This window comes from Oncorhynchus keta, chromosome 35, assembly GCF_023373465.1.
Source record: "Oncorhynchus keta strain PuntledgeMale-10-30-2019 chromosome 35, Oket_V2, whole genome shotgun sequence".
NCBI classification, from domain to species: domain Eukaryota; kingdom Metazoa; phylum Chordata; class Actinopteri; order Salmoniformes; family Salmonidae; genus Oncorhynchus; species Oncorhynchus keta.
Genome location: NC_068455.1, coordinates 62,544,750 through 62,688,928, shown reverse-complemented (window position 1 = coordinate 62,688,928; position 144,179 = coordinate 62,544,750). Strand labels below are relative to the sequence as shown.

The following is a 144,179-nucleotide window of genomic DNA, read 5'->3' as shown; positions in this document are numbered from 1 at the left end:
AAAATGGAGTGATAGCCTTCCTTCTTCAAGATCCCTTTTACCCTTTACAAATCTCCCACTTTACCATCACCAAAGCACCCCCAGACCATCACATTGTCTCCACCATGCTTTGTGATCCAAACACCTCAAACTTAGATTTGTCTGTCCATAACACTTTTTTACAATCTTCCTCTGTCCAGTGTCTGTGTTCTTTTGCCCATCTTAATCTTTTCTTTTTATTGGCCAGTCTGTGATATGGCTTTTTCTTTGCAACTCTGCCTAGAAGGCCAGAATCCCGGAGGCGCCTCTTCACTGTTGACATTTAGACTGATGTTTTGCAGGTACTATTTAATGAAGCTGCCAGTTGAGGACTTGTGAGGTGTCTGTTTCTCAAACTAGAGACACTAATGTACTTGTCCTCTTGCTCAGTTGTGCACCGGAGCCTCCCACTCCTCTTTCTATTCTGGTTAAAGCCCGTTTGCACTGTTCTGTGAAGGGAGTAGTACACAGCGTTGTACGAGATCTTCAGTTTCTTGGACATTTCTCGCATGAAATAGCCTTCATTTCTCAGAACAAGAATAGACTGACGAGTTTCAGAAGAAAGGTCTTTGTTTCTGGCCATTTTGAGCCTGTAATCAAACTCATAAATGCTGATGCTCCAGATACTCAACTAGTCTAAAGAAGGCCATTTTATTGTTTCTTTAATCAGACAACAATTTTCAGCTGTGCTAACATAATTGCAAAATAATTTTCTATTGATTTTCTAGCCTTTTAACATTTTTATTTTATTTGATTTCACCTTTATTTAGCCAGGTGGGCTAGTTGAGAAAAAGTTCTCATTTGCAACTGCGACCTGGCCAAGATAAAGCATAGCAATTCGACACATACAACAACACAGTTACACATGGAATAAACTAAACATACATGCAATAATACAGTAGAAAAAAAGAAAACAAAAAAGTCTACACAGTGAGTGCAAATGAGGTGAGATAAGGGAGTTAAGGCAATAAATAGGCCATGGTGGCGAAGTAATTACAATATAGCAATTAAACACTGGAATGGTAGATCGGCAGAAGATGAATGTGCAAGTAGAGATACTGGGGTGCAAATGAGCAGGATGAATAAATAAATACAGTATGGGGATGAGGTAGATAGATGGACTGTTTACAGATGGGCTATGTACAGGTGCAGTTTAAAATGATCAACTTGGATTAGCTAACACAATGTGCCATTGGAACACAGGAGTGATAGTTGCTGATAATGGGGCCTCTGTACTCCTATGTAGATATTCCATTTAAAAAATCAGCCGTTTCCAGCTACAATAATCATTTACAACATTAACAATGTCTACAATGTATTGCTGATCAATTTGATGTTATTTTCATGGAAAACACGTGCTTTTCTTTCAAAAACAAGGACATTTCTAAGTGACTCCAAATGGCAGTGCATGTTGTTCAGATGTTGACATTAGCGAGCAGAGAGAGTGAAGTAAAATAGTTTAATGAAAGTGAGTGGAAGAGAAGGGGAATGACTTCTTCTCTTAGATCAGCTTTCCTTTTCTCCCCAGGGCACTTTATGTGTTTTACATTAGAGAAATGGCACGCCGCATTCCCTCCCCTTTAAAAAAAAAAGTGTTAGCCTCTAATAAAAACACCACCAGCTTAATTTGAGCGACCTAGGAATCAGTTTGTTTTTGAAGCAAATTTCCTGCTATTTTCAATAGTTTAACAAGACTCTTATAGATAGGATATTTAATGGATAAGGAAAATAAAGGCTAGACCTGATTTCCTCAAATGGTATTCCGCTACCAAATATATGATTTCTGTTTTTAATTTAATTATACATATTCTCTTTTACAGAAAGTTAATAGATCAATTGATTGCGACAGAGTCCCACATTTTATAAGGGGACTTCCCAAGCAAAATCCAATTTCTTTGGCTCCTCGACTTTAGAAGGTCGAAGCTCAGCTTCTGAATGTCATAGAGACAAACCAAAGATATCGCGTCTTCCTCCTCCGCTTGTTTCTAGCCTTAAGCATCGCAGATTTGAGTAGTTTTAGATCAGTATAAACAATCATGAATTGTAATTTTTTTAATAAAAAAAAAAAAATTAAATCAAGGAAGGTCCTGCGTTGGCACACCCAATATGTGGGGCGTGACCCCTAGGTTGGGAACCCCTGTCTTCGACGGAAGGTTTATTCTAGCAGTTGATTCCATGGATGAATTAGTACACGAGTCCTAATAATGTTGCCAGGAGGGACGAGGAAGTCACAAGGTGAAGTCACTCTCGTCGTAACAGGAAACAGTGTGGGCACCATCAGCAGGAACTATTTCACATGAGTTAGAAAGTGTGTGTGTGTGTCGGTCCATGTGCTTGCATGTTTTCATCTGGTCATACAGTGATGTCAGTGCTACGCTGGATGGGCACTGTAGCATAACTGGACGTGCTGCCATACATGGAGCTCAACAGTAGACTACAACTAACCCGTGTTAATTAGTCTGCACATCCGAGTGCAGCTCGAAACCGGGAAGCAAGTCACCTTTCACCGGACCATTTTAAAGCCACAAAGACAGTTTTTTTTTTTTTTTTTTTTTTAGCTCTTCCTGCTGTTACAGGAAATGGTGAAGGATTGCGAGGCAGAATGAGAGCGGGAAAGAATGAAAGCGAAGTTTCTTAAAGGCAGCTGGGTCATCTGAAATCTTTATGCGAAAGAGAGAGGGAGTGAAAGTAAAACTGCCATATGAAGCTGCTGGAGAGTTTTCCTCGATCCATCGGCCAGAAGTTGGGAGAGGTTCAGCACTTCCTCCTTCCTGTTTTCCCCAGAGGAGGAAGTCTGGAGTGAAGGACTCCCTGACCTCCACCTGAACGCTGTACAAGCCTGAAGCCCTTTACCTCCTCGCCTGATTTTCCTCAACAGTTTCTACATTCATCTTTACAACTCTATATCCAAAAACATACTGTCCAGTATACTGTGTACATTATTATCTTTATTTTGTTGCCTGACTGAACGGCCCTATCATGCTGAACCGCTGTGTGTTATTTAGGATAGTGTGCATCATTTGAAATATTGGATTCTTGGGCTGTGGCCATACTAGTATCGCAATATTTGTTTCAATGGCTAATATGAGAACACAAAGTAGACAACTCTTCGGTCTTTTAGAAACCTGTTGTATGTAAACATTTTTGTTGCTATTTCTTGGAAAATGAATAAATGTGACTGGATGACAACATAATGATGCTTGTTTCAAACGTTAGGGCTGTTTTCCTAAAGAAGTTAGTATCGTGGCAAGGAAACAGGGCCAGTATCAAGATACTCGTTACTGTTTTATTGGATTTTTTTAGTTTTTAAATCAAATTGATTGTGCCTGACTTTCTCTCTCTCTCTCTCTCTCTCTCTCATACACAGCACACTCAACTAGTGTTGAATTCCGCAAGGGAGAAGAGAGACATGGAACAGAGACACGCTGCCATTAAGAAAAAGGTAAACACGGCTGGAACCAAACACTGCAGTAAAGAAAGAAGCTAATCACAGACCGCCATGATGGTTTCCATGTGATTACGCTTGCTCTCCATCCTCTGAGGACATACAGTGCCTTCGGAAACTCTTCAGACACCTTTACCTTTCCCACATTTTGTTACGTTACAGCCTTATTCTAAAATGGATTAAACCGTTTTTCCCCCTCATCAATCTTCACACAATACCCCATAATGACAAAACAAAAACTGTTTTTTTGGATATATATATATATATATAAGGAAATACATATTTGGCAAACTCCAAGCGGGCCGTCATGTGTCTTCCATCTGTCCACTCTACCATAAAGTCCAGATTGGTGGAGTGCTGCAGAGATGGTTGTCCTTCTGGAATGTTCTCCCATCTCCACAGAAGAACTCTGGAGCTCTGTCAGAGTGACCATCAGGTTCTTGGTCATCTCCCTGAACAAGGCCCTTCTCCCCCGATTGCTCAGTTTGACCGGGCGGCCAGCTCCAGGAAGAGTCTTGGTGGTTACAAACTTCTTACATTTAAGAATAATGGAGGCCCCTGTGTTCTTGGGGATCTTCAATGCTGCATAATTGTTTTGGTACCCTTCCCCAGATCTGTGCCTCGACACAATCCTGTCTCGGAGCTCTCCAGACAATTCCCTCGACCTCATGGCTTGGTTTTTGCTCTGACATGCACTGTCAACTGTGGGACCGTAAATAGACAGATGTGTGCCTTTCCAAATCATGTCCAATCAATTGAATTTGCAACAGTTGGACTCCAATCAAGTTGTCGAAACATCTCAGGGATCATAGCAAAGTGTCTGAATACTTAAAACGTTTCCTACAACCTGTTTTCACTTAGTTATTGTGGGGTATTGTGTGTAGATTGAGGGCCAAAAAATGAATCATTTTTAGAATAAGGCTGTAACGTTACAAAATGTGGAAAGAATCAAGGGGTCTGAATACTTTCCGAGGCCATGTAGACAGGAAGACCTTACGACATAATTTTCTTTCAAACATAGCTTGGGATCAACTGGTACCACGGCATTAAGATTATATTTCCGTCCTGATACTAACATCCCTTCCCAACAGTCATGTATATGTTTGATGTGTTGGTAGGATGTCTCGTATGATAACTCCTTAATGGATTTCTGTGCTGATGCACCCAACGGTATCGCCATGGAGGGCTACCTGTATAAGAGAGCTAGCAATGCCTTCAAGACCTGGAGCAGGTATGTTACCTTTTGATTTCCCTCTTTCTCTTTCTCTGTTTCTGTGCTGTATGTTGTTCTCCCCCACTTTTGCTCTCTCTCTCCTCTCTCTCCTCTCTCTCCTCTCTCTCCTCTCTCTCTTGCTCTCGCCATCACTCACTTGCCACGTTCAAAACCGCTGGGAACTCGGACTTGGAATTCCAACTCGGGAACTCTGGCCTCTTTCTAGAGCTCTGACTTCCCAACCTGAAGACCACTGACCTCATGGTCATGATTTGACTTTGTATTATGAATCCAGACTCTCTCTCTCTAGCAATTCAAGGGCATTATTTCCATGGGAAACATGTTTAAGTTGCCAAAGTAAGTGTAGTAGATAATAAAAAATAAAAATGTTCAGTGACCATTACACTCACAGAAGTTCCAAAAGAATTAAGACATTTCAAATGTCATTATGTCTATATACAGTGTTGTAACGATGTGCAAGTAGTTAAAGTACAAAAGGGAGTAAATAAACATAAATATGGGTTGTATTTACAATGGTGTTTGTTCTTCACTGGTTGACCTTTTCTTGTGGCAAAAGGTCACAAATCACACTGGCATTTCACCCAAAATTGGGTTTGTTTTCGAATTCTGTGTAATCTGAGGGAAATATGTGTCTCTAATATGGTCACGCATTTGGCAGGATGTTAGGAAGTGCAGCTCAGTTTCCACCTCATTTTGTGGGCTGTGTGCACATAGCCTGTCTTCTCTTGGGAGCCAGGTCTGCCTACGGCGGCCTTTCTCAATAGCAAGGCTATGCTAAATGGTCAGTCACAGTAGTCAGGTATTCTGCCACTGTGTACTCTCTGTTTAGGGCCAAATAACATTCTAGTTTACTCAGATTTTTTTTGTTAATTCTTTCCAATGTGTCAAGTAATTCTCTTTGTTTTCTCATGATTTGGTTGGGTCTAATTGTGTTGCTTTCCTGGAGCTCTGTGGGGTCTGTTTGTGTTTGTGAACAGAGCCCCAGGACCAGCTTGCTTAGGGGACTCTTCTCCAGGTTCATCTTTCTCTAGGTGATGGCTTTGTTATGGAAGGTTTCGTAATCACCTCCTTTTAGGTGGTTGTATAATTTAACATCTCTTTTCTGGATTTTGATAATTAGCAGGTATCGGACTAATTCTGCTCCTCATTCATTATTTGGTGTTTTACATTGTACACAGAGGATATTTTTGCATTATTCTGCATGTAGAGTCTCAATTTGGTGTTTGTCCCATTTTGTGAAGTCTTGGTAGGTGAGCAGACCCCAGATCTCACAATCATAAAGGACAATGGGTTCTATAACTGACTTCAAGTATTTTTTTTTGCCAGATCCTAATTGGTATGTAGAATTTGATGTTCCTTTTGATGGTGTAGAAGGCCCTTCTTGCCTTGTCTCAGCTCATTCACAGCTTTGTGGAAATGACCTGTGGTGCTGATGTTTAGGCCGAGGTATGTATAGTTTTTTGTGTGCTCTAGGGCAATGGTGTCTAGATGGAATTTGTATTTGTGGTCCTGGCGACTGGACCTGTTTTGGGACACCATTATTTTTGTCTTACTGAGATTTACTGTCAGGGCCCAGGTTTGACAGAATCTGTGCAGAAGATCTAGGTGCTGCTTTACGCCCTCCTTGGTTGGGGACAGAAGCATCAGATCATCAGTAAACAATAGACATTTGACTTCAGATGCTTCAGACTTCTAATGCCCTCGCCAATTCGTTGATATATATGTTGAAGAGGGTGGGGCTTAATGTCTGTCTCTCTGTGCCTGTGTCTTTCTTTTATTTTTATATATATATTTTTTTTCACTGTCTTTTCTTTCCACCCATTATTTGGCCCTCTTCAGCTCTAGTTGTTTTGTGCCCAGAGAGGTTTTTAATGGTTCAGCCTAGGAAGGTGATTGCATTATTCATTCTCATCTCCTTTTGATCTCCTGTCTGACGACTGTAGGCGCTGGTTCTCTATCCAGAAAAATCAACTGGTCTATCAGAAGAAATTCAAGGTGAATTTTTGAAAGCCACTGCTTTACTTTTCAATGAATTTTTAATAGCAATCCATGCAGACACAAAGAGAATAAAAAACACACACACCTTCACAGCCTGTGTCCTATTCCCTCTCTCAGGAGCAGCCCACCGTGGTGATGGAGGACCTGCGTCTGTGCACAGTGAAGGTCTGCGCTGACAACGAGAGACGATTCTGCTTTGAGGTGGTCTCACCGTCCAAGTGAGTGTACTGTCTGTGTACATGCAGTTTGTCTGTGTGTGCTGATGTTGCCATTGATGTTAGTTTTTGGCGTGTGGTATTTACTGTGTGTGTGTGTGTGTGTGTGTGTGTGTGTGTGTGTGTGTGTGTGTGTGTGTGTGTGTGTGTGTGTAGGAGCTGTCTGTTACAGGCGGACTCAGAGCGTCAGCAACAGGGCTGGATCAGTGCTGTCCAGAACAGCATAGCCTCAGCCTTCCAGGAACGCAGAGAAGACCCACACAGCCCAGTGAGAACACACACACCTTATTCACTCTGTGTCGGGGGGTAGTGACTACATGTAGTTCAACTAGTAATGTAACTACATGTAGTTCAACTAGTAATGTAGCTCAACTAGTCCTTCTGTAGCTCAGTTGGTAGAGCATGGCGCTTGTAACGCCAGGGTAGCGGGTTCGATTCCCGGGACCACCCATACGTAGAATGTATGCACACATGACTGTAAGTCGCTTTGGATAAAAGCGTCTGCTAAATGGCATATATTATTATTATTAGTAATGTAACTACATGTAGCTCAACTAGCAGTGTAACTACATGTAGCTCAACAAGCAGTGTAACTACATGTAGCTCAACTAGCAATGTAACTACATGTAGTTCAACTAGCAATGTAACGACATGTAGTTCAACTAGCAGTGTAACGACATGTAGTTCAACTAGCAGTGTAACGACATGTAGTTCAACTAGCAGTGTAACTACATGTAGTTCAACTAGCAGTGTAACTACATGTAGCTCAACTAGCAATGTAACGACATGTAGCTCAACTAGTAATGTAACTACATGTAGCTCAACTAGTAATGTAACTACATGTAGCTCAACTAGTAGTGTAACTACATGTAGCTCAACTAGCAGTGTAACTACATGTAGCTCAACTAGCAGTGTAACTACATGTAGCTCAACTAGCAATGTAACTACATGTAGTTCAACTAGCAGTGTAACGACATGTAGCTCAACTAGCAGTGTAACTACATGTAGCTCAACTAGCAGTGTAACTTCATGTAGCTCAACTAGCAATGTAACTACATGTAGTTCAACTAGTAATGTAACTACATGTAGTTCAACTAGCAGTGTAACTACATGTAGCTCAACTAGCAATGTAACGACATGTAGCTCAACTAGCAATGTAACGACATGTAGCTCAGCGAGCAATGTAACGACATGTAGCTCAGCGAGCAATGTAACGACATGTAGCTCAGCGAGCAATGTAACGACATGTAGCTCAGCGAGCAATGTAACGACATGTAGCTCAGCGAGCAATGTAACGACATGTAGCTCAGCGAGCAATGTAACGACATGTAGCTCAGCGAGCAATGTAACGACATGTAGCTCAGCGAGCAATGTAACGACATGTAGCTCAGCGAGCAATGTAACGACATGTAGCTCAGCGAGCAATGTAACGACATGTAGCTCAGCGAGCAATGTAACGACATGTAGCTCAGCGAGCAATGTAACGACATGTAGCTCAGCGAGCAATGTAACGACATGTAGCTCAGCGAGCAATGTAACGACATGTAGCTCAGCGAGCAATGTAACGACATGTAGCTCAGCGAGCAATGTAACGACATGTAGCTCAGCGAGCAATGTAACGACATGTAGCTCAGCGAGCAATGTAACGACATGTAGCTCAGCGAGCAATGTAACGACATGTAGCTCAGCGAGCAATGTAACGACATGTAGCTCAGCGAGCAATGTAACGACATGTAGCTCAGCGAGCAATGTAACGACATGTAGCTCAGCGAGCAATGTAACGACATGTAGCTCAGCGAGCAATGTAACGACATTTTGCAGTAGCTTGGTGGTAGTTAATCTAAATTCAAATCGAGGTAGTGGTTTCAGTAGTTATTGATATTTTTGCTCTCGCTCTCTCGTTCTCCCCCACTCTCTCTCTCTCTCTCTCGCTCTCTCGTTCTCCCCCACTCTCTCTCTCTCTCTCTCTCTCTCGTTCTCCCCCACTCTCTCTCTCTCGCTCTCTCGTTCTCCCCCTCTCTCTCGTTCTCTCTCGTTCTCCCCCTCTCGTTCTCCCCCACTCTCTCGTTCTCTCGTTTTCCCCCACTCTCTCGTTCTCTCGTTTTCCCCCCACTCTCTCGTTCTCTCGTTTTCCCCCACTCTCTCGTTTTCCCCCACTCTCTCGTTCTCTCGTTCTCCCCCACTCTCTCGTTCTCTCGTTTTCCCCCACTCTCTCGTTCTCTCGTTCTCCCCCACTCTCTCGTTCTCTCGTTCTCCCCCACTCTCTCGTTCTCTCGTTCTCCCCCACTCTCTCGTTCTCTCGTTCTCCCCCACTCTCTCGTTCTCTCGTTCTCCCCCACTCTCTCGTTCTCTCGTTCTCCCCCACTCTCTCGTTCTCTCGTTCTCCCCCACTCTCTCGTTCTCTCGTTCTCCCCCACTCTCTCTCTCGTTCTCCCCCACTCTCTCTCTCGTTCTCCCCCACTCTCTCTCTCGTTCTCCCCCACTCTCTCTCTCGTTCTCCCCCACTCTCTCTCTCGTTCTCCCCCACTCTCTCTCTCTCGTTCTCCCCCACTCTCTCTCTCTCTCGTTCTCCCCACTCTCTCTCTCTCGTTCTCCCCCACTCTCTCTCTCTCTCTCTCTCTTGCTCCCCCACTCTCTCTCTCGTTCTCCCCCACTCTCTCTCTCTCTCGTTCTCCCCCACTCTCTCTCTCTCTCGTTCTCCCCCACTCTCTCTCTCTCTCGTTCTCCCCCACTCTCTCTCTCTCTCGTTCTCCCCCACTCTCTCTCTCACACACACAGAGGGAGCGTTGCAGCTCAGTGTCGGGCAGCCCAGGAGGAGGGGTGTTTGGGGATCAGGAGAAGACGGGGGGCCGCGAGGCCCTGGATCAGGTCCAGGGCATCCCGGGAAACAGGCAGTGCTGCGACTGTGGAGAACCTGGTCCGGACTGGGCCTCTATTAACCTGGGGATCACCCTCTGTATCGTCTGTTCTGGGATACACAGGTAAGATATATACACACACATTATTACACACACATTAATATGTAACTAACTCCCTTCTCGGTGTCCTGCTGACAGGAGTCTGGGTGTCCACTTCTCCAAAGTACGCTCCCTCACCCTGGACTCCTGGGAACCAGAGCTGGTCAGGGTAAGACTATGTACATGCACTAAGCAGATATGGCTTTCTTGAAGAACATATTATCTTCATTCATAGCTTTTTTTCATACAATGTAAAGACAATTCTTAAAGCTGCAATATATACTTTTTTGGTGACCTGACCAAAAGCACATAGAAATGTGAGTAATAGATATGTCATTCTCATTGAAAGCAAGTCTAAGAAGCAGTAGATATGTTCTATGTGCGCTATTTCTATGCTTCCCGGTCTTAAGTTTCATTTTTGCGTCTTTTAATTTCAGTTTTATACAACCGCTTCAAACAGACGGTACAATGAATGAGTCACGTGCTTGTTTTGTCACACAAACTGAAATTAGGCAAACGATTCACATTTTTTCAACCAGGAAATTTCTGCATATTGCACCATTTTTTTTAAAGTAAGTAATTATGTCCGCCCTCTCTCTCTCCGTGTGCTGTAGTTGATGTGTGAGTTGGGCAACACAGCCATCAACAGGATCTACGAGGCGCGGATTGATGAGATCACTATCAAGAAACCCCACCCGTCCAGTCCAAGGTATGAACCCTCATCTTCATTCCTCGGGTCCTGAGTCATAACCCGTCAAAGACACGTTAAATCTCACTCGGACATTAAAGATTTCCCAGCATTACAGTGTGATTTGATTTAAACGTTTATAAAGTATAGTGGAACAGAACGTTCAGATATAAATATATTGTACAGACCGGACATGATTATTTTGTATACAGAGTAGTTTATATACAGTACCAGTCAAAAGTTTGAGTGTGCAAAGCTGTCGTCAAAGGCAAAGGAATCTCAAATATAAAATATATTTTCATTTGTTGTAACTTTTTTTGTCTTTTTTTGTTTGGTTACTACATGATTCAATATGTGTTATTTCATAGTTGTGATGTCTTCACTGTTATTCTACAATGTAGAAAATAGTGAAAAATGAAGAAAAACCCTGGAATGAGTAGGTGTCCAACCTTTTGACTGTTATACCAGGTGCTTGTTCAACGTTGCAGATAGAAATGGCCTCTTCATCCCCCTCTGATGTTATAACTTGAAACTACAGGGAGATTATCTTTTTTTTCGTATTACACTACACATGCATACTGCTAAATGCAGGCGAATCTTTTTCTTTACACAATTTGACGATATTAGTTCTGCTCAAATCTGTAATCAAACGCTTTCATCGGTTCAATGATCTGGCTTCCTCTTTTCCTCTCCTTTGCTGCACCCCAGACAGGAAGTTGCACAGGTACACGACGACGACGGCTGTGGTTTGTGTTGTAAACTAAACTGTCCCCCGGAAATGTGCTGTGCAGTTGCATGGTTTTGTCTGTGTGTGTGTTCAGGATGTACAGTAGTGTGCATGCAGTCAACTGTGTTGTCAAATAGTAGTACAGTCAGGCCTGGTTTGTCAAGTTTGAATTGAACTGAATTTACCTGCTGTGTCATATGGTTTTATAATGTGCATTTTGATTATATTTTCTTTCTAAAAATAAAAATGCTTTTAAGCAAAAGGACCTGACACTCTTTTAACATATTTTTTCTCTTTCATATTCTCTCTCCGTCTCCCTCTCAGGGGTGATAAGGAGTCGTGGATTCGTTCTAAGTTTGTGGAGAAGAAGTTTATCCAGAAGCTCCCGGAGACGGGTCGGAACATTCCACTGCGGCGCTCCAGCGCCCGGAGGAACCGAGCAAACACCCAGGAGAGGCCAGCCGGCTCACGACCACCACTCAAACCCAAACCCAATCGGGCCACCCTGCCACGACTCCCAGGTACTGGACGGAACATACACGCGTGTCTGATTTACACTATAGGGCCGAGCTGTGCCGGGCTGGCCTACAGAGTTCTTTTCGCAGATCAGGTATGCAACTCATTCTGCACAGATATGTTTCTGCCTGCAGTCTACTGATGGACTGGTAGGTGTTGAAGTTTTTGAAGTCCTAAAACAGTACACCTGTGTGTACAGGTCAGGAATGTAAAGAGTGCAGGTGCTGTGGGTTATTTGTGTTTGTCCAAGGGATTTTTAGCAAGATAGATGGCATTCTACAAGTTATCAAGATAGGAGTGAATTAAATATTTCCACATTGTTCAGCCTCACTGCATGCACGCTAGTACTTACATACACACAGAAATCACCTGTGAACTTGGTGACACCGCGGTAAGCTGTGGTACATACCCTGTGTCTATTGTTATAATCAGCACGATAAATCTCTAATATGGTGGCCTGCTGCGATGCTGAATCTCTGTCTCTCTCTCTCTCTCTCTCTCTCTCTCTCTCTCTCTCTCTCTCTCTCTCTCTCTCTCTCTTCTCTCTCTCTCGATCTCTCTCTCTTCTCTCCTCTCGATCTCTCTCTCTCTGTCTTCCTTCTCTCCTCTCGATCTCTCTGTCTCTGTCTTCCCTCTCTGTCTCTCTGTCTTCCCTCTCTGTCTCTCTGTCTTCCCTCTCTGTCTCTCTGTCTTCCCTCTCTGTCTCTCTGTCTTCCCTCTCTGTCTCTCTGTCTTCCCTCTCTGTCTCTCTGTCTTCCCTCTCTGTCTCTCTGTCTTCCCTCTCTGTCTTCCTCTGTCTTCCTTCCTCTCTGTCTCTCTGTCTTCCCTCTCTGTCTCTCTGTCTTCCCTCTCTGTCTCTCTGTCTTCCCTCTCTGTCTCTCTGTCTTCCCTCTCTGTCTCTCTGTCTTCCCTCTCTGTCTCTCTGTCTTCCCTCTCTGTCTCTCTGTCTTCCCTCTCTGTCTCTCTGTCTTCCCTCTCTCTCTGTCTTCCCTCTCTGTCTCTCTGTCTTCCCTCTCTGTCTCTCTGTCTTCCCTCTCTGTCTCTCTGTCTTCCCTCTCTGTCTCTCTGTCTCTCCCTCTCTGTCTCTCTGTCTCTCCCTCTCTGTCTCTCTGTCTTCCCCCCTCTCTGTCTCTCTGTCTTCCCTCTCTGTCTCTCTGTCTTCCCTCTCTGTCTCTCTGTCTTCCCTCTCTGTCTCTCTGTCTTCCCTCTCTGTCTCTCTGTCTTCCCTCTCTGTCTCTCTGTCTTCCCTCTCTGTCTCTCTGTCTTCCCTCTCTGTCTCTCTGTCTTCCCTCTCTGTCTCTCTGTCTTCCCTCTCTGTCTCTCTGTCTTCCCTCTCTGTCTCTCTGTCTTCCCTCTCTGTCTCTCTGTCTTCCCTCTCTGTCTGTCTTCCCTCTCTGTCTCTCTGTCTTCCCTCTCTGTCTGTCTTCCCTCTCTGTCTGTCTTCCCTCTCTGTCTCTCTGTCTCTCCCTCTCTGTCTCTCTGTCTCTCCCTCTCTGTCTCTCTGTCTCTGTCTCCCTGTCTCCCTCTCTGTCTCTCCCTCCCTGTCTCCCTGTCTCCCTGTCTCTCCCTCTCTCCCGTCTCTCCCGTCTCTCCCGTCTCTCCCGTCTCTCGTCTCTCTGTCTCCCGTCTCTCTCTCTCTCTGTCTCCCTCTCAGGGCTCAACCAGAGTGATCTTCTTCAAAAGAACAATACAGGCATTCACAAAGGTGACACACACACACACACATTTACATTTGAGTCATTTTGCAGATACTCTTATCCAGAGGATACATTTTCATACTTTTTTTCCACACACACACCAACAGACTAAAAAGCACCTTAAACCCCCTTGTCATCCCTCCATACACAGATGGTGAAGATGATGATGAAGAGGAGGACCTGTCTGGTCTTCATCCCGGGGCGTTGTTATATCGGTCTGCAGCGCTGCAGCATTTCCCTGTCATGGCCGACGCCCTGGCCCACGGAGCTGACGTCAACTGGGTCAACACAGTCGAGGAGTCCAGCACCCCACTCATACAAGCCGTCACCGCGGTGAGTGAGCGAGAGATCGCTGTGGCGAGGACATGAGTGGGTGTGTGTCTACGTTCAGGAGAGAGAGACGCTGGTTTGTGCGAATTCCTACCTATACTCTGGCCCCTGTCTCTCCAGAACTCCTTGGCAGCGTGTGAGTTCCTGCTGCAAAACGGTGCCAATGTCAACACCGCAGACAGCAATGGGAGAGGACCCCTACACCACGCCACTATACTGGGACACACTGGGTAGGACAGACGCATGCATAAGCACACACACACACACACACACACACGCACACACTAACCTGGTCTCTATCTCCTAGGCTGGTGTGTCTGTTCCTGAAGAGAGGGGCGGACTACAACGCTAGAGACCACACCCAGAAAGATCCCATCACCATTGCCGTGGAAACCGCCAACGCTGACATCGTCACCCTGTGAGTATAAGTATTAGTTGATTTGTTGGCGATTGATTGATTGATTGATACAGCAGAATTTCCTCACCATCCTTCTACTATCCCCATAACAGGCTGCGAATCGCCAAGATGAACAAGGAGATGCGGGAGATGGACGGAGCCTTTGGCCAACCAGGTCACTCAATGGGACAGGGAGTGGGCGGGACAGGGAGTGGGATAGGCCAAACAAGAAAGGGACTTCAGGCCTTGAAGAACCAACTGAGTGGATGGGCACTGGGGGGAGGGCAGAATGAGTAGAAAGAGGGGGACTTGCATCATACTTGATGGAGACGACAGAGGAAGGAGAAGGGGTACTGCTGCGGTGCATAGGCTACTCGGCTAACTAGACATGTTCCCAGAACCCCAATACATTGGGACTAGACAGTAACATTCAAGTTGAGATTGTTCTCTGAACTCTGAAACATTGTTAGAACGTTTTTAAAGTCGAGCATGATATGTTCTTATAGAAGGGTCTAGCAACGATTCCAGAAAATCTAAGAGTGTTTTCAGAAAGAACATTCTCAGAATACAATTTTGACAAAGAGGTCAGGGGAAAGTTCTTCAGAACGTATATGTGGAAGGTTCTTGAAACTGAGAATTGTTACTGGCTGTGGACAATTTGCTGTACCTCAGAGGGAGTAGACTAAATGAAGTTTGATTAGAAAGATAACTAGAATACAGGGTAAATGTATGAACAAGCATCTTCTATACTGTTGTCTTTCTGTGGGAAGAGGTGGCTATTTTGGATATATAATTCTAAAGGTGAAAAGAGAGGACATACTGTAGAAGAGGATGTTTTAAAGAGTGTTTATGGTATGACATGTGAGTCCACGTTGCACTTCGATGTACATTGAATGAACGCACTTTACAGCCCATGTTGGCTCTATTGTAGATCACCGTATGATAACACTGGGCAATGATCATGTTTAACATCTAGTTATATCAGTGGAGGCTGGTGGGGAGCGCTAGAGGAGGACGGACTCATTGTAATGGCTGGAATGGAATCAATGGAACGGAGTTGAAACGAGGTTTCCGTATGTCTGATACCGTTCCAAAATTCCATTCCAGCCATTACAATGAGTCCGTCCTCCTAATAGCTCCACTCACCAGCCTCCACTGATTTATACTTCTATGTATTACAGTGTATGTGGTCCTATGTATGCATGTATTGTATGATTACACAGTATGCTGCCTGAAAAAGCAGGAATCAGATTGTTTGGGTGCAGTTGATGTACAGTATATGTCCATGTACATTTTATGCACCTTGCGCAGTCTAATTTAGTCTCCTGTGTGTTATTGTCATAAGCTCAGTCCAACACCAAATGCTTTTTTTTTTTTTTACACTTGAGGGTTTTCCCCATTACACTGTTTGCCCAAACCCCAGGCTTATTTTAACTTTTTCAAACCAGTTCCTCGCTTGTCACACCTAAGCGGTTATTGTCGTGTTCAACCTGTTTGAGTTGTGTAACGCACGCTGCCACTGTTTAGCATTGCTTTTGCTCGACAATAACACCAATGACACTGAGAACATGAACCTGTATCGACCGGAATGAGCCACTCTGTCCATTTGAAGTTGAGTGTTTTCCAAACGGCTCCTGGTCCACTAGAGGGTTGGGTTTTGGCCGGTCTTAGGCTGCTATTAAGACAATCCACAATGAACAATGCTTAAACATTTGGGAAGCACTGGTCTAAACCCTAGCCGGCGCAACAGATTTGGTCTGGAAAGGGAACGGTGGACTCAATGTGGAGAGCTTCAACCTTACTGTGCTGTGTTTGTATGAGAAAGAAAGTGTACCATCTATTCCCCCATGGCCAAACTGTCAGCCAAGTCAAAGTTATTTACTCCAGTACTGACACATTATTTCAGTTTCTAATAGGCCTATTTCTTGGTTTGACTCAATCTGTCTGGCTCAGGAGTAGTGCTGTGATTCTCATGTCATGTGCTCTGAGATGCTCAACTTGTCTGTCACTCTGATGTGCACTGCTTCATTGTTGTCGTGTGGGCCTTTTGTGTTTGTCCAATGAGGCGGCCGCCTGTTCCGCACTGCTTGCACAGTGTGTCCCCTGATGCCCCTGCTTAGCAGTGCTACAGGTAAACGGCGTGTGCGTGCGTGTCTGCTTATCGTAGTAATGGGGATACATTGAGGGAGAGAAAAGGGGGCGTTTTTGAGGACAGAAATGTACAGCCATTTGGTGAACGTAAAATGCTAATGTTCTTCTCATGTCTTGTTTTCCTCAGGTGATGAAACGTACCAGGACATCTTCAGGGACTTCTCTCACATGGCCTCTAACAACCCAGAGAAGCTGAAACGGCGTAGCACAGATTTTAAGACTTGACCTACCCCAGCTGCTGTTATGCTGTTTTCCTTGTCTTACACACGCACACATTTGCTGGCCACCTGCTCTGCGTAAGGTCGTAGCTCAGCTGGTCATTACTCCTAGTAGAGCCTCCAGTCCCATCAGTAATGTCTTTGTGTTTGGCTGCCAGAGACAAGTGGTTGTAGGAGAGAACAAGCTGGACAGCCTAATGACAGCCAATACAGTAGAAACTTCCCATTTTAAATGATTAATTTCGCTTTCCCGTAGTCTTGAGGGCCATCCGTCCTAATCTCGTCTTGTTGACTTGGCTCCAACCAGGTCTCCCAGAATTAGAACAAAAACAAAAGTTGCCTTTTTTGTTGATTTGTATGAATTTTGATTGAGCCCTCAAATGTACTGAACAATGTGACAAAATAATATGAGAGCAAAGGGTCAAATTGTTGTATGTGCTCTTGTACTTCATAATTTGTGATGTGATGTGTTGTTTGTGTTTGTATTGGCTGCCTGAGGTACCAGAGCTGTATTTCGTACGGACGATTAAAATACCAGTTCATTTAATATACCCAATTATCAAGCAGTAAAACACTTAATTCACTGCATCCTCCAGAAATGTGTAGCAACCACTCATGTCATTAAAATGTATTGTGTTCAATTAAATGATTCATCCAGACACGCATTTACGTCAATAGTTGGATTATTGGTCTTCTCGACCATACGGTTCCTAACCACAGGGTTATTGACCATCTATATCCACCAGGTACGTCAATAGTTGGATTATTGGTCTTCTCGACCATACGGTTCCTAACCACAGGGTTATTGACCATCTATATCCACCAGGTACGTCAATAGTTGGATTATTGGTCTTCTCGACCATACGGTTCCTAACCACAGGGTTATTGACCATCTATATCCACCAGGTACGTCAATAGTTGGATTATTGGTCTTCTCGACCATACGGTTCCTAACCACAGGGTTATTGACCATCTATATCCACTAGGTACGTCAATAGTTGGATTATTGGTCTTCTCGACCATACGGTTCCTAACCACAGGGTTATTGACCATCTATATCCACTAGGTACGTCAATAGTTGGATTATTGGTCTTCTCGACCATACGGTTCCTAACCACAGGGTTATTGACCATCCATATCCACTAGGTACGTCAATAGTTGGATTATTGGTCTTCTCGACCATACGGTTCCTAACCACAGGGTTATTGACCATCTATATCCACTAGGTACGTCAATAGATGGATTATTGGTCTTCTCGACCATACGGTTCCTAACCACAGGGTTATTGACCATCTATATCCACTAGGTACGTCAATAGATGGATTATTGGTCTTCTCGACCATACGGTTCCTAACCACAGGGTTATTGACCATCTATATCCACTAGGTACGTCAATAGTTGGATTATTGGTCTTCTCGACCATACGGTTCCTAACCACAGGGTTATTGACCATCTATATCCACCAGGTACGTCAATAGTTGGATTATTGGTCTTCTCGACCATACGGTTCCTAACCACAGGGTTATTGACCATCTATATCCACTAGGTACGTCAATAGATGGATTATTGGTCTTCTCGACCATACGGTTCCTAACCACAGGGTTATTGACCATCTATATCCACCAGGTACGTCAATAGTTGGATTATTGGTCTTCTCGACCATACGGTTCCTAACCACAGGGTTATTGACCATCTATATCCACTAGGTACGTCAATAGATGGATTATTGGTCTTCTCGACCATACGGTTCCTAACCACAGGGTTATTGACCATCTATATCCACCAGGTACGTCAATAGTTGGATTATTGGTCTTCACCATACGGTTCCTAACCACAGGGTTATTGACCATCTATATCCACTAGGTACGTCAATAGTTGGATTATTGGTCTTCTCGACCATACGGTTCCTAACCACAGGGTTATTGACCATCTATATCCACTAGGTACGTCAATAGATGGATTATTGGTCTTCTCGACCATACGGTTCCTAACCACAGGGTTATTGACCATCCATATCCACTAGGTACGTCAATAGATGGATTATTGGTCTTCTCGACCATACGGTTCCTAACCACAGGGTTATTGACCATCTATATCCACTAGGTACGTCAATAGATGGATTATTGGTCTTCTCGACCATACGGTTCCTAACCACAGGGTTATTGACCATCTATATCCACTAGGTACGTCAATAGATGGATTATTGGTCTTCTCGACCATACGGTTCCTAACCACAGGGTTATTGACCATCTATATCCACCAGGTACGTCAATAGATGGATTATTGGTCTTCTCGACCATACGGTTCCTAACCACAGGGTTATTGACCATCTATATCCACCAGGTACGTCAATAGATGGATTATTGGTCTTCTCGACCATACGGTTCCTAACCACAGGGTTATTGACCATCTATATCCACTAGGTACGTCAATAGTTGGATTATTGGTCTTCTCGACCATACGGTTCCTAACCACAGGGTTATTGACCATCTATATCCACTAGGTACGTCAATAGATGGATTATTGGTCTTCTCGACCATACGGTTCCTAACCACAGGGTTATTGACCATCTATATCCACCAGGTACGTCAATAGTTGGATTATTGGTCTTCTCGACCATACGGTTCCTAACCACAGGGTTATTGACCATCTATATCCACTAGGTACGTCAATAGTTGGATTATTGGTCTTCTCGACCATACGGTTCCTAACCACAGGGTTATTGACCATCTATATCCACCAGGTACGTCAGTAGATGGATTATTGGTCTTCTCGACCATACGGTTCCTAACCACAGGGTTATTGACCATCTATATCCACCAGGTACGTCAGTAGATGGATTATTGGTCTTCTCGACCATACGGTTCCTAACCACAGGGTTATTGACCATCCATATCCACTAGGTACGTCAATAGATGGATTATTGGTCTTCTCGACCATACGGTTCCTAACCACAGGGTTATTGACCATCTATATCCACTAGGTACGTCAATAGATGGATTATTGGTCTTCTCGACCATACGGTTCCTAACCACAGGGTTATTGACCATCTATATCCACTAGGTACGTCAATAGATGGATTATTGGTCTTCTCGACCATACGGTTCCTAACCACAGGGTTATTGACCATCTATATCCACCAGGTACGTCAATAGTTGGATTATTGGTCTTCTCGACCATACGGTTCCTAACCACAGGGTTATTGACCATCTATATCCACTAGGTACGTCAATAGATGGATTATTGGTCTTCTCGACCATACGGTTCCTAACCACAGGGTTATTGACCATCTATATCCACTAGGTACGTCAATAGGATTATTGGTCTTCTCGACCATACGGTTCCTAACCACAGGGTTATTGACCATCTATATCCACTAGGTACGTCAATAGTTGGATTATTGGTCTTCTCGACCATACGGTTCCTAACCACAGGGTTATTGACCATCTATATCCACCAGGTACGTCAATAGTTGGATTATTGGTCTTCACCATACGGTTCCTAACCACAGGGTTATTGACCATCTATATCCACTAGGTACGTCAATAGTTGGATTATTGGTCTTCTCGACCATACGGTTCCTAACCACAGGGTTATTGACCATCTATATCCACCAGGTACGTCAATAGATGGATTATTGGTCTTCTCGACCATACGGTTCCTAACCACAGGGTTATTGACCATCTATATCCACCAGGTACGTCAATAGATGGATTATTGGTCTTCTCGACCATACGGTTCCTAACCACAGGGTTATTGACCATCTATATCCACCAGGTACGTCAGTAGATGGATTATTGGTCTTCTCGACCATACGGTTCCTAACCACAGGGTTATTGACCATCTATATCCACTAGGTACGTCAATAGTTGGATTATTGGTCTTCTCGACCATACGGTTCCTAACCACAGGGTTATTGACCATCTATATCCACCAGGTACGTCAGTAGATGGATTATTGGTCTTCTCGACCATACGGTTCCTAACCACAGGGTTATTGACCATCTATATCCACTAGGTACGTCAATAGATGGATTATTGGTCTTCTCGACCATACGGTTCCTAACCACAGGGTTAATGACCATCTATATCCACTAGGTGGCAACACCATGTCATTGCAGTAACCTCTGAACAACATTGAAGAGAAAAACACTTAACCAGCATAAAAAAACTGAACGGAATTGAATATTCCTAAAATATAACCAATGTAGTTTTGCCATACACAAGCCTACTGGCTAGGTGGGTACTGTCGATTGAAGACGAACCTGTAGGCACATAAAATTCTGTTTGTCTCGAATGAAAAAAATATTTCCTGAAACAGTTATTTCAAAATGCCTGAGACTATATAAGGTGACTTGCAGAATGTCAACAGGTCTACCTTTGACCTATTGGCAAGTCACCAATGTCAACTGTCTGTGAAACATTACCGAGACAGCAGCTACGGAGCAATACTGTAGAGTACAAATTAACGGTGGGATCCTTATCCATTTACCAAACATGCCTTTTGTTACCTCATATCTTTGTGATTATGCCTGGGAAGAAAACACTTCATTTTGCTCAACTAACCCCATAGTCTCAACTAGGGTTGCACATTTTTGGGGAATATTCAGAGGTGGAAACTTTCCGTGGGAATTAACAGGAAAATATGGGAATTAATATTAATGCCATTTAAAATGTAGATGTTTTTTGCATTGGATATATTTACCATATAAGGTTACAAACATTAAAATGTTTATCATAAGTAGACAATTTCAAATGATTAAATCCTTCCAATAGAGAAAACAAAATGTGGTTATGAATTTAACTTTAATTAGATGAGTTGACTTCACATGGGATGATTTCACTGAACAACAAAAGAAAGGGAATATTGAATGATCCCCAATGATCCATCGCATCTCCTAAAAACATTTTCAACATACATCTGTAAAATGATAGTCAAGAAACTAAAGCTGTGGTTGTCTTCCTCTCAGGCTTCCATGTCTTCTTCCAGGACATCCTCAATGTCCACCTCTTGAACATCAGACTGAGGCCTCATCTTTGCTGTCACTTTTCAACCTTGTTGAGGATGGCTCGTTGTCAGGCTCAAAAAGCCTCAAATTTGCAAGGATGACCACCAATTTTTCAACCCTTGTATTGGTCAGCCTGTTGCGTGCTTTGGTGTGTGTGTCCCCAAACAAGGACCAGTTGTGCTCGGAGGCAGCTGATGTTAGTGGGATTTGGAGGATGGAGGCAACAGGGGAAAGAGCCTCAGATCCATAAAGTCCTTTCCACCAGGTGGCTGATGAGATATGTTGGCACGACTGCCATACTGCATCTCCATCCCAAAGCCCTTGCTTGGAAGTGTACTTCGCCAGACTCCTAAGAACTTTGCCCTCATTCAGGCCAAGTTGGCAAGATGTGGTAGTGATGACACCATAGACCTGGTTGAACTCTACACCAGACAGGATGCTCTTGCCAGCATACTTGGGGTCCAACATGTGCGCTGCGGCGTGAATGGGCTTCAGGCAGAAGTCTTCATGCTTTTTGATGTATTTCAGAATGGCAGTTTCCTCTGCTTGGCGCAACAGAGAAGTGGGCAGGGCAGTATGGATTTCTTCTCTTACATCTGCAAGCAGAGTCTGAACATCAGACAGGATGGCATGGTCTCCTTCAATCCATGCAATGGCTACTGCTATAGGTTTCAGGAGTTTCAGGCTGCTAACCCCTCTGTCTTGGAGACTCACCCTCCAGGACACTGTCAAACATCATGACAACACCACCCCAACAGATGTTTCTGGGCAGCTTCAATGTTCAATATTCGTCTCACTTTGCTTGGTGAGGTAGATTGCTGCTATAACTTGATGACCCTTCACATACCTAACCATTTCCTTGGCTCCCTTGTAGAGTGTATCCATTGTTTTCAGTGCCATGATGTCCTTGAGGAGCAGATTCAATGCATGAGCAGCACAGCCGATGGGTGTGATGTGAGGGTAGGACTCCACTTTAGACCAAGCAGTCTTCATGTTCGCAACATTGTCTGTCACCAGTGCAAATACCTTCTGTGGTCCAAGGTCATTGATGACTGCCTTCAGCTCATCTGCAATGTACAGACCGGTGTGTATGTTGTCTCTTGTGTCTGTCCTCTTGAGGAATACTGGCTGAGGGGGTGAAGATGTGGTTAATTATTCCTTGCCCACAAACATTCAACCACTCATCAGAGATGATTGCAATACAGTCTGCTTTCTCTATGATTTGCTTGACCTTCACTTGAACTCTGCATCCAGCAAATGAGTAGATGAAGCATGTCTGGTTGGAGGGGTGTATGCTGGGTGAAGAACATTCAGAAATCTCTCCAATACACATTGCCTGTGAGCATCAGAGAGGTCAACCAGTTGCATACACAGCTCAAGCAAGACATTCATCGGCATTTCTCTGACTACGTTCCTCCATTGAGTAAAAAAAAACTTCAGATTCCTGGAGGACCATGAGCTGTTGCGATAGATGAGGGGTCTGCATCATAATTTTCACCTCGAATAGAAGTAGAGGGACTTTTGTTGCTTGTTGTGAGCGCTATTTAGTTAACTACCATGTGGGTTTAAGCTAGTTAACAAAAAATGATGTATGACATAAAATATATTCACCCCACCCAGTATTGTAATCAAAACTTACCAGAAAGCATGTAGTCCTTGGCTCAGACAGTGTAGTAGTGTGGCTCAATAGCATCTCATTAGTGTGTAAGATCTTGAGAAGCAGCTGTACATGTGATGGAAGAGTGCACTGCACGTGATGGAAGAATGCACTTTGCATGCGGAGGGTTGCAATTCCATTGATTTGGGGATAGTTTAACCAAAATATGCCACAAAACCTATAATTGCCTTATGTGTATCTCACAAAAAAGGTTCACTGTAATAAGCTAACTTTTTGGATGAATCTAAGCAAAATTCCAGAGCTTAAATTTCCATGAAAAATTCTGGAAATTTACCGGAAGGTTTCCGACCCTTTGCAACCCGTGTCTCAACTTGCCCCAAGGCAAACATTTTGACTATATTAGCCAACACAGCTACAGGTATGCACTTTCATGCTAGGTTTAGGACCTCATATTGAAGCTTATAAGACACCAACTGATGTATAGCACAATCTTAAAATTATCTACTTTGGTTTAGATACAAGCATTATGATATTCGTTTGACATGGTGAAAATCAGAGAATATATTAGGTGACTTGCAGAATGTCAACAGGTCTACCTTTGACCTATTGGCAGGTCACCAATGCAACTGTCTGGGATGTACCCAACTGTATGTGAAGCATTACTGAGACAGCAGCTGTGGAGCGATACCGTAGCGTACAAACAATGGGCTCCTTATCCATTTACCAAACATACCTGTCGAACTGTGTCAGAAAATGACACATTTCAACTCAAATTCTGAGACTATACAGCCAAAATAGCATATATTTATCCAGAGGTATCGGTAGGTTTAGTTTGTGTGTACAATATTTCTGATACAACAGCTCTGAATTATACACACTATATTGTGCATACTTTTTTAACCTATTATGTCATTTAGGGTCCTTGCTCTTTGGAGAATGTATATAGAACAAGACATACAGTGCCTTGCGAAAGTATTCGGTCCACTTGAACTTTGCGACCTTTTGCCACATTTCAGGCTTCAAACATAAAGATATAAAACTGTATTTTTTTTGTGAAGAATCAACAGCAAGTGGGACACAATCATGAAGTGGAACGACATTTATTGGATATTTCAAACTTTTTTAACAAATCAAAAACTGAAAAATTGGGCGTGCAAAATTATTCAGCCCCCTTAAGTTAATACTTGGTAGCGCCACCTTTTGCTGCGATTTCAGCTGTAAGTCGCTTGGGGTATGTCTCTATCAGTTTTGCTTCTCAGACGTGGAGAATTAAGGCACACATGCAAAGGTTCACGTTCATACTGTTTTCTAGCCACCATACTACATTTAATACCAAGTTCCCACAAAATATTTAGCAATTTAGGCTCACATGCCAAAGTGTACAGTCTGTCCTGAGGTTGTTGTCAGGGTGATTCCGTTTAGCCTTCCAGCCCTGTTCCAATGCTAACGAGCTAGAAACTTAATGCTAGCCCCGGGAACCATTACCCTTTTGCCCCTGTGAAAGGTCAAGGGAAGGACACTTGTGGTAGTTTAGCTTTAGTTCAATGGCTAACTGGCAAGGTTTCTTTATGAGTCTACACCATGTCCTTATGTTGGTGATAGCAGCTCATAAAGTCTTTGTGAAGAAGGTTCAGGATTTTCTGTTTTCTGACTTTGTTAGACCATGTTCTCAGCAAGTTTTTGGTTTCTAGAAAGTTCCAGGTGGTTTGGGTTTAACTGATTTTTTCCGATTGGTAAGGCTTCACGCGTGTTCACAATCAGTGGACCCCTGGTTCGAGTCCAGTATGGGGACAGAGACAGTGGACCCCTGGTTCGAGCCCAGTATGGGGACAGAGACAGTGGACCCCTGGTTCGATCCCAGTATGGGGACAGAGACAGTGGAGGAAGCACAGCTGGTAGGTTACATATATACACATTTCTCTAGAAAATAAGGAGAGTAATAATTATATGATGATTATGCATCCACCTTTCGGGAACAGCTGTGGTTACTGATAGCCTACTCCTATTCTAGGTGAAATTAGTTGACCGATCTATCGATAACTGCAAAAATAAAGGAAACACATGAGTAAATGAGGGATACAGGGTATATTGAAAGCAGGTGCTTCCACACAGCATGGGTTTTTTAAACGGTGTCACCAATCTCAACCCAATTGAACACTTAAGAGATTCTGGAGCTCCGCCTGAGATAGCGTTTTCCACCGCCACCAACATAACGCCAAATGATGGAATTTCTCATGGAAGAATGTTGCCGCATCCCTCCAATAGAGTTCCAAAACGTTGTAGAATCTATCCCAAGGTGCATTGAAACTGTTCCGGCGGCTCGTGGTGGCACAACGCCCTATTAAGACACTTTATAGGGCCTTCAGAAAGTATTCACATCCCTGGACTTTTTCCACATTTTGTTGTGTTACAGCTTGAATTTAAAATGGATTGAATTGAGAATATTTTGTCACTGGCCTACACACAATACCCCATAACATCAAAGTGGAATTACATTTATTTTTTTTATGGCAAGTCTAAATAAGTTTAGGAGTAAAAAAATTTTTTTTTATTAAAGTTGCATGGATGGACTCACTGTGTGCAAGAATATTGTTTAACATTATTTTTAATGACTACCTCATCTATGTACCTCACAATTATCTGTAAGGTCCATCAGTCGAGCAGTGAATTTTAAACAAATTCAACCACAAAGACGAGGGAGGTTTTCCAATGCCTTGCAAAGAAGAGCACATATTGGCAGATGGGTAAAAGAATATATAAAAAAGCAGACATTGAATATCCCTTTGAGCATGGTGAAGTTATTAATTACACTTTGGATGATGTATCAATACACCCAGTCACTGCAAAGATACAGGCGTTGTTCCTAACTCAGTTGCCGAAGAGGAAGGAAACTGCTTAGGGATTTCACCATGAGGCCAATGGTGACTTTAAAACAGTTACAGAGTTTAATGGCTGTAATAGGAGAAAACTGAGGATGGGTCAACTACATTGTAGTTACTCCACAATACTAACCTAAATGACAGAGTGAAAAGAAGGAAGCCTGTCCAGAATTAAAATATTCCAAAACATGCATGCATCCTGTGTAAGGGGTGCGTGCGTAACTGGTGGCAGGAAAGTAGAACTGGGTAATAACCGGAGCAGTTTAACATTCAAAACCACCGGCATCGGACACGTGATGCCGCGGAGCTGAGCAGACGTTGACAAACCGAGCTCTTCAAAGTTAAACAATATTCTAACATCGGCTGATAAATTGTCAAGTACTTACCTTCCCAAAGAGCCATGGACCGCCGACCGAGAGGCAAGAAGGACGACCAAAACGTTGTTGATTCCCAAGATAACGATAACGCTACAGCTAGCAAGATTAGCATTAGCCCTCATAACTCAGACGACAGTTCCAGACTGTTGCTCTCAGCAGCCTCTTGTGAGCCTGCCGACATGCTGGCTACTCTCCTCCGGGAAATTCAGGATGGTAACAGAGGTCTTTCTCTGAAAATCGATAAGAAATCGGCTGAACTCCATTCTTCCATTGACGACCTGAAATCCTCCATGAATGATCTCCTTTTGAGAACGACTGAGGCAGAGCTGCGCATTAGCACAGTTGAAGATACCATCGCTAGACATGACCAGGTCTTGACACAACTGCAAAAGGACAATGCCTACCTCAAAAACAAAGTAGATCAGATGGAGAACCAGAGTAGACGTAGTAATATCCGTGTGGTGGGATTGAAAGAGGACAGCGAGGGCCGTGACCCGGTCCGTTTCTTCACTCAATGGATCCCGGAGGTCCTAGGCATAACCAACTTCACCAAGCCGCTGGAAATCGAACGCGCCCACAGAACATCAGCGCCGAAACCCCGGCCAGATGAGCCCCCACAAGCCGTCCTGATCAGGTTCCTCCATTTCCAATACAGAGAGAAGATACTGCAACTTGCAAGAGCCAAAGGGGACATCGCCATCGATGGGAAGAGGGTCAGCCTTTTCCCAGATATGAGCGCAGACCTCGCCAGACGCCGCAAGCAGTTCAGACCTGCCGCCAAAGCACTGAAGGAGAAGAACATCACCGGCTACCTCATCCACCCTGCGCGGATGACAATTCAGTAAAGGCCGAAGCCATCTCTTCAACACACCAGGAGAAGTGCACACTTTTCTCAAAGAACTGAGCAACGTCTGAGCCAGGACGGTCTCTCTGGGGGATAAAATGCAGTTTGTTTGTTTTCTCTTATCCGGATTGAACTGCTGGCATCTCCCGGTCACTTTAATTGATTTGTACATTTTCAACTAACCGTATCTTCCCGGGGTGAGTTCTATTACATTTACAGGAGAGTATATTTAGGTTTAGTCCATATCTACTGGGCGAAGCAATAAGTGGGTTTAGGCCCACTGCTTTCCCCCTCATTTATGTTAATCTTTCGTAAAGAGACTCAAGCAGCCCTTACCGTGGGCAGTAAATATTCAGCCATAAATATCTATTCACAACGTTTGTTTTCAATTTAGAGAGCTCGCAGGTTTTAGTTTACGCCAAGGTTTAGCTAGTAAGAGCAAGATGGAAAGCGAGCAGCAACGTATCTCTACGAGTGTATTCATGTTTGATTGTTGGGACTGTTGTTCTAGTCTGACAATCGGGGTGGGTGGGATTTTTATTATTTTTTTCTTCCTTTTTTCTATGTTTATTGTTTCCTCCCTAAAAGAGACACACAGGTCACTTTTGTGCTCAAACCAAATTTGAAACATTTCCTAATTATCTGCATATGATCGATTTCTATTCAGTTACATATTTGAAACCCAACCTATGCTTAATCCACTAAAATATGTCACATTCAACGTAAAAGGTCTTAACAGCCCGATTAAAAGGAAAAGAGTCTATACATACCTTAAGAAATTAAAGGCTGACATTGTGTTTTTACAAGAAACACATCTTACAGCCAGTGAACACAAGAAATTGAAGAGGGAATGGGTAGGACAAGTTTTTGCATCCTATTTTAACTCCAAAGCAAGAGGAACTGCAATTTTGACAAGTAGACACATCCCCTTCTGCATCAACAACACCATCTCTGATCCCTCTGGCAGGTTTGTTTTGGTGCAGGGGCATATGTTTTCAGAGTCTTGGACCCTATTGAATATTTATGCTCCTAACTTCGATGACCATGTTTATTCAGAATGTCTTCCTTCAGGTTGCTCAAGCACCACCAGGATGGCTACTGGTTGGAGGAGATTTAAATTTTAGCTTAGATACAGTTCTTGATAGGTCTTCTGATAAACCCTCACTTCTTACCAAAGCCGGCAAGCTCACCATGTCATTCATGAAAGATCTCAATTTACTAGACATCTGGAGACAGTTGCACCCACAGGATAGGGACTACTCTTTTTATTCACACCCACACAAGACACACACGTGCATAGATAACTTTTTACTTTCGACACAACTGTTTCATAGAGTGTTAGATGTCGAGTATCTCCCCAGATTGCTTAGTGACCATTCTCCTCTGGTATTATCAATCTCCATCCCTACCAAGGTAAATGGAGCATATAGATGGAGACTAAATTCTACACTTCTAAAGCAACCTGAATTTTGTGCATTCATCAAAGAGCAGATCAATATTTTTACTTTGACAAACAAACCCTCTGCTCCTAACAGCTTCATTCTTTGGGACACATTGAAGGCCTGCCTGAGGGGACAGATTATTTCCTATACTAAAGGGCTGAAGAAAAAACACTGTGCGGAACTGAGTGCTCTTGAATCTGAAATCTCTGAGCTAGAGAAAACCTACCAAAGAGGCCCGACTAAAGATCTATACAGGCTTTTGGTAAATAAAAAACGTAAATATAATATTCTGAACACATATCAAGCTGAAAGGGCCATCACTAAATCAAAACAGCGTTATTATGAGCTTGGAGAGAAAGCTCAAAGTATTGGCATGGCAACTGAAAGCAGAGGAAAGTAAGAGGACAATTAATGCCAAAGAAACTCTCACCCTACCCTACTGAAATTAATAATACTTTTAAGAAATACTATGAAGACCTCTACACTTCCCAATCAAGCGATTATCTATCAGATATAGACTCCTTTCTCTCCTCTCTCAACCTCCCATGCCTGTCAGGGGAAGACAGCGAGCGCCTGAGTGAACACTTCTCAGTCCCTGAATTGTTGGAGGCCATTAAATCCTTACCTTCTAATAAATCTCCTGGGGAGGATGGCTTCCCTCCAGAGTTCTATAAAGAATTTAGGGAGCTGTTGGTCCCCTACCTTATGGAGGTACTTAAAAAAGCCAGAGAAGACAACTGCTTTCCAGAGTCCTCTCAAGCAGTGATTACTGTAATCCACAAGAAAGGGAAAACCCCGCTAAAGTGCGCCTCCTATAGACCAATCTCTCTCCTTAACACAGATTGTAAACTGGTCACCAAGATGCTAAGAGACTGGAGTCATGCCTTCCCCGGTTGGTCAACCCAGATCAGACTGGCTTCATAATTAATAGATTGTCCTGTAATCTCAGAAGGTTCATTGATATAATTCACCTTGCTAACAAAAACAAAATACCTGGTGTCGCAGTCTCCCTCGACGCTGAAAAGGCCTTTGATAGGGTTGAATGGCCATACCTCTTTCGCGTCTTGGAAAAGTTTGGTTTAGGTACTGTGTTTGTAAATTTGATAAAATCACTCTACAAATCTCCTAAAGCTAGGATTGCTACCAATGGGATTACTTCCTCCCCTTTCCCTCTTTATAGGGGGAACAGACAAGGTTGCCCAATTAGCCCCCACCTCTTTGCCCTTGCCATCGAACCGTTGGCCGAGGTTATTAGAACGTGCCCTGACATACATGGCTTTGAGGTGGGCCCCCATACCCATAAATGATCACTCTTTGCGGACGACCTTATCTTATTTCTAACAAACCCAGAACACTCCCCCCTCTCACTTGCAGATCCTACTACAGTGTTATAGTTCTTTCTCTGGATATAAGGTCAATTTTGATAAAAGCTAAATCTTACCGTTGTCTGTCTTTGACCATCATACCATCAAGCACATGTTTCCTTTTAGATGGTCGCCTATGGGCTTCACATATTTGGGCATAATGGTGGATGGTAATCTGAACAACCTCTATAAACTCAATCTGGCCAGTTTGTTGCAAAAGGTGGAGGTTGACCTTTGTAAATGGATGGACTTACCTCTCACTCTACTGGGTAGAATCAATGTAATTAAAATGAATGTCCTGCCCAGGTTTCTATCTGTTTCAATCTCTCCCTATGCCTGATCCCGCAGCATTTTTTTCCTCTCTCGACAAGCTGACCAGACGGTTTATCTGGCACGGCAAAACCCCTAGGGTTGGCCTGGATAAACTGACCCTTGATTACAGTCAAGGGGGCTTAAACCTCCCCAATTTCAGAATGTACTACTGGGCTGCACAGTCTTGGTTTCTGGCTCAGTGGTTTGACAATGGTCCCTCTCCCTCATGGTTGAACATTGAAAAGCTTGAGGTAAATGATGATACTGGGGCAGATCTGTTTTACAAATGGGACAGAAAATCTATAAAAACGATCACAGACAACCCTTTAATCATACATTCTGTCCTGGCATGGTGCAAACTGCATGAGCTGTTCGGACGAGGGGGATTCCTTTCCCCTAAAACCCCTTTATGGAATAATAGATTGATCCCTATGTTTTTCCAGAATAGTAACTTTAGACCATGGTCTGATAAGGGGATCAGTCTTCTGGAACATTGTTACGAGGAGGGAGTTCTTATGTCTTTTGATCAGCTGAAACAGAAATACCACTTGCCTAACAGGGACTTCTTTAGCTACCTACAACTACGAAACTTTATTAGGGTGACTCAAGGGACAATGGAACCTACCTAAGATGTCACCTATTGAACAACTCTGCCACGCAGACCAACCACTGTTCAAGACCATTTCCCGTGTTTACAATGCTCTTATGTCAGGACTAACACTGCCTGGGCTAGATAAACCCCGACTTAGATGGGAGAGAGATCTGGGTATTGATCTTGATGAGGATCTATGGAGTGACCTATGCAGGGATGGGGTTACATCCACATTGAACTCCAGATACAGACTGATCCAGTTTAATTTCCTCCATCAGCTCTATATCACCCCAACTAGACTGCACAGGTTCCAACCAGATATCTCCTCCCTATGTTTTAAATGTGGCTCAGATGAAGGAACATTCCTCCATTCCACTTGGCAGTGTTCAAAACTACACAGTTTCTGGCAGGGGGTATGCGATACCATATCCTCAATTCACGGGGTTGCATTCCCTTTAGACCCGGAGGTCTGTCTACTGGGTAACTTTACTAAAACCAATCTTCGGCAAAGCCATAGTATAAAGCTAACAGAAATATTGCTAGCGATTGCCAAGAAATGTATTGCCTTGAAATGGAAATTGGATTCCTCCCTGCCAGTTGCAATGTGGCTTTCGGAAGTTAATAGTTGTATCCCTTTGGAGAAAATCACTTACTGCTTGAGGAATAAGTTAAAGACATTTTACAGAATTTGGCAACCTTTTATTGACTATATGGAGAATCTCCCCCACATCTCATTGATTGAATCTATATATAATCCTCACATAATGTTTCACACGTAATGTATATTATGTAGCCTACGGCAGCTGATCCAATGTCTCGTTATTTTTTACATTTTTTATTTATTTTTATTTTTCGTTGTCCAATATCTTTTCACTTTTGTTTTGAATGTGCTTAATTGGAAAATGCAAAAATAAATGTAGAATTTTTTTTTAAAAATGTAAAAAACACCAGCATCCAGAATAAAAAAATGTATGGGTACAAAACCCATCGCGCACCAGACAACAATGTGCACAAGCACTTACAACAAACAATTCCACACAAAGGCATGGGGGGGGCAGAGGGTTAAATACACAACACGTAATGAGGTAATGAAAATCATGTGTGGGAAAACAAGACAAAACAAATGGAAAATGGATCGGCAATGGCTAGAAGACCGGTGACGTCGACCGCCGAACACCGCCCGAACAAGGAGAGGAACCGACTTCGGCAGAATTCGTGACATCCTGTTTGCAACAAACATGCATCATGTTTGTAATACTGCAAATAATGTGGCAAAGCAGTTCACTTTTTGTCCTGAATGCAAAGTGTTTTGTATTGGATTTGCCCCAAACATTGTATTGGATTTGCCCCAAACATCACATTACTGAGTATCAATCTCCATATTTTCAAGCATAGTGGGGGCTGCATCATGTAATGTGTATGGTTGTAATTGTTAAGAACTGGGGAGTTTGTCAGGATAAAAAGTAAATAGAATGGAGCGAAGTACAGGCAAAATCCAAGAGGAAGCCTGATTGTCTGCTTTCCGCCAGACACTGGGAGATGAATTCACCTTCAGCAGGACAATAAAACACAAGGCCAAATCTACACTGGAGTTGCTTACCAAGAAGACAGTGAACGCTCCTGAGTGGGTAATCTCCCCAGTCCCTCAGGAGAAGCAGAAATGGAAGACAAAACTTTACTGATGTCAACAAAATTGTTGATGATGCATTCATTCTATCAATTTATGACATTCTGGTGAGCAAGGCTTAATTTAGTATGCTAGAGCACCAACACCAAGTAATGGCAGAAGAGAAGCTGCATGTATCTAGTTATAGACAAGTTGACTAACAAATAGCTTACTTAATGTCGGAAATTCCGTCCAAAAATCATCCTGCCGTCCCTGGGCAAAAGAGGAATATTTTGTTTATTCATGGACACAGAAATACTTATAAGCGGGATAGCAAAAGTGCATGTAAACAGCATATCCTGAACAGGACCTTAAATGGGATATGAGCGATTATCTGGAATACTGTGTGCATCAGTGGTGGCTGGTGGAAGGAGCGATAGGACAACAGCTCATTGTAATGGCTGGAATGGTATGAATGGAATGGAGTCAAACGTGGTTTCCATGTTTGATACCATTCCAACCCAGCCATTACAGCGAGCCCATACTCCTATAGCTCTTCCCACCAGCCTCCTCTGGTGTGCATGTAAACATAGTCACTGACAAAAGTATCAACTGACCAATTAGATTACCTAGAAGTGCTCTGCCAACCAAATCCAGATCATGATCGTCTTAGCCTGGTCCCAGATCTGTCAAAACTGTTCGGCGGGACAATGACCAGAGGAGTTGCAAGACAGCACGAACAGATTTGGGTTGGGGGCAAAATTGTCTAGCCCTCACCTTGCAAAAAAAATGATGAAAAAAAACATGGAAATAAATGATGAACAAGAGAAATGTTCTCACATGAGAGTAACTACATACAATTTCAACAGCACCTGATATTCAGTAAACAGATAATTGTGTTGATTGACTGAACTGGGAAAGTTCTGGAAACTAGGAGAGCACACTGCCAGTGAGTGACTACATGTCAGTAGGTAGCCTATTCCATACTTGCTTTGGGAAAACACCTCGTGCTCTTTTCAAGATGTAGAGTGAAAGCTATGATCCCTTGTCCACCACCCAAAGGACATCCAGCCAACTTGACAACTGTACACAACTGAAGCATTGGAGTCAACATGGGCCAGCATCCCTGTGGAATGCTTTCGACACCTTGTAGAGTCCATGCCCTACGAATAGAGGCTGTTCTTCCATCTACACTAAGCTCAATCTTTTGGAGTTCCTTTGGTGTTTAGTCCAAAATATGATATGATTGTATAACATTATTGTACATGAGGAATAGACTGTCTATATGAAGAGTTTTGTTCCAAAAACGCTATATCCACCCATTTTCCCACGTTTTTTCATCAGAAATGATTTCTTATGGTATCTTCATGGGTGTAAAATATGTTCTCCGACTTTTAATTCATAGATTTTAGGTGTTTAATTATTTATTTGTTTGCAAAACTCTATATACCCATTGTTTAGCTCAAATTTTGTACATTTGACTGATATGTGTTTGTCTCACCTAACTATCTTAAGATGAATGAACTGTAAGTCGCTCTGGATAAGAGTCCGCTAAATGACTCAAATGTCAAATGTAAATATTTTACATCCTACAGATCTCATAATACTATATTGTTTCATTTTTTTTTAATATTGATGTAACATATGTCATTTGTGCAGTTCTTTATGAAAAAAATGTTATTATTTATTACATTTGACTGTATTAAACCTAGCAGTACTAGTTATTCCTCCGAGAATGAGGCGGATATATAGGGTTTTGCAACAAAACATGATTATTTAGCTCTCTGAAATGAAACCACCAAGTGATTGAATCCAAACAATGAAATGTCTGTCATTGAACAACCCCATGATTAGATAGTGAAAAAAAACCACACCAATCTCTTTAACAAGTTCTTTAAACTACAAAAGCTCATTTACAAACATTTCTGAAAATTGATATATAGCGTTTTAGAATTAAACTCGTCATATCCTCATAGCAGCCCGACTATGGGACTGTGGCCCCGAGTTAGTTGAATAATACCAGGGGTCAGAGAAGTACACATAAAACAATCATCCATTTTTTTGACATAGAACACCAAATGACTCATGTGAATATATCATTCCAGAGAATGATTCAAAGAAAACGGATTAGTGCTACTTCAATCTTACTCACGCATAGCCTACTAGATTAGACAAGTCAGAGAGTTGGGTGGGGGAAATAACTCAAACCAGATTCCCCTCTACCTATGTACCTATGGGTACAGATAGAGACCGACTGATGTGTTTAAAATAACTAATCAGAAGCCTTTCTCATTGAAGATATTGAATGCTAATGGTGGCCCTGGTGTGAACGGTTCCTTTTTTAGCTTTTAGAAGTTCCTTACAAAAGAAACATTCTGCCATCCAGATGTGGTTGATCTTGTGAGTACACCTACATTGATCCTGCAGTGATATGGTAGCCTACTGTGGGGGCTACCCCAAGGCTCTGTTTGGACAGAGAGAGAGAAGGGTAAAAAATGTTGGACATATGCCATGAACTAGTCTGTCACATGATATGGTCTGTGATGTATAGGGGCGGCAGGGTAGCCTAGTGGTTAGAGCGTTGGACTAGTAACCGGAAGGTTGCAAGTTCAAATCCCCGATTTGAACTTCCTCGTTCTGCCCCTGAACAGGCAGTTAACCCACTGTTCCTAGGCCGTCATTGAAAACAAGAATTTGTTCTAAACTGACTTGCCTAGTTAAATAAAGGTTAACAAACAAAAAAAACAAACAAAAATAAATTGCTAGCCGAGTTGCCTGAGGACTTCTTATACTGAATGCCACCCACCATGTTGACCTTTTCTCTACAGCTAGAAAACTGAATAAGACAGATTCTGAAAGTCATGGTGACATATGGAGTAGTGGAGGAGCTATCGGAGGAAGGGCTCATTGTAATGACTGGAATGGCTGGAATGGAATGGAATCATTTCCATATGGTTGCTGTGTTTGATACCGTTCCATTGATTCCATTCCAGCCATTACAATGAGTCCGTCCTCCTATAGATCCTCCCACCAGGCTCCTCTGGTTAGAAGCTATGCGTGTGAAATGCCATGGCCATAACACTGCCAAGTCATATGTAACACGATATACTGGTTGGATGTGTACGGTAGACATCCCACACTGCCCATGTGTATTTTTGCCTTGCTGTCTGTGTCTTCCTCCTCCACAAATGTACACGACTTCGGAATATAAACCTGTAGCACTCGTGCACCTTAACCATGTACTCCCCAGACCAATGTGGAAACTCCACTGAGAAACGAGGCATTCAGCCGCCCTATTGGCTAAGTAAGTGGCATCATCGGCTATATAGTAGTGGCATCATCGGTTCTGCTTCAGTTTAAAGGCATGTACACCTCTGGTTCCGGCTGGAGGCTGTCGCAGTCCAGTTGCGGTTGAGAGTACGGTATGGTATCTATGTGGTTGAGTTTCTCTGATTGGGAGTTGGTCATGAGGCCAGACTCAGGGCTCTGCTGGTTCTGCTGCTTGTTGTTGTAGTTGCGGGCGTGTCTCTGGAGAGGGCGCTGGTCGGTGCAGGAGAAGAAGTGAGGCAAAGTGGTCATTACCATGGTACCCAGCAGGAGGAAACCACCAGCGACCAGGAAGGAGGCCGTGTAACTGCCTGTCAGGTCCTTCAACAAACCTGCAGAGTGAGAGAAAACGTATTAGAGAAAACCTGCAGAGTGAGAGAAAACGTATTAGAGAAAACCAGAAGAGTGAGAGAAAACGTATTAGAGAAAACCAGGAGAGAGAAAACGTATTAGAGAAAACCAGAAGAGAGAGAGAAAACGTATTAGAGAAAACCAGAAGAGGGAGAGAAAACCTATTAGAGAAAACCAGAAGAGGGAGAGAAAACCTATTAGAGAAAACCAGAAGAGGGAGAGAAAACCTATTAGAGAAAACCAGAAGAGAGAGAGAAAACCTATTAGAGAAAACCAGAAGAGAGAGAGAAAACGTATTAGAGAAAACCAGAAGAGAGAGAGAAAACGTATTAGAGAAAACCAGAAGAGAGAAAACGTATTAGAGAAAACCAGAAGAGAGAGAAAAAGGAGGGGGGGGGGGAGGGAGAGAGAGGCAGGCATTAGACAACCATTGGAAGAGAGAAAAGGAGCGGCATATGGGAAAGGGAAGGAAAGGGGGGGTGATAGATTGTTAGGAGACTACAGATGGTCACAGATAGGGAAAAGGAGAGAGGGAATGTGAAAAGTGTGAGAAAATACAGAGTCAATGGTAGACTTTGAGGAGACTCCTACGGTAGGTACACCTACAGCTCATCTCTTGGCAGTAGTACTGCTGACTACTTTATCACTGACCTCAATCCTAAAGTCTCTCAGAACATTCAGTCAGCCCACTGACACCCCGATCAGGTCACAATAAAATCAGTCTACTTGAACAGAACAATACTCAATCATGAGGCATCAAAGCCAAAAGAACTGAATAATATTAAGAAATGCTATAAATGGAATGAAAATATTGTGGAAACCTACCAAAAAACAATTAGGCAACAACAAATTCAACCCCTTTTAGACAACTTCCTAGAAAAAATGTTTCACTGTAAAAGTAAAGCTGTAAACTTGGCAGTAGAAAACCTAAACAGTGTATTTGACCGCTCAGCTTCCCTATCAAGTATAAACAATTAAAGCAGACAACCTAAGAAAATTAACAACAATGACAAATAGTTTGATGAAGAATGCAAAAACCTAAGAATGAAATTGAGAAACCTGTCCAACCAAAAGCATAGAGACACAGAAAACCTGAGCCAACGCCTTCACTATGATGAATAACTCAAAACAATACAGAAATACACCACGGGAAAAAAAGGAACAGCACATCAGAAATCAGCTCAATGTAATTGAAGAATCGATAGACTAACCATTGGAAAACACTAAACAAACAACATGAAGAGTTATCTAAAACAGAGATCTACAATACACCACTTCTCCAATATTTTTGGCTCTATAACAAACAGCAAAAAACTATACATGATCAAATGGAAATCTTAGAATCAACTTTTATAAACTACCAGAACCCACTGGATTCTCAAATTACATTGAATGAACTATAGGAAAAAATACTAACCCTCCAACCCAAAAAGGCTGATGGTGTTGAGGGTATCCTCAATGAAATGATAAAATATACAGACCACACATTCCAATTGGCAAAACTTTAAATCTTTAACATCATCCTCAGCTCGAGCATCGTCCCCAATATTGGGAACCAAGGACGGTTCACCCCAATCCACAAAAGTGGAGAGAAATTTGAATCCAAAAAGTACAGTGGGATATGAGTCAACAGCAACCTTGGGAATATCCTCTGCATTATCATTAACAGCAGACTTGAACATTTTGCTCAGTACATTGTTTTCACTGAGGAATGTCAAATTGGCTTTTTACCAAATCACTGTATGACACTTCCGGCGCCGACAGAGATGGCCGCCTCGCTTCGCGTTCCTAGGAAACTATGCAGTTTTTTGTTTTTTTTACGTGTTATTTCTTACATTGGTACCCCAGGTCATCTTAGGTTTCATTACATACAGTCGAGAAGAACTACTGAACATAAGAGCAGCGTCAACTCACCATCAGTACGACCAAGAATATGACTTTCGCGAAGCGGACCCTGTGTTCACCCAGGACAACGGAATGGATCCCAGCCGGCGACCCGAAAAAAGGGGAAAAGGAGCGCTCTTCTGGTCAGACTCCGGAGACGGGCACATCGTGCACCACTCCCTAGCATTCTTCTCGCCAATGTCCAGTCTCTTGACAACAAGGTTGATGAAATCCGAGCAAGGGTAGCATTCCAGAGGGACATCAGAGACTGTAACGTTCTTTGCTTCACAGAAACATGGCTCACTGGAGAGACGCTATCGGAGTCGGTGCAGCCAACTGGTTTCTCCACGCATCGCGCAGACAGAAACAAACATCTTTCTGGTAAGAAGAGGGGCAGTGGCGTATGCTTTATGGTTAACGTGACGTGGTGTGGCCAAAACAACATACTCAAGTCTTTCTGTTCACCTGATTTAGAATTCCTCACAATCAAATGTAGACCGCATTATCTACCAAGGGAATTCTCTTCGATTATAATCACAGCCGCATATATTCCCCCCAAGCAGACACATCGATGGCTCTGAACAAACTTTATTTGACTCTTTGCAAACTGGAATCCATTTATCCGGAGGCTGCATTCATTATAGCTGGGGATTTTAACAAGGCTAATCTGAAAACAAGAATCCCTAAATTTTATCAGCATATCGATTGCGCAACCAGGGCTGGAAAAACCTTGGATCACTGCTATTCTAACTTCCGTAACGCATATAAGGCCCTGCCCCGCCCTCCTTTCGGAAAAGCTGACCACAACTCCATTTTGTTGATCCCTGCCTACAGACAGAAACTAAAACAAGAAGCTCCTGCGCTGAGGTCTGTTCAACGCTGGTCCGACCAATCTGATTCCACACTCCAAGACTGCTTCCATCACGTGGACTGGGATATGTTTCGTATTGCGTCAGACAACAACATTGACGAATACGCTGAGTCGGTGAGCGAGTTCATTAGAACGTGCGTTGAAGATGTCGTTCCCATAGCAACGATTAAAACATTCCCAAACCAGAAACCGTGGATTGATGGCAGCATTCGCACAAAACTGAAAGCCCGAACCACTGCTTTTAATCAGGGCAAGGTGACCGGAAACATGACCGAATACAAACAGTGTAACTATTCCCTCCGCAAGACAATCAAACAAGCTAAGCGTCAGTATAGAGACAAAGTAGAATCTCAATTCAACGGCTCAGACACAAGAGGTATGTGGCAGGGTCTACAGTCAATCACGGATTACAAAAAGAAAACCAGCCCCATCACGGACCAGGATGTCCTGCTCCCAGGCAGACTAAATAACTTTTTTGCCCGCTTTGAGGACAATACAGTGCCAATGACACGGCCCGCAACTCATAAGGTGAATGCACCAATTTGTAAGTCGCTCTGGATAAGAGCGTCTGCTAAATGACTTAAATGTAAAAATGTAATGCAACTAAAACATGCAGACTCTCCTTCACTGCAGCCGACGTGAGGAAAACATTTAAACGTGTCAACCCTCGCAAGGCTGCAGGCCCAGACGGCATCCCCAGCCGCGCCCTCAGAGCATGCGCAGACCAGCTGGCTGGTGTGTTTACGGACATATTCAATCAATCCCTATCCCAGTCTGTTGTTCCCACATGCTTCAAGAAGGCCACCATTGTTCCTTTTCCCAAGAAAGCTAAGGTAACTGAGCTAAACGACTACTGCCCCGAAGCACTCACTTCCGTCATCATGAAGTGCTTTGAGAGACTAGTCAAGGACCATATCACCTCCACCCTACCCGACACCCTAGACCCACTCCAATTTGCTTACCGCCCAAATACGTCCACAGACGATGCAATCTCAACCACACTGCACACTGCCCTAACCCATCTGGACAAGAGGAATACCTATATGAGAATGCTGTTCATCGACTACAGCTCGGCATTTAACACCATAGTGCCCTCCAAGCTCGTCATCAAGCTCGAGACCCTGGGTCTCGTCCCCGCCCTGTGCAACTGGGTACTGGACTTCCTGACGGGCCGCCCCCAAGTGGTGAGGATAGGCAACAACATTTCCACCCCGCTGATCCTCAACACTGGGGCCCCACAAGGGTGCGTTCTGAGCCCTCTCCTGTACTCTTTGTTCACCCATGACTGCGTGGACACGCACACCTCCAACTCAATCATCAAGTTTGTGGACGACACAACAGTGGTAGGCTTGATTACCAATAACGACGAGACGGCCTACAGGGAGGAGGTGAGGGCCCTCGGAGTGTGGTGTCAGGAAAATAACCTCACACTCAACGTCAACAAAACTAAGGAGATGATTGTGGACATCAGGAAACAGCAGAGGGAACACCCCCCTATCCACATTGATGGAACAGTAGTGGAGAGGGTAGTAAGTTTTAAGTTCCTCGGCGTACACATCACAGACAAACTGAATTGGTCCACCCACACAGACAGCATTGTGAAGAAGGTGCAGCAGCGCCTCTTCAACCTCAGGAGGCTGAAGAAATTCGGCTTGTCACCAAAAGCACTCAAACTTCTACAGATGCACAATCAAGAGGAAGGCATTGATGCTATGGACTGGCCCGCCCGTTCCCCAGACCTGAATCCAATTGAGCACATCTGGGACATCATGTCTCGCTCCATCCACCAACGCCACATTGCACCACAGACTGTCATCAGGAGCATGCACAGGCGTTGTAGGGAGGTCATACAGGCATGTGGAGACCACACACACTACTGAGCCTGATTTTGACTTGTTTTAAGGACATTACATCAAAGTTGGATCAGCCTGTAGAGTGGTTTTCCACTTTCATTTTGAGTGTCACTCCAAATCCAGACCTCCATGGGTTGATAAATTTGATTTCCATTGATAATTTGTGTGATATTGTTGTCAGCACATTCAACTATGTAAAGAAAAAAGTATTTAATAAGAATATTTCATTCATTCAGATCTAGGATGTGTGAGCAGTGTATAATCTGTGTACATCATAAAACACAAAATAATGCATGCAGGGCAGAATTAGGCCGATACCCGCTAATTATCACAATCCAGAAAATAGACGTTAAATTGTACAACTACCTAAAAGGAAGTGATTCCCAAACCTTCCATAACAAAGCTATCACCTACAGAGATATGAACCTGGAGAAGAGTCGGTCCTGGGGCTCTGTTCACAAACACAGACCCCACACAGAGCTCCAGGACAGCAATACAATTAGACCCAGCCAAATCATGAGAAAACAAAAATATCATTACTTAGCAAACTAGAATGCTATTTGGCCCTAAACAGAGAGCACACAGTGGCAGAATACCTGACCACTGTGACTGATCCAAAATGTAAAAAAGCGTTGACTATGTACTAGAGGTCAACGGATTATGATTTTCAACGCGGATACCGATTAAAATCGGCCGATTTTTTATTTGTAATAATGACAATTACAACAATACGGAATTAACACTTGTTTTAACTTAATATAAAACATCAATAAAATCAATTTAGCCTCAAATAAATAATGAAACATGTTCAATTTGGTTTAAATAATGCAAAAACAAAGTGTTGGAGAAGAAAGTAATGTGCCATGTAAAAATGTGTGCCACGTAAAAAAAGCTAACGTTTCAGTTCCTTGCTCAGATCATGAGAACATATGAAAGTTGGTGGTTCCTTTTAACATGAGACTTCAATATTCCAAGGTAAGAGGTTTTAGGTTGTATTTAATATAGTATTTATAGGACTATTTCTCTCTATACCATTTGCATTTCATATACCTTTGACTATGGGATGTTCTTATAGGTACTATAGTATTGCCAGTGTAGCAGTATAGCTTCCGTCCCCCTCCTTGCCCCTACCTGGGCTCGAACCAGGAACACATAGACAACAGCCACACACGAAGTATTGTTACCCATCGCTCCACAAAAGCCACGGCCCTTGCAGCGCAAGGGGAATAACTAGGCTTGAAGTCATAAACAGCGCTGTTGCTTGCGAAGAGCTGCTGGCAAAACGCACAAAAGTGCTGTTTGAATGAATGATTACGGGCCTGCTGCTGCTCAGTCAGACTGCTCTCTCAAATCAGACGTAATTATAACATAACACACAGAAATACGAGCCTTTGGTCATTAATATGATCGAATCCGGAAACTATCATTTTGAAAACAAAACGTTTATTATTTCAGTGAAATACGGAACCATTCAGTATTTTATCTAACGGGTGGCATCCCTAAGTCTAAATATTCTTGTTCCATTGCACAACCGTCAATGTATATCATAATTAAGTAAAATTCTGAAAAATTAGTTCAATGAGCCAGGCAGCCCAAACTGTTGCATATACCCTGACTCTGCGTGCAATGAATGCAAGAGAAATGACAATTTCACCTGGTTAATATTGCCTGCTAAACTGGATCAGTAGTTATAACTAGTGATTATGATTTTTTTTTATAAGATAAGTTTAATGCTAGCTAGCAATTTACCTTGGCTTCTACTACATTCGCGTAACAGGCAGGCTACTCGTGGAGTGCAATGGTTAGAGCGTTGGACTAGTTAACTCTGCGGTTGCAAGATTGGAACCCTGAGCTGACAAGGTGAAAATCTGTCGTTCTGCCCCTGAACAAGGCAGTTAACCCACAGTTCCTAGGCAGTCATTGAAAATAAGAATGTGTTCTTAACAGACTTGCCTAGTTAAATAAAAGGTATAAAAAAATACATCGGAAATTGGCAATGTACTATGTACATTCTCAGTGAGCATAGCCTTGCCATTTAGAAAGGCCGCCGTAGGCAGAACTGACTCAAGAACTGCGCTTCCTGACCTCCTGCCAAATGTATGACCATATTATAGATGCATATTTCCCTCAGACACACAAAGAATTCGAAAGCAATTTGGATAAACTCCCATATCTATTTGGAGAAATACCACAGTGTGCCATCACAGCAGCACAATTTATGACCTGTTGCAACAAGAAAATGGTAACCAGTGAAGAACAAACACCATTATAAATACAACCAATATTTATGTTTATTTATTTTCCCTTTAGTACTTTAACTATTTTACACATCGTTAAAACACTGTATATAGACAATATGACATTTGAAATGTCTATTCCTTTGGAACTAGTTTATATCACTTTTGTTTATTATCTATTTCACTTGCTTTGGCAACGTAATCATATGTTTCTCATGCCAATAAAACCCTTTGAATTTAATTGAGAGAGAGACCAAGACAGAGAAGAGAGCATAAGAACATAACCAAACGTAACCTAGAGGGGAGGTGGGGGGATGGAGAAAGTGTGTGGGAGGTCAAATGGCCAGAGAGTGAGAGCAATAAAGCACTTGGACTGTATGGATTTCCAATAGGTAGGCTAAAGGTTTACCATGGTTAGCTAATCATCAACTGATTTGACCCAGTGTTGACTAGATGACATTTCTTATGTGTCAACAGTGGATTTAGATATGGAGCCTTTATTAGTGATAAAACAATGAATTAATATCCAATAGGTAGGTTAAAGGGATTAACATGGTTAGCTAATCATCAACTGATTTGACCCTGTGTTGACTAGCTGACATTTTTAAGTGTCAAGAGTAGAGGTCGACAGATTAATCGGAATGGCCAATTAATTAGGACCAATTTCAAGTTTTCATAACAATCGGAAATTGGTATTTTTGGACACCGATTTGTTATTTAATTATTTTTTTTACACCTTTATTTAACTAGGCAAGTCAGTTAAAGAACACATGCTTATTTTCAATGACGCCCTAGGAACGGTGGGTTAACTGCCTCGTTCAGGGGAAGAATGACAGATTTTTACCTTGTCAGCTCGGGGATTCAATCTTGCAACCTAACAGTTAACTAGTCCAACGCTCTAACCACCTGCCTCTCATTGCACTCCACGAGGAGCCTGCCTGTTACGCGAATGCAGTAAGTAGCCAAGCTAAGTTGCTAGCTAGCATTAAACTTATCTTATAAAAAACAATCAATCATAATCACTAGTTAACTACACATGGTTGATATTACTAGTTTATCTAACGTGTCCTGTATTGCATATAATCGATGCGGTGTGTATCGTTGCTCCAATGTGTACCTAACCATAAACATCAATGCCTTTCTTAAAATCAATACACAGAAGTATATTTTTTTAATCATGCATATTTAGCTAAAAGAAATCCAGGTTAGCAGGCAAAATTAACCAGGTGAAATTGTGTCACTTCTCTTGCATTCATTGCACGCAGAGTCAGTGTATATGCAACAGTATGGGCCGCCTAATTTGCCAGAATTTTACGTAATTATGACATAACATTGAAGGTTGTGCAATGTAACAGCAATATTTAGACTTAGGGATGCCACCTGTTAGATAAAATACGGAACGGTTTTATCTAACTAGTATTTCTATGTGTTATGTTATAACTAAGTCTATGATTTGATAGAGCAGTCTGACTGAGTGGTGGTAGGCACCAGCAGGCTCGTAAGCATTCATTCAAGCAGCTCTTTGCTGTGCTTCAAGCATTGAGCGGTTTATGACTTCAAGCCTATCAACTCCCGAGATTAGGCTGGTGTAATCGATGTGAAATGGCTAGCTAGTTAGTGCGGTGCGCGCTAATAGCGTTTCAAACGTCACTCGCTCTGAGACTTGTAGTTGTTCCCCTTGCTCTGCGAGGGCCGCGGCTTTTGTGGAGCGATGGATAACGCTGCTTCGAGGGTGGCTGTTGTCATGTGCTCCTGGTTCGAGCCCAGGTAGGGGCGAGGAGAGGGACGGAAGCTATACTGTTACACTGGCAGTGCCTATAAGAACATCCAATAGTCAGGTATATGAAATACAAATGGTATAGGAGAGAATTAGTCCTATAATTCCAAGAACTACCACCTAAAACTTCTTACATGGGAATATTGAAGACTCATGTCAAAAGGAAACACCAGCTTTCATAAATGTTCTCATTTTCTGAGCAAGAACTGAAACGTAAGCTTCTTTTTTTTTTTACATGGCACATATTGCACTTTTACTTTCTTCTCCAACCCTTTGTTTTTGCATTATTTAAACCAAATTGAACATGTTTCATTATTTATTTGAGGCTAAATTGATTTTATTGATGTATTATATTAAGTTAAAATAAGTGTTCGTTCAGTATTGTTGTAATTGTCATTATTACAAACAAACAAATAAATAAATAGGCCGATGAATCGGTATCGGCTTTTTTTGGTCCTCCAATAATCGGTATTGGCGTTAAAATCATAGTCGGTCGACCTCCAGTCAAGAGTACACCAAATATTAAGAACGCCTTCCTAATATTGAGTTGCAGCCCCTTTTGCCCTCAGAACAGCCTCAATTCGTTGGGGCAAGGTGTCTACAGCGTTCCACAGAGGTGTTGGCCCATGTTGACTCCAATGCTTCCCACAGTTGTGTCAAGTTGGCTGATAGTGGATCTCTACTCTGGACAACTTGTTCCATCTCATCCAACAGATGCTCAATTAGATTGAGATCTGGTGACTTGGCAGGCCACTGCAGTAAGCTGAACACTGTCATATTCGTGGAACCATTCCAGGACAATACTAGCCTTGCGGCATGGGACATCATCTTACTGGCAAATATCTGCTTGCAGACGGATACAGTTGCCATGAAGCGATGCACTTGATTGGCAATGATGTTCAGATATCCTGTGGCATTGAAACATTGCTTCACTTTTAACAAGGGGCCGAGTGTGTGCCAGGAAAACACAATCCACACCATCACCTTTCTCCATACCCCCGTGGTTTTCGACATACCACTGCAACAGCATTTCTTGTTTTTTTTTTTGCTGAAAGAGGTGGAGCACTGGATGGTCGTCGGCTACCATACACCCCATTTGTGTGAAGGTACGATGAGTTGTGCATTATTTTATAGGTCTTTGGGCACCAATGTTGTACTGCACATTTCAGGTCAGCTTGTGTCAGCCTCCTTTGTCCTATTTCATAAATGACCTGGCCTGCCGTTGGCTGGATGTTCTCAGGGTGTCTGATCAATAAGGCATCATAGCTTTCACCTGGTCAGTTTGTCATGGAAAGAGCAGGTGTTTTTATTGTTTTGTACACTCAATGTACAGTGGGGCAAAAAAGTATTTAGTCAGCCACCAATTGTGCGAGTTCCCCAACTTAAAAATATGACAGAGGCCTGTAATTTTCATCATAGGTACACCTCAACTATGACAGACAAAATGAGAAGAAAAAAATCCAGAAAATTAGGAGAATTGTAGGATTTTTAATGAATCTATTTGCAAGTTATGGTGGAAAATAAGTATTTGGTCCCCTAGAAACAAGCAAGATTTCTGGCTCTCACAGACCATTACAGGGTCAACAGAACAAAAATGTCCTTAGAGCAACACTTAGGGCAAAGGTGGCTAAACTTGGGGAACAGGAGTGCACTCTGCAATCTATCCCCAATTCCTTCAACATCCAAATGCAGTCAACAGCTGCTCCACTCTTCTCCAGTATCTCTCGTACCTGACAGCGGTGACCCCAGCAGCCCCCCGATGCTCTCAATCATCTGTAGCAACCCCAGGGCGCCCAGCATCCGCTCCATGCCCACGATCTCCGGCACCACCGAGAACACCAGGGGAGTCATGGCGCCGGCGCAGAACCCATAAGCTAGGCTGATGATGAGCAGGCCCGGGTAGGACCCCCCCAGGGAGCCCAGGGGCAGCGCGAGGAGGGAGAGGCCCAACAGGCCCGTCCAGAGGACCAGCATGTGGGGCAGACGGAGACGGCCCAGGTCCGAGGCCCAGCCGGACACCACACGGCCCACGATGTCCGTCACACCCGTGGCTGAGATGACGAAGGCAGCCTGGATAAGATTGAAACAGTTGACATGAATCTATGCATCTACCAATCAGAGCAACAAGAACTGAAGAAAAAAAACAATTTGTAATCGATAATCATTTTGGATCATCTCTAAAATCCCATTGTTTACATAGTGATGTAATTGTGAAATAGGCTCATTCAAACCTGATATTGGGAGAAGCCCTCGTGGCGGCTGTGGGCCACCAGGTGGACGTAAGGCACAAAGTAGCCACAGTTGAAGAAGGTGATGGCCAGGCTGTAAGTGAGGAAGGGCCGCTGGAAGAGGAGGGAAAGCTCCAGGTAGGAGTAGGCCCGGTGGAAGAGGGTGGCGCAGGAACAGGCACTCTCACCTGGGGCCAGCTGAAAAGAGCGAGGAGAGGGGTGAAGAAGTGCATGAGAGAAAGAGACTGATGCTGAAACAAATTACTTAAAACCTTGAAAGCAGGTCCATCAAACACTGCTGGCACCCAAACAAGACGTCACATGCAAGATTACACAACACAGATACTTAGTTTTGTAACTGTTCCTGTTGTATAAAGGTTGAACCCACATGAGTCCTATTACGAAACCAGTTATCAAACATTGGATGTGTTAAGTCAGCCAGAGAGAGAGAGATGAGAACGTAACAGGAGGTCGATGTGCCTTTGATCAAGGTAATTAACCCAAATTGCTCTGGATAAGAACATCTGCTAATACTACAAAAAATGTAAATGGATGTTCCTACCGCAGCTACAGCCTTGTGAGTCCCCAGGGGCCTGATGAGGGCCCCGCAGGCCACCATGTTGAGGCTGAGGCCCCCCAGGATGAGAAGGGCCCCCCGCCAGGTGTACATCTCCACCAAGAGCTGGAAGAGGGGTGAAAAGGCGAAGGACGAGAGGCCCACGCCCGTAAAGCCTAGCGCCATGGCCAGGGAGCGCTTCCGGGTGAAGTACTGCATCACTGACGCCACCATAGGAGTGAAGACTAATGCCCAGCCCGAACCTGGAGGGTAGGCCGGAGGGTGAAGGAGGAGAGAAAGAGTTATATACTGTATGTTCAGAGTTTTGGACATAAAAGAGAAACAGAAAGTAGCATGCAAGTGTTTTTAGGTCCGTGTGTGTGTGTGTGTGTGTGTGTGTGTGTGTGTGTGTGTGTGTGTGTACCTGAGATGATGCCCAAGGTGAGGTAGAGGTGTGTGACGCAGGTGGCCTGTGAGGCCAGGATGAAGCCGAGTGCAGAGAGACAACCTCCTGCCATCACAACAGGTCTGGCACCGTATCCATTACACAGCGCTGTGCCAAATGGACCTGGGGAACACACACACACGCACACACGTTTAAATACCAGTCATCACACTATGCACAACGGACCAAGGATCATTTGTATGAGCATTCACATGGGGCATTACCCTCTCCTATATACATATATACACGCACTCACTGACACACTGCTGCATGGCCAACCCTATGGATGTGATCCAGGAGACAGCCTGGGCGCCCTCCCCAAAGTACTGCACAAACTCCACAAAGAAGACCCCCATGCTCCGGATTATCCCAAACACCAGGGCAGAGGTCACAAACAGGGCCCCCACCACCACCCAGCCCCACCCACCATCTGGGGCTGCTGGCTGGCTCTGGAGCGCCTGCAGCTTGGCCATGGCTGGGAGGGAGGGAGAGATATGGAGAGAGAGAGGAAAGGAGATGTTATTTGCGATACTTCAGAAATACCCTGTTTAAACCATATATTAGAAACACTACATTCTACTACAGCCTTTGCTGTTGAGCCTTTGCTGTATTGCATTACATCGAACACCTGCGTTACTTTCAGGTGCAGGCTTCAAAGAAACAACATGTCAATCATGCAAGAATGTATCAAACGTGCTTGAATTTGCCTGCTGCTGTGGGTTTTCACTGGGTTTCCATAAATGTGCCTTAAATTAAATAGACAATGAATGACATTTAGAGGAAATCGCCTGTGAGGCAAGTGGTTAGTCGACCTGAAACAGGTGCTCTGTGATGTTGTGGAGCTATACTGTTGAATAGCAAGGTATCAAACACATCAAACATATGGAAACCACATGACTCTGTTCCATTAATTCCATTCCAGACATTACAATGAGCCAGTCCTCCAACAGCTCCTCCCAACAGCCTCTGGTAGAACACCAGCATATTTCAGATTGCTAACACTGATTCCCTATTGTACATTCAAAGCCTATTGCACTTAAAGAACATTTCAGAAACGACCTAAGATTTTGGAAATATACATTTTTTTAAATATATTTTTTCTATTCCGCGATCACCTCATATTTAATAGAGATGCACAATATATCTGTGAAGATATCAGAATCAGACAATATTAGCTAAAAATGTCAAAATCGACATAGGCCCGATGTCTAGTTTAACGCCGATGTGCAAAACCAATGTCAAAGCTGACGTGCATACCTACAGTTGAAGTAGGAAGTTCACACACCGTAGCCAAATACATTTAAACTCAGTTTTCCACAATTCCTGACATTAAAACTGAGTAAAACATTCCCTGTCTTAGGTCAGTTAGGATCACCACTTTATTTTAAGAATGTAAAATGTCAGAATAATAGTAGAGACAATTATTTATTCAGGTTATATTTCTCTCATCGCATTCCCAGTGGATCAGAAGTTTACATGCAATTAGTATTTGGTAGCATTGCCTAACTTGGGTCACAAGCTTCCCACAATAAGTTGGGTGAATTTTGGCCCATTCCTCCTGACAGAGCTGGTGTAACCGAGTCAGGTTTGTAGGCCTCCTTGCACACACCTTTTCAGTTCTGCCCACAAATTTTCTAAAGGAATGAGGTCAGGGCTTTGAGATGGCAACTCCAATACCTTGACTTTGTCATTTTGCCACAACTTTGGAAGTATGCTTGGGGTCATCGTCCGTTTGGAAGACCCATTTGCGACCAAGCTTTAACTTACTGACTGATGTCTTGAGATGTTGCTTCAATATATTCACAATTTTCCCTCCTCATGAAGCCATCTATTTTGTGAAGTGCACCAGTCCCTCCTATAGCACAGCACCCCCACAACATGATGCAGCCACCCCCGTGCTTCACGGTTGGGATGGTGTTCTTCGGCATGCAAGCCTCCCCCTTTTTCCTCCAAACATAACAATGGTCATTATGGCCAAACAGTTCCATTTTTGTTTCATCCGACCAGAGGACATTTCTCCTAAAAGTACAACCTCTGTCCCCATGTGCAGTTGCAAACCGTAGTCTGGCTTTATGGCGGATTTGGAGCAGTGGCTTCTTCCTCGCTGAGCGGCCTTTCAGGTTATGTCGATATAGTATTGTTTTACTGTGGATATAGACACTTTTGTAACGGTTTCCTCCAGCATCTTCATAAGGTCCTTTGCTGTTGTTCTGGGATTGATTTCCACTTTTCGCACCAAAGTACGTCATCTCTAGGAGACAGAACGTGTCTCCTTCCTGAGCAGTATGATGGCTGCGTGGTCCCATGGTGTTTATACTTGTGTACTATCAGGCGTTTGGAAATTGCTCCCAAGGATGAACCAGACTTGGAGGTCTACAATTATTTTTCTGATTTCTTTTGATTTTCCCATGATGTCAAGCAAAGAGGCACTGAGTTTGAAGGTAGGCCTTGAAATACATCCACAGGTACACCTCCAATTGACTCAAATGATGTCAATTAGCCTATCAGGAGCTTTTCTGGAATTTTCCAAGCTGTTTAAAGACACAGTCAACTTAGTGTTTGTAAACTTCTGACCCCCTGGAATTGTGATACAGTCAAATAAAAATCGGTCTAAACTATTGTTGGGAAAATTACTTGTGTCATGCACAAAGTAGATGTCCTAACCGACTTGCCAAAACTTTAGTTTGTTAACAAGAAATTTGTGGAGTGGTTGAAAAACAAGTTAATGACTCCAACCTAAGTATATGTAAACTAATCGACTTCAACTTTATATAAACGTAGGTACATGACATAATGATGCAATGTAAAATTTTGCCCTACAAGTGCAACACAGCATTCCTAACCTAGCCCACAATGTCTGCTGTGTGGATCGAGCAGTCAACAAGTCAAGACAGTCATTTGAAAGAGTAAGACAATTTCAGCGAGACAACTCAAAAGGCAAAATGCATTAACGCCAAGATAATGGAATTCATTGCCCTTGACAATCAACCGTTCTCGGTCGTGGGGTGATGTTGGCTTTCGCCGACTGGTCGGGCATCGGTACACACGAAGTTACCAAGTACGCTATTTGAGGTGTTGCACTACCGGAGTTTCACAGTAATAGCATCACTGCTATTAGCTTCAAGACTGACATTTGGACCAGCGATATCAGCCCCATGAGCATGCCGAGTCTGACAGCACAGTGGATCGACGAGGATTTCGTACTGAGGAAAGTCGTATTTCATGCTCAGGAATGTGCTGGTTGTCATACCGCTGCTGCTATTTCAATGGCATTTGAAAACATGTTTGAAACATGAACAGACGAGCTAGCTCCATTCGAACTGACTCGAGAAACAAGCTCATCAACTGCACCTGCAGGAGATGTGATACCCTCGGTCATGGCATTGAAACACCTGCTCCACAAAACTGCTGACACAGGCTGTGAACAAGTGATCCAGTGGCATTCTCTTTACTGTGTCGCCACCATGCTCGATGCCATGTACATGGACCGCTACTTCGATGCAGACAAGAAACAGGGTTTACGTGAAATGTTAGACTCTGCTGGAGAAGATGGAAATGGACACAGTGACAGTGGGCACCGAGGAAGAGAGGCCACGGGCCGACAGAGCTGAAACTTCACTGCTTGACATGTATAATGAAATCCTGGTTGAGAATAAAACGACTGAACAGCACAGCAAGTAAATGAAAGAAATAGGTTTTGATGATGTTTTGCAACAAAATAACTTTTTGGTCTTTATTTAACTAGGCAAGTCAGTCAAGAAAAAAAGTCTTATTTACAATGGCGGCCTACACCGGCCAACGCTGGGCCAATTGTGCGCCGCCCTATGGGACTCTCAATCACAGCCGGTTGTGATATATAGCCTGGATTCGAACCAGGGACTGTAGTGACGCCTCTTGCACTGAGACGCAGTGCCTTAGACCGCAGCGTTCATGTGTGTGCGTGAAATAGTAAACTGTACTAGAATGCTTAACCTCTTGAAGCTAGGGGGCACTATTTTTATGTTTGGAAAAGTAACTTTCACAAAGTAAATGGCCTATTTCTCAGGACCAGATGCTAGAATATGCATATACTTAACAGATTAAGATAGAAAACTCTAAAGTTTCCAAAACTGTCAAAATATTGTCTGAGTATAACAGAACTGATATTGCAGGCGAAACCCTGAGAAAAATCAAACCAGGAAGTGGCTTCCATTTTGAAAACTCCATGTTCCATAGCCTCCCATTGCTACATTTAAAGGGATATCGACCAGATTCCTTTTCCTATCATGTCCTCAAGGTGTCAACAGTCTTCAGACATAGTTTCAGGCTTTTATTTTGAAGAATGAGCGTGAACGACCACATTGTGTAAGTGGATAGGTGGGGGCTCTGAGTGAATTGTGCGCAAAAGAGAAAGGCGGCCATTGTTACTCCCGGTCCTAGTGAAAAGCCAACTGTCCCGGTTGATATATTATCAAATAGATATTTGAAAAACACCCAGAGGATTGATTATAAAACGCACCAAACTAACGGAGGTATTTGGATGTAAAAAATATCTATGAACAAAAGGAACATTTGTTGTCTAACTGGGAGTCTCGTGAGTGAAAACATCCTAAGATCAAAGGTAAATGATTCATTTGATTGCTTTTCTGATTTGTGACCAAGTTACCTGATGCTTAGTGTTCTTATTGTTTTGTCAAGCGATCGATAAACTTAAACGCTTGTATTGCTTTCGCTGTAAAGCATAATTTAAAAATCTGAGAGGACAGGCGAAGCTGTGTTTTGCAATATTGCACTTGTGATTTCATGAATATGAATATTTTCTAGTAATATTATGACTGTTGCGCTATGCTATTCAGCGTTGCTGATGACAATTATACCGGATCCAGGATAACTTTTGTATGACCTAAGCCTTTAGTGTGGCTTACCATTCCAAATAAAATTTAATATTTTTTGCTCATATAAATGTGAGACCCTTTCCTTGGAGACTCGAAATTGAGTTCAGGTACATCCTGTTTCCATTGATCATTCTTCCATTTCTACTACTTGGAGTCCACCTGTGGTAAATTCAATTGATTGGACTTGATTTGGGAAGGCACACACCTGTCTAAACAAGGTCCCACAGTGGAAAGTGCAAGTCAGAGCAAAAACCAAGCCATGAGGTCAAAGGAATTGTCCCAGAGCGCCGAGACAGGACTGTGTCGAGGCACAGATCTGGGGAATGGTACAAAAACATTTCTGGAGCATTGAAGGTCTCCAAGAAAACAGTGGCCTCCATCATCCTTAAATTGAAGAAGTTTGGAACCACCAAGACTCTTCCTAGAACTGGCCGCCCGGCCAAACTGAGCAATCGAGGAAGGTGACCAAAAACCCGATGGTCACTCTGACAGAGCTGCAGAGTTCCTCTGTGAAGATGGAGGAACCTTACAGAAGGACAACTATCTCTGCAGCACTCCAACAATCAGGCCTTTTTGCTAGAGTAGAGGAAGCCACTGCTCAGTAAAAGGCACATGACAGCCTGCTTGGAGTTTGCCAAAGGCCACCTACAGACTCTCAGACCATGAGAAACAAGATTCTCTGGTCTGATGAAACTCTTTGGCATGAATGCCAAGCGTCACATCTGGGAGGTAACCTGACACCATCCCTACAGTGAATGCTGGTGGTGGCAATATCATGCTGTGGGGATGTTTTTCAGTGGCAGGGACTGGGAGACTAGTCAGGATAGAGGAAAAGACGAACAGAGCAAAGTACAGAGAGATCCTAGAAGAAAACCTGCTCCAGAGTGCTAAGGACATCAGACTGGGGCAAAGGTTAACCTTCCAACAGGACAACGACCCCAAGCACACAGCCAAGACAGCGCAGGGGTGGCTTCGGGACAAGTCTCTGAATGTATTTGAGTGGACCAGCCAGAGCCCGGACTTGATCCCGATCGAACATCTCTGGAAATAACTGAAAACAGCTGTGCAGCGATGCTCCCCATCCAACCTGACAGATCTTAAGAGAATCGGGAGAGAAGGATGGGAGAAACTCCCCAAATACAGGTGTGCCAAGCTTTTAGCGTCATACCCTAGAAGACTCGAGGCTGTAATTGCTGCCAAAGGTACTGAGTAAAAGGCCTGAATACTCATGTAAATGTGATATTTCCATCGTTTTTTTTTTATACATTTGCAAACATTTCTAAAAACCTGTTTTTGCTTTGTCATTATGGGGTATTGTGTGTAGATTGATGAGGGCAAAAAAACAATGTAATCCATTTTAGAATAAGGCTGTAATGTAACAAAATGTGGAAAAAGTCAAGGGGTCTGAATACTTTCCGAATGCACTGTACATAACTTTAACACACTGCAAAAGAGATTCTCCAAAATTGAAATATTATATAATATTTAAAATATTATATTCATGTCCTACTTTATCAAAAGCCTTTTCAAAGTCAGCTATAAATATCAGGCCTGGTTTCACAGATGTGTCATAGTGTTCTATTGTTTCCAGTTCTTGTCTTATATTATCTCCACTGTATTGTCCATATGTCCGATTAGGATGAATAATACCTTTTAATTCTATGCGCTATGCATTTTGCTTTAATCATTGAATCACAACACTGAAGTGTAAGGGGCCTAAAAATATTTAATGGACTGGATTTTTATATTTACCACTTGGTTCCTGTTTCAGTAATAATGAAATCAGACCTTCCTGTTGAGTATCTGATAATCTACCATGTTTATAGGAGTGGGTAAAACATGCTAATAATAGTCTTTGGAGTACATCAAAAAAGGTTTGCTATACCTCAACTGGTATGCCATCAAGCCCTGGAGTTTTCCCGGACTAAAAGACTAATAGGCTCTATGCATTATACCGCCTCCCACGTTCTATTTTACTTCCTACCGGGGTGCTGACTTCCGGAGCGATTTCTGCTATTTTTTTATCATTATCTTACTTTGAAATTGAAATTGTTCGCAATGACTACGTTTAAATTACAGCCCTGTGAAGGAGGTGCTAATGAACATTGTTCAGTGCCTTCGTGTTCATTTTCTTCAAAGTGTAATGGTATGGTGAGCTTCCGGGGTCGATGTAGAGAAAAAGGTACGTTGTGACAACAGCTACAATAGCAGCTAGGTCATGTCTAGTGCTACTTGATGCTTAGAGAAGATGGGCAATAATAGTAATACCAAAAAACACATTCAAATACTCTGGGTCCATCCTTAGATTTGCAAGCTACACCTACCTGATGGCCTTCTGGCACTTGATTGAGTGGGCAGCAGAGACTAAGTTCATAAGACTCACAAGCACCAATCCACCTGAAACAAGTGTTACTTGAAGAAAATCAGTAAGGGTCAACTTCATTAAATTACAGATCTTACTGTAATTGTTAAACATTATTTACTTTTTGTGTTATGGGTTCTTCTCATTTATGACTCATCTGTCGCTGGGTCTGAAGCAGAAGGATTTGGCCCATCGGTTCAGCATCCACCAATCGCCAGTGAGACTTGATTATTATCTCTTGGGTCAACTTCCTCTACTGTCTGCATGGATCAGCACGGATATGGATCCCCAAGGAAACCATCAAAGCCCACCTGAGTTGAAGGACTATACAGACACCCAGGTAGTGATGTACTGCACTGCACTGCCAGCCACCATCTTCACTACTACTGCAGAGTGAGGTGTTTTCTTTCTACAGGTCACACTGTACCTTTAAGGGCATGTTCTGGAAAGTCACATGGACCTGTCACTTTTGTGTGTCATTGTTGTATGCTGGATCTGTGAGTGACAAGGAGATCTTCAAGCAGTCTGGAAACATTTCCTTTCTCACACCTGACATGGCCATTATGCTGTATAGGGGCTTTCTCATAGATGACATTGTTCCGTGCAAGGTCGACAAGCCAGCCTTTCTGTCAAGACGCACACAGATGCCAGCGCATGAGGTTAGGGAAACCCAATCCATTGCCAGGCTGAGAGTGCATGTTGAAATTATTATCCAGAGTAAAGGAACACAAGCTGTTTGACACAGTCATCTCCCTGACCGTCTCAGGCAGCATCAACCAATTATTTCCAGTGGCGTGCCTGTTGGTCAACTATCAAAACGGACCTTTGGTAAGAGCATGGGCCAAGCCAGTGTAAATACACGTGTTTATTTGCTGGCATCAAAATAATAATTTATCTATGACATGTTTCAATAATTTGTGTTGTCGTGAATATCAGTTTGTGTGGCGCTTGTATTGGCTTTAATTAGGCAATGAGTTTAGGGGTGGGGGAAAGAAATCAAGTAAACACAGAATTGCCAGAATGCAAGATTGAATACAATGTTAGAGATGTGTAATTGTTTAACTAAACTGTTGAACATTTGCTGAAATATATATATTTGTAAACAAATCTATTCCACTGTAGTTTTCTTCACAAGAACATCAATACTTATTTTTCATGAAACCACTAAACGTGGCACCCATGCAGGCGAACCATGCAGGTGAGAGATAAGACACTTCTGCAAGTAGTGGTACAAATAAGTGGTCAACCTTCTCTCTTATAGTCTTTGAAACCTGTAGACCTGTATATATCCTTTCAACTAGGTTGTCCTCCTGTGCACAGATGACAAAGTCACACCAGCTACAACCTGTGAGAAGGATTTGACCTTGCACCTGTCAGTAGTAAGCATGAGATCTCTTCAACTTCAGCTCTCCATTCTGTATCTTCAGTTAAAGCCATCAGCTCTCCATTCTGTATCTTCGGGTAAGGACATCAGCTCTCCATTCTGTATCTTCGGGTAAGGACATCAGCTCTCCATTCTGTATCTTCGGGTAAGGACATCAGCTCTCCATTCTGTATCTTCGGGTAAGGACATCAGCTCTCCATTCTGTATCTTCGGGTAAGGACATCAGCTCTCCATTCTGTATCTTCGGGTAAGGACATCAGCTCTCCATTCTGTATCTTCGGGTAAGGACATCAGCTCTCCATTCTGTATCTTCGGGTAAGGACATCAGCTCTCCATTCTGTATCTTCAGGTAAGGACATCAAGCTCTCCATTCTGTATCTTCGGGTAAGGACATCAGCTCTCCATTCTGTATGTTCAGGTAAGGACATCAGCTCTCCATTCTGTATCTTCAGGTAAGGGCAGTCAACATAACTTGGTATATTTGGGCACTTGACCTCTAAGAGTCCAAAGTGTGGTCTCACACTGGGATAAAATATAATGCCATCTGGAGAGGATCCTAACCACGGGGCATCTGGGTGCACTACGAAGCCACACGGAAATAAGTTAACATTCTTCAGTGTGCAGTACTCCTGTACAGCCACTGGCTCCATGGCTAGCCCCCTCTTCATCTCCATGGTCTGCATACCAGGCATGTATCTGTAACGGATGTGAAATGGCTAGCTTAGTTAGCGGTGCGCGCTAAATAGCGTTTCAATCGGTGACGTCACTTGCTCCGAGACCTTGAAGTAGTGGTTCCCCTTGCTCTGCAAGGGCCGCGGCTTTTGTGGAGCGATGGGTAACGATGCTTCGAGGGGTGACTGTTGTTGGTGTGCAGAGGGTCCCTGGTTCGCGCCCGGGTATGGGCGAGGGGACGGTCTAAAGTTATACTATTACATATCCATGGAGTGCTTTGTAGAGAACTTCTGCAACACATTTTAAAACCTTATCAGATTGGAGAGATTACTATGACAAAGAATCATGTAATTTTCCAGAAATAGCACAAACCCCTAAATTCAAATAAAATGTATTAAATATACATATTTATTAATATACAGATTATTATATAGCTTTGAAGTCAGAAGTTACATACACCTTAGCCAAACACATTTAATCTCAGTTTTCCACAATTCCTGAAATTTAATCAGAGTAAAAAATCCCTATATTAGGTCAGTTAGGATCCCTACTTTATTTTAAGAATGTGAATAATAGCAGAGAGAATAATCTATTTCAGCTTGTATTTATTTCATCACATTCCCAGTGGGTCAGAAGTTTACATAGTATTTGGTAGCATTGCCTTAAAATTGTTTAACTTGGGTCAAACGTTTCAGGTAGCCTTCCACAAGCTTCCCACAAAAAGTTGGGTGAACTGTGGCCCATTCCTCTTGACAGAGCTGGTGGAACCGAGTCAGGTTTGTAGGCCTCCTTGCTCGCACAAGCTTTTTCAGTTCTGCCCACAAATGTTCTATAGGATTGAGGTCAGGGCTTTGTGATGGCCACTCCAATACCTTGACTTTGTTGTCCTTGAGCCATTGTGCCACAACTTTGTCCATTTGGAAGATCCATTTGTGACCAAGCTTTAACTTCCTGACTGATGTCTTGAGATATTGCTTCAATATATCCACATAATTTTCATCCCTCATGATGCCATCTATTTTGTGAAGTGCACCAGTCCCTCTTGCAGCAAAGCACCCCCACAACATGATGCTGCCACCCCCGTACTTCACGGTTGGGATGTTGTTTTTCAGCTTGCAAGCCTCCCCCTTTTTCCTCCAAACATAACAATGGTCATTATGGCCAAACAGTTATATTTTTGTTTCATCAGACCAGAGGACATTTCTCTAAAAAGTACGATCTTTGTCCCCACGTGCAGTTGCAAACCTTAGTCTGGCTTTTTTATGGCGGTTTTAGAGCAGTGGCTTCTTCCACGCTGAGCGGCCTTTCAGGTTATGTCGATATAGGACTCGTTTTACTGGGGATATAGATACTTTGTACCCGTTTCCTCCAGCATCTTCATAAGGTCCTTGCTGTTGTTCTGGGATTGATTTGCACTTTTCGCACTAAAGTACATTCATCTCTAGGAGACAGAACGCGTCGCCTTCCTGAGCGGTATGACTGCTGCGTGGTCCCATGGTGTTTATCTTCTTGCGGCGACCCATCCCGGATCCGGGATCGTGACTATGGCTCAAGCTCATTAACATAACGCAAAATGCAAAAAAATATTCTTAGAAATATTTAACCTCCACACATTAACAAGTCCAATAGCTCAAATGAAAGATAAACACCTTGTTCATCTACCCAGCAAGTCAGATTTCTAAAATGTTTTACGGCGAAAACATAGCACATATTTATATTAGACCACCACCGAAACAAAAGACGAGGCAGCCATTTTGTCCCAGAAAATATACAATTATAAAAGCAGGATTAAAAAATAAATCATTCACTAACCTTTTGAAAATCTTCATCAGATGACAGTAATAGTACATGTTACACAATACATTTTTTTTTTCAATAATATGTCATTTATATCCATAAATCTCTGTTTACAATGACATTTCAAAAAATGCTACTCAAATGTCCGGAGAAATTATGATAGCTCCGACAGATAACAAGCAATAAACATGACTAAATATACATGTTCTACATATAGTTACAAAGATACACTTCTTCTTAATGCAACCGCTGTATTACATTTATTTTTAACGTTACAGAATTCGGTCACTGGCTATACAATGAGACGGCGCTCAGATATTAGCAGTATGTCTCCTCTACGTTTGGAGTCCACAGAAACCCAAAATGACCACATAAATATTCCCTTACCTTTGATGTTCTTCGATCAGAAGACGTAGAAGGAGTCATACTTACCCAATACATTGTTTGGTTTCACGTTGTGTGTCTCTGTATTGGCATATGCTAACAGCTTCAGCTGAATTGCACCCAAAATGACTTCTGGTCCCGCACTCTTGCGCATCAAAACTTCAAATTTACATATTATATGTTGACTAAACTGGTCAAACTATGTGCAGAATCGAGCTTTATGATGTTTTTAACATGTAAAACAATGATTAGCGCGAACAGACAAACTGTCTTCAATTGCTGTTACTTGGAAAAGAACGTGCCCCAAATCGGCCGCGCGCAATAGAGTGCATGTATTTGAGAGTGACACCAACATTTTCGCCCGCGAAACGACGACGGCTCGCGGGATTCTCACAATGAACGCGCCATTTGAAAGCAGGCATCGCACTGAATACATACATACTGTTCCCAGATCGGTAGCTGCCTGGGAAGGGTGGGGGCGATGACGTCAAAGTTGACCCAACTTTTCTCTTGACAAGAGAGAGTTTGGGAGAAAGGCTGCCCTGAGAGTTCTGCTTTACATACAGACATAATTTAAACGGTTTTAGAAACTTTAGTGTTTTCTATTCAATAATAATTATTATATGCATATATTAGCAATTTTGGGAAAAAATATTTTCAGTTTACTATGGGCACGCACTTCCTCCAAAGGGGGCAGTATTGAGGCCTAGTCTTAAGAGGTTTTTAAACTTGCATTCTATTATTTGTACAGATGAACGTGGTACCTTCAGGCGTTTGGAAATTGCTCCCAAGGCTGAAACAGACTTGTGGAGGTCTACAATTCTTTTTCTGATTTCTGTTGATTTTCCCATGATGTCAAGCAGGCACTGAGTTTGAAGGTAGGCCTTAAAATACATCCACAGGTACACCCCCAATTGACTCAAATTATGTCAATTAGCCAATCAGAAGCTTCTAAAGCCATGACATCATTTTCTGGAATTTTCCAAGCTGTTTGAAGGCAGTCAACTTAGTGCATGCAAACTTCTGACCCACTGGAATTGTGATACAGTGAATTATAAGTGAAACAATCTGTCTATAAACAATTGTTGGAAAAATGACTTGTGTCATGCACAAAGTAGATGCCCTAACCAACTTTCCAAAACTATAGTTTGTTAACAATACATTTGTGGAGTGTTTGAAAAATGAGTTTTAATGACTCCAACCTAAGTCTATGTAAACTTCCGACTTCAACTGTATTCCCAAGTCTTTGTCCCAAACACTTGTCATGACATTGTAAATACGCTACTGTTTAGGCTTGTATCATCCGGATACAAAAAAAATCTAAATACATTTTTTTTCTAAAATGTTTCCATTCAAGGAACCTCTAACTTACCTTATTCCATCAGCACGCGAGTTACTAGGTTTACAGAACTCTATCCCATCAACCGGACCTGGCTTCACACCCTAATTAACAAGGATTTACTGTTACATAGGCTGAATACTTTTCAGGCACATTTTTTTTATGGATATTGACAGACTCACACGAGTGTTCTTGGCTTGAGCCAACTCTGTTTTGTGTCTGTTCAGCTGTGAACTGGTGGTGCAGCAGGAATGTTTAGTTGAGAGTAGTGCACTGTCTGGTAAAGAAGGGCCACCAGATGATTGCACAGAGACTTCCTGCTTTGAACCACTATCACTGGTACGGAGTACTTTAACACCATCTGTGAAGCGAAGATAAGTAAAAGATAAGTATTATGAAAGACTGACGTGAGAAACAAGAATTATGCAGCCCATAAATAACAGCAAACATAGTAGTGTCTAGTCTTCTTAACGAGGGGCTCATTTAACAATACAGGAATACATTGTGTCTCAGTAACAAAATTACCAAACACTGCATCAACAGATCTTTACCAAATAACCTGTTTAGGTGGCAATTCTCAATTGGGACCCACAATGAATATCTATCTATTGATAAGATTAAACATTGACACTGTCTCCAACACACCATAATGACAGTGTCCCACAGGAGATATTTAACAAGGGCACTAGTCACCATCTATAACCTTTCCCTACTCTCATGTTGTGTGGCTTTTCATTCTCCCTCGTGGACCTGTGACAGGCAGTCCTCACAGTGATCTCCCCTGTCAATGTATCTTTGTTAGATACTGTGTAGAAGACATGAATAACAAGTCTTTTTAGCTAGCAAATATAGGTAGCAAGCATAAGTTAAGCAAGCTAACAAATACACACATTCTCAGGTAGATTCTGTCAACGTTACATCATTTTACGAAGTAACTAGCTAGCTACAGTTACTAGTTAAATTAGCTAGCTAGCTAATGATTGTAGCTAGCTTTGTCTGTCACTGACTTGGTACTCACCTTCATAGTTATCTATGTAGCTTCCTATATATCTTGAAGTCATTTTCGTTCTTGCTAGCTGGAGTCTGAGACCGATGTAACAATTTGATGTACATTAATAATATTCATTTGAGGAAAGTCCTGAAGACAGCTAGTAAAAAAACTGCGACAGTTATACACTGTTATATTGTCAATAACAACTAGACTGACTTTCGTTCTATAGTATTCCAGACCAGAAGGAAGTGTGCTTAGAGCGTTCGATCATGGAATGTGCAATAAGGGCTAATGCGTCAAGACATTCCTCTTCTGTAATTTGACCTTCACATGAGTCTTTATGTACAGCTGTTCATTTTATAATTAATTAAAAAAAACTCCTTAAAATGTACTTGGGTTAGATGGAGATGGAGGAGACTGAAACAAAAACATGCTTAAAGTACTTTCAAAATATTATTTTTATTGTTATCTGTACAGTTAGTCCCTCTATTTCCTTTGGTAATATTAACTATTTTGACCTGTATTGCTTTTGTTTGAAGATGGATATTGAATTGCATGGCCTGGCTTTGTTCAGCCTGCCTCATGCCAACTTCTAATGGGAAGTGTATGAGCTATAGACTGTTGTGTTTTCACCATTTATCCCCTGGCTTTATGAGGTGTACTATAATATGAAGAATCCAAAATGGAGCAGACCAAAGGAAATGTAACCACGTAATCTGTGAAATCACATTCCTAGACTAGAGAACAACTTCTTTACGAATCCAAGTCTATGCATCTCTACGTGATCTCTTCCCAAACACGCAAAGCTTTTCGAATAAGACCCTGGGGGCTATGGCGGTGTCAATACACCTCTTCATCGGCTCTATGCACAGGGGAAATGAGAACAATGGATAGCGGGTGGAGAGATGGAGATGGAGAGAGCCTCCAGCTTCCCGTCTCATCCCATCTCATTTCCTTCACGGTTGCAGACAAGTGAAAGGACTACAAGATTGATAACGACGACGGCTGAAGCGTCCGGCCAGGTACCTTTGGAAAGCTGCCAACGGGAGCCACCTGTATAGACTGAGGGGATCTCAGGTGTGTTTGACTGCACTGTGATGACAGTTAGCCAGAGGAGAACAGCTGGTAGCATCAACCAACACCCTGTAAAGGTGCAAGAGGAGGTGCAGGTCAGGACTGTCTCTCTAATTAGTGGGATGATTGTGATCTAATCATTCGCTAAGGAGCACTCTACACTGAGTATACAGTAGGAACACCCCACCCACCCTTTGCCCAAAGAACAGCTTCTATTTGTCGGGGCATAGACTCTACATGGTGTTCGAAAGCATTCCACAGGGATGCTGGCCCATGTTGACTCCAATGCTTCCCACAGTTGTGTGAAATTGGCTGTATGTCTTTTGGGTGGTGGACCATTCTTGAAACACACGGGAAACTGTTGAGTGTGAACAACCCAGCAGCGTTGCAGTTCTTGATACAACCGGTGCACCTAGCACCTACTACCATACCCCGTTCAAAGGCACTTAAATCTTTTGTCTTGCCCATTCACCTTCTGAATGGAACACATACACAATCCATGCCTCAATTGTTTAAAAAAATCCTTCTTTCACCCGTTTCCTCCCGTTCATCTACACAGATTGAATCAGATTTAACAAGTAACATCAATAAGGGATCTTAGATATAACCTGGATTCACCTGTCATGGAAAGAGCAGGTGTTCTTAATGTTTTGTATACTCAGTGTATGCGTCCCTTCAGAGGAGCTACAGGAAGGATCCTTCTCTGGCTGTGTGCTCCGTCTTGTCTAACACAGATGAGGAAAGCCGTCTGCAGAGTCTACAGCCAGACAGACAGCCAGAGAGGTGCATTCTCAGAGGAGAGGTAGTACCTGTTTAAAGACCCAAAGAAGAGGCTTCTTTAACTCTGATGGTTGAGTTCGTAGTAATCAAGCACTTTTGTCGGGATGAAGCACTTTGGCTTTTCAAACAACGACGCAAAACAATCCAGAATTTATCTTGAGTCTTTGTATTAGTGGCTCTGAGCACTTTCTGTAGTGGAACTCTAAGAAGCTGCAAAGAGAAGCTACCAACAAGAGCTACCTGTGTAGAGCGAGGCAATTTTAGATCAGTTTCACTAAACTATTATGCCAGTTTGACGAGTTAAACTGGCATAATAGTTCAGTGAAAATGGGTGTCTGTGCCCAGTGGTGGTTTGCATCATTTGTATTTTATTACTGTCAGTCTCTCTAGTCTAGCTGCACGGTTGCATTCTCTAAAAACAGGTAGTACATGTTTAACGCAATCCTTAAGTTGTTACAGAAACCTTTTCCTTGAGATTCTCAAAGCTTTAAAAAGGGGGCACTCTCCCACAACTCACCAATAACATGCAGGTAGACTCTTTCCCTGTCCCCAATATTTACCACCAGATAACCTAGTGCCAGGGTGAGTTTATAACGGTCAGAAGTGATGGTTCTGTGCTGAAAAACAATCTATTGAAAGCCGTCAAATGCTTCTGCCACTTGAGAAGACTTCACTGCCTGTCACTGGCTGTGATCCAAATAGCTTTACTACCCATGCCTCATTTCACCCAGGACTGCAGACAAGGAAGGCACAAGAGACTCAACATGTTTTGATCGAATGCCATTCGATTCACTTTATCAACGCTGTTCGGATCAGTGGTCGCAGAGAAAAGGAATTCAAGTGCAGTTAAGATTACAGTGACTTGCAAAAGTATTCAGACCCCTTGGATTTCTTCATTATTATTGTGTTATAAAGTGGGATTAAAATGGATTTCATTGACAAGGAAGACATACAAGCTCTTCCAGAGAGCATATTCAACTGACAATCTCTTAAAAAGAACTGATGTTGGCACAAAATGTCAGAGCATAACTAACAAAATTAGTTAAAAATGTATGCTTAATCCAGTATAAATTAATGTAAAGAATTATACAAAATTCAGAAATTCTACAGCACAATGGCAGAGTCATGTTCTAAATATAAAACTAGTAATGACTCAATAATCCATGCTTTCTGGGAATGATATGAAGTCCAAAAGTTATGGGTGGAGCTAGAAAGTTGGCTGTCTTTTAATATTTCAAGACATGGCATACGGGGGTGTAGTGAGATACCCGCGGAGTTAGACGACTTTCTTCTCATTACTCATCTTGAAAAGCATGTACTAAAAACATGGAAATCAATCACTCCGCCATAAATGAACACAATGGAAAAAATATAATGATCTATTATTTAAAATATTGAAAGTGTGTGGGCTACGGAGAGAAACAAAATGGTGCAGTTTTGGACCATGTGGCGGAAAGCGATGTGGGCGCTTGAGATGTGTGTGTATGCTAGTGGGTCTGGGCAGGCGCGATGTAGTTGATGTTTGTATACTGTTGTTGTTTGTATGTGTATGCTTCGTATCGTTAAAAAAAGATATATATATTTTTTCCAAGATAAAAAAATAAATAAAAAATAATCATTTTTTGTCAAATATCTACACAAAATACTCTGTCAAAGTGGAAGAAATAATATTTATAAAATAACTCAAATATAGTCATTGTATAAGTATTAAGACCCTTTGTTTAGGCAAGCCTAAATTAGTTCCGGTGTACAATTTGGCTTAACAAATCAAATAGAAAGTGACATGGACTCACTATGTGCAATATCAGGGGTTGTCATGATTTGTAAATGACTACCCCTTCATACATACATACAGATGTTTTAAGGTCCCTCAGTTAAGTATCGAATATCAAGCACAGATTCAGCTACTAAGACCAGGGGGTTTTGAAACTGCTCAGGGATGTTACCATGGGGCCATTGGTGATTTTAAAACAGCTACATTGTTCAATGTCTGTGATGGGAGAAAACTGAGGATGGATCAACAACATTGTAGTGACTCCACAATAATGACCTAAATGACAGAGTGAAAAGAAGACAAATATTCCAAAAACATGCATATTGTATGCAACAAGGAATTTAAGTAATAGTGAAAACCAAAAACTTGCAAAGGAATACACTTTTGGGCTTAAATGCAAAGCCTTATGTTTGGGGGGAAATCCAACAAAACACTTCATTGAGTAACTGCCTCCTTATTTTCAAGCAAGGTGGTGGCTGCATCATTGGTATGTGTATGCATGACATTGGCAAATACTGGGGAGTTTTTCCGGGTGAAAAGAAACAGGATAGGGCTAAGCATAGGCAAAATCCTATAGAGAAACCTGCTTCAGACTGCTTTACACTGGGAGAGGAATTCACGCTGCTTACCAAGAAAACAGTTAATGTTCTTAAGTGGCCAAGTTAGTTTTGACTTAAATCTGATTGAAATACTAGGTATGGCAAGACCTGAAAAGTGCTGTCTAGCCATGATCCCCAACATCTTTACATAGCTTGAAGAATTTAGAAAAGAATAGGCAAAAATTGCGCAATCAGGTGTGCAAAGTAGAGGGCTGCATTCAGTATGCGGGTCCCAACAGATCATTGCGGCTAGGTTGCCATTTTTCATTCTGAGGGGGATCAGAGACTACTTTGGGATAAAAATACTTATGTTGTCCTGCAGATTATTTGCAAACGGTCATCTTTCTGCTTTGCATGAGTTGGCCTACCGATTGTATTAAAAGCACATATTTATTTGCATTATTCACACACCGAATTCTCTGCTTCAATTTCAGTGAATTAACTACCTCTCCTAGTATGTGGTCTCATTGAAATAGGCTGCCTACATGGGCGGAGAATCACGTGGCAGTACATTTTAAATATGAATTTAACGTAAATATTCGTAGACTGTAGTTTACCAGTGTCGGTAAATAAATATTGATACCGGAAAGAATTGGAGGACGCTTAACCAACGTGAGTCGAGTTGCAATCAAACATTTGTATCATCATCGAAAAGAAAAACGGCACAGGTTAGGCTACTATGGTGAGCGAACGTTGCGCCTTTTAATTTTTAATGAGTATTGATTACCCATTTATTTGCCTCTGCCTGCAAAATCGTCCCCCTAAAAGGTAGGCTGTGTCCTATAGGCCTGAGCAAAACGTAGCAAGTGTTACGGTCATCATTCAAGCTCCTTCCAGTTCAGTCAGTAGCCAGCCCTACGTGCGGGATCATGTGCGCGTGTGGCCTCAATTAAATAGTTGGCTATAGCCTGCATGGGCGGAGAAGCACGGGGCAGTTCTTTTTCCAAGGAAATGTTCTTCCTAAATATGATTAGGCTATAGTTTTCTACATTGCCTAGAAATACATATTGACCACCCCTATTTCTGTCAGAAAATCTTCCCACTTCTAAAAGGTAGGCTGTATAAAATAACTCAAGAGAAATGGCAAATTTCTCCAACTCTGCTGTCTTCGAACTACATCTACCATATTGGCTGATCTAGCCCAGTAATACAGATAGCCTAATATAATGGGCCACGCGAGAATCTGGTCGTTTAACTTATATCCTAAGTTATTTTTGCACATTTGATATTGCCTATAGGACGCAAAATTCCAGGGACCTTGGCTGGCAAGTGAGCTGCGTCACATACGTCTAAAATAACATTGAGGACTGTGGTTGGGTTTGAGACGAGTTCTGTGCAAGTTGGGTAGAAAGCCATGCAGTGGGTGTGGTATGAAAAGCTATGGGAGTGGGATAAATAAATCAGTCCCGCCAGACCTCTATTGCAAAGCTCTTAAGGACTTACCCAATTAGACTCACCTTTGTAATTGCTGCTAAAGGTGTTTCCAACATCTATTGTAAATACGAATTTGTTCTTAACTGACTTGCCTATTTAAATAAAAGTAAAAAACGAAAAAAATAAACTCCAAAACGACTAGATTTTATTTCACATTTTTCTGGATCTTTTTTTTCATTCTACATTTTTCTCCCACTTTGACAGAATCTTTTGTGTAGATTGTTGTCAAACCGTGTTAGGACCTGAACAGTTTCACTGCACTGGTGCAGCTGGTAAAACACACAGAAGGAGGTTGCCCACAATCACAGGATTCAGAAGCACTTGGAATGGGTGTGATTGAATCATCTGCTGAGATGCACTCACTGAAAGATGATTTTAGGTCTTCTATGGAGGCAGCTTTTCTGGTCCGCATCACATTCATTCTGTACATTCCATACCAACTTGGCACTAACAACACTGCATCTAAATTGTTTTCATGTCATTTCAACATAATTTTGTCAATAATTTCAGTCAGTCATAGTGGATTACCAACAAGTTGTATGTTGAAATGACCTGAGTCCAGTATACCCCATACCCCATATGACCAGGTAGAATTTAACCCGTTAGTATTTCCTGTTACCTACCCAGACACGTGAGGGTTAAAGTTTAAAGGACAAAGCCAATACCGTAAGGTCTCTATATTTCTATCATCAACTAGTTTTTCTACTATTTTAAGCCAATGAATGGACAAATTATATCTTATATTTCTCATGGGACTGACGTCACTGGAGCTACACGTGCAACTGGTGCATCAGGCAAACACATTTATCACCTTACCCAGAGCAGCACCGCCAGAGACCCTGACCCTTAACCTGCGCAAATGGGAGACCTGGGTTCAAATAGTGTTTGTTTTCCTTCAAATATTTTGAATGTTTGATTGGGCCTGGCCTAAAGTGCCAGATGGACGGGGTTTGTAATTTTGGGACTACACCATTCGTTTCATTGTGCCAGTCAAGCTCAATCAAGCACAGCTCAAAAGAAAACAAATACTATTTGAACCCAGGTGTGGTTCATAGACACGTGACTCATTGAGGAATCTGAAATACTCTGGTAGTCAGAGGGTGATTGCTAGAAGGGATATAGCTTTGTCAAACTGAAGTCAAAAGTTGAATATGTTTGCATTTTAGCTAACCCTAACACTTTTCCTAACCGTAAACAGATTCTCCTAACCGGCTACATTAATTTTCCTAACCTGCTGTATAAGTTCTCCTAAACACTAAGTAAAATCTGACAAAAGCTGTATATCGGCAAGTAGGACAGCGCGTTCCAAGTCCCGCCAATATCCAGCAACTTTGCGCCACCATTGAAGAGGAGTGGGACAACATTCCACAGGCCACAATCAACAGCCTGATCAACTCTATACGAAGGAGATATGTCGTGCTGCAGGAAGAAAATGGTGGTCATACCAGATACTGACTGGTTTTCTGATCCACGCCCCTTCTTTTTCAAAAAAGTATCTGTGACCAACATATGCTTATTGTCACACCTGCTCACGCGCCAGGCTCCCCAGCATTGCGCACACCTGCCTTCCCGTTACGTGCATCAGCGATTATTGGACTCACCTGGACTCAATCACCTCTGTCATTACCTTCCCTATACATGTCTGGTTCCCTGTAAATTCTTCCCAAAGTGTCGACACAGCTGCATTCAGACAAAAGACATGGCTTCCCCCGTGGTGGTATTCATATCCCAGGTACTAGCCTGTATGAGTGTACCTTCAGGGACTTACCATTTACCATAAAAGTTACGGCCGGTCGTTATACAATGGGCCTACTGAATTAAACTCAGGCTCTCCAGGTCCGTATCCTATACTGTTCAGGCTACGATTCTCATTTCCCCAAGATGGGGAGGCAGGTAGCCTAGTGGTTAGAGTGTTGGACAAGTAACCGGAAGGTTGCAAGATCAAATTCCGAGTTGACAAGGTTAAAATCTGTCGTTCTGCCCCTGAACAAGGTAGTTACTGTTCCAAGGCAGTCATTGAAAATAAGAATTTGATCTTAACTGACTTGCCTAGTTAAATAAAAAGGTACAAAAATAAAAATGAGTGGAAACAGATATCGGAACTTGCCTACCGTGATTGTTGCCAGCTCTGCTCCACTGGTCTGGACTCTTTGGTTTGACTACAAATCATGGTGAACCCTGCTTGCAGCGCGATCTGATAGTTATTTACTCTGAAAAATAAAAACCTAACAGGCTCTAGGGAAGCTTAACCAAGTTTAATTCTTCCCAAAGGGTTGACACAGCTGTATTCAGACAAAAACATTTAACAATCCACCTTTCCAGAAACAAGTATCTCAGTTGCCGCTTGTTATAGACCACCCTCGGCCCCCAGTTGTGCCCTTGACACCATATGTGAATTGATCGCCCCCCCCATCTATTTTCAGAGTTCGTACTGTTAGGTGACCTGAACTGTGACATGCTTAACACCCCGGCCGTCCTACATCCTAAGCTAGATGCCCTCAATCTCACACAAATCATCAAGGAACCTACCAGGTACAACCCTGAATCCGAAACCATGGGCACCCTCTTAGATATCAGCCTGACCAACCTACCCTCTAAATACACCTCTGCTGTCTTCAACCAGGATCTCAGTGATCACTACCTCATTGCCTGCATGCGTACTGGGTCCGCGGTCAAACGACCATCCCTCATCACTGTCAAACGCTCCCTAAAACACTTCAGCGAGCAGGCCTTTCTAATCGACCTGGCCCAGGTATCCTGGAAGGATATTGACCTTATCCCGACAGTAGAGGATGCCTGGTTGCTCTTCAAAAGTGCTTTCCTCTCCATCTTAAATAAGCATGCCCCATTAAAAAAATATATAACTACGAACAGACATAGCCCTTGGTTCACCCCAGACTTGACTGCCCTTGACCAGCACAAAAACATCCTGTGGCATTCTGCATTAGCATCAATAGCCCCGCGATATGCAACTTTTCAGGGAAGTCAGGAACCAATGTACTCAGTCAGTTAGGATAGCTAAGGCTAGCTTTTTCAACCAGAATTTTGCTTCCTGTAGCACTAATTCCAAAAGGTTTTGGGACACTAAAGTCCACGGAGAATAAGAACACCTTGTCCCAGCTGCCCACTGCACTGAGGATAGGAAACACTGTCACCACCGATAAATCAGCCAAATTATCAGCCAAAATTGTTGCAACCCTTATTACTAGCCTGTTCAACCTCTTTCGTATCGTCTGAGATCCACAAAGATTGGAAAGCTGCCGTGGTCATCCCCCTCTTCAAAGGGGGAGACACTCTAGACCCAAACTGTTATAGACCTATATCCATCCTGCCCTGCCTTAACATTTTCAAAAGCAAAGTTAATAAACAGATCACCGACCATTTCGAATCCCATCGTACCTTCTCCACTATGCAATCTGGTTTCCGAGCTGGTCATGGGTGCACCTCAGCCACACTCAAGGTCCTAAACGATATCATAACTGTCATCGATAAGACAGTACTGTGCAGCTGTCTTCACCAACCTGGCCAAGGCTTTCGACTATCAATCACCACATTCTTATCGGCAGACTCAATAGCCTTGGCTTCTCAAATGACTGCCTCGCCTGGTTCACCAACTACTTCTCAGACAGAGTTCAGCGTGTCAAATCGGAGGGCCTGTTGTCTGTACCTCTGGCAGTCTCTTTGGGGGTGCCACAGGGTTCAATTCTCAGGCAGACTCTTTTCTCTATATATATCAATGATGTCGCTCTTGCTACTGGTGATTCTCTGATCCACCTCTATGCAGACAACACCATTCTGTATACACCTGGCCCTATTTTGGACACTGTGCTAACAAACCTCCAAACGAGCTTCAACGCCATACAACACTCCTTCCATGGCCTCCAACTGTTTTTAAGTGCATGCTCTTCAACCAATTGCTGCCCGCACCTAGAATATGTGGACTACAACTACAAATACCTAGGTGTCTGGTTGGACTGTAAACTCTTCTTCCAGACTCACATTAAAACCTATTCGGGCTAGAGGGCAGTATTTTCTTGTCCGGATGAAAAGCGTTCCCAAAGTAAACTGCCTGCTACTCAGGCCCAGAAGCTAGGATATGCATATAATTGGTAGGTTTAGATAGAATAATGTCTGTGAGTATAACAGAACTGATATGGCAGGCAAAAACCTGAGAAATCCACCCAGGAATTTATTTTATCACTCTTTTCAATGTTTTTTTTTTAATGTGGATCTAGATTTGTAGCACTTGCTTGCAGTTCCTATCGCTTCCACTAGATGTCAGTCTAGAAATTGGTTGATGGTTTTGCTTAGATAAATGAAGAAGTAGGACTGTTCAGAATGAGGGTCGAGTCTAGTGTACTGTTGTAGTTGGGGCGCACGACCTGAAAGCTCGCTCCACTTTGTCTTCGTCTGGTATTGAACACAGTTTATCCCGTCTTAAATGTTATTAATTATTTACGTAAAGAAATACCTAGTTGTATTAGGAACATTGTTTGAACTGTTTGGAACAAGTTTACAGGTAACTTATTAGATATGTTGTAGTCATGTTGCGCAAGTTGGAACCAGTGTTTTTCTGGATCAAACATGTCAAATAAAATTGACATTTGAGATAACGGAATTTATCGAACAAAAGGACCGTTTGTGATGTTTATGGGACATTTGACTGCCAACAAAAGAAGTTCTTCAAAGGTAAGGCATGAATTATATTGTTATTTCTGAGTTTTGTGTCGCGTCTGGCGGGATGAAATATGATTGTCTGTTTGATTGATGGGGTGCTGTCCTCAGATAATCGCATGGTTTCCTTTCGCTGTAAAGCCTTTTTGAAATCTGACACGTTGGCTGGATTAACAACAATTGTATCTTTAACTTCTTGAGGCGCCCATACCTTTAGCGGGCTAATTTTAATCAACACCCGCTGAATTGCAGCGCGACAAAATCAAAATACTAAAAATATTACATTTTCATGAAATCACAAGTGCAATATAGCAAAACACAGCTTAGCTTGTTGTTAATCCACCTGGGGTGTCAGATTTCAATACAGCTTTTCGGTGAAAGCATAGCAAGCGTTTGTAAGAACATCACTCTCAGTAGACAAAATATTAAACACTAGCAGCCATGTAGATTGGTCACGAAAGTCAGAAAAGCCATAGATTAAATCACTTACCTTTGATAATCTTTGGATGTTTGCACTCACGAGACTCCCAGTTACACAATAAATGTTCCTTTTGTTCCATAAAGGTTTTTTATATCCAAAATACCTCCATTTGTTTGGCGCGTTATGTTCAGAAATCCACAGGCTCGAGCGGTGACGACGTCACAGACAAATTCCAAATAGTGTCTAATGTCCACAGAAACATGTCAAACGTTTTTTATAATCAATCCTCAAGTTGTTTATTTAAATATATAATCGATAATATATCAACCGGGACTGTCGCTTTTTCCAATAGAAGAGGGAGAGACAATGGCTGCCCTACTCTGTTGCGTAAGCAAAACTCTGCAAACACCCAGCTATCCACTGACGCAATGTTATCTTTCTTGCTCATTTTTCAAAATAAAAGCCTGAAGCTATGTCTAAAGACTGTTGACACCTCGAGGAAGCCATAGGAAAAGGAATCTGGTTGATATCCCTTTAACCTGTTGATCCTTCCCCCTACTTTTTCAAACATTCTGTTAAATTGCGCAACATTTCAGAGCCCTGCTACTCATGCCAGGAATATAGTATATGCATATGATTAGTATGTGTGGATAGAAAACACTCAGACGTTTATAAAACTGGTTAAATCACGGCTGTGACTATAACAGAACGTGCGTTTCATCGAAAAGCGCAGGAAAATCTGATCACTGAAAATTGGAAAATATATCAATGCGCCACTTGAATGTATTGTTGAATGGGAACCACATTACCTGGAGCCGAGATTGCAATTCCTACAGCTTCCACACGATTTCACCAGTCTTGTCAATTGCCTAGGCTTTGTTTCTTGGTCAAACGAAGAAGAGACAACCCATTTCTTCCCGTCTCCGACCGGATATTTTGGTTGAGATTTATCCGGACATTATTTTAAGACGGAGAGCTATAGAATATACATCGCCGCGTGATCAATTTGATCGATTATTAACGTTTACTAATACCTAAAGTTGCATTACAAAAGTATTTCGAAGTGTTTTGTGAAAGTTTATCATCGACTTTTTTAATTTTAAAAATGACGTTGCGTTATAAAACGCAGTTTTTTTCCTTGATCACACAGTCTTCATAGATCGATATCTAGGCTATATATGGACCGATTTAATCGAAAAAAAGACCCAATAGTGATGTTTATGGGACATCTAGGAGTGCCAACAAAGAAGATCGTCAAAGGTAATTAATGTTTTTATATTTTATTTCTGCATTTTGTGTAGCGACGACTATGCTAATTATTTTGTTTACGTCCCCTGCGGGTCTTTAGGGGTGTTGCATGCTATCAGATAATAGCTTCTCATGCTTTTGCCGAAAAGCATTTTAAAAATCTGACTTGTTGGCTGGATTCACAACGAGTGTAGCTTTAATTCAGTACCCTGCGTGTGTGTTTTAATGAACGTTTGAGTTTTAACGAGTGCTATGAGCATTTAGCGTAGCACATTTGCATTTCCAGATGTCTAGATGGGACGCCTGCGTGCCGGGTCGACCTAAGAGGTTAAATGGAGGCAAGGCATCCAATGGAACAGAGCTTTCAGGAAAAACAGCACTTCCTGGTTTGATTTTCACATACAATATCAGTTATGTTATACTAACAGACAATATTTGGACAGTTTTGGAAACTTTAGTGTTTCCTATCCTAATCTGACAATTATGAATCTTCTTGTTTCTGGGCCTGAGAAATAGGCTATTTTTAATGGGTACGTTTTTGAATCAAAAACAAAAATCCTGCCCCCTACACTCAAGAAGTTAATTTGGTGTATTGCATGTGTGATTTCATGAAAGTTTAATATTTATAGTAATTTAATTTGAATTTGGCGCTCTGCCATTTCACCGGATGTTGTTGAGAGGTTCCGCTATCGGAATGTCTAGCAATAACAGGTTTTAAGCATCTCCAATCCAAAATTAAAACTAGAATCGGCTTCCTACTTCGCAACAAAGCCTCCTTCACTCATGCCGCCAAACTTGCCCTTGTAAAACTGACTATCCTACTGATCCTTGACTTCTGCGATGTAATTTATAGAATAGCCCCCAACACTCTTCTCAGCAAACTAGATGTCTATCATAGTGCCATCCGTTTTATTACAAAAGCCCCATATACTACCCACCACTTCGACCTGCATGCTCTTGCTGACTGGCCCTCACTACACATTCGTCGCCAAACCCACTGGCTCGAGGTCATCTATGTCTTTGCTAGGTAAAACCCCACCTTAGCTCACTGGTCAAAGTTTACCCCGAATCCAACACCTGCTTCTGCATTAATGTTCATATGTCCTTGAATACCTGTGTGCTGAGGCTGTTTCTGTCCTGTTACCTGTCTGTTCCTATTAAATGTTTGACTCCCCGTACCTGCTTCTCATCTCCGGCGTCAGACCTTTCACATATCTGTATTCCCAGCCTTAGATTAGGGTCTTATTTCAATTGACTGATTTCCTTATATGAACTGTAAAATCTTAATATTTTTGTTCAGTGTAATTTAGTGTACAGATTTACGAAAAGGAAACCAGTTTCTTGCCGACACAGCAAAACATATCCATGCAGTAACCAGTTAAATGCCCTCCTGTTGTGTATCAAGGCTATTTGCCAAGACACGAAGGCAGCTCCAACTTCATTAACGTTTCACTTCATTTATCAGAGAACGTATTGAAATGTTCCCCTTTTTAAAGGGTCTCATCTTTTTGCAACTAAAATGGATGAATGGGTAAGAGACTTGTTAGTTAGTGGTTTACAGGTTGGTCTGTCAGAGCCTGGGGTGTGTGTTGTCTCACTGAATGATTAGATCATAATAAGAGTGAAATTAACAAACTTTTACTATGAAGTCATTTGGCAAACTACTGAGTTGCTATGGCAAACTTAAAAATAAAAAATAAAAACTTTCACAGAGATGCTATTTCTAGGTCCCAAGAAACAAAGAGATCTGCTGTTTGATCTGACAATTAATCTCGATGGTTGCAGTCTTCAAAAATAAAACTGAAGGACATCGGCGGACCCTGGACCCTGATCTCTCTTGACGAACATAAAATATATTAAAGAGCAGCTTTTTTCCATCTTTGTAACATTGAACAAATCTGAAACGTTTTGTCTAAAAACTAATCCATGTTTTTGTCAACCAAGATCAGACTACTGAGCTGTTACCCGGACCTGCTGTTTTCGTCACTCTCCTATCTCTCCCCCTCTCTCAACTTCTGAATGCTCGGCTATGAAAAGGGAACTGACATTTACTCCCGAGGTGCTGACCTGTTGCACCCTCTATAACCACTGTCATTATTTGACCCTGCTGGTCATCTATGAACGTTTGGACATCTTGAAAAATGAGCCTTAATGGCCATGTACTCGTATAATCTCCACCCAGCACAGCCAGAAGAGGACTGGCCATCCCTCAGAGCCTGGTTCCTCTCTACGTTTATTCCTAGGTTCCTGGCTTTCTGGGGATTTGTTCCTAGCCACCGTGCTTCTACATCTGCATTGCTTGCTGTTTGACGTTTTAGGTTAGGTTTCTGTATAAGCACTTTGTGACAACTGCTGATGTGAAAAGGGCTTTATAAATACATTTGATTGATAAAATGGCATAGGAAAAACTGTTTGGTGTAGGAAGACTGCATAACTTGTGACATCATGTGATTGATAAAATAATGAGATTACGTGCTGCATAAAATGACTGCTAGCTTTGTTTGAAATTTTGGCTCATTTTCAACAGAAAACCATATTGGCAAATGCACCTCATTACCTTTAATACTGACCCAGGTCGGATGGGGTGAGAGTGAGAGGGAATAAAAAGTTAGCTGAAGTTAAGATGTGTCTGTGTACGGATTTCCTACCTGAGAGGTGTGAGCGGGGCAGGATGGTCACCAGACTCCAGTGAGCTGGACGCTGCAGAAGACACAGGGGTGGTTAGGTCTATTTTAGACTAGTAAACCTCTCGGCAACACTTAACATTAGTAAAGTGTTGTAATAACTCATTGTTACACTGTACATACACTGTTTTAAGGGTTGGATAAGGTTAGGGTTAGGACAAGGGTTAATGCTCAGTGTACAGTGTAACAATTAGCAATTACAATAATTATTACACTGTAGTTACAGCAATAATTACACAGTTAACCTAATAAGGGCACTGGAATGTAGATAGTCAAAATATCCATATAGACAGAAATAAAACTCTGCCAAAAAAATAATGTTAGGTCTATTAGTCGTATTAAATAAACCTCAATAGTTTTAACACATTTAAAATACCCAAAATGCGGAACAAAGGGATGATTGAGGGACAGTATAGCTGACATTAACATATTTGTTTGTCAGCAAGAGCATGGAGAGACACACAAGTTTGACAAAATCAACGTATATATGTTCAGTTTAATACTGCTATTTATTGACGTTTGTAGCTCTTGGTCAGAAGCATGCTATTTAACGGTCCTCTCCAAGTTCAGCTGGAATTTAGACCGAAAGGATTGTACAAATGTGATTGTTTCGCGTCCCCTATCGCTGCTCAGAATCTGTTCTAAAAAAAATGGAGAAGTGCTTAACATCACCTGTACCACATCCTCTGATTCAGAAATAATTACAATAATACATACCAAATGTAGGCTTGTTGTATTCGGCTCTCTGGAAAGTTTCACTGGAAGGCAGAATCCATGCTACGCAGTGAAGGTAACTCATGGACTATGTGACAGACTATTTATTGTTGACGTGTGTCCTCTGGTTTTGTTAAATCGGTTTGTGCAGCTCACAATGAAAATACTAAGAGGGGTTTCACCGAATAGACAGCACACGCGCATGCGCAGGAGCTGCTCAGCTGATTGACATGAATTGTCTAAACAACACCATAGGCTACATTGTGTCAAATGCTATCGGTGCAAGATGGCACATTTAATTACTACATTGTGTCAAATGCTATCGGTGCAAGATGGCACATTTAATTACTACATTGTGTCAAATGCTATCGGTGCAAGATGGCACATTTAATTACTATTCATTCCAGACCTTATTTTACGGTCCAACATTGTCCGTGATAAGACAAGTCTCAGAAATCCCATACCTAGGGCAACAGCATGTGCATGCAGGAACATTGGTAAGATTGTGGTAGGTAAACCCATCTATGATAAAAACGGTGTGATCTCAATTTAAATGCTTTTGGAATTATTTAAACACTTTCTGGTGATGCACTCTGGTGACGGTGTATATAGCCTACACATGGTAATCGTTAGGAATATTTTAGTTGGTTAGCATGTGCTCAAAGTTCACTGCCGCCTTCTCCACTTCTGTATCATAGGCTATACGCTACCCTTATCCTGTGTATCCTTATTCACATTCAAGCGTTTAATGAAAATACAAGACATAGACAATGCAATTGAAAACAAGGTACGTTCATAAATAGAAACCCTTTCGTGCGTGCAGCAGATCAGAACAGGTGGTGAAATAGCTTACATTTCAGTTTTTTTTTTTAAATCAATGAAGCCAGCATGCTTAGCTTGAGTGAGTTCCAGACACTTGCACTGTCTTTAAAAAAATAGTTTTACCTGTAGCCTAGTTTTCCACCTGTTTTCAGTTACTTTTCCAGCAACATGTTCGGCTATAGCCTAACACATTCGTCTCTTGGTAGCCTATAACAACGAATGCAACTGTAGCCAGCAAGCACATCGTGTATACGCTAATGTATGCTGATGTGCTCTTAACCTATGGACTTCCCATATAGGCCTGACATGTTTGCAAAGGGCGTCTACATAGCCTCCAGCTAGCTGGGCCATTCCTATATTGCAGTGCATTCTCTTTCCCCAGGAAATCACACTTATTTAGTGTAAAATGTAGATTCCAAAAGGCTTTACATATAAATGCAGGTGTCCTTTACCTTAACACAAAAATATGGATATGGAAAGGGAACTTTATGCATTTTTGATGTAGCCGTTTGTTCCCGGGTGTTATTCATCAACTCCCACGAGAAATATAAGCCTTAAATAATAACAATTTAAAAATATGTATTCATTATTTTATAGTCCCAGTTAAATTCTCTCTCATCAATAACTTTTTTTTCATTACTATTGTATTTATTATTTAATTTAAGATTCTTTGTCCCTGATATCACTTTGACACAACTATTGCTACTCACCCCGGTGTGGGTTGATTCTTTAATTTCGTTGATTCATGGAGTGGAAGGTAGTGGTTAGTGTTGGGCCTGTAACCGAAAGTTTGCTAGATCGAATCCCCAAACTGACAAGGTAAAAATCTGTCGTTCTGCCCCTGAACAAGGCAGTTAACCCACTGTTCCTAGGCCGTCATGTCATTGCAAATAAGAATTCGTTCTTAACTGGCTTGCCTAGTTAAATAAATAATGAATACACAATTCCAGCCATCTCTTCAACACGTTTATCATAGGATATGTGATTTAAAATTGACAGGGTTTCGTATTACGAGCAACAATGCCATAAATTAACCGACTGTGTTGGCTCGTATGGTTCTGCCTTTAATGAATGGAAGAAAAACGCGCAACGGCGTTTCTCAAGAGCGCGCCTTTGTAGGGGGCCTTGCGTTAATGTAGCGTTTACGTGCCAAACACTGAAAATACACCCTATCCACTCAGCCCTATAATTAAGTGGACACTTCTGATGAGGTATCATGGCGTCTGACGAATATACACTTGCAGGGCAAGGAAGGAATGATTTTTAAATCATCCCGCGATGATTGTGTTTTCAGCCATTGCTTGTGGGTGCTTTTTATGCGCTATAGTCAATTATGAGTGCATTATATTAAATATAATTATTAATGGACGCCTTGCCTTGATAGCTAGAAAATTGTTTCGATAACTAACGTTAGCCTGCCTAGCTGTAACTTCTGAATAATTTACAAAATATTACCAAACAAACATATTTACAGTTTAAGTATTAGCAAAATGTCTAACTTATTTGCATTCGTTTTTACTTACACTTGTATGTTGACTTCTCCTTTGGTGTTGTTTTTACGTTCTCTCTGACTTTTCTTAGCGGATGTACAATCATCGCGAATTGAATTATGGGGAGTTTCAGGCCTCTTGAGTGAACATAATTGTACACTCGCAAAGCCGACTAAAAACGAGGGCTTAATCATTTGGACCACCCTCCAAGATGGCAACGGGGATTCCCCCAAGGGCATAAGGCGAGGGTAAGTGGACAAGGGTGTGTCTTAAGTGTTTGGACCGCGCATAAGTTCAACAATTATACAGTGTTTTATTAAAAAGCTTATTGAAATTTATGGATTATGTGATAGAATTCTGAAATGTACAAAGTATTGAAATGTTTTCATGATTGAAAATGGTTTTCTATAGTAATGATAAACATTTGTTGGGACTTGAAGATTCATCAACCAACCAACAAACAAACCAACGCAAACCAATTGTGGCGGTTTTGCTTAGAGGGAGTAGATAGCTATGACCGGAAGTTACTTTTTGTAGTAGGTTAGGAGAGCATTTTAGCTAAGCCTAACCCTTTTCTTAACCTTAACCTAAGTCTCATAACCTGCCACGTTAATTATCCTGACCTGCTGCATAAATTCTCCTAACCTGCTATGAAAAAGTCACTTCTGGTTGTTGCTGTAGTCAGAACCTCGGTTAACTCAGCCCATTATGTCCTGTGCTATTGGGAAATGCATACACACACTTCTCCCAACATCACAATCAACATGTTGATTTGCCTCCCAGAAATATAATTAACATTTTCACCTGTGCCAATTAGGCTTCAACTCTGCCAATACAATGAGCAATGCAATTAACAGAACAGAGATGACGATCAGCCCTGGTTATGGAGCATAGAATGAATGATGAATTCATACATCGCCTGCTGGGGCACAACTTTCACTGGGGATGGAGGGGACACATTTGAAATCGCATTTTTGTCCTGTTTTATCATTGGAATGTGATGCAAAACAAGGCAACGGTGTGCTTTGGGACCATGCAGACGCCTCCGAGCAGTCGGGTAGGCTGTTTAGAGTGTTTATTCGACTGGATAAAAAAATATCAAAACAATTATGTCCCTTCCACTTCTAAAACCAAAGTTTCTCCCCTGATAGACTGTAACTTATGATCCAAGCATTGAGGTGTGAGGATGCTGCCAGTTTCAAGAACTAATAGGGTCCAGCAGACGAAATGCCTGTTGATTTAAAGATAGTAGACCATGTCATGTCAGTGATTTATCATAGAGATCCTATGAAATGACTAATTCCTAATTCAATGGTGATGCTCTCCTTGGTGGAAAGGCTGGGGGGGAGTGGTTGGAAAGTCCCCTCTCATTTCCAACGCTTGTCTAAGTAACTGCCACTTGTCCTCTCTGCCATTCCCTCGCAGACAATGGCCGTCTGCAAACGTAATGCATCCTTCCTCAAAGGAGAGCATTGGAGGAGTGGATCCAAGGTCCCTCCCTTGGACCACATCCTCCAATGGGCTTTGATAGGAATTGAGGAAACAAGGACGGGCGGCAGTGGTCACCAACATTTGCTGAGTCAAGATCACTTTCGCAGTCAGAAAGCAAGACAAGATCTCTCCTATTTTATTTTTTATTTTTATTTTTATTTTTTTAATTTTTTTAAACCATGACAAGTGCATCTCTGCATGGCAACTGTATCCATCTGCAAGCAGATTTTTTAAAATAACATTAGCCTAATACAAACAGTTCTGTAGGAATGAGGTTTGTGCAGTGAGCCTAATACATTATCACAACATATTGGCTCAATGCCTGACCTGCCAACATGGTTCCTCTCAGACCATATTATATTTCAAAACTCAAGCTTTGATAACTAAATAGATCAGTTGGTGTAGCTCTTGCGAGGCACAGCTGAACATAAATTGAAATAATTAGCACATAATTAGCTTTTTTATTTTACTGGACTGATGGTACCTGCATCTGACTCATGGTGCTTTCAAGACCACTGGGAACTCTGGGGGAAAAATGAAGTCAAATCATGATGTCAGTGATCTTCATGTCGGAAACATGAACTCGATTTTAAAACAGCAGCTCTTTGCTGTATTGTCTGACAGTCTCTCTGTGGTCATGGTTTTACGTTTTTCAATCTTAAGCAGGCTAGTATCTAACTTTGCTGTGGCCTGCGTCGTGGAATCTCTGTAGGGACGGTGATTTGAGCTATCCGACTGCCAGCACAGTAGGCGCACTGGATTTAGCCACAGATCTCCCGGTCTTCTGTGTAGGCAGTTTGTCTTTCAGACAAACCAAATGGTTCAAAATGGGAACACCCCCTGCGCAGGGCTTCTACCGCCAACAGCGCAATACAAATAAATAAAAAAAGAAGCTCAAGCCTTTATCGTTGGCTTTTCTACAGAAATCAAGTCCTTCTGCCTGCCACAAGCCCATCACAGAGCAGGAAATGGGGATGACAGAGGGTGGGAGAGTTTAGCAGGGGCCGCTGCCCCTTTGCCACAGGAAGTAGTATGCTGACACGCATAGTGGACGGCAATGTGCGCTCGGCATTAGAGCCGTGCCGGAAACAGGTGCCCGGGACTCCATTGTTCCTTCCTTCACCAACACCCAGATTCAGAGAACGGTTTGAGGAGCTGTCGGCTCCTCTGAGTCTTGCAGGTCTGAAGGGTGAGTTAATGAGAGGAAGGAAGTCTAGGGGGATGGTGTGTTTTTTGTGTGTGTGTGTTAGTGTTAATATCAGTATGATAGGTAGAATACTGATTTCAGAATTCTATTGAATAATATCTGATTCTTTTCAATTAAATATTATTTTCCTAACTGTGGTACAGGTACTTAGACTTACACAAGCCATCTCCAGAGGGTATATTATTTAGGACTTCAACACAAACAAAAGAAAACATTCACAACTCATTTGTAGTTAAGGTCAATCAATTTAATTTAATTAGTATAAAACAGTCCTTGTCTTTGTCCAGCAAAAGAACACCATACATTTTCAAATATCAATATCATCTCTCATCCATTTTTACAGTCGCATTATCTAGCTTTTATGCTCTGAGAGAAGATATTCCTTCATACACAAGAGACGGAAGTCCTTTGCCTGCTCGGACTCTGCACCGATGACAAGTTATAGTCTGCCATTTTAAATAAAAACCTTTAGAAAAATACAGAATGGATGTAATGGGCAAAACATCGTATCTTATATGACACCTGTCATATACATTAGACAAAGGCCCCAGGCCTTTGGTTTTAGTGTGTAAAAAATAAACATTAGTTAAAAAAGCTATTTAAAGCTGACACAGTCGGGGTAGTCGATTCACACGGTAGTGCTTGGGGCATTATTACCTTTGTTCTTAGGGCATTATTACCTATCTCTGTATTGTTATTTAATGACATCTTTGTGGCATTGCCATCTCAAATACTCAACGGGTCCCCAATGTGTCCCGGTCCCTAAAAATAGCTGTGGCACTTGAAAATAAACAAAGCATTGGCGCAGAACTTTCTTTCACTTGCTCTATTCAACTCTACAACTTACTATAACATTCTCTCTGTCACTCTAATGAAATCAATTCCTCATCTCATGATTCCAACCAACCATGTCAAATGTATTTTCTCTTCTAGCCACACTCCTTAGTCCTTCATCCTAATTTTCTCCCTTCTCTTCTAGCTCTGTCTGTGTCTGTGTCTCACTCACTCTCTACTCATAACCTCAAAACTCTCAACTTTTCAAAGCACCTCCTTGGATACAAAAACATCTCATACTACTCCCAGTAACTTTCGACAGCTCTCTTGACATGTTATCCACCTAACGCTTAAAGTGGCCTGAGACCGCCTCCAGCTCAATACCATAGAGGAGAGGCATTGTCATCCTATCTACATATCAGCTCCGATCTCTCTCTCTGGCGCCGGCCGCCTTTCCACAAATCCTTTACAACATCATGGTTTGATTGGCTTACAACTAGTCATGTATATGTGTTTTATAATGGCCCCTCTAGCCAGTGAGTGAAACATACTTGAGTGAAACATACTTGAGCTCATGTTTTTGAGGGGCGAGGCTGAGCTCTCAATCAGGCAGGTTTGATGGGGCCAGGCAGTTTTGAAAGGCATCCTATTCCTGTAGGCTCCATGAGCCCTTGTCAAAAGTAGTGCACTATATAATGTACAGGGTTCGTTTGCATAAAACATTAAGTGTTTCCCATAAGGCTTTACATTAAGAAATAATTGTCCCTTGCCTAAGGGAATTGTTTAAAGGCGTTGCATAGAGCCCATGTATGGCAGACAGAGTATCTGGTTACCATGGGCTTGGTCTGATTCACTGACTTAACCTCTCGTCAAAGAGGTCACTTTCATTTTGTGAGATATCAAAATGGAACTTAATTGCTTCAGAAGATAATAAACCTAGTTTCTGGTTACTTTTTTCTCAACTTGTTTATATTACTTCCGAGCTAGTTTTCAGAGTAGCTGTAGCTAACTAGCCAGCTACCTTTTGTAGCCATGGATCATGCACCTTCCATTGTTTAGCTAAGTAGCTAGCTGGTTGATGTTTTCCTTTTGTAGCCATGGATCATGCACCTTCCATTGCTTAGCTAAGTAGCTAGCTGGTTGATGTTTTCCTTTTGTAGCCATGGATCATGCACCTTCCATTGTTTAGCTAAGTAGCTAGCTGGTTGATGTTTTCCTTTTGTAGCCATGGATCATGCACCTTCCATTGCTTAGCTAAGTAGCTAGCTGGTTGATGTTTTCCTTTTGTAGCCATGGATCATGCACCTTCCATTGTTTAGCTAAGTAGCTAGCTGGTTGATGTTTTCCTTTTGTAGCCATGGATCATGCACCTTCCATTGTTTAGCTAAGTAGCTAGCTGGTTGATGTTTTCCTTTTGTAGCCATGGATCATGCACCTTCCATTGTTTAGCTAAGTAGCTAGCTGGTTGATGTTTTCCTTTTGTAGCCATGGATCATGCACCTTCCATTGTTTAGCTAAGTAGCTAGCTGGTTGATGTTTTCCTTTTGTAGCCATGGATCATGCACCTTCCATTGTTTAGCTAAGTAGCTAGCTGGTTGATGTTTTCCTTTTGTAGCCATGGATCATGCACCTTCCATTGCTTAGCTAAGTAGCTAGCTGGTTGATGTTTTCCTTTTGTAACCAGAGCAGACGAAAGTAACATTCACATCCACAAAATCTGTTTACATTGATATCCAAACTGAATGAAGCAGTTAACGGACCTCATGGGCACCATTAACTTTTTCACTTAATTTAAGGTTGAAATTCACATTTTAAAATGTTTTGTTCAACTGATTTAAAGTTAAGAAAATTCTCTGTTCACTTAAGGTGTTTTATGCAACCAGGCCTAGGCTGCCATTTGGGACACAGCCATTGACAATAACAACACAGGAGAAACCAGGGTGGAAACTGATAAACAATCATGATTTGATTGACATAAATGTTGGGGTTATTCTTGGTATCTGTGGGGTTATGGTTAGGGGTTAAAGGTCATGGGTCAAAGGGAGGACCGTCAACAGGCCTGCAGGATGGGATGGTAGGGGTCGGTCAGGACCTTGTAGCGGATCTTGGTGTTTGTGACGGCGCCATGCTTCTGCCTCAGGTGGAGACGCAGCTGGCTCTTGTGGCGGAAGTGCAGGTCACACTTCTCACACTGGGAGAGATGGAGAGAGACAGAGAGAAATCAAAACTCCAAACCTACAATCTGATTATTGGACAAAATTACCTGGAAGGATTCCTACTACCAAAGATTCTTATTTCCAAGCTATACAGCAAATGCTCTGGCAAACAAAAAACAGAAACCTGAAAACAGCATCTAACCTTGAACTGAGTGAGTAATGTTTAGTCTGAAGCTACTTTTTAAAGTCAAGAAGAAAAATACATTGCAATGATATATTTTACTTTATAAGGACTGAATGCTAAGTTAAGGCAACCAAGCTTGATAGCACAGAACAGATCTGACTGAAACTTCAATTAGCACTGAGATGTGAAATGAGAGGTGTCAAAGCTCTTGAGCCCAGCAATGGCAGGAGAGTCAGCCTACCCTTCCCAAATGCCAAGGCCTTTGAAGCCCCCTCCTGCTGTTCAGAGGTCATTAGTGATGGAGGGAGACTCAGGATGTTAACCTGTACAAGTCTAAAACAGTAATGGTACAGGGAAACCCCAAACAGTTTCAGCTGGACTTTCATATAATCAAAGAGAGAGCTCAGCAGGTTAAGCTCTACCCGAGCGTGTCAGACCAAACCTCTTCATTATACAACAACACAGATGAGCAACCCCATACGGAAAGTCAATCTCCCAGCACAGAGTACTACTCCCTTGTTGAAATGAAGAATACATTCACCCAGCTGGAGGTAAGACAGATGGAGCTGGAACAGCAGGTGAACACACTCCAGTCAGCACAAAAAAAAGAGTCCTGCTCAACAACACCCCCTCAACCAGACCCGGAGAGCTGGAGGTGGAGAGAGACATATCTGTACTCTGGACTGAGGTGAGACATCATCAACAGGAGATGATCAGAGTGCACTAGAGCACGAGAGGAAAGGATCAGAGTTCTGGAGGTGAAGGGGATTGCGTGTGACAGATAACAAACAACCCATTAGAGAGTTGGCCACCCCTGCAGAGAAGCTAGCAGAACAGCCCACCTCAGCCCCTGACCAAAGTCTTGACACCACAACAGAACAGTCCACCCTAGACACTGAGCATGGCCTCGATATCACAGCAAGACAGACAAATTAAGAACCCCAAGCCCAGCCCACCCCCTCTGAGCACCCCCCATCAGCCACCCTGATACCCCCCCCACACCCACTGAGGACATGCCCACGCCACAGATTGTACTCCTTATGGACTCGAATGGGAAATAGACACAAGAAAATACACTTTTCCCAAAACACAGTGTCTAAACTCTGGTGTTCAAACACCCAGGACGCCCTAGAGTTTCTTTCTGAGGACCAACTAGGGTCACCCAGCTATATAATAATACACACAGGCACAAATGACCTGAGAGCACAGCAGGAAAGGGAGTGATTGAAAAAGCTCTACCCTGGACTTGAACAGCCTTTACGACCAGGTCCACCTATACAAGGCAGTAGTGCCCACCTTTGTCTGGACCCTAAAGGACATCGTCCTCAACCGCAGCCCCAACACCTCACACAGGAGCAACAGATCAATAGACACCCCACCCAGACCAGCGAGACACTCTCGCAGACCTGCGGGACAGAATTTCCATAACAAAGCCATCACCTACAGAGAGATGAGAAGGGAAGATTTCCCTAAGCTAGACTTGGGGCTCTGTTCACAAACAGACCCCACAGAGCAACACAATTAGACCCAACCAAATAATGAGAACTAAAAGATAATTGGAAAGAAATGACCAAAAAACAGCTAAATAGAATTCTATTTGCCCCTAAACACAGAGTGACCCAAACTTAAGGAAAGCTTTAACTATGTACAGACTTAGTGAGCATAGCCTTATTATTGAGAAAGGCCACCGTAGGTAGACCTGGCTCTCAAGAGAAGACAGGCTATGTGCTCACTGCCCACAAAATGAGGTGGAAACTGAGCTGCACTTCCTAACCTCCTGCCAAATGTATGACCATATTAGAGACACATATTTCCTTCAGATTACACAGATCCACAAAGAATTTGAAAACACAGCCAATTTTTATAAACTCCCATTTCTACTGGGTGAAATACCAGTGTGCCATCACAGCAGCAAGATCTGTGACCTGTTGCCACAAGAAAAGGGCAACCAATGAAGAACAATCACCATTGTGAATACAATATTTATGTTTATTTATTTTCCCTTTTGTACTTCCAACTATTTGCACATCGTTACAACACTGTACATAGCCATAATATGACATGAAATGTCTTTATTCTTTTGGAACTTCTGTGAGTGTAATGTTTACTGTTCATTTTTATTGTTTATTATATACTTCACTTGCTTTGGCAATGTTAACATATATGAGAGAGAGAGAGGAATCTATTTCATCATTGAATAACGGCGTGTACACTAGCAAGAGGTCAAACACGAGGTGTGTGCACGCGTGCATGCTTGCCTACCTGTATGCGGGTGTGCATTATGTGTGTGTCTGTGTCTGCACACGTATGTGTGTGTTTGTCATGTATGGGTAGTATACTCACAGTGTAAGGCTTCTCTCCAGTGTGAATGCGCAGGTGACTCTTCAGGGTCTGCAGGTGACGGAACCGAGTGCCGCAGGTGTGACAGGGATAAGGCTTCTCCCCCGTGTGAATCAGAACATGGGCTCGCAAGTGGGCCACCTGTAAGACCACAGACACACAAGTCAACCAGATGAACGTTGCTAAATAACGTATAACATCAACCGACGAGTTTAGTTTGATCTTACACTTTGGTCCTCCACACACACTCCTTTCCCGCCACACACACATATCCTCTCTCCAACCCCTGTCCCTCGTGAGTGGTGGGTCCTCACCTGAACGAATCGGGCCCCGCAGGTATCACAGCGGTAGGGCTTCTCTCCGGAGTGGATGCGGGAGTGCGTCTTCAGGTTGGCGGGCCGGTTGAACTGGGCACCGCACACGTTGCAGCGGTAAGGCTTGTCTCCTGCAATGGGGGCTGGAAAAGAAGGGAAAGGGAAGGTCAGCAAATGAAACATACACACACCAACTACCTGTGGCGATAATCAACTGTAATAAGGAGCCATTATCATAATACTTAACTGTCCAAACTGCTGCAAACCATCCGTTTGATACTATGATGATAAATGGCACCTAAACATCGTGTGTGTGTGTGTGTGTGTGCGTGCGTGTGCGCGCGTGTGTGTGTGTTAAATAACATCATCAGATGTGATGGGTTATATGCCTCACCTATGCAGGCAGTCTTTATCACGCTCAGGTTGCCGGAGTAACAGAATGGCAAGCTGTAATTCTCACGCTTAATTGGGTGCTGGCAGTGGTGGGCGGCCTCTGGATCCAATGGGCGTGGTGCCAGACAGCAAGGCGAGACTGAGAGGGAGGTGCAGAGAAATATTATACATATATATATATATATACGTTTATGATCTGTCACTCCTTAGCTGAAGAAAATATGTTTTCTACATGTCATCTCTGCTGCTGCTGAGTGAGGTAGTAAGGTTGCAGTACCTGTTCCTTCCTTGTGGGTGGGGGGCTCCATGGGGGGTTCCACAGGGTGGGCTGGCAGCCCTGGGTGGGGAACCAGGGGAGGGCTGCAGCCAGGGACATCATAGCAGGAGGAAAGAATATAGTCAGTGCCAACTTAATCTCCTTGGACAGACAAGGTCCCTTAGAACGTTTACTGTCAACATGACTTAGAGGTTGAGATAGCGCTATCTTAAAGGCTTTGTTTCATCATATGCATAATACTGACAACACACCTTTCATTTTGTCCGGATCCTTTCCTTGGCCATGCCTCCATAGGTGGCTTCAATGTCACTTCCATCCTATCAGAGGTGGGAATGTGGTCAAGCTGCTGCCGGCCCTCCTCAGGCTCCTCATCCTTCACCGTGTTTTCGGCACAGAGGGGGTTGAGGACAATGTACTTGTATTTCTTCCAGTTGCAGGCTTTGGGGTCAGGGTTGCGCTTGGGTTCACCTAGATTACAGGTGTTGGACTCCGCAGGAGAGTTGGGCTGACAGCTGGAGCGAGACGGGCTGTCTGGAGAAGGGGTGGAGGCCAGGATGGGTGATTCAGGCTCCTGCTTTAGTTCCTTTGACCTGGGCTCGCGGGTCAGGAAAGTCCCTGGCTGCAGACAGGCCCGGAAGTTTCCAGGGACCCTGCTGGACAAACAAAGGAACTCATGTAATGATCTAGCTGAACTCAGACAATGGGACATTGGCCCACACTTTACAGAGACACACACACACACACACCTGGCCGAGTCATGACACATACGACCCTCAGCCTCCGCTGCGGACTGGGAGGGGGTGGAGACAACGAGGACAGATGGGCGGGGTCTTCCATTGACAGGGGGATTAAGAGGAGCTCCCCCTGAGAGTGCTGCAGACATTACAGACACCGTGGAGTCCAGCTTCATTTGAGGGGGCGTCCCTCTCATCCTCTCACTGTAAACAAAAGGAACTGTCAGGTAACGCCTGTCAATCATATTTTATCATATCAGCCAGGGCGCCCATAAGAGAGACTTAGAAGCCTATTTAAAGTTTACAATAGTCGGTTGTACTGTACATTTAATGCCTCACACAATTGAAAACACAATTTAGAGCTTAAAAAGCATGCAACTAACTGAAATGATTATCTACGTTTACCCTAATTTAAAGTCTCTCTGTCACCGTTCTTTCAGTGAATGCACTTTTTACTCTAATCCTGTAAACTACCATTATCACTCCCACCCCTCCAGCCTCCCAACACACACCCATTGACTTCTATAGAAAGGGGTTCACCTGTGTAACATGAAAGCTCTGCAGGCGTCAGCCACGTGGTCCATCTGCAGGTAGGTGGCGACGGAGAGCACTCCGGGGACTGTGCGTGGCGTGAGGGGCAGCTGGGAGGTGTACATGAAGTCCAGGAGCAGGGAGACGCTGGAGGGGTCCAGGGAGTCAGGGAGTGACAGGGTCAGGGCCTGGCCTCCAGCACCACTCCATCCAGGAGAGGACACACGACGGGAGTACAGGGAGTAGAAGAACCCACTAAGAGAGACGGAGAGAAAGGAGTGAGTGAGTATTTTAAGAGTAAAATAATCCCACAGCACCCCCCTCGCAAAGTAGAACAAAAACAAGAAGAACAATTACAAAAAGACCAGAACAATGACAATGAATATTATTATCTGAGCTAACCTGCATGCAATGAGCACAGCACAGTGTGCCTGCAGTCGGGCAGTGCCCACCACCAGGGTGGCATCGGTCAGAATGTTCTGGTGCCTCAGTTCGTTCAGATTCAGCAGGACGTCGTTGGAGTGGCGCGTAAACTCCTTTACGTATCCCTGCGCAGCAGCCGCTTCAGACCCTGCCGCCTCATGCCTCCCTCCAACCCTATATCCCTCCACCACCTGGATCTTGCTCATCTTTTGTTTGGGAGATAAAGGAAAAGACAGACTTGTTTTCACAGAATATCATTTCATTATAGTAGAATTACAATGGCACTAGGTATATTCTGGAAGTCTCTGAAATGTATCATATACTGTCCCAGTCAAAGTGCAGCTGCCTCACATTGACCTACCCTGTTGCAGAAGACACCAGCTAGAGAAAACATGGAGGGCAGTCTCCTGGACGCCTCTGTTAGGTGAGACCAGCTCCCTACTCGTACCTGCACGAAGCAAAACAAGACGACACTGAAACATAGTGCATCTTTACGAAACACTGTGTAATTGGTGTACCTGATGTACCGACACATCCCCATTTTATATAATTACATATCTGTCATGTTGTAAGATTATTATATATATATATAACGTTTACAAAACGTCTAGGTTACCACTTACCCCGACCAGCAGGGACGAGAACCAATGCGCACGATGCTGTCCTCACAACCCTCAGTTCAACTCTCAGGTTCCTCAATCTGTAACTAACTGTCTTTAGGCTGGGCAATAACCTACTCCCTCCACAGTTGTCTGAGCAAGACTGTCCAGGGTATCCAGAGGGAGGGGAGTCTTTATAATGTTGCGCAGGAAGCCTGATTCCTGACCAGGGCCGCTCATGTCCTCTTTCCTCAACAGCCCACGCCTACCCTTGAAGCTGTGCTGCCTACAGCAGGAAAAGGCTCAAGCCCAAACCCAGTGCTCCAACTCGGCAGGCGGGGTATTTTTAGTGGACTATTAGTTTTCTAACGCCTCTACAAACAAAGTGATGGCAGGAAAGTGGCGTGTGTTTTTGCGCCGAGTAGGAAAAAAAATGTATATGAGGATCCTAAGGGAAGAGGGATGATGAGGGTGAGGCTATCCAGGAGTTTACCCTCAGGGTTAGAGAAGACCATCCTCCACCATGGACTAGCAATGCCTTCCTCCCTCTGAGGAAACTGTCGGGGAGGAAGTTTGAAGAACACCCACATGTTAGATAAACAAACCTCGTTCCAACCTCAAAGCCTGCCCCATGGGAGAGAGGCTCTTCAGATATTAGATAAATGTAACACGGTATAGAACAAGAAGCCAGTGACTTGAATGACTTAACCTTGCACTTCCACATACATCAGGCTGGACAATTGGAACATGTTGCATTGTCTGTCACACCAGACGCATATATATCCTTCCTCAACTTACTTAGAGCTATTTTACAGACGCTCTAAATAACATAAAATGTTATCTAATTGTTGAGTATATTTCTGAGGTGACAGATCCAGGTGAACATGGAGTTGTGAGGGCTCCATAAAGGCTTCCGGAAGTTTCTGGCCTGCTGCCAGAGGGGAGGAAGGAAACGGGAGAGTGGGGTGAGGAGGAGGGTGGGGGAGATGGGAGATACCCTCTCCCTGGCTTGCAAAACAACAACCCCCCAAGATTGATAGAAATGTAGAGGACAGATGTGCAGGAACTGCCGAACACACACACACACATAATTCTACACACACACACACACACACACACACACACACTAAAGCACTACACACACACACCATCTCTGAATACATCCTGCAAGGCGCACCGAGATGAGGATGAAAACACCCGCGCAGGACATCCGTCAATAAGAAGATTTTTTTGGGGGGTAGCTATCAAAGGTCACCAATAAATTTTTTTTTAAACAAGCGGAAAAATTAGCTAATCTTAAGCACATCCTAGGTTCACAAAGAGTTGCATCACATTACAATACACAGGCCTAACAGAGGGGCTGCTTCAGCACCTCATGGACTTCAGATCAAAGAATTCTGACCCAACAGGAGGACCTTGAGCGAGCTTCAAGGCGTCTGCCGGTCAGTCAAGGCCAGAAGTAGATAAGTGTGTAGAGAGAGAGGCCGCGCCCTTGCAGAAACAGCACATATTTCACAGGGATGATGCAAGCTGCAAACCTGAGGTTTCCCACCATATCAGAGCTCTGAATCTATCATGCCGATGCAGATAATACTCACCGCACTGTCAAATTGAATTAGGGCGTTAAAGCTATTATCATGAAACAACAAATCCCACTTACTTCAAGGACTGTTGAAGCCAACCCAAATCAAATAGGTGAAAAACTATTCATACAAATGTTCTGTCAGTGAATATCGCAGAAGAATGTTGTAGGAATTGAAATATACCGTATGTGTACAAGCTGCATACAATGGCAAATCAACCAATATGGCCATGTTTGGGTATAAACCCTGTGTTTAAATGCGAGTCGGAAGCAGTGTTTTACGAGGGGTGTTGTGTGTGTCCTTGTGCTTTTATTTGTTTTGATGGAGGCCGGATCAATTGTGTCTTATAAAAAAAAAATGAAAAAAGAAAAACAACGTTTAAGAAAACAGAGAATTAGATGTAGCTTAAGTCTAGGATACTTCCAGGCATTGTGAGAGGAACGGAAGAGGGGGGCGGTTGAGGAAAAGTGAGAACATTACTAATCAGGTTCGCCAATGGGCGGAAGCCATTCAGTCTGTCCAGTTGGCAAGGCTGTGCTAAGCTAATAGACTTCCCTGTTTCACCTAGTCTGTCAAAGGCCAATACCATGTCCATGTGAATGATTATCAAAACATTTGTTTACAGTGTTGTAGTTACTGTAGTGTGCTGTGGTTATCATTTTGATACTGTACAGGACTAAACACCGGTTGGGTGAAACATCACATCTGTACAGTAGCAATGTGGTTATATAATCGAGGACAAAGGTCAAGAAACTTTGAAAATAAAAGAAAACAAGACATAGCGCAATGTAAAGTTAAAGAACACTACAATACTTTGCTTATGCACATTTTTCATAATGCATTTGACAATTCATTCTTCCAAGTTTTACTACATTTCCTATTTGGCTTCTGATTCATAAGCACAAATCATGCAATTCAGGGGACACTCTTGATTGGGCTGTCGCTGTGTTCCTTGGGGAAATACCTTATTTACTGCATACCTTAAAAGGCAAGTGCTGATACTAAAGCTCCGACAGTCTAATTCAATAGCTGGTGCAAAAGGGTTGACACAATAACACAGATTCACATAAACTGTGTCTTCCTGTTCTTGCAGAGAATTCTGGACATATAAGGGCATGCTGGAAGCACTTTCCGGACAGAGGAGAATAGAGGATGGGGAGGGAGGGGTGTGGGTCTACTTGTTTGTCCCCTTTGGACGATGGTAGGGGGGTAGGAATGAGGGGGGGAAAGAACAGAGAAGCGTTGCAATGAAAAACAATAAAGCAAAACATTTCAAAAGAGCTTCCTTTGAAGCGGTGTCTGGGGAGATAAACGAGTCCTCCAGCATGCTTATTGGTGGGACCTGAGAGAGAATGTCTATGGTTTGTTGAGGATCTAGTGCTTCTGTCCCCAACCAAGGAGGGCCTATAGCAGCACCTACATCTTCTGCACAGATTCTGTCAGACCTGGGCCCTGACCGTAAATCTCAGTAAGACAAAAAATAATGGTGTTCCAAAAAAGGTCCAGTTGCCAGGACCACAAATACAAATTCCATCTAGACACCGTTGCCCTAGAGCACACAAAAAACTATATATACTTTGGCCTAAACATCAGTGCCACAGGTAACTTCCACAAACCAAGAAGTGTCTTCTACGCCATCAAAAGGAACATAAAATTCGACATACCAATTAGGATCTGGCTAAAAATACTTGAATCAGTTATAGAACCCATTGTCCTTTATGGTTGTTAGGTCTGGAGTCTTTTCACCAACCGAGAATTCACAAAGTGGGACAAACACCAAATTGAGACTCTGCATGCAGAATTCGGCAAAAAATCCTCTGTGTACAATGTAAAACATCAAATAATGCATGAGGAGCAGAATTAGGCCGATATGTGCACACTGCCCACAAAATGAGGTGGAAAATTAGCTGCACTTCATAACCTCCTGCCAAATGTATGACCATATTAGAGACACATATTTCCCTCAGATTACACAGACCCAGAAAGAATTCGAAAACATAACCCAATTTTGATAAACTCGTGTATCTATTGGGTGAAATACCAGTGTGTCATCACAGCAGCATGATTTGTGACCTGTTGCCACAAGAAAAGGGCAACCAGTGAAGAACAAACACCATTGTAAATAGAACCCATATTTACGTTTATTTATTTTCCCCTTTGTACTTTAACTATTTACACATCCTTACAACACTGTATATAGATACATAATATGATATTTGAAAGGTCTCTCTCTATTCCTTTGGAACTTTTGTGAGTATAATGTTTACTGTTCATTTATATTGTTTTTTATTTAACTTTTTATTATCTATTTCACTTGCGTTGGCAATGAAAACATTTGTTTCCCATGCCAATAAAGCCCCTTACATTGCAATAGAATTGAATTGAGTGAGGGGGGGTGGGGGTCCTTTCCAGAGCGTTCGGAAAGTCTGCAAGGGTGGGAAACTCTTTCCCGGCATGGGAGCAGTAGACTTGAATAAATCATCATTAATTGGTTCATATTAGAAAATACTGTCATATTACAGGTTGTGAAATGCAAGAGCCATGAATTTACATTGTCAATAAATTACTATTTGGTCTGCGAAAGCAGGTGTTAAATGGTGTGTGTGTGTGTGCGATCAAGTACATAACACAGTAGTAAGGCAGGTTATGTGCTTTTAATAATAATTCAATGATGATTTGAGTGCTTCAATTTCGGCCCGACCCAAATTTCTGCAGGCTCACCCACCAACGAATTGAATGACATGAAGAAATGCTAATCAGGTTCAAAGGTTTTGGAATAATCTGTTGCTAAAAGAGGGTGTCGTGGCAGAAATGTAGTGAGGTAAGAGGTTAAAGTCCTCTTTTCAGAGGAGAAACACAAGTTCAGAATGTGACTGACAGGGCTCTGTATAATGTCTGGGTATCAGGATGAACCCACTTGACTTGACGGTTTATTTATATAGGTAGGCCTCCAAGTAAAATACATGTTTTCTAGATTGTTCATAGCAGAATAACACATTTAAAATGTATAACCATTAAGTACTTGAAAATGCTGTTTTTACTGGTGCAAGTAGTCTTTGGCAAAGCAACAAAAAAAGATGCCACAAGTCAATAAACAAAATGACCAAGAAATAAATTGAATATGGCAATAACTGAGATAAAAACCCAACCGCCAAACACTTCCCTGGCAACTACACATCTTTGTCTATTTATCGAGGCTACAGGACAGCCCTTTTCATTTTTTTGTCTTCAACATACTTTATTAGCTTATGTAATTGTAAAATATGGACCTTGTAGCAGTGGTAAGGGCATGAAAACAACACAAGGCGAGGCAGGTTGACGTGCTCAGAGTGTAGATTTATTTACAGGTCTTTGGTGATCCAATGGTGAAAGCGCCATATCATACAAAATATACAAGTAGATTTACCAAATATACACGGGTATTAGCCCAAAAGAAATAGCCTCTGTATCAGGCTTAACCTGTCCTATCCGATAAACCAAATCGATACAGTACAGTACTATACAGTACATAATAAGCACGAAACAGACATCTATCTCTACGTGTTTCAATAAACTGTAAGGTAATGGAACGATGAAACGCTAGCAATTATTGCAGTATTAGATGGGAAATAGATTTACCACATAGTGCCTATGCATTTAAACATGTGAAAGCAACAGCAAATAGTTTAACAAGAGGAAAAAAAGCACTCTCCAATGGCGGGAATTTGGAGAGTGCAAATTGAGAACAGCGTTTATGGTGCTTCCTTGCCACATTAGATTTGAACAATACATTCCAAATGCAAACTTCATAAGTAAATTATCAATATCAAGCAATCGTTACATACCAAAAGACCAGTAGTCCTATGCTAGTAATTGTTGCCCCGTTACTGGTTAGCTTGCAATGTAAACAGTTCATATTCTTGATCAGCAAACTATTTTTGGAGCTGCATATTTATTTTTATGGTAAACCTCTCACGCTACAATTTAACGTTTGCGCTGCACCGAATCCTGTAGCTATCCAGCAAATCAGCAATCTGTTCGCGAGCTCACAGAGACATATGTTGACTGACAGTTTTCTGGTCCAATCGGAGTGCCAATCTGTTGCATTTTTTTTTACAAGGGCGGTGATGCGGGTACTGTTTCTGGCTGCGTGTAGATTAATCCATGTAGACTGTGCCACAAAATGAGTGACAAAACATTAAAAAACTTGGCCAGATCATTTCAAGTCATCAGTCTCAAGACAAAGTTGAGTCTGGAGTCTTGATGCTCCAAGTCCAAGTCCAGTCTCAAGTCATCAAATGTGTGATTTGAGTCCGACTCAAATCCAAGTCATGTGACTCCAGTCCACAACTCTGGTTCAGAGCGTTGGACCAGTAACCAAAACAATGCTGGTTCGACTCTCTGAGCCGACTAGGTGAAGATTCTGTCGATGTGCCCTTGAGCATGGCATTACCCTAAAATGTAAAATGTAGCTCGAAATCCATTCATACATTACCATCTAGACTGCATCATGTCTGTCTGTCTAATGTAACTATCGTACTTGACCTGGTATAGCTGATATCAAGGCCATTTATTGTAGAATCCCTAGTAGGTGGTAGGTAAATGAATGAGTGATGTCTCAGTGTTCTTCTTGGTAGAAGTCCTCCAAGAAACATTAGAGAGAGCCAGGGAGGACCTCCAGGGTGGAGTAGATTCTAGACTCAAGCCATTTCAGTCTAGCAACTCTAGAGCTCTCAGTCCAAATCAGGTTAGAATGTGGATAATCCAATGGATTATGCTTTTGATCGAATGGTCAAAATTGTCAACAAATATGGTCAATTTTACTTTTTTTGGCATTTTCATAGACTTCTACCAACATTAAAGACCCTCTTAAATGTTGTTTAAAAGAAGTTCCCAGCAGCCTATGTCCATAGGTGCAGCTACGGTACAAAAAAAATGTGTTCCTGTACCCAAGAAAATGAAGGTAACTGAACTAAATCACTATCGCCCCTGACACTCACTTCTGTCATCATGGAGTGCTTTGGGAGGCTAGTTAAGGATCATATCGGCTCCACCTTACCCGACACCCTAGAACAGTGGTGGGAAACTCCAGTCCTCGAGGGCCTGATTGGTGTCACACTTTTTCTCCATCCCTAGCAAACATAGCTGATTAATCAAATTGCATTCTAAAGTGATGATCATGATTAGGGGATGATTGTGCAACTACTTCCTGTTAGGACGACCTCAGGTGGTGAAGGTAGGCAACAACACCTCTGGGGGCCCCACAAGGGTGCGTGCTCAGCCCCCTCATGTACTCCCTGTTCACCCATGACTGCGTGGTCACAGACGTCTCCAACTCACTCCAACTCAATCATCAAGTTTGCTGATGACACAACAGTGGTAGGCCTGTTTACCAACAATGACGATACAGCCTATAGGGAGGAGGTGAGGGCCCTGGTGGATTGGTGGCAGGAAAATAACCTCTCCCTAAACGTCAACAAAATGAAGGAGCTGATCGTGAACTTCAGGAAACAGCAGCGAGAGCGCGCCCCAATCGACATCGACGGTGCTGCAGTGGAGAGGGTGAAAAGCTTCAAGTTCGTCGGTGTACACTTACAACCTGAATTGGTCCATCCACACAGACAGTGTGGTGAAGAAGGCACAAAAGTGTCTCTTCAACCTCAGGAGGCTGTAGAAATTCGTCTTGGCCCCTAAGACCCTCTCAAACGTCTACAGATGCACCATTGAGAGCATCCTGTCGAGCTGTATCACCCCCTGGTACAGCAATTGCACCTACCGCAACCGCAGGGCTTTCCAGAGGGTGGTGCATCAGCGCAACGAATGACTTGGGGCATACTGCCTGCCCTCCAGGACATCTACAGCACCCGGTGCCACAGGAAGGCCAAGAAAATCAACAACGACCTCAACCACCCGAGCCTGTTCACCCCACTGCCATCTAGAAGGAGGAGACAGTACAGGTGCATCAAAGCTGGGACAGAGAGAATGAAAAACCGAATCTTTGGATTAGACTGTTAAATAGTCACCACTAGCTGGTCTCCACCTACAGTAGCAACCTGACCTGAATTTAGTCACTGTTACTAGATGGCTACCATCCGATACTCTACCCTGCACCTGAGAGACTGCTGCCCTATGTGCATAGTCATTAAATACTTGTCAATGTAATAATGTTTTCATAATGTTTTACCCACTTCAAATGTATCCTTGACTTTCACATTTTCTTGTGTTATAGCCTTATTCTAAAAAATATTAAATAAAAAATGTTCCTCATCATTTTACACACAATACCCCATAATGACAAAGCGAAAACAGGTTTTTAGAAATGTATTAACAATAAAAAAAAAACAGAAATACCTTATTTACGTAAGTATTCAGACTTCAAATTGAGTTCAGGTGCATCCTGTTTCCATTGATCATCTTTGAGATGTTTCTACAACTTGATTGGAGTCCACCTGTGGTAAATTAAATTGATTGGACATGATTTGGAATGGCACACACCCTTCTATATTATGTCCCACAGTTGACAGTGCATGTCAGAGCAAAAATCAATCCATGAGGTTGAAGGAATTGTCTATAGAGCTCCGAGACAAGATTGTGTTGAGGCTCAGACTTGGGGAAGGGTACCAAAACATTTCAGCAGCATTGAAGGTCCCCAAGAACACAATCACCTTCATTCTTAAATGGAAGAAGTTTGGAACAACCAAGACTCTTCCTAGAGCTGGTCACCTGGCCAAATAAGCAATTGGGGGAGAAGGGCTTGGTCAGGGAGGTGACCAAGAACCGATGGTCACTCTGACAGAGCTCCATAGTTCCTCTGTGGAGATGGAAGAACCTTCCAGAAGGACAACCATCTCTGCAGCACTCTACCAATCAGGTCTTTATGGTAGAGTGACCAGACAGAAGCCACTTCTCAGTAAAAGGCACATGACAGCCTGCTTTGAGTTTGCCAAAAGTCACCTAAAGGACTCTCAGACCATGAGAAAAAAGATTCTCTGGTCTGATGAAACCAAGATTGAACTCTCTTGCCTGAATGCCAAGCGTCACGTCTGGAGGAAACCTGGCACCATCCCTATGGCGAAGCATGTTGGTGGCAGCATCATGGTGTGGGGATGTTTTTCAGTGGCAGGGACTGGGAGACTAGTGAGGATCGAGGGAAAGATGAACGGAGCAAAGTACAGAGAGATCCTTGATGAAACCTGCTCCAGAGCCGGCAGGACCTCGGGCTGGGGCGAAGGTTCACCTTCTAACAGGACAACGGCACTGAGTACACAGCCAAGACAAAGCAGGAGTGGTTTCGGGACAGAGTCTCTAAATGAGTGGACCATCCAGAGCCCAGACTTGAACCTGATCGAAAATCTCTGGAGAGACCTGAAAATAGCTGTGCCACGACGTTTCCCATCCAACCTGATAGAGCTTGAGAAGATCTGCAGAGCAGAATGGGAGAAGCTCCCCAAATACAGGTGTGCCAAGCTGCCACCCCCGTGCTTCACAGTTGGGATGGTGTGCTTCAGCTTGCAAGCCTCCACCTTTTCCTCCAAACATAACGATGGTCATTATGGCCAAACAGTTCCATTTTTGTTTCATCAGACCAGAGGAAATTTTTCCAAATAGTACGATCTTTGTCCCCATGTGTAGTTGCAAAACGTAGTCTGGCTTTTTTGTGGCGGTTTTGGAGCAGTGACTTCTTCCTTGCTGAGCGGCACAGTCAAATTAGTGTATGTAAACTTCTTGACTCACTGGAATTGTGATACAGTGAAGTTTAAGTGAAACAAATCTGTCTGTAAACAATTGTTGGAAAATGACTTAGATGCCCTAACCGACTTGCCAAAACTATAGTTTGTTAACAAGAAAGTTGTGTAGTCCAGCAACTTGTGACATAAGGAATGGATACAATATCCCTTTGAAAAAAGCATAGATCTGTTGTTCGGAGGGAGCAAGGAGAAACACATTTTTCCTATTGGTGAGTCAACTGGAAGCAGGGTAGATGAGAAGAAGGTGAGGTCTGGTTACACATCTGCCTACCTGCCTTATTTTACCTCATTTTCACACACTGTATATAGATTTTTTTCTATCGTGTTATTGACTGTATGTTTGTTTATTGCATGTGTAACTTCCATGTGTTGTTGTTTGTGTCGCACCTGCTTGCTTTATCTTGGACAGGTCACAGTTGTAAATGAGAACTTGTTCTCAACTGGCCTACCTGGTTAAATAAAGATGGGAAAAAAAATATTAAAAAATAAAAAATAAAGGAACATAAAATTGAAGTTGGATTCTTTAATACATGTTTAGCCCAATTTATCTTAAAAGTATTATTCAAAGTAGGACAATCTACAAATTTGAGACCACCATATTCATATGTGTTCATAATGACAGATTTCCTAATATAATGTGTACAATTTTTCCAGATTAAGTTGAAAAGCATCATATCAACCGCTTTACCTATTTTGTTGTCAAGATGTAGGGACTGGGCTGCATAAGTAAGTCTGGAGATAATGATCCTCCACGCAGATCACAAGGCTAGGCCTGTGACAAACACGGGATCCATGAGAAAGTAAGTTACCGAATCTAGACCAAGGGTGTGTTCAGTACGTCTTGCAACGGAAACCGTTTTCCGTTTAAGAAACAAAAGGAACGAAACGGGGAGGGGCCGACAACGGGTTTTCCTTCAAAACGTTTTGCAAAAGAATTGGCGTAATGAATACACCCCAATAGAAAGTAGGCCTACTTTTTATGAGCGAGTTTTATTCTACCCTATCTGAAAAACACATGAAATAAGTTCAATTGTTTAATTGCGCGTGTTTGTGTGCAACAAGTGTAGCGTTTTCTTTCTAGTAGGCTAATCGTGTAGCCTAGACGCTGTAGATCAGCTATCTCTTCAAACAAACATATCAAGTTAGGCTAATGTTGTAATTTTCTCTGTATTAATCTCGCATGTTAACTTCAGTGTAACTGCCCGTTTGATATTCCTAGACTGACGCTGCATGATGTTTGTTGTTTAAATTCGAAAAATATTGTAATTCTCTGAACATATATACGTGTGTCTACTACTAACTACCCTACACTTTTTCTTTGCCGCTCCAAAACTTGACAAAGCAATGTTTTTATCGTTTAGAAAGGTGCAATGCCATAGGCCTATACGATTTAGCATTGCATGTGATCTGGCTATTGACCCAAATAGCCTAATTGTCGCTACACTGTGACATGTTTTTCGTTTGTAGATGAGTATGAAGACGAGAAGACATAAGGATTCTGGATTTTAAGAGGTAGGATATCCCCATTCTAGCCTATTCTTCATAGCATCCAACACTTCCCAATCGCAGAAGTGTTATTGTTTTGATTGCGGAAGTTTAGTAGGCTATAATTGCAACAATGTAGCATTGCCATTGCTACAACAATGTATCTCTATCGCGCTCCAGCTCTCAATTCCCGTTTGACAGTTCGCTCATATAAGTGTGCTATCATGATTAGGCAACTGATATCAAGTTGGCTAGCTGTTATAGTTTATGTGAGTAGTGGTCTTACAATCCACCGTAAGACTTAAAAAAATAATGTTTTTAATCACAGAATTATAAAACCGCTGTGATTTAATTTTCCGGCCCACCAATCCTCGGATTTGAGTGTCCGCTCAGCCGGATTTAAGTTTAAATCAGGCCGGTGGAAGGAGGGACAGTAGCTCAATTGCAGTAGAGTCGGCTCTGACTGGTCATTCACTTATAGTGAACATAATAATACAATGCACTTTAAATATATGTTTGTTTAGGAAGATAAAATGTATAGATGCTAATGATGATCATCATAAAAGGCTGTCATGGTCAAAGTTTTGTGGAGAATGTTGTTGCCTAATAATCAGACAAGGCCTAATCACAGTCCCATCCTTGCAGCTGTAACCTTTCCGTTTTTTAAAAACATTTATTTCACTGCCTTGTGTAATGTGTTGTTGTAAACCAGGTCCAGGTGCCGAAGCAGAGACGCATATCATTACAGACGTTTCCTCTCTTGTTTTTGTCACTGCAACTTCATTTGGGATCATTTAGAGTTGAGTGTAAACATCAGAGACAATAACTATTGTAGTGGATAAAGACCCAGGGGTAACGGTGGAACAAGCCACAGGTCTTGCACCTGTGAGATTTCTGTGTGGTTTTTTTTATTTGTTATGTGCCCGTGTGTGTGTGTTTTGGCTCACACTGTGGAACTGGTGTGTCTGTCCGCTGGAATTCCCCTTATGGTTGGGAATGGCGCTATCTTCCTGCTTCTCAACTATGAGCCTATTATTAAACTGCTGTGTGTCAGTTGCCATAGGAAACCCAGATTGAAGCATCTCTTGGTTTCCACTCCAGTGGTTACCAGTGACACAAATATACAGACCAGTGGTTGCCTCTGACGTAAATATACACACCAGTGTAGGCTTCTCAGAGGAGGAAGGGGAGGACCATCCTCCTCAGTGATTTTCAGGAGGAAAAACAAATCTGTAAAACAGAAAAAAATTATCCTTTTAAAGATAAAACTATCCTAAATATAATCAAGACACCAAATAATTGATAAAAACATACTATACTTCAAATGAGGTCTTCAGTAGCCTCAACCGCACACTGTAGGGTAGCACCATGGTGTATCCAGAGGACAGATGGTTTCCGTCTTCCACAGGGTACATTGACTTCAATACAAAACCTAGGAGGCTCATGGTTCTCAGACCCTTCTATATACTTACACAGTAACTGACATCTCCCGGAGGACGTCTTCCAACCGATCTCTTGCAGCATGAACTGACCCAATCAGAGAATGAATCTAGTACTGAAGGCATAAGACACAGATAGCTAGCACTGCAGTGCATACAATGTGGTGAGTAGTTGACTCGAAGAGAAAGACGATGGTTGAACAGTTTTGAACAAATTCATTCCTTCCAAACATGAAGGAGGAGCCAGATAGAGATTTCACATTTTTTTCAGTTTCACTTAGCTAGCAAATGCAGCTAGCTAGTTTAGCCTAGTCAAACACTCTGCTCAAACAGAGGGATGCTATGTTAGCTAGCTGGCTATGACTATCCAACACAACACTGGAACTCTTCCAAGTCAAGGTAAGCTTTTGGTTTGACTAATTTATTGCCCCCGGGGTCTGCCGGTGTAAGTGCTAAACTGCTTATTGACTGCACACTAGCAGGTTTACTAACACTTTAGTTCTATTGGCTATGTTGACTATGACGTTACTTTAACTAATATTGTGCCAGAGATGTAGGCTGTGTGTAGCAGTTATGATATCGTTTGGCTTGGAAAGTTTTTTTTTTTTGTGCCTGGTCACATAGCTGATGTGTTGTGCATTGACGTCCACAAGTGTTTACGCGTGATCAGGGGTGTATTCATTCCGCCGATTCTGTGGAAAAACATTTCTTAAATGGAACAAAATGAGGATAAACACACCTGAATTTGTCCCATGGAGACTCTCGTTTGCAACTATTGAACTAATGATCACACCCTATGTCAGCAAATTTTTCTCTCGACCTGTGTGCACATACCTTGTAATCTTGAATTGATAGGCTAGGTTGTAGCAACCTCGTGATGGGTATAGGGAACATTTGAGTATCATGTTGTAGCCTAAACCTATCGCTGTTATACGAAAGACAGTCATCCAATATGGTGTAATAGAAATAAGAATATAGTTGTTCTGCTGTTGTCCTAAATACAGGAATATAATTGTTCTGCTATAGTTTTACAATATAGCAGTTTAATCACAACAACCTTCTTTTCAGAACCCTGACATGTCTGGTCCCACCTGGCTGCCGCCAAGGACTCTGGGTAGCCCAGAGAGAACTGTTCATCAGATGTCCCACTCCGGGCCAGCCATGTACAGACAGCCGCCCATGAAGGTCTCCTCGGACCCCCGGCCCAAGTATGGGGTCTATGACCAGAAAGGAGGTGGAGGAGGACTGGCCACTAGGTACATGGCTACTGGACCCACAGGTAGGAACATGGTGGTGGTGGTGGGCCTTACATTACACTGGGCTTGAGTTTTGTGCTAAACCTTGGTAAAATGAAATCCTGTGATAACTTTCGTGATTGACAACAGTTTTATTGTCAGTGAAAACTTAGCTCAAGCCTTGACGTAGAAGAGAGTTAGAACTGATAAGATTGAGTACTCCAATGCTTTGGTGATTAGAACTGGCACAATATTGATGAAAACTATTTGATTATGTGTCAATGTAAAGTGTGTACATTATGGTTATTATGGTCTTGTTTGTAAATGTAAAGTGTACCGTGTCATATTTGTTGTAAAGGTGGACCCATGCAGCACCAAGAGGACACAGGGTTTCACCCTAAATCTAACGACCACTACTACCAACCACCTCCCCACGGGCTCAAAGAAGACCGGTCCTGGAACCCTCACATGGACAGCTATGAGCTAATGGTAGGTGGGACATAATTGTTTTTGTAGCCTGGAATCCACACTGATTTTTGCTCCATTATGCCACGATGTTCAGTGCAGTTTCCAGACTAAGATTAGTGAGGTTTTCAACCTGATTGCATGTAGATAGGCTAGTTATGTTTGTTGTAATGTAATGGAGCATAACATTTGCTCAAATCCAATATTCAAATAAACAAGTAATGACACTACATTTGCTCTATCTTTCTCCTGTTGTGAAATGTTATAAAGGCATGTGACTTCGTGTGTGTGATCCTGCTCTATGATTTCAGCATCGTGGACCTGAGAAGCCAAGTGGACACCACTCCAACCTCGATGCAGAGATTGACTCTCTCACCTGCATGCTGGCCGATCTGGACAGCCATCCACAGAACAGCACACAGGTAGGTTACCTGACTGACTACATATGAGGAATAAACTATTCCCCAGAAACGTAATACACAAACGTATAACTGACCAATAAAAATAAAAACATATCTGGCTGAAAGTGTATCACTGGTTCTTCTGGATGTTTACGCTTGAGTTTTTGTTAGTAATTCATTTGAAATAAAAAAGGCAAAAAAATGATTTATGTTTACTTTCCATTCCTTTGCAGCTGTACGATAACGTGCCTTACAACAAACACATCTCAGGGGACCACTACAAACCCTCAACCCAGCCAGGAGCACTCTCTCAGGGCAGGCCGTCCATGGGTTACCCCCCCCAGTCCCAGTACCATCCAGCACCCCCTTACCCCAGTGATCCCCACCAGGTTCCCCAGTACTCCCCCCAGCCAGACTACACCTACGCGCAGGTGTCCAAACCCTACCCTCAGCCCGTCCCTGCCTCCTATACCACCTCTTCCACCCCTACTGGCCCGAGGTTCAGCGTCCAGGTCAAATCAGCCCAGCCTGTCACCTACTCCCAAACTGGTAGACAAGCTGAGCAGGCTTACACCCCTCCTCCGCCCCACCAGCACTCCTCGCGCCCCCCACCCCAGAACCAGACGGGCCCCCAGGGCTGGTACCCTCCCCATCCCGCATCCCAAGCCCAGGAGCTGCACTCTGATGGGGGCTACAAGGAGATCCCCGGGGGGTCTAGAGGGCGAGGGAACCAGGGCCCCACGCCCAAGAGAGGCCTGGAGAATCACCAACCAGGGTCAAGAGAGGCCCCAAGTCCCGCCTATCAGCCCAGCAAGGTGAGTGTCTGTCTAGAGTTCAGAGGTCATCTACTCTACAGCATGCTCTGCTGCTTCTAAAGTATGGTCCTTTTTGAGTACTTGCATCCTCAGTCTCTTGGTTTCACTAATCTGAATGGGAAATAATGAATAATTAATCATATTTGTCCATTAGGGGTCAGCAGCTCCGAGGCAAGAGGAGGAATTGGACCGGCTCACTAAGAAGTTGGTGTATGACATGAATCACCCACCTACAGAGGAATACTTTGGTACTTCCCTATGTCCTTTGTGTTGACTGGACTCTTAATTTCCCCTTGGGCTACAAAGTTCATTTAAATTGAACACAAGATGTTCCTTCTGAGTAAAAATCTCTTATCCTCCTATTCTCATCTTTTCTCCTTTCCCTCTATACTATCAGGTCGCTGTGCGCGTTGCGGTGACAATGTGCTTGGCGATGGCAGTGGCTGTATCGCCATGGAGCAGGTGTTCCACGTGGAGTGTTTCACCTGCATCACCTGCCACGCCCGTCTCCGGGGGCAACCCTTCTACGCCCTGGACAAGAAGAGCTACTGCGAAAGCTGTTACATTGTGAGTTGCTGTCACTTTTTGTATTGAGAATTGCTCCTCTTCGTTCTAAATTCTTTAGCAGTATTCCCTGAATTTATCAGTTGATCTCTCCATCCATCTTTGTCTCTTTCTTGCCGTCTTTCTCCATATATATTGTATTCTCTCACTAGTGCTAAGGCATTAGTGCTTTTTGAGGTCTTTTCAGTTAGATTATTTAGAATATAATTGCAGATTTTGATTATAATTTAAAAATAAAATAATGCACTTGGGGTTGAATGCTGCAAAACAGAATAAAACTATTTCTAAAAGTTCCATGATGGTAGTGACTCCCCATCACCTATTAAGCATTCACCTTACTTTACTTGAATAAAATATTTCAGTTGTTGTGAGCTGAAGCGCAGATGGGTCATGCAGCAAGATAATGATCCGAAACACACAATCAAGTCTACATGAAAATGGCTAAATGGCGACAAATTTGAAGTTTTGGAATTGCCTAGTCAAAGTCCAGATCAAATCCCAATTGAGATGTGGCTGGATTTGAAATGAGCAGTTCAGCTCTGTAGAGCTGCTGCCTGACAAAATCACTATTTTAGAAGTTCTTCAAAGTAAATAAGGCATACTTTTATTGCCTGCTGAATACCAACTATCAATCGCTTTTATATCATGTATTTTCAGGTAGAGATGCTTCTCGAAGCAACTGCTCTCTACCATGTTTTCTGCGCTAAACTATGTAAAACAGGGGTGTCAAACTCATTCCATGGAGGTCCAAGTGTTTGTGGGTTTACATGTTTTCCTTTCAATTAAGACCTATTTATCTCTAGAGAAACTGCTCAAAATACGCATTGAGCTCACAGAACAAAAAAACATTTCCAATAATTGAACTGACGTCGCTCAGTTAGTTGTTTGAAAAACAAAAAAAGAACCAACATTTTGGTTAATTGCTCTTTACCAATATCTCACACAAACTATTTTGTCTGAACCTGTGCTGCCTCTCTCAGAGTACCCTAGAGCGCTGCTCTAAGTGCTCCAAACCCATCTTGGACCGTATCCTGCGGGCCATGGGAAAGGCCTACCACCCGCGCTGCTTCAACTGTGTGGTGTGTGGCTGCTGCCTGGACGGGGTTCCCTTCACTGTGGACGCCACCTCCCAGATTCACTGCATAGATGACTTCCACAGGTCAGCAGCTCAACAAACGGAATATCTCCGGGCCAGATATTACCTGTACATTTTCTAGACGAACAATGAACTGGGACACCAGCACAAGTCTCCCATTGAACAATGAAACTTAGATTTACACTTTCATTTCTTGAGATAACGTTCAGCCATTGGTCCTTTTTTAAAACGTAATTCTAGTGTTCCACCCCCCTGAGTTTTAATGTTAGTGTTGACGCTTTCTGTCCTAAACAGGAAGTTTGCCCCCCGCTGCTCAGTGTGTGGCCAGGCCATCATGCCCGAACCGGGACAGGAGGAGACCGTCAGGATAGTGGCGCTGGACCGCAGCTTCCACGTCAACTGCTACGTGTGTGAGGTGAGTAGTAGTGTGAGTGTGTGTGTGTCCTTGTTAGTAAAATACCTCGCTCAAGTTGAATGACGTTTACAGTTTGGCAGGATGTCACATCAGGTGTACAAAGGCCATTCAGTTGAACCCAATCAGTGTTCCTGGATTTACCCTGTGTTTTCTCTGTCCAGGAGTGTGGTCTGCTCCTGTCCTCCGAGGGTGAGGGGCGAGGCTGTTACCCCCTGGATGGTCACATCCTGTGTAAGGGCTGCAGCGCCCGCCGCATCCAGGACCTTTCCGCCAAAATCTCCACTGACTGCTAACCAACTAGGGGACGTCACCTCTGACCCCGCAATCCTTCCATTACTTTCACCTGCTCTGAGGTAGAAGTTGCCCTAACGAATATATCTGAGACCAGATTCACCCCTCTCCAAATCATAACCTTAACCACAAGGGGGGAAATGTTAAACTAAGGGCAACTTTGTCCTTCTCTACTTTTTCATACTCTTCTAGTCAATCTTTGTTCTTCAGATGCCCAAAGCTGTGGAATCAGTAGTACCACGTCACCTCAAACTGCCTATGACAGTCTTCAATATGATGCCATTATTTAATTTCACTTGACTAGGTTTATTGATACATAATTACAGGTTAAAGACAGGGTATTGTAACATGGATTGACAACAAGTTCCACCACTATTCCCTAATCCTTGTCCTCTGGTTTATACTAGCTATCACCTATCCTCTATATTGTATCCTGTACCCCTACTCCCTATCCCCTACCCTTCAGCGCATACCAGTATTGTATAGAGCCTCTGACCTGCAGGCAGCAGGGGCTGCACTAACCCCCCTCCCCCTTCCCCACCCACTGCTTATGTCACACTAATCCTGCATGTCCTACACTATGTTTTACGCTCTATCCTGCCAGACATAGAGGGGACATGGAAGGAGCTCTATAATGGCAAATAATGGTTGATGGATATTGACGATAAGTAGGAAAATTAGGTGGTGATGATGAGGATTGAGGAAGACTATATCTTCCTGCCATCTGACCAGTCCAGATAATGGAACATATATATTTTTTTGTATGCCACTAAAGTCAATAAAAAAAACGCTGAACTGCCTCGCATGAAAGAACGCACATATGCAAATGATATGTGTGACGGAGCATATGTTGCGGGTTGATTTGGTTATGGAGTGAATGGGTTTGCATACGTTTCATAGGAGAGGAAGTAGCTGTAGTTGGATTGATTTGTGAATAGAATAGAGGACAAAGAAAGATTAGGTAGTCATAAAAAGCAGATCGCTAAAGTCAATGCTGTGACCCTAATTTAATGTTGAAACAGTCCGTTTGTGTCAAGATGATAACTTGGCAGCTTGACAAGTTTGCCTTGTCAAAACAGAACAGCGATTTGCATCATGATAATTGGTACTGCATTTCCGAGAATGTTTCTTGTAAGCCAGCCAAAACTCCAAACCCCATCTTCAAAATTTGAATGCGCTTTTTATTACTATAATATAATTTCTCTTAACATTTGTGTTGATTTATACTTGACTGTTACAATGGTGAAGACGGTGCAATGAAGTCTAATGCAATTGTCTTACTGAGAAACAGGGATCTCATGCTCTTGTGTTCTTTATGTTTTTTTTTGTTTTAGCTTAAGAGTTAGATTTGCGTCGCTAATCCATATCCTCATGGCGCTATCGGCCATGTTGAAGCATCTCTGAGACATTGGAGTCCTTCTCACATTGTTTTGATGTAATATGTCCTTGTGCTTCGTCCTCCCGCCGTCTTAATTTGTTTTGCAACGTAAAAGCGGCTCGTATGATTTGAAGGCTTGAACACCTTTTTAATTTCACACGCCTTCAAAACCCAAATCTGTGTTTGTGTCTGGAATCACAGTACTTGATCCTTTTCCCTCAGTATTTGTCTCTGAGCACAAAGATATGAAGATCTCTGTGTGAGCCCTGTGAGTTGCATTTTCCACTTTTGCGTATTTATTTCAACTCCTGTTATACACTCATTGTCTCTAAGTCCGTGTTTATGGCCGTCACTGCGTGTAAATGTTTTATGTTCCAGTGTCATATTGATTAGTACAAGAGAACGGCAATGAAAGGCTATAGAACATGTCGTCATAGTTAATATTTCTGTCTGTTTTACCATCTCACTCTTTCCCTTCAGTCTCGTGGTACAATCGTTCAAATGTGTGGCCTTGATGGCCAAAATGTTTTGTTGACAAGTGTAATCTGTGGTTTAAAGCCATTGTTGTATTGCAGAATAATCGATCTGTCCATGTGAGGAATACAAGCGGAGAATGCTTTTGTACTGAGCAGGTGGTTTGTACAATTTGGCTCAAGTTTGAAGTGTGAGTGGGTGTGTGTGTGTGCATTTGCTCTCCCCTAATGCTGATTGTAGTACATAATCAATACAATAAACCATCCCTATTTTTCAGCAAACTACACCTTGTCATCTTTTCATATACCCCTGTACTAGACCCTAACCTAAAACCTATTCGGTGTTATAGATGAGTTAGCTGACAACGTTACAAAAACGATGTGCACGCTTCCGTGCAGCAGAAGCCAGCGCGTTGTTGTGAATATGGATGGCTGCTAGCAAGAATGTAAAGAACCTGCCATGTGGGAAGTGGCTTGTGTTTGATACCATGTCTTGACTGATTTCATGCCAATATTGCTAAAATGTGCTAGCTATCTAATCAACAACTGTACTGATTGTATTTAAGAGACAAGTACTCATTATGCAAATGTATTTGTTTTCAGTAAAGGTGAAATATAGCTTACATGTCAACAATCTAAGCTTGCCCCATAGTTGTGCACGGGTTGCTTTTGTTGCTAGACAACCAACCCTTGAAAAAGACATATCCGGTACTTGCCAACATCATTCTAGACCTTTTAATTGATCATGAACAGTGCAAAAGGAAGAGTAGCTGTCATTTTACATTTGTGACATTGCAAGAAATATGTCTTCAAATGATCCAGCACAAAGAAGAGGCTGCTTGGCAGGTTAACACGATGTGAATGTCTTCCAAAAGAAGTTCCGGCATCCAGCCTTGCGTTCCCGATGGGAGAGGGGTAGCTGGCGCACCACCTCCTCCCTCACCCCGAGTGCCTCCTCCAGGTCCGGTAGGACCTCGTTCTCCCCCACCGCTGTGCTCATCAGGTCCGACATCATCTTCAGCAGGAGGGTGCGGGAGAGATCCTGTTAGGAAAAGAATATAATAACACATAATACAACTTCATTGTCCATCCAAGAAAGGGAATAACTGACACCACGGACATTAACACTACGGTTGTCATGGAACACTTCTGTCAGTTATTCTAGGACCAAAACATCATCAGAAGCCTAATCAAATCATTTAACATATACAGCAAGTAGAAGTTATGGTCATTTAATATGACTAGTCCTCTTGAAATTGTATGACCATTGAGTTGAATATTACAGAATATAATTCAAGAATGAATAAAAACATTAGCTCCATTTATACACGGTTCTAGCGTGCATCCTTAGTCTTGATCTTGTCCACATTTTTAGACGGGTGTAGACGTCTAAAAGACTCATTGTGATCCGATCTTCCTGACGACCTCCTGAGGTGTGTCTGAATATCTTACAAGTGTAGAAAGGATCCAATGGAGTCTGCTGAGGGGAGGACTGCTCATAATAATGGCTGGAACGGCATCAAACGCATAGAAACCATGTGTTTAATGTTGATTCCGCTCCAGCCATTACCACAAGCCCGTCCTGCCCAATTAAGATGCCACTAACCACCTGTGATCTGGACATTGACAGCATTTAAAATCACCACTGCGCCCTGTAAAATCATTGACAGAATCTTAAATAATTTGCATACAGAGGGACCAGGATATCTGTTCACAATGTGGACAGATAAGCAACATTTTACAACCATATAGATGCAATGTGGGCACAATCAGAATGTGGATAAGTGGAAGATGAAGGTTATAAATGAGGCAATTGACACACAACAGTGAGTCAACCACTCACCTCGTTGCCCTTGGTTGTATCTGCTCTCAGTAGTTCAGCTAGCATGTCTCTGTGTGGAGCGGCGCTGACCCTCGCCAGAAACACTGAGGCAGATAGAGCCACCAGTAACACCTGCAGTTGGGAACACAGCATCTCCCCTGTCTGTACCTTTCCTATTGGTTAAACTGTATACCGAATGTATCCTTCAATGCTGTATTCAGCAGTGATAATCTGGATGTTGACTGGATGTTCAACAACTATCCTATTGGAAAACAAAACAACGTCTGGATGTCAGAGAAGGAAGATGGCCGTTGGTCCACACACAAAACACAGCCCTGTCGAAGTGTCACGTAATAGTGGCGCCACCAATATATAGGTTTCTTCATCCTTGGCTCTTCCTCGCCTTTCCTCACATCCCAATACAGGGATGTGATTGGTTGATGAGGACGTGTGCGTGTGTGTGTGCGCGTGTCATGGGGGTCACTAGCTGTAGGGAAGAAGTAAAGAAGGTCACAGAGGTTTGACACAGTCACAAGAACAAAACAATATTATACATCTGTCCAACATCCAATATCTGCAAAGTTGTGACATGGAATTGACAAGTGTGAAGTGGGCATGGCAAACAACACAGCATTACAAGCGGCATTTCAGATCAAAACAAACCCCGAGCCCAGTGATGATGATAGTGTGCTCCTGAAATGGCATCCTATTCCCTGTATAGTGCACTACTTTTGACCAGGACCCGTCTGAAATGGCACTCTTTTGGGAGTAGAATAGGGTGCCATTTGGGACTCATTCACAGTCTAGTGTTGACGGAGGGTGACGTCTGTCTCAGCCAGGCCCAGGGGTGTTGTGTCAGTTGAGATTAGCCCCACCAGCCCTGGTGCGTCTCCGGCACGATGTGTGGTCCTAATGCGCCATACAGAGCTGCTAATGATATGGAGTGACTCAAATGTTAATTGGAAGGTTTGCCCACTGCCCCCCTAATCTCCATCTTCTTCTCCCCACCCCCATCATGTACCCAGAAGAAGTAAGCATTAATTTATCAGCCAAAGGGCAAAGATGTAAGTGCGTATTGAGGCTGCGTTTACACAGACCGACCAATTCGGATATTTTTTCCACTAATGGATATTTTGACCAATCGCATCATTTTTACATATCAGGTGTTTTTCAGATCTGATTGGACAAAAGAGCAATTAACGGAAAAAAGATCCGAATTGGGCTGCTTGTGTAAATGCAGTCTGGCAGCTCTGTTCAATCCGCATCGCGGAAGTTTAGCCTTACTGCGTGATTCAAGTTTAAAGGCAATGTTCCCTCTTGAAGCAGAGACTGGCTTCACAGAGAATGCTGCACGTCGGCTCAATCGTAAATTACAGTGGAATCTGTAACGCTTCAGCTTTAAAGACTGAATAGAGCCCTAAATGTGGGACATTATTTATTTCTATATTTGTTTTGGTTTGTAGTAGTGTGAGCTGCTGTGAACTACTGGTTTGACAACTCAAATGTCCCAGACTTTACACTATTCTACTCTACTTGTTGACTGGGCCATGTTATTCATGATTTCAAATGATAACCAAACTGGCAACAGTTGGCCTGGTTGGAGTGGTACGTCAGAATTGATTTTGTTGACTTCTTTGAGGATGAATGGGAAATTCAATTTCATAAAACCCCACTGTAGGAAACATTATTAGCAATAGCTGGTAGCAAAGACGGATACCTCACTGAACGAAGGAAGTCTAACCTTTCCTGACGGCGTTGCCCCTTGGCACCATGGGAGATGCACTGTTTGTTCTGATTACTCATTTCTTCATGTCACCTCCGGCCCTCATTAACATTTCCGAAGGAGATGGGGGATGTCATGGCCACAGGCATCCCACTGGGCACATTAATACATCCCGTGTGGGGTCCTTACAGTACTGCCACCACCTCCAGTCCTCATCACAACCCACCTGTCTTCGTTGGACAGCTGGTGTGTATTCAGTGATGTGAAACATTCTGAAAGTTGCTGATAGTCTGCTCTATTCATTCTGTTTCTAATGTCTGTTCTACACAATACATTTCTATCTGAACATTCTATGTTATTACATCCACCTGAACAGGTCCGTGGAGACGCCTTCTATAGGTGTTGGTGTGACTGACCACACTTGTGTGATGAGTAACCTTGCCTGAGACCTGAAGAGTTGTTTTGGAGTCGCCTAGGCTTTGGTTTGAAATGTTAATAATCAGGTTATAATTAAGCAATATGGCCCAAGGGGGTGTGGTATATGGCCATTATACCACGGCTATCATGTCTCTAAAAATAGCAGATGACTTTTTGACATAGGAATAACAATTAAGATATACAATTGTATTGGCCTATATTGGGGCTGTAGGACTCCACTATTTCTGATAGTACAGTGCAGTAGCCTACAGTGTAGATATTAATTTCTCATCATTCCTGTCGGGTTTTAGTGGTCGCTTTGCTGCCATCTAGTGTACTGTTTACTGTATGGCTCTCCTGCTCTCAACATTTTTGGGTATATTAAATGGCATTTTAGAGAGCAACAGGTCTTCATCTGGAAAGTAATTAACAACAGCAACATGATCTGAACTCACATCACACATACAGTGGATGTGATAATCTTGTCAACAATACCTTTGGGGTCATTGATATAGCACAATATTTACTTACTTGACTTATCTATTGATTCATTCATTTGATTGTTGCATGCAAATCAATCTATTGTATATAATACTAAGTAGGCCAACAATACTTTCCTTCTAACCCAAAGATCATAAGATAATAACATCATATACAGTGCATTCTGAAAGTATCCAGACCCCTTGACTTTTTCCACATTTTGTTACGTTACAGCGTTATTCTAAAATTAATTAAATCGTTTTTTTCCCTCATCAAGGGACACCCAATAATGACAAAGCAAAACCAGATTTTTAGAAATTGTTGCGAATGTATAAAAAAGATCACATTTCCATAAGTGTAAATTTACACAGTACTTGTTGAAGCACCTTTGACAGCAATTACAACAGTCGCCAGACTTCTTGGGTATGACACTACAAGCTTGGCACACCTATATTTGGGGAGTTTCTCCCAGTCTTCTCTGCAGATCCTCTCAAGCTCTGTCAGATGTTCGATCAGGTTTGGGCTCTGGCTGGGCTACGCAAGGACATTCAGAGACTCCTACTCCTACTGTCCTGGCTCTGATTGTTCTCTTGTTGGAAGGTGAACCTTTGTCTGAGGTCCTGAACGCACTGGAGCAGGTTTTCATCAAGTACTTGTCTCCGTTCATCTTTGCCTCGATCCTGACTACTCTCCCAGTCCCTGCCGCTGAAAAACATCCCCACAGCCTGATGCTGCCACCACCATGCTTCATCGTAGGGATGGTGCCAGGTTTCTTCAAGACGTGATGCTTGACATTCAGTTCAAAGAGTTCAATCTTGGTTTCATCATACCAGAGAATAATGTTTCTCATGGTCTGAGAGTCCTTTAGGGATCCTGAGAGTGCTGGTGCGTGATGAGACAAGGAATATCCCTACCGGCCAAGCTCTCCCTAACCCGAACGACGCAGCCGGTTGCGACAGAGCCTGGGCGCAAACCCAGAGTCTCTGGTGGCACAGCTGGCGCTGCAGTACAGCACCCTTAACCACTGTGCCACCCTGGAGGCCCGGTCGGAAAACTTTCTGAATGCACTGTACTACTAGCATCATAACAATAATATACATCATAATTAAATCATAACATTTATCATGAATAACATGAGATAAAAAAAATAAAATAAAAAAAACCAACAAACAACCAAAATAACTTGTGAAAAAAATGTCCCCCTTTTAAAAATGTTTAAAAAATATAAATGGGCAGGATTTAATGTGATTGTAGAGTGCTGTCGACCATGCTGATTTTAAAGGCAATGTTTCTGCATTCGTGGAGATCACATTCACGGTAAAGACTGCAAGGTGTCGGCTCAATCGGAAATGACCTTTACTGATCCAGGTTAGGGGGAACAGCCTATTGTTCGCCTCAGGGCCTTTGTTATTGCTTTTGTCTTGTTGTTGAAAGGGAAGAGAAACGGAGGAGAGGAGAGGAGCCTCCGACAGCGTGGTGAAAACTAATTGCAGTACATATTCTGTTGCTCTATCAAGCCTGTAATGATGCCAAATAGTGTTCGTTGTTTGTAGTAACTTCCTTGTTGTTGTAACATCCCAAGCGGTCGTGGCAGTTTCACTAATGAAGGATTATGGCTTTAAATGACAAGCGTGCTACGACGTGCAATCGGACTGAATGCCGGCGGATGATTATAATATTATATGGTAACACTTCCAGGTAAAGAATCTTAGAGTATACAGGATAGGATATGCAACATAAACAAAGGCAAAAAGCAATGTTGGAATACATGTTGGAATGCAATGTATAAATGAGTTAGTCTCTTAAAAGTTATACATGTCAAAACAATAATAATACAAAAAAGAATAAGGGTTTTTACAGTCACTCCTTTAAGATTTCTTCCAAGGTTATAAATATATAAACACATTCTGAACTTGTGTTGTTGAAGTTTGAACCACATGTTATACACAAGTGCACGGACTGACATAAGATCAGCGTGTAGGATCAGTGTTGTCCTACTCCGTCCCCTGGGCTACTCTCCTCCTGGTTCAGCTCTGGAGCGCAGAGAGACGACCTCCATGGCATTGACATAAAGATCCATGCTCGTCACCTGCCATCTCAGACGATGCCACGGGTGAAGAAGCCGGATGTTGAGGTCCTGGGCTGGCGTGGTTACATTTGGTCTGCGGTTGTGAGGCCGTTTGGACGTACTGCCAAATTCTGTGAAACCACATTGGAGGCAGTTTATGGTAGAGAAATTAATATTCAATTATCTGGCAACCGCTCTGGTAGACATTCCCGCAGTCACGCTCTCAAAACTTGAGACATCTGTGGCATTGTGTTGTGTGACAGAACTGCACATTTTAAAGTGGCCTTTTATTGTCCCCAGCACAAGGTGCACCTTGTGTAATGATCATGCTGTTTAATCAGATTATTGATATGCCACACCTGTCAGGTGGATGGATTATCTTGGCTAAGGAGAAACGCTCACAAATGGATAAAACAAATTTGTGCACAACATTTGGGGGAAAAAAAGTTTTTTGTGCGTATGGAAGATTTCAGTGATTTTTAAACATTTCAGCTCATGAAACCAACACCTTACATGTTGCGTTTACATTTTTGTTCAGTCGTGTGTGTATGTATATACACTGCTCAAAAAAATAAAGGGAACACTAAAATAACACATCCTAGATGTGGTCCTTCTGTGGCTCAGTTGGTAGAGCATGGCGCTTGTAGCGCCAGGTAGTGGGTTCAATTCCTGGGACCACCCATACGTAGAATGTATGCACACATGACTGTAAGTCGCTTTGGATAAAAGCGTCAGCTAAATGGCATATATTATTATTATATATTATTATTATTATTATATATTAGATCTGAATGAATGAAATATTCCTATTAAATGCTTTTTTCTTTACATAGTTTAAATGTGCTGACAACAAAATCATACAAAAATTATCAATGGAAATCAAATGTATCAACCCATGGAGGTCTGGATTTGGAGTCACACTCAAAATTAAAGTGGAAAACCACACTAGGCTGATCCAACTTTGATGTAATGTCCTTACAACAAGTCAAAATGAGGCTCAGTAGTGTGTGTGGCCTCCATGTGCCTGTATGACCTCCCTACAACGCCTGGGCATGCTCCTGATGAGGTGGCGGATGGTCTCCTGAGGGATCTCCTCCCAGACCTGGACTAAAGCATCCGCCAACTCCTGGACAGTCTGTGGTGCAACGTGGCGTTGGTGGATGGAGCTAGACATGATGTCCCAGATGTGCTCAATTGGATTCAGGTCTGGGGAACGGGCGGGCCAGTCCATAGCATCAATGCCTTCCTCTTGCAGGAACTGCTGACACACTCCAGCCACATGAGGTCTAGCATTGTCTTGCATTAGGAAGAACCCAGGGCCAACCGCACCAGCATATGGTCTCACAAGGGGTCTGACGAGCACATGGAGGGCTGTGCGGCCACACAAAGAAATGCCACACCACACCATGACTGACCCACCGCCAAACCGGTCATGCTGGAGGATGTTGCAGGCAGCAGAACGTTCTCCACGGCGTCTCCAGACTCTGTCACGTCTGTCACATGTACTCAGTGTGAACCTGCTTTCATCTGTGAAGAGCACAGGGCGCCAGTGGCGATTTTGCCAATCTTGGTCTTCTCTGGCAAATGGCAAACGTCCTGCACGGTGTTGGGCTGTAAGCACAACCCCCACCTGTGGACGTCGGGCCCTCATACCACCCTCATGGAGTCTGTTTCTGACCGTTTGAGCAGACACATGCACATTTGTGGCCTGCTGGAGGTCATTTTGCAGGGGTCTGGCAGTGCTCCTCCTGCTCCTCCTTGCACAAAGGCGGAGGTAGCGGTCCTGCTGCTGGGTTGTTGCCCTCCTACGGCCTCCTCCATGTCTCCTGATGTACTGGCCTGTCTCCTGGTAGGGCCTCCATGCTCTGGACACTACGCTGACAGACACAGCAAACCTTGCCACAGCTCGCATTGATGTGCCATCCTGGATGAGCTGCACTACCTGAGCCACTTGTGTGGGTTGTAGACTCCGTCTCATGCTACCACTAGTGTGAAAGCACTGCCAGCATTCAAAAGTGACCAAAACATCAGCCAGGATGCAATAGGAACTGAGAAGTGGTCTGTGGTCACCACCTGCAGAACCACTCCTTTATTGGGGGTGTATTGCTAATTGCCTATAATTTCCACCTGTTGTTTATTCCATTTGCACAACAGCATGTGAAATTTATTGTCAATCAGTGTTGCTTCCTAAGTGGACAGTTTGATTTCACAGAAGTGTGATTGACTTGGAGTTACATTGTGTTGTTTAAGTGTTCCCTTTATTTTTTTGAGCAGTGTGTATGTATGTATGTATGTATGTATGTATGTATGTATGTATGTATGTATGTATGTGTATATATATATATATATATATATATATATATATATATATATATGGACACCTACTCATTACAGGCCTTTTCTTCATTTTGACTATTTTCTACATTGTAGAATAATAGTGAAGACATCAAAACTATGGAATCATGTAGTAACCAAAAGTGTTAAACCAAAATATATTTTATATTTGAGATTCTTCAAAGTAGCCACCCTTTGCCTTGACAACTTTGCACACTCTTAGCATTAAATTCATGCATCTCAATATTAGTAAGGTGTTAGTAAGGTGTTCCTAATGTTTGGTATACTCAGTGTATATATATATATATATATATACAGTATATATATCCATCTCTCCCTCCCCCAATGGATACACAACTGGTTAATGACATAACTAGACTGTATCTTTGACTGTTATCTACTGTACCAGACTACATATATATTCAATCAGTCATTAAACAAAAAAATTGGGGCACCCCATAACAAATCAGCCCCTCACAACAATTGAAATATCAATCTGCTCAAATACAAACATTTGACTTGTCACGTCTGAATGTCTTTACCTTGAAGTACAGGTAGGAGGTAGTGTTGGCTGTCAGTAGGATCAGCAGCACTACAATGTGTCTGATGATGAAGTTTGGCAGAGGAGAGGCTGCAAACAGAAGCACGCTTCATGAAGGGACTGATCATCATCAGATAGCTCTGTGGGAAATCTGTCAATGACAAAGTTATAATTCTGGTTACCTGTGACAGTGAGGGAGAAGTTATGAGAGAAAACATAATTCTCATAAACACAGCTGTCGTCCCCATGGTGGGAGTCGTCTGCAGCAGGGAAGAGGAAGGCATCAGTCATTGACAGCTGTCTGGGTTCTGTTTGAGCTGGTGAACGTGAGGAGGAAGGAGCCTTCTGGGTACTGTGGCTGAGTGGAGCAGGTGATGGTGAAGTTGTAGCCCCTGAACATCACGGGCCCCTGGTGGCCCCTGAAGACCCCTCCCATTGAGTCAGTCAGAGAGATATCAGGCTGGACCAGGAGATCTGTAATAATAAAAGAGAACAGGAAGAACCTATTCAACTGGTTTCGTTGTGATATGACAATAACAACAGCATGTAACAGTGCTAGCTGCCCCTCCTCACAGGCCAACAGAAAGTATTGGGCCTACAGTCACTAAGACAACAGAGTGCATTCAGAAAGTATTCAGACCCCTTGACTCTAAAATTTATTAAATCGTTTTCCCCCCTCATCAATCTACACACAATACCCCATAAAAAACTGTTTTTTAAACATTTTTGCAAATGTATTAAATATAAAAAATACTGAAATAACACATTTACATAAGTATTCAAACCCTTTACTCAGTACTTTGTTGAAACAACTTTGGCAGCAATTACAGCCTGGGATCTTCTTACCAACATATTCATATAATGATTGACATATTTTCATTAAAAACTGAATTTATTATATATAATACTTCATCCTTCCACAAGCTTTAGTCCCGACACAAATCTAGGGTTGCTAGAGACGCGTTGAGTATTTTTGTTCTGTATGTATGGTCGCGACCCAGTCATTCGTTCTAAAACTTACATTGCCGCTCTGGCTAGCAACTTTCTTATCCGTTGCTTGCTAGATGTCTAACTCAGTCACATCAAAAAGTGCAGCCAGAACAGCAAAGTAGCTTCATTTGTATTTGTTTAAGCTGTTTTTTAGTGACATTGATTTGGATACATCCATAACAATAAGGTAATGACGTGCAATTTTGCCTGGCACAGAAAATGTGCTCACTCGTCAGGACACTGTTGTTCAGAGGAGCTGGGCAACAACACAGATAACACAATCACTTCTAACTGATGCTGGAAAGACTGAAAATTAGCTGCGTTTCGTTTTACTGTTTTTCAGTTTTTTTTTGTATATATCCATAAAAATGATGCCAACTGTCTAGATGCTTTTTATAGTGGAGATCAAGTTTATACGTTGCTTGGCTGGGCTGCTGAGACAATGGATTGCGCAATGGAACAGAGTAAATAGGCATTTTAATATCATAGATTTAGTCGTGGAAACTTGCGGAATAGACACCGGCTGAAATGCAGTTTTAACCAATCAGCATTCAGGATTGGACCCACCCGTTATATAATGTATTTTAACTTGTTATTACCTGAGCAGATCACTATGAATGAATAGTCAAGACAGTATGTTATTTTACACTCCCTCAGTGCAAGTGTAACGGATGTGAAACGGCTAGCTTAGCGGTGCGCGCTAAATAGCGTTTCAATCGGTGACGTCACTTGCTCTGAGACCTTGCTCTGCTAGGGCCCCGGCTTTCGTGGAGCGATGGGTAACGATGCTTCGAGGGTGACTGTTGTCGATGTGTGCAGAGGGTCCCTGGTTCGCGCCTGGGTATGGGCGAGGGGACGGTTTAAAATTATACTGTTACATTGATGCTGTTGACCCGGATCACTGGTTGCTGCGGAAAAGGAGGAAGGTCAAAAGGGGGATGTGAAACGGCTAGCTTAGTTAGCGGTGCGCGCTAAATAGCCTTTCAATTGGTGACGTCACTTGCTCTGAGACCTTGAAGTAGTAGTTCCCCTTGCTCTGCAAGGGCCGCGGCTTTCGTGGAGCGATGGGTAACGATGTTTCGAGGGTGACTGTTGTCGATGTGTGCAGAGGGTCCCTGGTTCGCGCCCGGGTATGGGCGAGGGGACGGTTTAAAATTATACTGTTGCACAGCCAATTCCAATCCCTTTAATGGTGTTACCACCAGGTAGTACTGAAACAGTGGAGCCACAACCCAGCTGTCTACACACTACTGTAGCCACATCCTCCCAGTCATCAGTTCCCACAGTCCTCCACTCCACCAGCACAGCGACTACCTCCTTCCACCAGCCTCACATAATCAACCTCTGAAAATAATTGAAAAAGAAGAGAGATTTTGCCTTCGGGAAAGTATTCAGACCCCTTGACGTTTTACACATTTTGTTAAGCCTTATTCTAAAATGGATTCAATAAAAAAAAATCTATAGCAATCTACACACAATACCACATAATGACAAAGCAAAAACTTTTAAATGTTTTATTTATTTTTGCAAATGTAAAAAAAAATCAAAACAGAAATACATGTAGTGGAATTCTACTGTGTCTCTTTCTGCTTATTCAGTGTCTTATACTTATCATACATGTTTGACCTGTTGCATACTTAAAAATGCACCTGTTGTAGATGGACAGGGTGTCTGAGGTTTGCTCTCACAAGGTCGGCTCAGCGGGAGTGGAAATATTGGCTGAACCTCCTAGACTGTGGTTGCCAGGTGTTCTCCTCCTCTGCAGCAGAGAAAGGATGCACTTGACTATCTTTGTGTAACCCGTAGTATAGCGATAGTATAAATATGCTGAGGGGGAAATACCTCGTAAGAACTTCTGACTAACTTCCAAACGAAGTGGTGTTTGTCTGTAATCTCTCCACTGGCGTGAATAAACAAATTCATTTAGCTTGACTTTGGGGTCCTTAGTGCTTATTTCCATGACATAACTTATTTACATAACCATTCAGACCCTTTGCTATGAGACTTGAAATTAAGCTCAGATGCATCCTGTTTCCATTGATCATGCTCAGATGATTGGAGTCCACCAGTGATCAAATCAATTGATTGGACATGATTTGGAAAGGCACACACCTGTCTATATAAGTTCCCACTGTTGACAGTATGTCAGAGCAAACACCAATCCATGAGGTTGAAGGAATTGTCCATAGAGCTCCAAGACAGTATTGTGTCGAGACACAGATCTGGGTAAGGGTACCAAAAAATTGAAGGTCCCCAAGAACATAGTGGCCTCCATCATTCTTAAATGGGGAGTTTTCCTAGAGCTGGTCGCCTGGCAAAATTGAGCAATTGTGGGAGAAGGGCATTGGTCAGGAAGGTGACCAAGACCCGATGATCACTCTCTCTGACAGAGCTCCATAGTTCCTCTCTGGAGATGGGAGAACCTTCCCAAAGGACAACCATCTCTGCAGCACTCCACCAGTTAGGCCTTTATGGTAGAGTGGCCAGACGGAAGCCACTCCTCAGTAAAAGGCACATGACAGCCAGCTTGGAGTTCGCCAAAAGGTACCTAAAGACTCTCAGACCACGAGAAAAAAGATGATCTGGTCTGATGAAACCAAGATTGAACTGAATGTCCAGTGTCATGTCTGGAGGAAACCTGGCACCATCCCTACAGTGAAGCATGGTGGTGGCAGCATCATGCTGTGGGGATGTTTTTCAGCGGCAGGGACTGGGAGACTAGTGAGGATCGAGGCAAAGATGTACGGAGCAAAGTACAGAGAGATCCTTAATGAAAACCTGCTCCAGAGTGCTCAGGATCTCAGACTGGGTTCACCTTCTTACAGAACAACAACCTTAAGCACACAGCCAAGACAAGGCAGGAATGGCTTCGGGACAAGTCTCTGAATGTCCTTGAGTGGTCCAGCCAGAGCCCGAACTTGAACCTGACCAACCAACTCTGGAGAGACCTGCAAATAGCTGTGCAGCGACGCTCCCCATCCAACCTGGCAGAGCTTGAGATGATCTGCAGTGAAGAGTTGGAGAAACTCCCCAAATAGATGTGCTACAAGCTTGTAGCATCATACCCAAGAAGACTCAATGCTGTAATCGCTGCCAAAGGTGTTTCAACAAAGTACTGAGTAAAGGGTCTGACTACTTATGTAAATGTGATATTTCAGTTTTGTATTTGTAGTCATTATGGGATATTGTGTGTAGATTGAGGAGCGGGGAAAAAACGATTAATCAATTTTAGAATAAGCCTTTAACGCAAAAAGGGGTCTGACAACTTTCCGAAGTTTGCCTCTCATATATTGAGTGACCAACGGTTTCTTACCTGAGCTGGTGAGTCCAACAGCATTACCAGATAGGTAGTTGTTATTTTTTCTGTCTGAGGTGTCACAGTCCAGGAGAAGGGACTCATTGCCTTTACACTGGAACTCTTTATCCCAGGTCTGACCCTGCCCTTCTCCATAGAGCCCCCGCTGTAGAGCTGCAGGAGCCCCACAGCCAAGCTCCCCGCAGACTACCTCTGCATCCTGCCGGTCAAAGTCAGCTTCGCACACTGAGGCCCAGGACTGACTTCACTTCACCTCCACTCTTCTGGAGCAGAACCCAGCTCCATCCACAAGCCGCACAGACTCTGGAGAAAAAGAGTTGGTTGAACATTCAATCAGTTTTGTTGATGAAACTGTCAAGGACTTAACACAAATATGTTGGATAAAATATTGTAGTTTGCTATGGTTAAATGCTGTTTGAGGTTAAATGTTTTTTTTGTTTTGTCACTCAGGATAGGGTTGAGAATAATGCAGCTCACATCATTACATTACATTTAAGTCATTTAGCAGACGCTCTTATCCAGAGAGACTTACAAATTGGACATATCTCCCTCTCTTTTAATGAAATAAATAACAAACTCTGATAAAATAAAATATATTGTAAAAATACATCTCACAATACTAGCAGTTTCTTACCTGAACAGATCACATGACGTTCATAAAAACTCTCACAGGCACCAGGTCCTCCTTCAAAAATGCGACACTGTTCCAGAGAAGACTCGTCTCCCCTACAACTCAGTCCGACAACTACTTTATCCTTCTCAAACAGATGTCCTATAGCTACTTCATTCCCACAGCCCACCTCTCTACACACAATCTCAGCTAGCCTCATGCCCCACAACCACCAAAAACATAGACCTTTACCACTCTCCTTCATAAAAGTCTTCCACTGTCCCAGAGCAGGAACTGGTCCCATTCACCCATCTTGACGGATAACTCAGCTGTAAAACAGCGGAGGGGAAAACACAGCCGTGAGGACAGACTCTGGCAGTGCTTCTGATATTCTAACAACATTGATGCTCTGTGGTTGAGAAGTATTAGTAGTTCCATGAAACATCACTTGTTATTGTTGTTTAGTATGGCGTGTACAGCAGGACATCCATCAGGCAGCTTCACTTTAATAACATCTTAACTACAATGATCTGCCCATGCACATCTCCCATAAACCAATATGACAAATACAAATATAATGTAAAAATTTGTCTCACATTTATCCATCCCTTTAAATGAAATGTTCTCATTTCCTTAACAGTATGATGAATGCAAATGTAATGTACAAGAAAATCTAACAACACTACAAGTTTCTTACCTGAACAGATCACATGACCATAATATCTACCATCACAGACACCAGGTCCTCCTCTGATGTCACACGCTCTAAGAGAAGACTCTTCTCCCCTGCAACCCAAAATTTTGACTCCTCCTCTTCTCTCTACAACCGGAGGTCCTCTAGATGCAGCTATAGTATTCACACAGCCCAGTTCTCTACACACAACTTTAGCTTTGGTCATTTTTCACCTTCGAGGACATAGACCTAACTACTCTCCTTCATAAAAGGATTCCACTATCCCAGAGCAGGAACTGGTCCCATTCACCAGTCTGATGGATAATTCAACTGTAAACAGCAGAGAGGAAAACAAAGTGGTGAGGACAGATTCTGGCAGTGCTTCTGTTATTTCAACAATATTATTGCTGTGTGGTTGAGAAGTATTAGTAGTTCCATAAAACAGTACTCGTTATTTTTTTTTCAGCCATGACTGCGTAGCCATGCACAATTCCAACACCATCATTAGGTTTGCCGACAACAGAACAGTGGTAGGCCTGATCACCGACAACGATGAGACAGCCTATAGGGAGGAGGTCAGTGACCTGGCAGTGTGGTGCCAGGACAACAACCTCTCCCTCAACATGATCAAGTCAAAGGAGATGATCGTGGACTACAGGAAAAGGAGGGCTGTGCACAACCCCATTCTCTCCGATGGGGCTGTAGTGGAGCAGGTTGAGAGCCTCATGTTCCTTGGTATCCACAAACTATCATGGTCCAAACACCCCAAGACAGTCGTGAAGAGGGCATGACGATGCCTATTCCCCCTCAGGAGACTGAAAAGATTTGGCATGGGTCCTCAGATCCTCAAAAAGTTCTACAGCTGCATCACCGCCTGCTTTGGCAACTGCTCAGCCTCCGACTGCAAGACACTACAGAAGGTAGTGCGTATGGCCCAGTACGTCACTGGGGCCAAGCTTCCTGCCATCCAGGACCTCTATACCAAGCGGTGTCAGATGAATGCCCAAAAAATTGCCAAAGACTCCAGATACCCTAGTCTTAGACTGTTCTCTCTGCTACTGCACGGTACCGGAGCGCCAAGTCTAGGTCCAAAAAGCTTCTACCCCCAAGCCATAAAACTGCTGAATAGCTCATCAAATGGCTACCTTTACTATTTACATTTACCCCACCCCTCCACTTTTTTTTACGGTGCTGCTACTCTGTTTATTGACTCGATACCAGTACCCCCTGTATATAGCCTCATTATTGTTATTTTATTGTTGGTCTTCAATTTTTTTAACTTTAGTTTGTTTAGTAAATATTTTCTTAACTCTTGATTTTCTTAACTGCATTGTTTGGTTAAGGGCTTGTAAGTAAGCATTTCACGGTAACGTCTAAACCTGTTGTATTTGAAGCATGTGACAAATAATATTGAATTTGCTTTGATGTAGATTTATACTCTACCAACCTGGTGGGCTGACGCTTTGAGCCTGGAGATCTGAGGAGAAAGAGAGAGAGGAAAGAAAGACAGAGACGGTGAAGAGAGAGAGAGAAACAGAGAAAGAGGAGTAAAGTGAGACACGGGGATGAAGAAGGAGAGCGGAGAAGAGAGGAGAAAGAGAGCGAAAGAGAGAGAGGGGATAAATGAACATTAACATGACCTTTCATGATGTGAAGAAAGCCTTATCATTGGTATGGTACACATTCTCCTTCAATTAACATTTTAACCTCTCTTTGCAGATTAGATATATGTCAAATGTACAAATAAATCTCACAATAATAGTAATGTCTTACCTGAACAGGTCACATTTATATAATTGACACCATCACAGAAACCTAGTCCTCCTCTGGAATTACAATCTCTAAGAGACGACACCTCTCCCCTGCAATCAAATACCTTGACTCCTCCTCGACCCTCTTCAAATGGAGGTCCTCTTGATGTAGCTACAACATTCACAAAGCCCAGTTCTCTACACAAAACCTTAGCCTCTCTCACTCTCCACGACCAAGAAGGACATGGACCTAATCACTCTCCTTCATAAAATACTTCCGCTGACCCAGAGCAGGAACTGATCCCATTCACCAGTCTGATGGATAATTCAGCTGTAAACAACAGAGAGGAAAACAGAGTGGGGAAGACAGATTCTGGCAGTGCTTCGGTTATTCTATCAGCAGTAATGCTTTGTGGTTGAGAAGTATTAGTAGTTCCATAAAACAGTACTTGTTATTGTTTAGTATGGCGTGTATGGATGTACCCATGAATTTCCCCATGCGGGTTAATATTTTTGACTAATAATGAACTGCTATAATCACTGTAGATGTATAATCTAACAACCTGGTGGCCTGACGCTTTGAGCCTGAAGAGCTGAGGAGAAAGAGAGAGACAGAGGAGAGAGAGAGAGAGAGAGAGAGAGAGAGAGAGAGAGAGAGAGAGAGAGAGAGAGAGAGAGAGAGAGAGAGAGAGAGAGAGAGAGAGAGAGAGAGACATGGGAGAGAGAGAGAGACATGGGAGAGAGACACAGAGGAGAGAGAGAGAGAGAGAGAGAGAGAGAGAGAGAGAGAGAGAGAGAGAGAGAGAGAGAGAGAGAGAGAGAGACATGGAAGAAAGAAAGAGGAGTAAAATAGGTCAAATAGAGCGAGAGAAAGAGAGAAGAGTAAGAGAGAAAATAGAGAGAGAGAGAGAGAGAGAGAGAGAGAGAGAGAGAGAGAGAGACTGAATTTACAACAGTCAGATGCATGGCACCATCACATTTTATGCTAGTGCCTGTCCACAGATGGACTATTAGGCTACGGTGAAGGACATTTTCAGGTGATCACATAATTGTCCTACTTTGAGCCAAATGTTTACAGTCCTCTTCCAGTTGCATGTTCTTTTACTAAGAAAAAACATACAATATCAAAACATATGTCACAAACAGCGTGTCAATGTAACAACATCCTACCTGCGCTCCAGAACAGGATCATCAGGATCATTGCAGGTATCATATCTGTCTCTAAATGGGGCTCCACTGAGCTAAACAAGACTACTGTCATGAAGAGTTGAAAACACCACTAGACTATGTCACTTCTATCTTATTAGTTCCCTAGCTTATATGTGTTAAACTTCTTAACAGCTGAGTGGTTGAACCCACCTACCTACAGGAAACTGCTGGCAGGGAAGCAAAGTTTCACATCGTGTGTGCTGTAATATTATAGTATTATCAGAGAGGAAGGGTCAAAGTGAGAGGTTTCACCAATATGCCCAATGTGTTTCAATGGGCTTTTTTATTTTAATTTTACTAGGCAAGTCAGTTAAGATCAAATAGTTATTTCCCACCTTTGGAACAACGACTCTTACTGTTAGGGCAGAGACATGAGCATCTCTTCCTTATATATGGATCTCTGACATTATATATTTTATAGCGGCCTTATGTTAGAGCATGACGGGGTTGGAGGGGTGTAGAAGCTATAGAGGTCTGCTACCCGAGTCAAGCTGGACAAGCCTGACACTATCGTTGCTTACTATGTACTGTCCACCAATGACCGTTCTGTGACCATTCCCTCTCCAATCAGGGTTGACTGGAACATGATTTGTTCAAAAGAAGACATTGTATAATTGCATTATACTCAACGATGAAGGCCATACTGCCGAAACCCGTCAGAGTTAAGGCAACAACCAAAATGTTATTTTTTTTCCCCATTGAGGATGTCGTAACAAAGAAGCAATGTTAACTACATGAAGAGTGCCTTGGTCCTCCTTGATGACCAATTAACCTCTTTACCAAAGATAACCAACAAACCCTTTTGCCAAATAGCACCTATCTACAGAGACTTACCATTGTGTACCCTAGCAGCGCTTCACTTTTTTTCACTTGACATTATTATTGTGTAAATGCAGAAAAGGAAAACAAAACATCTTAATAGCAACAGTGAAAAAGGTTCATGTTGTTTGTGCTGGTGGGCCTTCATGTTTCCCTTTGTTGAGAAGCCCCTCCCACAGTCGGAGCAGTGATTCCAGTCACGCGCCCCTGCTCAGAGGTTGCATGCATCAACTAATGGTTGCATGCCATGTCAAAGATTGCGTCAATGACTGACAGATTGCTATAATATATGACGTGGTTAGCTGATACTTAAAATACCTACCCACAGGTTGTGAGATCTGGCATGTCAGCAACACCTGGGCAGAGGAACGCGCAAATTGTTTCTATTCTATGCGCACTCTCTGGTGAGTGATGAAATTCAACACTTACCATAGTCAGAGCAGGAGTAATGCCGAGTTCATGTGCTAGTCTCAACTAAGAAAATATTACATTTCCGAGTTGCTAATTGGCTGTAGTTCTACACGTGCCGTTTCCTAGTTCTGACTAGCACGTAAACGCAACATTCGGCCATTCTCCAGTGTGCAGTCTCTGATGGATTTTCTTGATGTTGTGAAGCCCTTCCTCGCTGGTGAATTGATAACAACGTAGCCCCACAGAGACGTGTTTTCATCAAAGTGACTTGTTGCAGATAAAAGGCTGTGCTTGATGTCATAGTACACATCAAAATAACTTTTTAGGTTAAATTCCCATGTACCGAATACAAAATACATGTTAAATTCATTGCATTTTCAAGTCTACTGATGGTTTGTCATAAAAAATGTTTTACATTATATTGTGTACAGTGCCTTGCAAAAGTATTCATCCCCCTTGGCAATTTTACTATTTTGTGGCATTACAACCTGTAATTTAAATAGATTTTTATTTGAATTTCATGTAATGGACATATACAAAATATTCCAAATTGGTGAAGTGAAATGAACAAAATAACTTGTTTCAAAAAAATTCTAAAACGGAAAAGTGGTGCATATATATGCTTCAGTCTTCCAGAGATTTGAGACTGGGACGGAGGTTCACCTTCCAGCAGGACAATGACCCTAAGCATACTGTTAAAGCAAGTGGTTGAGTGGTTTAAAGGGAAACATGTAAATGTCTTGGACTGGCCTAGTCGAAGCCCAGACCTCAATCCAATTGAGAATCTGTGGTATGACTTAAAGATTGCTGTACACCATCGGAACCCATCCAACTTGAAGGAGCTGGAGCAGTTTTTCCTGGAAGAATGTACAAAATTCCCAGTGGCTAGATGTGCCAAGCTTATAGAGACATACCCTAAGAGACTTGCAGCTGTAACTGCTGCAAAAGGTGGCTCTACAAAGTATTGACTTTGCGGGGGATAAATAGATATGCACGCTCAAGTTTTCTGTTTTTTTGTGTCTTATATCTTGTTTGTTACACAATAAAACATATGTTGCATCTTCAAAGTGGTAGGCATGTTGTGTAAATCAAATGATACATAAAAATAACAATAATTCCAGGTTGTAAGGCAACAACATAGGAAAAATGCCAAGGGGGATGAATACTTTTGCAAGCCACTGTATGTGCCCACTCTGGTATTGGCACATGCGCTCTAGCCAACAACTCATATACTCTGTATACGCACGTATTTTTCAGTGGGCATTGGGTATACTCATTTCTTAATCCCCCCTGATAGGTATCAAAGTAGTGTAGTGGAGGTACAATTGAAGTTGGAATCATTCAAACTCATTTTTCAACCACTCCACAACTTTCTTGTCAATAAACTATAGTTTTGGCAAGTCGGTTAAGGACATCTACTTTGTGCATGACACAATACATTTTTGCAACAATTGTTTACAGACAGATTATTTCACTTATCATTCACTGTATCACAATTCCAGTGGGTCAGAAGTTTACATACACTAAGTTGACTGTGCCTTTAAACAGCTTGGAAAATTCCAGAAAATGATACCATGGCGTTAGAAGCTTCTGATAGACCTTGAAATACATCCACCGGTATTAGCCTTTCTTCAAACTCAGTGCCTTTTGCTTGACATCATGGGAAAATCAAAATAAATCAGCCAAGACCCCAGAAACAAATGTGTAGACCACAAGTCTGGTTCATCCTTGGGTCAATTTCCAAATGCCTGAAGGTACCACATTCATCTGTACAAACAATAGTATGCAAGTATAAACACCATGGGACCACACAGCTGTCATACCACTCAGGAAGGAGACGCATTCTGTCTCATAGAGAGGAATGTACTTTGGGGCGAAAAGTGCAAATCAATCCCAGAACAACAGCAAAGGACCTTGTGAAGATGTGGAGGAAACAGGTACAAAAGTAACTATATCCACAGTAAAACGAGTCCAATATCGACATAACCTGAAAGGTCGCTCAGCAAGGAAGAAGCCACTGCTCCAAAACTGCCATAAAAAAGCCAGACTACGTTTTGCAACTGCACATGGGGACGAAGATCATACCTTTTGGAGAAATATCCTCTGGTCTGATGAAACAAAAATAGAATTGTTTGGCCATAATGACCATCGTTATGTTTGGAGGAAAAAGGGGGAGGCTTGCAAGCCGAAAAACACCATCCCAACAGTGAAGCAAAGGGGTGACAGCATCATGTTGTGGGGGTGCTGTGCTGCAGGAGGGACTGGTGCACTTCACAAAATAGGTGGCATCATGAAGGCAGGAAGATTATGTGGATATATTGAAGCAACATCTCAAGACATCAGTCAGGAAGTTAAAGCTTGGTTGAAAATGGGTCTTGCAAATGGACAATGACCTCAAGCATACTTCCAAAGTTGTGGCACAATGGCTTAAGGACAACAAAGTCAAGGTATTGGAAGGGCCATCACAAAGCCCTAAACTCAATCCTATAGAAAATTAGTGGGCAGAACTGAAATAGCATGTGCGAGCAAGGAGGCCAACAAACCTGACTCAGTTACACCAGCTCTGTCAGGAGGAATGGGCCAAAATGCACCCAACTTATTGTGAGAAGCTTGTGGAAGGCTAGCTGAAATGTTTGACCCAAGTTAAACAATTTAAAGGCAATGCTACTGTTTGACCCAAGTTAAGGTGGCTAAGGTGTATGTAAACTTCCGACTTCAACTGTATACGCCATATTAACTAATAGGGCTGATGGAACAGATCAGAATGTTTAGTTTAAAATGTTGATAAACTAGTATTTCTTCCCATTTTAGGCGCAGCTATCTACACACGGCAGTAGTACACGTTCTAAAAATGGACAGAGATGGAACTATGCATTAGAAAGAGGGGGGGGGGTTTAAAAATGCAACATGAGTTGCATAAGATAATGCCTTTGGCTGCTAGACAATGAAACAGTTGAAAGAAAACCAATAGAACAGAAGACCGCATATGACAAAGTCTTTATACAAATAATTGAATTGCCTCTACAGTTCTATGGTGGGATTTTGGCTTATATGCAGCTGAGGTAAGACATACCTCATAATATGAAGTAAAATATCTAAGTTTCAAACAATTAAGGAACAGGAAAAATATAGCGACGCTAATGATAGGGAAAACTGTCTTCTGTTAGATGGAAAGGCTTTCCCAAAAACCTTCTCCATTAAATATTAACTAGCTACAATGTAGCCTATTTTTAGAAACATATCATGATTATTTGCGTTATTCCAGTGGCCATTTCCTTTGCAAACTCCATCTCATGTGCTGGAAACACCCAAATCAAAAGGTAGTGCTAGGTGCCTGCACACTTGAAATAAAGGGTACCTACTCTCAAAAATGAACATTTCTTAGATTTTTCCCAGACCTCAAAAGTGGTCTCCTGATGTAGTTTAAGCATTGTTATTGACTTAGAAAATAACATTTTGTGTGTTAAAAGAAGTGTGACTTTGAGAACGAACCCCCCCCCCCTGGGAATTTCTGACTCAGTTTATCAGTTTCAATAGTAGGCCTACTATTAGCCTACTGCACAGTACAACTTGGGTTGACCTGACTTTTAAACACCAATATGGGATTCATAATTTTATGTCATTCAGAGTGTATGTAACTGTTTCTCATATCATTTCTCACAGGGTGCCTTTCCTTTGCCGGCGGGCAGAATTAGAGCATATCCAATTCTCCAGGCACCACTACACCACTTATCATACCGTATTTCATCTCTAGCCTAATAAACTGCATGCTTTCCCGAGTCGTAGTGGGAGGACCACAAAACAAATCATTGTGTGACTCCAAGTTTACTACGATATGATGGTTATAATATCAATATTTGCGCATAAAAGCGTGTTCACTGCCATTTCTTAATACATTTTAAAGACACAAAAAGATCACATCCCTGTCTAGCGTATTTTACTTTGTCGACATTTGGAAAGTTTACCAACAAATGTGTTTCTTCCAGCTGAAATGTTTAATCAAAAATGTATTTTATTCACGCAAAAAGGTAGGATGGAAACCTGTTTAGTGATATGTTTTTTCTCAAATGTGCACTCCCTGATGGACTTTCCATTTACTTGATGTAGTAAAGCACTTTTCACTGTCAGAGCAGGAGTAAGGTTTCTCCCCATTATGTATTCTCTGGTGAGATTTAATGTTTAAAAGTATGCATGTGTCTTGTGAGATTTGATTGATATAAGAAACTCTATTCACAATGAGGGCAGTGGTGAGGTCTCTTATCTTTGTCGTTCTCATAACGCTCCTGAAGGATCAGGTTACATGCGAGTCCGCGCTACAGCGTGCTCTCTCTCAGAGGGGGAGAGTGGGAAGTCGACTGTGTTATGGTCGGTCATAAAATACGCTGCCCCTATGCTCTGTGGTGTTTGAGATTGGAATGTAAACTGTGGAACACAGAGAGACCCGTGGACAATCAAACCTTTGAATAATTAAACAATGTTTCTATTTTTGAGAATGTGGGAATGTCAGTCAGTTAAGGGCTTGGTGGTTCCAAACTTCTTCCATCGAAGAATGATGGTGACCACTGTGTTCTTGGGTGTTTCATTCGGTGATCTCATGAAGGGCAGGAAACACACAACTGTATCTCTTAAAGTGTACATTTCCCAGCTGTCAGGTCTACATCTAAATATTGTGAAATGTATGTGATTAAACATGAAACTATTTGTGAGAAGATGTAATGTGATGTAACCTTCTAAATGAGAGTATAGATTTCATATAAAGTTTAACTAGTCAGTGGCCACACCCCCGTGTGCCCAGACATCACATTAGGCGTCATAGAACTGCCCCTTCTTCCACAGAGTATAAAACCCACTTACTCCAAAATGTACATTAAGTCAGAGAATGCCCGGATGGAGTCCCCACGATGGAATGGCTACAATTCTATAGACCATGCAAACCACGGTGTAAGCTAAGGATGCAAATGGTTGATCTTCTAAGACCAAAACAGCGGGTGACGCTGGTGTGTGAAGTGGTTTAAACTACAACTCTACCAAAGAACAAAACCAGAGAATGTGCAGATCCTTCCCACGTTGAAATGGTGAAGAAATCTACAAACTAAAGAATAATTATTCAGACTGCAGCTGTTTAAATACTTTAGTCTGGTAAACGCACCTGGACTAAAAACAGTTCCGAATGGTATTCTGAAGTATCCATTATAACAACTACGGCAGACTGTGACTTCTGTTGGACAAACCCGAGGCTTTCTGTCAACTCTCTCCAGCAGACGGACCGGCGACCACAGATAGAGGCATACTCTCGTAATGATGTAAATCGCAATTTCTTTTCGATTAAGCGATCGCTCATGTAAGGTATTGCCAATTTTTGTGAGTGTAGTTATCAGCTATGAGTTTCCCGCTCTTGAGCGGTCCACACCCCCTTTCCTTTGTATACCAGTACGTCATATCGGTTTCGTACGTTAGGGACTTTTTCTTTGTATCATGTAATACCCCATGTATGAACTAATTATGTGTTTTCATGTATTTATGTGATTTGATTAGTTAGTTAGTAAATAAATTAAGCCAATTTGTATATTCCTGATTCATAATTTATGCTCGTGCAGATATCCAAGGGTTTGTGATGTTCACTAATGAGAACTGATGAGATACAATTCATTAATACGCAACTGTTTTGATAAGATATGAAAATATATGAAGAGTTATATTTGGGAAATTGACACTATAAAAAAAATTGTGGTGCCCCGATTTCCAAGTTAATTAAAGTTACATGATTAGTTTAATCGTGTAATTAAATTACACATAGAGAATTGATTTGATAATATACAGTCTTCAAATTTAATGATAGTCACAGACACGACAAACTCTTCCTGGTGTGCTCTCCAGATGTGGATATTGTCTCAACTTTAGGACTCTGCTGCTGTGTGAATGACATCAGAAAAGTCAGTTGGTGCAAAAATCCACACATCAATACAGTATGTAAGCTTTAAAAAAATGGACAAATAAAACTATTCTAGTGTACTGGACGGCAAATCAGAGAACAATTATCAATTCATTATGTTTACTATGGTTTATTATAGATCTGTCATAGATCATATTATTTGATCTAGTACTTCTATCTCCAAAAATGAATAAAGAGGACAACTGCGTGGCAGAATAACCGTTGTTAGGCTAAATTAGCTGGTTAAAGGACAACCTTGGAGCCACCACCAACAGCTTTGTTAATCTCTCACAGTGTCTTCTGTGAGCCTCTCCATTTATGCCCTAGGTAGCCTTGCCTTTGTTTTTGCTTGGCTGGGAATGGGCTTTAAGGTGGTCTCGACCCCAGCTGTAAATCACTCTAATTGGCTGTCCTGCTTCTATCCGAAATAAGGAGCAGAGAATGTAGCAGCCCAGTTACCCTGGCGCCATGGCGACAGCTGTCTCCAGCTAATGCAGGTTGTTATCCTGATGCCATCCGCCAAATTATGCAGCGATTTTGATGGGGCAGTATGCATCGATCACAATCTTGTCACGCTGTTTTCTCTTCGCAACATCTGCTCCCGTGTGTGAATAACAACTCCATAAGGCTGTGTGGAGCGAGCGCTGAGGAAGGGCCAACACATTTAGAATCCGTGCAGTGTGGAAAAAACAATCATCAGATCAGTTACCAGGGTGGAGAGTCCTGGACCGTTCTCAACCACATGGTTGTCAAGTCAGTTCATACTCTGAATGTAAGGGTTAGGGTTTGGCCGGGTAGGCCGTCATTGTAAAAAACTGACTTGCCCAGTTAAATAAAGGTTAAATAAATAAAAGTAAGGTCTGCAGTCGAGAAATGCCATGAGAGATGACATCACTATTAAAAACATTTAATACTTCTTGACTTGATTACTTTTATTAGTGCGGGGGAAATGGAGCCTGCAGTGGGATTCCCACTCACTAAAGTAGGCACACACTGTAGATAGCTTGAAAAGAAACCTTGGGTGCTTATGTGCTATTAACTTGACTTTAATTTAGTCTCAAGTATTAAATCTGAAGTAAGTGTACTGATGATGTAGCACCAGAACTCATCTGGGGTGAAAATAAATCCAATCGAGATAGCATGGCCACCTAAGGCTCATTACATCATGTAAAGGCACTAACAAGCCCTAGTTTAAAAAAAATAATTTCAATCTTAATCTCAGGGCTTGGAATTTGCTGGAATGCCCCCCGGCCCTCACAGAGACACTGAGGACTCTCCCTGTTCTCTTCTGTACTGCTCGCGCTGTCTCTAATTTGATGTCAGCATAGTTCTACCATCCTCGGCACCAGGCGGCCACTCGTCACTCCTGCCTCTGCCTTAAATAAAAAAAGAACATCCAATGGAAAAAAGTGGGCTCAACTAATTAGGTCTATTCTGAGAGGCGTGGAGGAGGTCAGACTGGTCTCTTAGACCTGTCTTCTCTGAAAGTTAAGGCAAAGTCATCTTGAACTGAGACCGCTTCGATGCATCAGTGGGGGGAGGATAAAAGGATGTTTTCATGGTGAAGAAATATATCTTTGCGTTGCATTACCTTTTACATTTTGTAATTATTTAAAACAGTTTCATACTTGTTGTAGTATTGACGTACAATCTAAAAATCCAAAGCAGTTCCCCCTTCCTAAAAGTTATTTCCATCTAGAACATTACAGAGTCAAGCCAAAACTAGATGTCCAAACAGAAATACTGTTACTAAACCATTTAGGCAAGTTGTTTTAAAGCTTGACATTCCTACCTTCCTATGTATTCAAAATACCCATATGGTTTGGGAGACCTCGTCATCTGGCAGGGGACCTACTGTAACATACTTTGCTAAGTAATTCCTAAGATTGGACTGGGCTCTCTGCTAAATACATAACGCCTGCGGCTATTGATGCCTCACGCTGAACAATGATGTGCCCCATGTTGATATAATGACTTAGCTTTCCCTCTGTAGCACCACAGTTTCTGAGTCAAGTCATCCATCCATCCATCGCTCCATCCGTTTCTCCATCCACCCACCCACCCATCTATTTGCTACCTCAACAAAAATAATTATTTGAGGGGTGTCGTGTCTTTGGCTATGCTGGATTAAATGATATGACATGCTATTCTCTAAAATAATTTCTCCGTAATTAATATCACCTGATTGAGATAATCATGTAAATGTAATTAACTAGAGAGTCGGGCACCACAAAATAATATTTATAGAGCTGTTATCTTCCGAATAAACTCTTAAAGACCTAGTAATATTTTACATCAATAGCAGTCAATATTAATCTTCATCTTAATTCAGTCTCATCTGAAAGTTGTAAATTCTTAGTTATCTGCACGAACCCTGGCTAACAATTCAAATCAGCAATACAAAATTGGGATTCATTATTTATTTACTAAATACTGAACTAATCACACAGAATTACAAATGCACATATTTAAATCATAACTTGATTACAAATGACGTCATAAAGGAAAATGTCCCTAGCGGGCGGAACAGATATGACAGCTTGTTACACAAAAGAAAAGGGTCTGGGTTGAGTGAAGGAGCAGGAAGACTGAGGAACAACGGGAAGAAGCTGGGCTATCGTAAATACAGATCTTATGCATTCTAAATTACCGCCCATTTGGAAAAGTAAAATGCAATAAATATTTACTCTGAGCTGTGCTTCAGTAGGTTGGTGGTAGATGGAAGGCCGTGTTGCCAAACCGAGTCCTTTGAAGAATGTCTCTGGTGGTCAATTGGATACGTTGTAGTAACGTCGTTGTGTGGTAGACGGGATACTCTGTCTGTTCCTTCCTAACCTGTGTTTGCAGCTGCGGTTAATAACTCAATGGCTAGGAGGTATCACTTCTGTAGTGAATGAATAAGAGTTCAAAGTTCATACCATTCGCAACCAAAGCTCACGCTGATGTTGGCTTCGTTCTGTAGTTATTATCTGAACCATTCTGACATAGGACCGTCGTCCTACATCCCCGGAACAGGAAGTTCTATTGTCGTCAAGGGCTTATATAGGAAGGGAGAGGAGGGCGTGTTTGAAAAGTTTTATAGCCCATGTCCCTTCACAGGGCGGGCCACTGATTGAGCAGCCCTATCTTATGAAAATCTAAATCCCTCATTTTAGAAGCTAAATTCACATTTCATCCCATCACAAAAAATGTCATATTCAAACATTTAAATTGAACAACAATTCCATTTGAATCTGATAACTCTGATGTGTAGACTTTCCACTGTAGAGTTTATGTCATCTTATCATTGATGAGAATGTCTCAGATGACAACTGAACTGACATCATATTCATTAAGTACCACCGCATATGTTCAATTGTTCATTATATAGTTAATTTCCCCCCACCTACTGATGTTCCCAGAATCTCTATGTTAACCAAAGGTTTTGCAAATGTAACCTCAGTAGGGTAGAGAGAGGAAAAAGGGGGGAAGAGGTATTTATGACTGTCATAAACCTACCCCACAGGTCAACGTCATGACAGGGGTTAGGCATTTTGAAACTCTCCCTCACCAACATGTAGCCCTTGCTGCCAACATTCCAAGCCCTCAACAGCCAAACAAGATAACCAGACAGGCATGTTTCTCTTGTAGCAAGATGAAGCACTGAGGCATGGAAAAGAAAAAAACAGATGTTCCACCAGACAGGATTAAATATAGCCACTGATTAGACAGACATTGTTCTCTGTGTAGGCCTCTGAGATTATGTCACTTTGTGTCCCCTGAGACAGTTTGGGCCACAAAGCTAGTTATGAGGATTACTTTTATTTTTCAAGCCCATACAGTGTCCGTATAGACACATCCACAATAAGTGGGCAAGACAGCTAAAGGGGTACATACCCTTTTTTTATTATTTCTGTGTATAAAAGGGACCAATATCCTAGTCAGAAGATGCCCCCTGCACCACAGGATTCAAACAGGACCTTTCGTAGAATCCCACAGGTTGTGGCTAATGGTGGAGGCCCCCGAAGGGCTGCACCTCGACCGGGAAACAAAATGGGATGCATGGAGGTGGAAATCCTGAACCCTCAAACGGGAAGGCTCATGTATGTCATTGATTAGGTACAGATGAATGTGTGTGGTTGTGTGTTTACAGATGAATAAGTGTGTGTGTGTGTGTGTGTGGTGTATGTAACAGAGTGTCTGTCGGTGTGAGTGTGCATGCATGCATTTTCTCCAGCATTTCAATTGCAGCAGGGTCTCTTTGTTCACCATCCACTGTAGCTAGTGCTGGCTGTATATTTCTCCTCTTTGCAATAAAGGGTGTCGGCTAATGGAATGGGATATACCGTTCCCCACCGCCTTTCCTGTTGTCAGTAGAACACCAGTCTCAGTGCCAAGGCTAGAGAGTGAGAGATGGAGAGACTGAGAGATATTATGACCCGGTGCCAATGCACCCTGAGTGTCCTGCGCAGACTGTCATTTCTCATCGAGGCTGACTCGATAACAGAACCTATGCCCCACCTTTATCGAGCATCTGCAATCTCTACTCACTGTGCAACATAGCACAGCCCAGTTCTCTCTTTTGGAGAGGGATTTGCCCAGGTAATGTTGTTAGTATTAACTGCGTTTAGCAGCTTTAGCGACTGGATTACACAGGTTTTAGTGGTTGTCGCTGTGTCTTATCGACCGGACTCAGCTACATTAAGTGTGACCTGTAGTTAAAGAGTGACTGCCCCTAAGAGGTAACTGCTCCTTTTGAAAATAGCCTATGTGGGATCGAGATGATACAGAAACATTTATTAATGTCGAAATTGACTACAAAGTGTAAATAAGATTTGGTTATAAATTATCGTCTAAATTGGAGATTGGCGAGACGATAGGCAAAAATGGTATGTAATGGAATGAAGGGTACCATAAGAGCTTTCTATGTGTCTGGTTGATTTAATCCAGCCCACGTGCCCACAGCTGGCAGCACCTCAGTAATCATTAATTCGGAGCGCAGTTACACGTGACCCGATCGTAATGCCCATGGTCAATTTGGTTTGATATTCGATATCCCTATGAGGATAATTAGGGACCATTAGTAAATTACACAATGTACATGGGACATTGTGACTTAAAATGACTTAAAAACCTCAAACTGTAAACTGTAGAAATTCATTTACAAACATTGAAAGAATTTAATGAGACAACTAAGAGATACGCAACATGAAAATATTGTTCCATTTACAATTTGTTATTTATTGACTGTCCCTAACTATCCCCAGAGCTAGGCTATCCAAAGTCAAACCAAGTTTGCAAGGTCGCACACCTGGCAAACTTGTAGCTAATTGGAAAATAATTTGTCTAACTCTTTCCACTTATGAACACACAAATGTAACACCCACATCAAACCACACTCCGAACCAAACTCACGTTTGAATTCAGTCATGACCGCTAGCATTTCTTAGTGAACCAAATCTAAAATGAGGTTGAAACAGGAATTATTTCCCTATCAATCTTACCTCTCTTAAATGCATTTGTCGACATGAGCTAACGCTAAACCCATGGCCTAATACAGGGGTGGGCATTGGAATTTCAAAAGGCAACGAATGGCCGCACAGATTTTCTTCAAACCGATTTCTTAGTCAAAAGCAATTTGAAAAAGGGCAGTTTTAAAAGGTCCATCAGAAAAATGGCCATTTTAAAAAGGTCCATCAACATGTCTATCTAGTTATGTTATGTTTTGTTTTACCACAAATAAAATCCTAAAAACAACAACACTGGCTTTTGCACTGAAGTTTTTGGCAATTACAGTCGGCAGTTTACCTTAGTCAAAAATATTTCAACTCAGTTTTTCACAATTCCCTCTCTTATGTCAGTTAGGATCACCACTTTATTTTAAGAATGTTAAATGTCAGAATAAATGTAGACAGAATGATTTATTTCAGCTTTAATTTCTTTCATCACATTCCCGGTGGGTCAGAAGTTTACATACACTCAATTAGTATTTGGTAGCTGTCACGACTTGCGGTCAACGTCACCGGCTTTCTAGCCTCCACCGATCTACATGTCTTTTTCCATTTGTTTTGTCTGTATTGTACACACCTGGTTCTCATTACGTTTGAATGATTTCCCTATTTAATCCTCTGGAGCCATCATGGTTTTGTGCGTGTTTATTGTTGTCAGTTGTCTCGTGATTCTGGATTTTCATTCTCCTTGTTGGAAGATTATTTTTGAGTAAAGTTACTATTATTACTCATCTCTGTGTCCTGCGCCTGACTCCGCCTTACCCACATCACCTAGACTCTGACAGAAACACGCACCTTCAATGGAGTCAGCAGGTGCACACAGCCCTCCTCTACCTATGGAGGAGCACGTCCAGCAGCACGCGAATATGTTGCAAAGTCTCGACACAGCCATGGATCGCATGCTGCAAACCATGGAGCGATGGGAGAGAGGGGGTTTTCCAGCAACCCCATCATCATCACCACAGCTCCCACAACAACCCACACAGTTGTCCACCCCTCCTTCATCTGGATCCAGTGGGATTCGGCCTGCGCTCCCGAGGGTATACGATGGAATGGCTGCTGGGTGCCAGGGGTTCCTACTCCAGCTGGGGCTCTACCTGGCAACCTGGCAACCATTCACCCAGCTCCTTCGGCAAGCGAGAGTGTAAACACCCTCATTTCATGTCTGACTGGTCGAATCTCCTGTCGAATGGGCCAACGTAGTCTGGGGAAGGGAAGGACCGACTTTGGACCATTATGAGGATTTTACGAGCCACTTCCGAGCTGTTTTCGATCATCCACCTGAAGGGAGAGCGGCGGGGGAACGCTTGTATCATCTCAGACAGGGGATGAGGAGCGCACAAGACTTCACTCTGGACTTTTGAACTCTGGCCGCCGGATGGAATGAGTGGGCCCTGATCAACCACTACAGGTTTGGTCTACACACTGCTGGTCGGTGCTGGGGAGGTTCTCTAGGGAGTCGAGGCAGCAGGCAGGGCACTGGTGGATCATCCCAGGTGAGTAGGCACCCGACTACTCGCACATGTGTGTATGTATAGATTTCCTGAGTTTTCCTCGCATTCCCAACATAAGGCGCTAGTAGATTCAGGTGCAGCTGGGAACTTTATTGATCGTTCATTTGCAATTAGATTAGGGATCCCTATTGTTCCTGTTGATGTGCCCTTCCCTGTACATGCCTTAGATAGTCGTCCTTTAGGGTCGGGGCTGATCAGGGAGGTCACAGATCCACTATGTATGATAACGCAGGGGGATCATAAGGAGAGAATTAGTCTTTTTCTGATCGATTCTCCTGCGTTTCCTGTGGTGTTGGGGCGTCCCTGGTTGGCCGATCATGACCCCACTATTTCGTGGAAACAGGGGGCTCTCAAGGGATGGTCACGTCAGTGCTCAGGGAGGTGTGTAGGTGTTTCCATAAGTGCAACTACGGTGGAGAGTCCAAACCAGGTCTTCACCATGCACATCCCCCCTGAATATGCCGATTTGGCTCTCGCCTTCTGTAAAAAGAAGGCGACTCAATTACCACCCCATCGACGGGGAGATTGTGCGATAAATCCCCTGGTAGACACAGCACTAACCAGGAGTCACGTGTATCCTTTGTCACAGGAGGAGACGGCGGCTATGGAAGCATATGTCTCCGAATCTCTGGGACAGGGATACATTCGGCCTTCCACTTCACCTGTCTCCTCAAGTTTATTTTTTGTGAAGAAGAAGGATGGAGGTTTACACCCGTGTATTGACTATCAAGGTATAAATCAGATCACAGTGAAGTACAGTTACCTGCTGCCTCATCGCCAGTGTGACAGAGTCAATGCACGGGGCGTGCTTCTTCACCAAATTGGATCTAAGGAGCGCTTACAACCTGGTGCGTATCCAGGAGGGGGATGAGTGGAAGATGGCATTTAGTACCATCTCTGGGCACTATGAGTACCTTGTCATGCAGTACGGGTTGATGAATGCTCCATCAGTCTTTCAATCCTTTGTAGACAAGATTTTCAGGGACCTGCACGGTCAGGGTGTAGTGGTGTATATTGATGACATTCTAATATAGTCCGCTACATGCACCGAGGATGTGTCCCTGGTGCGCAAGGTGCTTGGTCGACCTGTACATCAAGGCTGAGAAATGTCCGTTCTTCCAACAGTCCGTCTCCTTCCTAGGGTACTACCGGAGGTTTATCCTTGGCTTTGGTCAGGTAGCGGCTCCCATTACTAAAGGGGGGAGTGGTGCGCTGCAGTGGTCAGCTGGGGCGAACAGGGCTTTTGGTCACCTGAAGGTTCTGTTTACCTCGGCTCCCATGCTGGCTCATCCTGATTCTTCTTTGGCATTTATAGTAGAGGTGGATGCGTCCGAGGCTGGGATAGGAGCTTTGCGGTTTCAGCCCTCGGGAACGCCACCAAAGCTCCGCCCCTGTGCTTTTTCCCCGAAGAAGCTCAGTCCGACGGAGCGGAACTATGATGTTTTTAAAACTAAAAGATTATTTTTGAGTAAAGTTACTATTTTTACTCATCTCTGTGTCCTGTGCCTGACCCCGCCTTACCCACATCACCTAGACTATGACAGTAGCATTGCCTTTAAATTGTTTAACTTGGGTCAAACATTTCGGCTAGCTTTCCACAAGCTTCCCACA

General features: G+C 42.7%; 5 protein-coding genes and 2 long non-coding RNA genes across 35 annotated transcripts in view; 2 read left to right on the top strand and 5 right to left on the bottom strand.

Annotated features, from left to right (window-relative positions):
* acap1 (ArfGAP with coiled-coil, ankyrin repeat and PH domains 1) overlaps positions 1-17,256 on the top strand; it is a 37,424-nt gene extending 20,168 nt beyond the window's left edge. For both annotated transcript variants that reach the window (XM_052497236.1, XM_052497235.1), the window contains exons 9-23: positions 3,386-3,460; positions 4,582-4,694; positions 6,641-6,692; positions 6,813-6,913; positions 7,067-7,178; positions 9,689-9,891; positions 9,967-10,036; positions 10,482-10,576; positions 11,607-11,803; positions 13,453-13,503; positions 13,647-13,828; positions 13,946-14,055; positions 14,133-14,243; positions 14,336-14,397; positions 16,501-17,256. In XM_052497236.1, coding sequence (XP_052353196.1) covers positions 3,386-3,460; positions 4,582-4,694; positions 6,641-6,692; positions 6,813-6,913; positions 7,067-7,178; positions 9,689-9,891; positions 9,967-10,036; positions 10,482-10,576; positions 11,607-11,803; positions 13,453-13,503; positions 13,647-13,828; positions 13,946-14,055; positions 14,133-14,243; positions 14,336-14,397; positions 16,501-16,598 — 1,632 coding nt within the window. In that variant the 3' untranslated portion in view covers positions 16,599-17,256. The remainder of the gene's footprint in view (positions 1-3,385; positions 3,461-4,581; positions 4,695-6,640; positions 6,693-6,812; positions 6,914-7,066; positions 7,179-9,688; positions 9,892-9,966; positions 10,037-10,481; positions 10,577-11,606; positions 11,804-13,452; positions 13,504-13,646; positions 13,829-13,945; positions 14,056-14,132; positions 14,244-14,335; positions 14,398-16,500) is intronic.
* A 15,655-nt stretch (positions 17,257-32,911) lies between these two features.
* Positions 32,912-79,914, bottom strand: slc16a13 (solute carrier family 16 member 13). Of its 10 annotated transcripts, XM_052497234.1 has the most exons (10): positions 77,371-77,770; positions 76,618-76,669; positions 61,157-61,335; positions 61,008-61,078; positions 48,419-48,637; positions 48,142-48,285; positions 47,724-47,980; positions 47,165-47,359; positions 46,664-47,003; positions 32,912-36,292 (listed from the first exon to the last, which is right to left on the bottom strand). In XM_052497234.1, exons 5-10 carry the CDS (start codon positions 48,633-48,635, stop codon positions 35,985-35,987), a joined length of 1,461 nt encoding a protein of 486 aa, XP_052353194.1. In that variant the 5' UTR covers positions 48,636-48,637; positions 61,008-61,078; positions 61,157-61,335; positions 76,618-76,669; positions 77,371-77,770; the 3' UTR covers positions 32,912-35,984. The 10 variants fall into 10 exon arrangements, with proteins under 10 accessions (XP_052353194.1, XP_035609073.1, XP_035609076.1 ...); XM_035753180.2 differs by lacking the exons at positions 61,008-61,078; positions 77,371-77,770 and adding an exon at positions 79,713-79,870; XM_035753183.2 differs by lacking the exons at positions 61,008-61,078; positions 77,371-77,770 and adding an exon at positions 78,900-79,304.
* Positions 79,915-82,602: 2,688 nt separating this feature from the next.
* Positions 82,603-91,383, bottom strand: LOC118368778 (B-cell CLL/lymphoma 6 member B protein). 17 transcript variants are annotated; one of them, XR_008093230.1, is made up of 13 exons: positions 91,127-91,383; positions 90,865-90,951; positions 90,483-90,709; positions 90,090-90,335; positions 89,562-89,753; positions 89,067-89,468; positions 88,816-88,898; positions 88,540-88,677; positions 88,146-88,288; positions 87,835-87,972; positions 84,457-85,342; positions 84,327-84,391; positions 82,603-84,261 (listed from the first exon to the last, which is right to left on the bottom strand). XR_008093230.1 is itself a non-coding variant. In XM_035753177.2 (11 exons), the coding sequence occupies exons 2-11, from the start codon at positions 90,895-90,897 to the stop codon at positions 85,202-85,204; spliced, it is 1,743 nt and encodes a 580-aa protein (XP_035609070.1). In that variant the 5' UTR covers positions 90,898-90,951; positions 91,127-91,383; the 3' UTR covers positions 82,603-85,201. The 17 variants fall into 17 exon arrangements, 2 of the variants coding, with proteins under 2 accessions (XP_035609070.1, XP_035609071.1); XR_008093234.1 differs by lacking the exon at positions 84,327-84,391 and adding an exon at positions 84,392-84,456 and having other exon boundaries at positions 82,603-84,326; positions 84,782-85,342; XR_008093223.1 differs by having other exon boundaries at positions 84,327-85,342.
* A 4,617-nt stretch (positions 91,384-96,000) lies between these two features.
* Positions 96,001-101,244, bottom strand: LOC127916039 (uncharacterized). The gene is made up of 4 exons (XR_008093221.1): positions 101,101-101,244; positions 100,800-100,861; positions 99,016-99,113; positions 96,001-98,599 (listed from the first exon to the last, which is right to left on the bottom strand). It is a non-coding gene; the product is annotated as an uncharacterized LOC127916039 (long non-coding RNA).
* A 42-nt stretch (positions 101,245-101,286) lies between these two features.
* Positions 101,287-110,751, top strand: trip6 (thyroid hormone receptor interactor 6). 3 transcript variants are annotated; one of them, XM_035753173.2, is made up of 11 exons: positions 101,287-101,376; positions 101,880-101,924; positions 104,405-104,615; positions 104,930-105,060; positions 105,348-105,458; positions 105,671-106,252; positions 106,407-106,500; positions 106,650-106,819; positions 107,797-107,975; positions 108,207-108,327; positions 108,489-110,751. In XM_035753173.2, exons 3-11 carry the CDS (start codon positions 104,414-104,416, stop codon positions 108,618-108,620), a joined length of 1,722 nt encoding a protein of 573 aa, XP_035609066.1. In that variant the 5' UTR covers positions 101,287-101,376; positions 101,880-101,924; positions 104,405-104,413; the 3' UTR covers positions 108,621-110,751. The 3 variants fall into 3 exon arrangements, with proteins under 3 accessions (XP_035609066.1, XP_035609067.1, XP_052353192.1); XM_035753174.2 differs by lacking the exon at positions 101,287-101,376 and adding an exon at positions 101,383-101,553; XM_052497232.1 differs by lacking the exon at positions 101,287-101,376 and having other exon boundaries at positions 101,383-101,924.
* Positions 110,752-110,870: 119 nt separating this feature from the next.
* Positions 110,871-113,215, bottom strand: sst5 (somatostatin 5). The gene is made up of 2 exons (XM_035753176.2): positions 112,313-113,215; positions 110,871-111,511 (listed from the first exon to the last, which is right to left on the bottom strand). Exons 1-2 carry the CDS (start codon positions 112,442-112,444, stop codon positions 111,317-111,319), a joined length of 327 nt encoding a protein of 108 aa, XP_035609069.1. The 5' UTR covers positions 112,445-113,215; the 3' UTR covers positions 110,871-111,316.
* An 8,885-nt stretch (positions 113,216-122,100) lies between these two features.
* Positions 122,101-125,770, bottom strand: LOC118369301 (uncharacterized). The gene is made up of 4 exons (XR_004822548.2): positions 125,468-125,770; positions 124,795-125,099; positions 124,158-124,463; positions 122,101-122,188 (listed from the first exon to the last, which is right to left on the bottom strand). It is a non-coding gene; the product is annotated as an uncharacterized LOC118369301 (long non-coding RNA).
* Positions 125,771-144,179: the final 18,409 nt, after the last annotated feature.

Excerpts from the sequence above, each read along its gene's own strand:
- LOC118368778 (XM_035753177.2), bottom strand. The coding sequence starts at position 90,897 with ATGTTTTCTCTAGCTGGTGTCTTCTGCAACAGG. Across the intron at positions 88,289-88,539 it reads GATAAAGACTGCCTGCATAG|CCCCCATTGCAGGAGACAAG; the intron begins GTGAGGCATATA and ends CTTCTTTTCCAG. Across the intron at positions 87,973-88,145 it reads GCGGGGCCCGATTCGTTCAG|GTGGCCCACTTGCGAGCCCA; the intron begins GTGAGGACCCAC and ends GTGGTCTTACAG.
- trip6 (XM_035753173.2), top strand. The coding sequence starts at position 104,414 with ATGTCTGGTCCCACCTGGCTGCCGCCAAGGACTCTGGGTAGCCCAGAG. Across the intron at positions 106,253-106,406 it reads CCGCCTATCAGCCCAGCAAG|GGGTCAGCAGCTCCGAGGCA; the intron begins GTGAGTGTCTGT and ends TTTGTCCATTAG. Across the intron at positions 106,501-106,649 it reads ACCTACAGAGGAATACTTTG|GTCGCTGTGCGCGTTGCGGT; the intron begins GTACTTCCCTAT and ends CTATACTATCAG.
- sst5 (XM_035753176.2), bottom strand. The coding sequence starts at position 112,444 with ATGCTGTGTTCCCAACTGCAGGTGTTACTGGTGGCTCTATCTGCCTCA. Across the intron at positions 111,512-112,312 it reads ATACAACCAAGGGCAACGAG|GATCTCTCCCGCACCCTCCT; the intron begins GTGAGTGGTTGA and ends TTTTCCTAACAG.
- slc16a13 (XM_052497233.1), bottom strand. The coding sequence starts at position 79,785 with ATGATTGTACATCCGCTAAGAAAAGTCAGAGAGAACGTAAAAACAACA. Across the intron at positions 47,004-47,164 it reads AGGGCTTCTCCCAATATCAG|GCTGCCTTCGTCATCTCAGC; the intron begins GTTTGAATGAGC and ends AATCTTATCCAG. Across the intron at positions 36,293-46,663 it reads GCTGGGGTCACCGCTGTCAG|GTTTGTTGAAGGACCTGACA; the intron begins GTACGAGAGATA and ends CTCACTCTGCAG.